This window comes from Sander vitreus, chromosome 5 (genome assembly GCF_031162955.1).
Source record: "Sander vitreus isolate 19-12246 chromosome 5, sanVit1, whole genome shotgun sequence".
Classification (NCBI taxonomy): Eukaryota; Metazoa; Chordata; class Actinopteri; order Perciformes; family Percidae; genus Sander; species Sander vitreus.
Genome location: NC_135859.1, coordinates 15,769,877 through 15,904,067, shown reverse-complemented (window position 1 = coordinate 15,904,067; position 134,191 = coordinate 15,769,877). Strand labels below are relative to the sequence as shown.

At 41.4% G+C, this 134,191-nt stretch overlaps 5 protein-coding genes and 1 long non-coding RNA gene across 11 annotated transcripts in view; 4 read left to right on the top strand and 2 right to left on the bottom strand.

Annotated features, from left to right (window-relative positions):
• The first annotated feature begins 15,714 nt into the window (after positions 1–15,714).
• On the top strand, positions 15,715–24,818 carry rgmb (repulsive guidance molecule BMP co-receptor b). Its single transcript, XM_078250591.1, has 3 exons — positions 15,715–16,226; positions 20,259–20,812; positions 22,419–24,818. The coding sequence occupies exons 1-3, from the start codon at positions 16,112–16,114 to the stop codon at positions 23,175–23,177; spliced, it is 1,428 nt and encodes a 475-aa protein (XP_078106717.1). The 5' UTR covers positions 15,715–16,111; the 3' UTR covers positions 23,178–24,818.
• A 2,651-nt stretch (positions 24,819–27,469) lies between these two features.
• erap2 (endoplasmic reticulum aminopeptidase 2) lies at positions 27,470–35,309 on the top strand. The gene is made up of 21 exons (XM_078250590.1): positions 27,470–27,572; positions 28,286–28,680; positions 28,777–28,963; positions 29,047–29,216; positions 29,339–29,477; positions 29,561–29,695; positions 29,803–29,923; positions 30,028–30,182; positions 30,276–30,389; positions 30,492–30,623; positions 30,955–31,086; positions 31,650–31,718; positions 31,819–31,994; positions 32,167–32,246; positions 32,355–32,538; positions 32,674–32,830; positions 32,927–33,111; positions 33,264–33,425; positions 33,644–33,784; positions 34,251–34,332; positions 35,014–35,309. The coding sequence occupies exons 2-21, from the start codon at positions 28,511–28,513 to the stop codon at positions 35,158–35,160; spliced, it is 2,838 nt and encodes a 945-aa protein (XP_078106716.1). The 5' UTR covers positions 27,470–27,572; positions 28,286–28,510; the 3' UTR covers positions 35,161–35,309.
• Positions 35,310–36,043: 734 nt separating this feature from the next.
• Positions 36,044–56,337, top strand: lnpep (leucyl/cystinyl aminopeptidase). 2 transcript variants are annotated; one of them, XM_078250587.1, is made up of 22 exons: positions 36,044–36,478; positions 39,191–39,279; positions 40,114–40,316; positions 42,342–42,453; positions 42,787–43,044; positions 43,252–43,442; positions 43,692–43,830; positions 44,451–44,585; positions 44,707–44,827; positions 48,665–48,816; positions 48,908–49,021; positions 49,115–49,246; positions 49,424–49,558; positions 50,046–50,206; positions 50,300–50,388; positions 50,476–50,659; positions 50,818–50,974; positions 51,132–51,316; positions 51,522–51,683; positions 53,191–53,331; positions 53,448–53,529; positions 53,695–56,337. In XM_078250587.1, exons 1-22 carry the CDS (start codon positions 36,451–36,453, stop codon positions 53,824–53,826), a joined length of 3,102 nt encoding a protein of 1,033 aa, XP_078106713.1. In that variant the 5' UTR covers positions 36,044–36,450; the 3' UTR covers positions 53,827–56,337. The 2 variants fall into 2 exon arrangements, with proteins under 2 accessions (XP_078106713.1, XP_078106715.1); XM_078250589.1 differs by lacking the exon at positions 36,044–36,478 and adding an exon at positions 38,472–38,675.
• Positions 56,338–61,328: 4,991 nt separating this feature from the next.
• LOC144518145 (uncharacterized) lies at positions 61,329–64,350 on the top strand. Its single transcript, XR_013501999.1, has 2 exons — positions 61,329–62,434; positions 62,511–64,350. It is a non-coding gene; the product is annotated as an uncharacterized LOC144518145 (long non-coding RNA).
• On the bottom strand, positions 64,276–69,122 carry slc14a2 (solute carrier family 14 member 2). 4 transcript variants are annotated; one of them, XM_078250586.1, is made up of 10 exons: positions 69,020–69,122; positions 68,503–68,589; positions 68,207–68,390; positions 66,722–66,911; positions 66,423–66,551; positions 65,806–65,998; positions 65,320–65,467; positions 64,928–65,062; positions 64,742–64,791; positions 64,276–64,652 (listed from the first exon to the last, which is right to left on the bottom strand). In XM_078250586.1, exons 1-10 carry the CDS (start codon positions 69,041–69,043, stop codon positions 64,395–64,397), a joined length of 1,398 nt encoding a protein of 465 aa, XP_078106712.1. In that variant the 5' UTR covers positions 69,044–69,122; the 3' UTR covers positions 64,276–64,394. The 4 variants fall into 4 exon arrangements, with proteins under 4 accessions (XP_078106712.1, XP_078106709.1, XP_078106711.1 ...); XM_078250583.1 differs by having other exon boundaries at positions 68,533–68,589; XM_078250585.1 differs by lacking the exon at positions 69,020–69,122 and having other exon boundaries at positions 68,207–68,419; positions 68,533–68,591.
• A 42,045-nt stretch (positions 69,123–111,167) lies between these two features.
• setbp1 (SET binding protein 1) overlaps positions 111,168–134,191 on the bottom strand; it is a 39,921-nt gene continuing 16,897 nt past the window's right edge. For both annotated transcript variants that reach the window (XM_078250581.1, XM_078250582.1), the window contains exons 3-7: positions 129,385–129,806; positions 126,638–128,569; positions 126,304–126,511; positions 125,118–126,183; positions 111,168–116,004 (exon numbers count right to left, since the gene is read on the bottom strand). In XM_078250581.1, coding sequence (XP_078106707.1) covers positions 115,499–116,004; positions 125,118–126,183; positions 126,304–126,511; positions 126,638–128,569; positions 129,385–129,806 — 4,134 coding nt within the window. In that variant the 3' untranslated portion in view covers positions 111,168–115,498. The remainder of the gene's footprint in view (positions 116,005–125,117; positions 126,184–126,303; positions 126,512–126,637; positions 128,570–129,384; positions 129,807–134,191) is intronic.

The following is a 134,191-nucleotide window of genomic DNA, read 5'->3' as shown; positions in this document are numbered from 1 at the left end:
GTAAGTCTGTCGACCCCAAAAACGTTAAAGTAATGGAGCGATTTGTAACTGTATTGCAATTGATGTATTTCAAATTGTACCTTTTCTCTACCTGTTAATGAAAAAGTAATGAAATTACTGTAACACCTTATTAACTGCCCAACACTTATTAACATGCAATACTTTACTGACTTGTATTTTTAACCTTCCTTTTTTTTTAAATGTAGTTTTACTCATCCATCAGAGAGGATTTTGTTTTTTAAATGTCATAATTGACTGCAAAACTCTCAAAACATCAGACAATTGGGGCTCTCATCACACTGTAGCTCTAACAGCTTCTTGTTTTCTACTAACAATATTATTCACAACTGTTATGGCAATGATAGACTCTATTTCCATGAGGAAATAATACAGATACTAATTGTGGTTTTGAACAGGAATAGCACGGTTTTGAGTCTTTAGAATTCAAAACTAGGACACTAGTCTTTTCATTTTATCCTGATTTTAGCTGTAGTGTCATAAACATTTAGACTGAATCAGATTTTAAAGAGAACAAAAGGTTTCAGATGGACAGTTTCTGGTTTTTGTTTCAAAACAGACAGAATAGTAATACAAGTAGGTTTAAGCTTAGTAAACTTTACATCATGATATTATCATGCCGAGTCTTTGGCATGTGGCTTTGGAAAAGAAACATATTCATGCTTTTATCAATAATGTAGTAACTGTCCTGTCCTTGAAGAATAAAACACTGTGAAACTATAATTTGAATAGAATCCCCTTGATGTTTCTCCCAGCTACGCATTTGAGTGTGACTGTGTGTCTCTGTGTGTTAGTGTATACACGCCCCACACACACACACACACACACACACACACACACACACACACACACACACACACACACACACACCCACCCACACACACACACACACACACACACACACACACACACACACACACACACACACACACACATATTCAGTAGGGCCAGGACAGGGGTTAAAACAAATGGCGTGGAGCGACCTTCATCTGCAGTAACTGTTTCCCTGTGGACTTCTTGCCCTTTTCCAGCAGGCAGAATTTCTCTAAAAGAAGATGCTCGAAGCGTCAATATTTTCATCTTCCATGCAGGAGACGGAGCCCTTCAGGAAGCAAATGGCTTGACACAGCTGGTATCTTCTGGTCTGAGTTGGGGGTAGGCTAATCAATACAATTGAGGGGGATCAATCCTGCTGTGTGTCTCTTAGTGGTTTTCACACTGTGTGTATGTACTGTATGTGTGTGTGTCATATCCCAGGTGGTCATGGTGTTGTTAGCTGTTATAAGACCTAATGGGAGACCTCCTGACGACGGCTGTTAGGAGCTAAATTCTGCCCAAACACTGAGTTTAGTACACAATCTGATTGAATGTTGGAGACTGTGAGTATGCATTTGTGTGTTTTGACCTTGTGCATAGTGTGTATGTGTAGGGGAATGTGTCTCTGCACATACGTGTGTATGTGTGTGTGTGTGTGTGTGTGTGTGTGTGTGTGTGTGTGTGTGTGTGTGTGTGTGTGTAAGAGTTGTACCCAGGTGCACTGCCTGAAGGTTGGTGGGGTGGGAGGAGTGTGTGTGTGTGTGTGTGTGTGTTTGAAGGGATGACAGGGCGTGTCAGGGGGATTCTTCTCTCAAAATCTCAGAACACAAAATAAGGTCAAATTCAAAATATCGTGTTACGGGGGGGGAAAAGGGAGAAAGAAAGAGCTGGAAGGTAATTTTATGTAAATTATGATCCTCCACTGAATTACAAATTAAATTAAATTAAAACTGGAAATTTCAATTAAAATTCTCTTCGCTATACTGACTTAAGGTTTTGTTGAAGTGATGGACATACAATACTTCATAAAGACTCTGTGTTAATTGGAGTAGCTCTGTCCTCAGGAAAAATATTCATTTTGTATTTACTTACTGCAATTTTTGGCACAGATGCAATACGAATCAAAAATTAAACACTGTTTTTCTCAATACGAGTATAAAACCCTGTGTGGGTCTGACTCTAGTTAAACTTTAAGTTTATACAGAGCTACACATCAAGGATTAAAGAAACATTTTGTGAACCCTTGCTTTCAAGACATGGCTTTGCTTTTTGCTGATCTTTATTTTAGTTTTTATGATTAAAAAACCAAACAACTGTATGATGGCAGAGAGGTAGAGAGGATCATTTGACACTATTCAAATGAAACAAAGTGAGTGAGACAGAGACAAAGAGACACAAAGTAGTGAGACACCTGCAAGGCCCCTTTAACGCCTCCTCCGTTATTCCGTTTAGCCCTCTGGTGATTGGGCGTGTGTGTGTGGGTGTGAGTAGGAGCTTGTAAAATAATGGGAGACCAGACACACGCACACACACACACACACACACACACACACACACACACACACACACACACACACACACACACACACACACACACACACAAGCAGACGCAATGGTGTCTGGAAATATAATATAAGCAGAATAAATCATGTGTGCAAATATTTGATGGTTCCATCTGAATAAGCTATCAATAGGAACTGTGTGTGTCGTGTGGACATGTATGGGTCTTGTTTATTGAGGATATTTGAATTGCAGCCCTCAGCTTATGGTTTTCCTTCTTATAAAACAGAAAATAGTCTTTTAAAATTTTGAATATTTTAAGAAACCTGAGGGAGATGAAAGGAGGGAGTTTTAGAGTTAGCTTGTCATTGCAGCTGAAATAAATAATAATAAGTAATAATACGTGAGGTGGAACATTTGCAAATTAAGCATGTTTTGTAAAAAAAATACATGAAATAAAACGAAATCTGCTGTTCACCCCAGCTGCTAAACTCTCATCTGGCCCAGATTTTACTTCTTGATAAAACACACATTACAAATCTGTTTCAATTAATTAGACCTTCTTATTATCATATTGCACCAATGCTTCATGCTAATAAATGGTCGGTCATCAATGCTAATTTCTGTGGGTTTTTTTTTAAACGGAATTAAATGAGAAAATCTGACGTGAAAATTAGTCCTGATGGATGACGTCTTTTGAACTTTGATCACAGAGCCATGTGCTACTTTAATCAAACCGGGCTGCTTTCTCCCATGACATAAACACCAAACACAGTTCAGTTCTGTGGTAAATAAAATCTGATTTCATGACATGGGGTCCCACACTGTTCCTGCTGGCCAGTTATTTGTATAGATTTCATTCCTGCCTTTCCATATTTTGATTTAGTTTTTTATTTTCTGTATCCCAATGCATTTTTTATGATGCAAATATTAATTTAAAAACATTCTAAGATTTTTTCATCTTAAGAGGGAACAATGACCTATATTATACAACTACCTTCATTTCCACGGTTGTTTCAGGACATTTCTAGCTCTAACAGCCAGATTGTTGTTGACTGAGTTTTGCATGCTGCACCGCACCCTTCACCTGGTCTGGGTGGGCCTGTCTGCAGGGTGCCAAGCAGGGTGTCTGTGGCCAGTGATGTGAATTGACATGCTGTTTAAAAATGGATCGGTCTAAATTATTCAGTCTGTTATTTTAGTGTCAGCATTCGGCAATGATGTCTGGTTGTCACGGAAACATAGTACCATGATCCAGAGTCCACAGCTGAGTCCCCAGAAGAAAAGAGAGAAAGAGATGCAGTGCACCAGCCTGATCATTCACACTGAAAAGGAGATGAAAATAAATACTGTCACAACATGTCAAAATGTGTGTGAAAAAGAAAATAGAAAAAAGTTCTTCCTAAGGATAGAGAGACTATTTTTATTTGCCCACTAGACATAACACAGGGGCTACGGAAATGATAATGGTATGTGTATACTGCCAGTATAGCGTGCAGGTCATAGACTGTATAGAGGTGGTGTAGATGAAATACAATACTTTTCTGAAACTGATGAATACATGCAGGCGGTTCTCTAGCTCTGTCTTTCTCTCTCTGTCTGTCTTTCACATTCAAACACACACACACACACACACGCAGGATGGGTCGCGGCTGTGTCGCAGGCTGTGTCGGCCAGGCTTTATGGATCTCCAGCGAGACATGAACACATGGAACAGTCATCTAGCTTCCAACTGCTGGTGTGGAGTTTCTCCCCATCTCCCACTGAGGTCCTCTGTGTGATGAGAGGGTGCATCTGGGGGCTGGCACTTCACTCACTGGACACTGCAAAGAAAAACCTCTATTCATTGTCAGTAAGCTCTCCATGTGCATTTGTCTGCATGCCTGAAAATCTAGGCTTTGTGTGTGTACAGTAAACATTTCTTTGTGAGCGATCAAGCTGTCTAGGCAGAGAAACGTCTGCGGGAACAGCTGGGGAATCAGACAGGGATTCTCTCTTTCACCTAAACACTGGGATTTATACACTGACCAAAGCCCAGACACACAGCGCTCCTGTGCCAAGACGAACATGCATATGCATGCAATCATGCACATGTACACAAAGGACTCTTCCACTTGCACAGATTGCATCATACATTTCAGGTCATTTCATCATCTGTTAGTCATTTTTCATCCTTAGTGTTTCAACTTACTGTTAACAAACAACGATAATACACTCCTTGATTTATTCAGAAAGAGAAAGAGAGAAGAAGACAGAAAGAGAGTCTCTTGTGTACAAAATGGTTCCTGTTCAAGCAGCTTACTTTTGATATAATATGCTTCCTACTGTTTCACTTCATTACACACTGGCTCAGCAGCATTTTAAGCCCTATTTAACCAGACAAATTGAAAAACGTAGCACTTATTATTTCTTCCAGGATCAGGATCACACATATTGTATACATTCACACAGGTATTTGTCTAGTTACACTATTGTACATGTTGAGATGCCTGCATAAACTGTCACAGGGTAGATTGTTTCTTAAGTGTTGTACAGCACTTGAAAGCTAGGCTGCTGTGTTTACAGTGCCCCAACACTGTAGAAAACTGAGTTCCTCCAGTCACATTTACACAAAATAAAATATTCCCTCATCACTTAAGATGCTGTGTGCCACGGAGCACGGGACATAATGCCAGTCGGGATATGTTAATTCCCGCAGCAGCCATTTGGAAACACGCAGCATGCTGTCTTCACAGTGTGACTCCAAATCCCACCATCCCTATCGTACTTTCATTCCTACCTGTCAGCAGATGAGAGCTCTATACACCTGCGGCCACCTATGTTGGTGTGTGTATGTTTGTGTATGTTTGTGTGTACCCACCAAGGAGCATGCTGTGCAAGCATATTCACAGCCAGCATTTCTGACAAGCCTAATGAATCTCCAGAGAACTGCTACCTGCCAGCTCTCTCTTGTTCTGTCTTGTTTTATTGTTCTCTCACTCTGTTTTTGCCTTCTTGATTTCTCCCCCCCTCGCTGTTTGTCTGCCTCTGTCTCAGTGCGCTCAGTGCGGTGGGTTTTCACCTCCATCAGCTAACAAGCCTTTATCTGTTCTGGATATAGTACACACCTTACATATACACATTAACTCCCACGACACAAATGGTCCAAGGGAGACATTGCTGTTATTCATGATGTGGATTAGATGAACTTCTCTGACAACAGTGCCGTCTGATGCTTTGTTTCTCCAACTTCAGGTGTGTGTGAGAAGGAACCTTCTTCCAGCGAGGAGGCTTTAATTATACTTACCCATGCTGTATTAGTCATGCCTCAGCTCAGTTTGTCTATCCAAGATCCATTACCTATGCCTGAGGAGGCCTTGTTAGTTCACAATTGAGTGCTAATTACACAACATTATGATACATAGGCCTCATCTTGCTGTAATCACAGTAATTAGGGAAATAAAGTTGGTCTACATGAGCAGGGAGGCAGAAGAACCACGACTGTGGAGAACAAAAGATTCACTCGGTCTAGCATCCACCTTAAACGTCCTTCAAAATACACATGCATTCATGTGCACAAACACACTCACATACATATATATCTCACATGTCAGTTAAAAAGTTGTGACTGCATCACTGATCTGTTGCCTCGCATGAACCGAGGGGGAGCGTGCACACACAGTGCATGAGTAATGAAACGCTTCACACTCATTTGGCTTTTGCACTTCAAATGAGATTGGCACGGCGCAGCGTCTAAAACACAACCATTAGATCTATAATGACTCCACAGCCTACTCCCCGTGGACTAACTACACACACACACATACACACACACACACACACACACATACACACACACACCCAGCCCCCCAAATAGTCTATGTATTATGCATTCCACCCATCTGCCACTCTGTGAGCACTCTATCCCAAGGGGAAGAGAGGGAAGGAGAGGGGGAGGAGAAGAGAGGGAGGCACTCACAGCTGGATGTAGGAGAGAGAGAGGGGTTGTGAGCTCACTCTCTCTCTGTCAATAGGTGTTTCTATCCACCTGTTTTATGCACATTTTGAATGTGCGCATAAAAGAACCTGAAAAAAACCCTCAAAACATCACAAAAAAGTTTGTACGTGTAGCTGAGTTGGAGAAGTTAGTAAAATCGATAAAAGCAAAATGCGACAAAGTGCAATTGAAACAGACAAATTAATCATGAGGTATATGAAGCATAGTGGCTTAGATGTCCTCTGAAGCTCCCGCTCCACTGAAGCGATGAAAAATGGCTGCACACAAAAATCAGTTTGGAGCGATGAGGAGGCTGTAACGTTCCTCAAAAATACATGAAACAAACATAAATGCCTAATTTCCAACACATTTTCTGCAACTGTTTCCCATACCGTTTGGGGTTTGACTGTCTCTTTTAATTACAGCACCTTTTTCTTCTGCAATGGTGTAGCCTAATGGCACCTGACTGGAAGATTAGTGCTAGCCTACCTACTGATCCAACTCCTAATATTCAATAACAGTTTGGGGTTCAAAACACACATTCATTCACATTTTGTTTTGACAATTACAGTTACAATTTGTGCATTTGAATGTTAACCTGGATATAATCTCTCTCTCTCTCTCTCTCTCTCTCTCTCTCTCTCTCTCTCTCTCTCTCACCATCTGTATACCTGTCAGGTTGTGGGCTGCTGGAATGTGAGAGGCTCACCTGTGTTTGGGCTTCCTCCTCACAGACAGGTATGAGCATATGGCTCTGGAGTGTGAGTGATTTATAGATGCCCATACCTTTTCTGTGTGTGTGTGTGTGTGTGTGTGTGTGTGTGTGTGTGTGTGTGTGTGTGTGTGTGTGTGTGAGTATACATGTGTTCGCGTCTGTGGAAAATGCAGCACATTAACAAAGTAACCTGCTTGTGTGTGTGAGAGAGAGAGAGAAAAAGAGAAAGGGAGATGTGTGTGTAATGTAATCAAAGTACATGCATAGAAAGCCGACTAGATTAACAATTATCAGGATCATCTGACCATGTAGAAAATGTCCCAGATTTTGGAAGTTATGCACTCATGTACACACAAAGAGACGCCTCTTATCCCAGAAGGAACGTTGATAGAATCACAAGGCTTTTGCTTATTTAACTCGATGTTAACTGGCAAATTGACTGACAAAACAAGGTTCACTGCAGAGCAGGCTGGAGGCAAAAAGGGAGCCCTTTTAATAGCGCGTCTTTGTCTCACAGCTGCCAAACATTCACCCTGACCCAAACCAAACTGCAACCCCATGATCCTCATCTGCCCTATTACATCCTTCAGCTGGTTCCTACTTACTGCTCTATGTGTGTGTGTGTGTGTGTGTGTGTGTGTGTGTGTGTGTGTGTGTGTGTGTTTGCGGAGAAAACAGAGGCTTCGTTGTCACCACCGTCTGATGCAGCTGTGTGTGCTTCAGATGTTTTTACACAAAGGATGAAATGATAGATGAGGAAAATAAAAGGAAGAAGGGGAGGAATATGGTAAAGACAAAGATGATGAAGAGATGATAGAAAAATAATGTTCAATCTGTTTTTCAATTTCTTAAATGGGTCGTGTTTAATTATTTCAGATATCTTCACACTTGACTCCCTTTGTGGCAAATAATCCACTTTACAATAGGCTACCTGTATGTGCCCCCCCCCCCCCCCCCCCCCAGGAATTATACCTTTACCTTTTCCAGCTAAAAGAGGAAAGTGTCCCTGACATTCATATCCTTTTCTCAAGTAAAAGTAGTAATACCACAATGTAAAAATATTAATTTACGAGTAAAAGTGTTACTTAGAATAGAATAGAAAGTCTGTATTGTCATTGCACAGAATACAACGAAATTAGGATAATTAGGACACAAATTATTTAAATCTTATTTAGACAGGTTAGTACCTAATAAACTGGTGACTGAGTGTATATTATTAAGCTGTTTAATCCATAGCAATGCATCATATTTTATAAAATCATCATAGGTTTTGTCTGTAATCTATTCTGTGAGGTAACCAGTGATTATAGCTGTCAAATAAATGTAGGGGAGTAAAAAGTACATCCCTACAACAGGAAGTTGAAAGTAGCATACATTCTTTTACAAGTACCTCAAAAAGGACAGTACGTGGAGCAGTTGCTTTCTTCTATGTATGCAAAACAAGCAGTGGAGATAAGAGGAGGAAGGAGAGGAGCACGATTAGAGAGAAGAGAGGAAGGACAGAAAGCACTATCATGATTATGTGTTCTATTTTCTCTCCTCTGTTTCTATTTTTAACTGGAGTGTCATGATAGTATTTTGGCTTTACGTCAGTACCAGTCAATCAATGCACATCAGCGGGCTGGTCTGGGGAAAAAGAGAGTGGGGCTGAGAGTGTAAGAAGAGAAGGATCAATGTGATAATCTCCCTCTCTGGAATCCTCTCCCACTGATCTGAGCTCTCTGATGACGCTACGTTTCTCTTCAGCATTTCAAAAGATAAACTGACCCTGAGATGAGCGCTCTCGCTTTCCCACTCTGACACGACGCACCTGAAACCAGCCTCACTCTCCTCTCTTTGTAACAGTGAAATGAATGTGCAGACACAGGAGGTCTGATAAGGCCAACTCAAGTGAAACACAACATGAGTTTGGCGGGGAGTGAAACAGCTATCAAACAGGCTATTATGGGATTGGGTTTCCGCTCACATTACCAGAGGCTTTGATTCCTGGATCTTATCTTTTATGTTATCGTCTCACATCAGGAATATAAACACACACACACACACACACACACACACACACACCTGCAGTCCCTGCTGACCTTTACCACCCATCTGTGAGTCAGGAATGGAGTGTGTGGGATTTTTGTGTGTGTGTGTTGTGGTGGCTGGCACTGAGAAGGAGTGAGGGAGAAGAACTGGATATAGTATGTGTGCAGTGGTGGAATGTAACTATGTACTCAAGATTATTGAACTTTGACTTTATTTTTAATAGCTGTAGTTACTAGTTACTTTACCAATTCCATTTTTCATACAAAATACGATCCCATTTGAAATACGATGCATTTGTTCCCTGCAAAAAATGTCTTTCTTATCAAGTCATTTGACTTATTTTATGTGAAAAAAATCTACCAGTGCCAGTTTTAATGCACATTAATTTGTTTCAAGTTTTAAAAGTTTCACATTGTAGTACTCCAATGCACTTGAATTGTTTCAAAACAACAATTACACTTCTTTTGAAATAAAGGTTTTGTTTTTTCTCTTAATCTTACAAATTACATGAATAATGATAATCCAATAATATAAGCCATGTATAATACTATGACATTGACCATTCTACAGTAATTTTACTTTAGAGAATTTAAGTAATTTTTATTACTCAATTATTAATAGTTATTTTCTTTTACCTAAACATAGTGTTGATGCATTACTTTTATATGTCCCATGTATTTTAACAGTGTAGTGTTACTGCAGTAGTAGTACAGTGAGAGAGAGAGAGACAGATAAGATTTATTGCAACATCTTACCTTTCCTATAAACACAGCCTTCGACGTGTTTGCAACAATGCAAAACTCTCAACACTTACACAGTCTGGCACACACACTCACACATGCATACACAGGTGTGCATAGAGTTGCGAGGGCCATTTGTTGAATGACGGGCTGTTCGGAGTTGGGGTGAGGGGCAGGTGGAGAGAGGTAGAAGTGGAGAAGGGAGGCAGAGGTGTTAAGGTGAAGACAAGCTGGATGTTCAGAGACAGACTGTCTTTGTGCCTGAGGCGCAGCGTGTGAATGCATGTGTGACTAGCAGAACAGCAATGTAAAGTGTGTGTGTGTGTGTGTGTGTGTGTGTGTGTGTGTGTGTGTGTGTGTGTGTGTGTGTGTAAGGGGGTGCTCCCAGGTCTCAGCTGTGGTGTAATTGATTACATGAATTAGTATGAAATATAGAATTAAACTCCATGAATAGGGTCATCTGTTATCAAGGTTCATGTGTGTCTTTGTGGGCGGATGTGTGATTAGAATGAAATATGAAATTAGCCATGATGAATAGCACCATATGCACACATGTAATTGAATTAACTAATCTGTGTTCGGGGTGTAGGCATAAATGAAATGTTCACCTAGTGTGCTTCATCCTGTAGAGAGGTGGCAAGTCGGTCAGAGTGGCAGTTTTAACTGTCAAAACTCTGCTTGCTTAATTCCTGTCCCAATATTTGGACTAGATATACAGCCGGGTGGCAAATTAATGGAAAAACAAACTCATTTGGGGTTTTGATGATGGTGGTGCAGGCACTGTTCAACACATTGGTCCAAAATCTGTCATACTGTAGGTGTTTTATTATGTTGAAATCTGGTGACTGTAAAACCTTGATCATATGATTGATATCGTTTGACAATAGTTATCAACAGTGGTGGAAAAACTCACTGTTTGTCAAAAATTCCCTCTCTTGTCAAAAGTTATGTTGGCTTTTATTTGATAGTGGACAAATACACATTTATACACTATAATACAACATCTGACAAGATTTTCTGACTCACTGACACACACACACACACACACACACACACACACACACACACACACACACACACACACACACACACACACACTCACACTCACACTCACACACACACATGCAGACATCCTTATTGCTTGGTGAGAGGCTTCTGGCACAAACAGGAAGCTAATATAATCTAATATCAGATTTTGTTTGAGTTGCACACATCATCTCCTCTGGCCGCACTTACTGTCATATCCTTATGAGATTTATAATGACTGTGTGTGTTTATTTTACTGACACAATCAGTGGGGAACGAGAGGCCGTGACCAAACAGTGGAGTGCAGTGGGTGTACGTACTGTAGTTGAGTCATGTTAGAGTGAAACTATCCGGCTATGACACACGGCACATAAAATATCAGCCACAGTGAAGCTCTGTTTGCTGCATAGCACACGCACACACGCACACACACACACACACACACGCACATATGTACAAACTGTACATATGGCACAGTCAGGCAGAATGCAGCAGAGGAATACAGCTCTGCACAGACACATGCACACCTTCAACACACCTACTCTCTTGACAGAATACAAACTGAGCAGTTAAAAAACAAACATGTTGAAGATATGCACACTAAACATGATCTAGAACTGTAGATACCTCGGTGCTTTCTTTGAAGCCTATCCAACTCCATAATCTTTAGTTGAAAAAGGAGTTTGGATCAGGTTCAAAATATTTGCAATACAAATTTTTAAACGCATTTCCACCGCCTCCACAAAGAGCGTGTGTAGTTATTCATTTATGAATTACAGCTGTAGGGGGAGGAAACAATAGTGATAACAAAGGTAGGCTCCTTTGCACTGTCTATGCAGTGTCCTCTCATTATTGCCTTGGGGTGTTTACATATAGTCTCACATTGTACCTTCTGCAGTTTTGTTCTTTTGACTGTACAGATTTATGACTGTTACAGTTTCGACAGTTTTGTTATGTCTGAACTGCTTCATATCACAGAGGTGCTCCCTTCACATTGTGTTCTGTTCTCTATTGTGAGCTTTTTGCCAATAACGTAAGCAGAAATGCAAACTTATCTTAAAAAATCCACAGAGGGAAGGCTGGTGCACATCTCCTTCCAACTACAACAAAGTTATTTGGAATGAAGTTAAAAATGTGAGGTTTAAGTCTTAAAGGGTTTCATGAGAAAACATAAAACAAGCAATCAGACATGGAGCCACTCTGTAGTGTATATTACCCACCATATAATAACATCTCTCCCAAGTATTTACAGCTCATTTGGTCAGTGCACATGATCAAATAAAAAAGATGAAATAGATTAAAACCATAGCAGTGTGGAAAACGTCCTGCATTCAAAGGCATTAAAAGTTGCAAGTCATCATTAACTCTTCACAGAATGGTATTATTTTGTTTTTAGTGTGATAATTTCAAGATCAAAATGTGCATGCATAGCATCCCAAATAATTAGAAAAAGGTGTTTCATTTATACCTAAATAACAAACAAATGTATACATGAAAACCGATTTATGACATTGTGTGTGTTATTTATCTCTCTGGGAATGTTTAGGTCATAACTAGCATAACCTATTACAGCTTGTAAAACTAATTTGCTTAGTTTCCTTTTGTTCCTTTTGTTAGTGGAGGGTTTACTATTATTATATTATAGGAATATTATTATTATTGTTATTAGCCTATTATTACTATTTAGTCTAGTAGCCAACTAGGTGAACCTGAAATGTTGAGTACACCAAAGTTTTATTGCAGAAATGTGAAGTATGGGTCCCTAGTATACATAAACTGCTGGATGCTAATTTGCATAAATTGCAATTAGCATAATTAGTATTATTAGCTTAATCGTCCATTTTGACCACATATTTTGCATTTTCAGATTTCAAAGAGATAATCTTATTACATATTTTTATTTATTTAGGCAAATTTTGATTATTTTCAGGCATAATTTTAGGTTATTTTTATGGTAAACACAATAATCTTACTTTTCCGAATCATGAGTGCTCTTGTGAATGTTGATTAGGGGTGGAACGGTACACTGAAGTCACGGTTCGGTTCATACCTCGGTTCAGACATCACAGTTCGGTTCGGTACAATGGAGGGAAAAGCATAACAAAAATGCAGAAGGCAATTTTTTTTATTGTGCATGTCTCAGGCTGTACCACCTAGTGTCATCCAGACTCTCCCCTGAGCGAGCTGCAACAGCCTGAAGCGTATAAAGTAAGATGTAAACAGTAAACAATAAGTAGGCTACCCCACATCATCTCCAGACTCCATCTGGAACTTGTAAACAAAATAAGACAATCAGCTAGTAGTGTGATATGGGAGACAAGCGCTGCTCTCATATGTGAATGCACAGAGCAGGGGTGTTAAAAGAGCAGCTTCGGTTACACAGAGCAGTTGGCGAATTGTGGCGTTAGCTTCACACGCTAACAGCGGAGTTAGCAGCAAACAGCAAAGCTAACGGCGGAGCTAAAAGCTAACGGCGGAGCTAAAAGCGGAGCTAACAGCGGAGCAAACAGCGAAGCAAATGGGCCTGGAAGCCATTTGTGGTTGAGGCAAGAAGGGATACAGCTACAGTACATCCGTGTTTGGTATATGGAAGGGACTAGTTTGCTTCGTGTGGGCTCACTGGACCGACTCGACATGTAGGCGGAGCTTGGGAGCTTCAGAGCTAAGGCGGGGCTACAGATTAGGTGTCCCTAAGAAACACATAGGCTATGTAACAGTAGTTCCACATTACATTAATTCATTTGCACGCAAGTTTTATTTATTTTCATACTGTGTATTCTCCGTGTAAATTCATGTACCGAATGTACCGTTTCAGTTCATTACGAATACATGTACCATTCCACCCCTAATGTTGATGCATTGTTTTCAGGGTGTAGTGAAGCTGAATCCCCTCCTGACACTTTTGAAGATTCAAAATTGCTTTTTGGATAAACGATGAATCTTTGTTAGGCTGAATGTTATGCATTTCTGGAGGAAAAAGCAATGCGGGTATTTGACATAACTTGGATCCTGCAACTGTACCATACTTGGGGTAGCTCTTTAAGACACCCAATGAGATGACATCACCTAAGCCCATCACCATGTGTGATCAACGTACTATGTACAAATATACAATATATACATGCCATACAAGACAGGCTCCACAAGTCGCTAGGGCAATGCCCAAATGGCAGAAGGACTGTCCAGGTTGGTCCGCAAGTCGCAAGATCCAATGAGGACCCAGTTAAAACTCCGCCAGACACAAGAGTTAAAACTGAGTCTGGGCAACCCGGGTCAGCCCTCCAGACGCAAGGCTAACCAAGAGGGCCTCACTTCTGCACCACACAAAGCACACACTGGCTACCATCTTCAGGCAAACTGCTATGCCTCACAATTAATTAACAAAAGGCAGCCTCATCATCTTCACTATCCTCGTCTGTTCTGTCATCATCTTCTCCAGACCCTTCATCCCTCTCTTTGTGTTCTTGGTGTTGTGTAAGTATGTTGCAGCATATACCATCATTGCCTTTGCAGGAACAATAACTGGTACAGGCCAGACCTGCAGCTGCACAGCTGCACTTTGCTGATGTGCAAGGTTTCAACCCGGCTTTGCAACCACAGCTGACAACATCTAACAAAGCAGGAGGAGCAACTGGACTTGAATCCTGGGTGGGCATAATCAGTTCCTCTCCTTCCTTTAGGCCCATCTTCTTATCCCATCCAAACAAAGTGATATTCAAAGCCGGGTGGATCAGGCTGGTCTGCTGCTTTCCATAGCAGCACTTGTAGGTGGGCACGTCTTCCATGAAGGCGCATATTGCGCTCTGTAGGAGGTAGTGTCTTCAGTGCTGGGGGCCTTTTGCGCTTTCTGTAAATTTCATACCGGGCTGCATCCAAGGTTACAGAGCTCCTCTGATTGTACAGAGCCAGAAAGAAAGCCCTCATTGCTTTTGTGATCTGTAAATCTGTGGCTTCTGCTTCTCCAATACAGTGGAGAAGCATACCAGGTATGACTCTCATGGCCTTGAGTGCAGACACCTTCCCCTTCCTGACAGGATATGAGGTGATATCACATCCCGAAAGAGCATGCATGGCCAGAATGGAACCACATTGGTCACCCAGATTCTCTGCAGTTGCATTTATGCTGAGAACAATGCCATTCCATTTTTCATAGTCACTACCTTAAATGTAAACACATTTAGGTTATCAACATTCACATAAAAGAGCAAGAGCTCTTGTGATTCTGAAATGTGAGATTGTGTTTACCATGAAAATAACCTAAAAATGTGTCCGAAATTAATAACAAATGTGTCTAAATGTATCCAAATTTGTTATAGAATTACCACTTTGAAGTCTGAATCTGAATCTGAACTGATCACACAGTGCAAATCTGGACGATTCTGTTAATTATGCTAATTGTGCTAATTATGCAAATTGCTCAACATACGAAAATTAGCATCTGGCAGTTTCTGTATGCTGGGGACCCATACTTCACATTTCTGCAATAAAACTTTGGTGTACTCAACATTTCCGGGTTCACAATGGGGCTCTATGGGCTGGCTACTAGACTAATTATTAGAAAGAAAACAGGAGAAAAAAGAACACATGAGAAGTAGGCCTTATAGCTCTGGTTTGATGATCAGCTTTCACTTTGCCAAGTAAAATACCTTGGCTTGGCAGCGCTACATCGGAAACCCATTATTCTCTTCGGTATACACAGTGATTTAATCTTACCAACGTTTTACAACTTTTATCTCCGGCCTCTTCATTGTTTTGTAGTCTGCCTCCCTCTCTGTGAGTGAGAGTCGTGGTAGGCGGGTTTTCCGCCAGCAGGGTTTGGTTGATTCTCTATTGATTTGTTGGAGGGGCAGAGGAGGAGGAGGAGAAAGTGAAAGGGGAGGAGTGGAGGAGAAACCCCGGCCTGGCTGGTGAGGAAGAGAGAGATGTGATTGTGCGTGTTTAGGACGGGAGAGGAGAGCACACTGTGATCACAAGCAAAGGGAAAGTCCGACCGCGGAGGGAGCGCACTTAAATCACGTGCGGTGTGGATGTTGTACAGGGGGAAAGTAATAGTGTCGTCGGAGTGACTTATCTTTGTACTTTGTTTTCCTCCTCTCTTTGCCTTTCGACCCCCTCCGCCCTGCATTCCGCGGAGCAGCTGTGTTTTAATGCCCCTGCGCACCCGAGGAGGAGAGGAAGGAGAGAAGAGTGAGGAAGAAGAGGCAGAAGAAGTGAGAAGGCCTGGACACCACTCCTCCTCGCCCTTTGGAGGTCCGTCCACTCTCCCCTCCTGGCCCTGCATGGACGGGGATGGGGAGAGCCGGATGCTGTTGCCGCGGGGCTGAGCGCCTCGCCTCCCCGTCTCTGGTGCGCCGCTTCCGGCCACTGCTGCTGCTGATCATCGCTCTCTGCGGTGCTCACATAGGTAACTAACTACACTTCAACACCGCAACGAGTGTGTCTCTCGGCGTGATCGCAACTAATCTGTCATTTCACGCACTTTGTCATTCAATTTCGCACTAATTGCAGCCGTGCGCTGCACTAATTGCAGCCACAGTAACACTTATTGTCAGTCTGTTGCATTAGGTTTTAAACAGAGACACTTTATTAGTTATTAGGCGTTTGTAATCATTGCGTTTCCGATCCTTGTGTTGGGCCCAGTGCTGCCTGACAATGGCTCTCTCTCCAGCGGCAGTGCAGCAGTCTGAGCACGGATCGAGTTTCTCCTCTCTCCTGGGCCGTCATTCTCCTGTCTGCCCCTTAATGGCTCATGGAGGAGGGGAAGAGAAGGGAAGAGAGGGTGACTATCTCTCCTCGTGTCCATATATAACAGATTACTGCTTTCCTCAGAGCAATATCGAAAGAAACAATATCTATATGAGTATAAATCTGATCAGAAAAGTTGATAATTTGGGCTGTAGCCTACTGTTTTGTAAATCAGGCTAAACCTATTGTGGAATACATTTTATGTTCAGTTGCATGGTGCACATTTATAAAAATGCATCATAAGAGATGGTTTGAAAGTGATTTAAGTTACACAAATATAGTATATTCTTCTAAGGAAAAAAAAACATAAAATAATGCTTTTCTGAACAGCAATGTGTTTGTATTTGTGGTTATTTGTCTTCTAATCACCAAAAGCAGAAAGTCCCACATCCCAAACTAAGCCACATGCTGGACAGAAGAAGAAAACAAAGAATTAAACAAAAGAAGAGAAAGCCAAAAGTTAATAAGGTGTTTGTAAGGATTACTGACACTAAAACATAATATGACTCCTTGGCTGTGGCTGTACAGAGGTCATGATTTGCTATCCACGTATTTACCACAGTGTGTGTTGGTTTTAAATGTATCATCACAGATGCATTTTTCATGTCCTCTTTCCAGAAACCAGCTTTATTTTTTGGGCCAAGTCTGTGAATGTTGCTGTGTGTGCAGGGGGTCTGCTGTTGTGGCAGCTGTCTGTTGAGCAGTCACACCTTCAGTAATTAGTTTAACACGGCACAGGCAGCGGGACAAAACCGCCTCTGCACGCAGCCTGGTGGGAACAGAGAGACCCACTTCACATTAAAGACCCTCTTGGCACCTTCTGCTACACGTACGTCACCTGGAAAGAATGTGCATATATTTAGTCAGTTGTTTTATTTGTTATAACTTGTACATTTCAAGGCATTCAGACATATTCCATTGTCGCTCCAGCCATTAGCTCCATGTGTCTGTTTAGACAGGGTGGTAGGAATGTCTGAGTTGTTGACTATTGTTCACACTCCTGAGTGTCTAGTCGAGAGGGAGAAAGAGTGCACGCTGTAGTGAGCTCCTGTAAAGCTTTGTATCTGTAAGCTTGGAGGGCTGTTTGTGTGATTTGAGCTCAGTGTGTGTGTGTGTGTGTGTGGCTGTGTCTGTGTGTGAGAGAGAAAGAGAGAGAAAGTGCACACAACAAGGTGATCAATAAGCACTTCACAAGCTATTCCCTCGGTTGAGAGATGATCCCAGTAGATCCTTTTCTGATCTCCGGAGATCAGAAAAGTTGGAGGCTGTCGGATACGGAGACAAAGAATCGCTAAACTGAGCCTAAGAGATTCAGATGGAGGATCTTTTGACCTCTGTCTGATGGTGGAGAGGGTGCCTTAGGATGCAGGAGTGAGAGACCGGTCAGGGAATCAGACTGAGATGGCTGTAAACAGGAAAGAATAGGGCTATATAAGAACAGTGCTGATGGAGGGAAATGATTTGAGCTGGAAAATATCTGACAACAGATGAGGCTTGAGAGAAAAGAAGAGATGAGACCTGGGAGTGGAGGATGGAGTGATATAGAGGTTAATATTGTGGTAGGGCATGGAAGGAGCGCTGTGGGCATTGCTGGCTGTTTTATTGTGTCTAGATTAGATACTCACCCCAGGGGGATGAAACAAACCAGGCTCTGGATGTGTTGAACAGCCCTCGTGCATCAGCTCCTCACATGAGGAGTTCTTTATTCTCTTCTTAACACTATTTCCAAGTTAATTCAGTATTCATCACCTCGACTCGATTTACCACAAATTGCTTATTTATATGCATAGATTGGATTTTCTTTTACAAAAGTACAGCTATGTGTGTTTAGAAGGAAGGCTTAGGAGGATGGCTTCACAAAAGGGAGATCATACTGGAAGAGCAAAAATATGAAAATTGTGCTTTATATTATTAATCATCTCATGAAAATCCCCTTTTTGTGTGTGTGATGCATGCACAGGGAGGCAGTGCAGGGTCAGCTGGTGTGAAACTTCAGTAGATGCTTGTTGTCAGAGAGGTTTTAACCTTTATATAAGTCAGCAGTTTGAACTCAAGTCCTTCAGTTACAGGGCTGACTCTCTTCTCTGCTACGTCACCCTGCTGGGAAAATGTCAGTGAATGAGTTCTTTTGTGTGTTTTTAGAGCAGCTCATGATTCTGATACCCCTTCGAAAGAGAATAAACCCGCTCTGATTAGATTGGGAGCGGTATTTAGGTACTGCGGGGCAGATAGGAGGGAAAGAAGGAGGCTGTTGGTGCGCCAGTCAAAGACACAATGTGTCCTCAGTACTCAGACTGTCTGTACAGTGGTTGTTGGCATGGACGGCAGCCTGTGTGTGTGTGTGTGTGTGTGTGTGTGTGTGTGTGTGTGTGTGTGTCTGTGGGTTGGTGTCAGTATTTAACAGGCAGGAGAGAGATTCTAAAGCGGGGTGTGAGTGGGGGTCCGTACCTGCACCTTGATTTCTAAAACTCAGATCACTACTGCCCCCAAATGGTGGTACCCAACTCCTTCATGCCCCAAAATGAAATAAATGTACAAAGAAGAGCTGGAATGTGCTGTTTGCTTGTGTGTGTTTATGTGTAAGTGGTTTTGAAGTGATGGTGTGACATTAAGGGAATCAGTAAAAACCATGCACTTTCAGCTTTTGCTTGGCCATTAGAAGATCATACCACCATCTGAAGATCACTGACTGTGTGCATTTAACGAATGCACAAGCAGCATTCTTTCTAAGATAGCTATTTGTGCGTGTGCGTGCGTGTGTGTGCGTGTGTGTGTGTGTGTGTGTGTGTGTGTGTGTGTGTGTGTGTGTGTGTGTGTGTGTGTGTATGCAACTGCCCATACACTGCAGAGCCTCTCTCTGGCATAATCTAATGGGAGAACGCTGTGACTGATGCATTAGGTCTGGTCTCTAATCTCTCTCTCGCTCTAACTCCCTCTCTCTCTCTGATGATCTATGATATAAAAGGCTGGTTTGACCCTTGTTACATTCAGAAATATAGCAACAGATAAAACATCAGGGACAATTTTGGACCAAGAAATTTGTTCCTAATGGGTAAACAGGGACAGAATAATCAGTCTTCTGGATGCATTTCCTTACTTCAGCCTGCTCTGGTGCTCATAGCTGCAAACAAACATTAAAGTGAAAAAAAAATGGAAGTTATATCTAATAAACTAAATAAACATTTCTGATCGTGTATTTTATCTGCTAAAGCTACACAGGATCACTAATACAATACCCTCAACAAAAATGGAACATTATAAGCTTCACAAAGTCATGGTAGTATGTTTGTGTACATAGCACACCTTGTATTGTTATGTGCTCCCTGGCAATATAAGCAGTATTATCTCACTCCTTGTGGGAAAACGTTCTTTATCTTTTCTCTCTGGCTGCTCTTTGGTTTATTACACTTAAGGTTTATTACACTCACAGAGCGGCACTACTGATTCATCAAGACTTTTAACCAGTGGACGGTTCTTTTTCCGATTAGATTGGATTGTAACAGGCTGGTAGCATTATGTGTTTAAGTTCAAAGTAACATTAATAGTCTTCTGTGTGCACATGAGCTTTGCATTTTTCTCTGTGTAGTACATACCCACATTATCAGACGTGTGATAATCTTTAAGGCTGTTAGGGCTGTTCCTGTAATGATATCACTCTGCTAACAATATTTCTGCTCTCTGTCCTCTCCAGGTCAGTGCCAGGTGTCCACCCCTCAGTGCCGTATACAGAAGTGCACCACCGACTTCGTCTCCCTTACCTCCCACCTGACGCCGGCCGTGGATGGCTTTCACACTGAGTTTTGCAAAGCTTTACGTGCATACTCGGCCTGCACCCAGAGGACAGCCAAGTCCTGCCGTGGGAACCTTGTCTTCCACTCTGCTGTGCTGGGCATCTCCGACCTCATGAGCCAGAGGAACTGCTCCAGAGACGGGCCCACGTCCTCCACGCACCCTGAAGTTCAACACGAGCCCTGCAACTACCACAGTCGCACCCAGCATGCTCACACACACTCCCACGTGCATGCACACACACACTCCCATGCTCACGGCCACAGCCAGGGCCACTCTCGGCCTGTCTATCTGTTCTGCGGGCTGTTCGGGGACCCACACCTGAGGACGTTTAAGGACAGCTTCCAGACTTGCAAGGTGGAGGGGGCGTGGCCTCTCATCGATAATGACTATCTATCAGTACAGGTCACTAATGTTCCCGTGGTACCTGGCTCCAGTGCCACAGCAACTAATAAGGTGAGAAGAGAACCTTTATAAAGCAGGAAGCAGAGAGAAATGAGCTTTTGAGGTCTAATTTGCTGTTATTAAGGCTGAAAGAGTTTCCTAAGTGAAGGCAGCTGGCGTAATCTAGTTTATTTGTGTGTGTGTGTGTGCGTGTGTGTGTGTGTGTGTGTGTGTGTGTGTGTGTGTGTGTGTGTGTGTTAGAGAGAGAAACATTTTCTATAATGATCTCTCAATTGCTTCTTTTTTCTTCTGTGCTTCAGAGTAAGACATATTATCAATGTGAGGCTAGAAAACATGCTTGCTCTCCCTGCTACTTTTCGCTCTCTTTCTGTCTCATTCAATGTGTCTCTCGCTCCCTCAGACTCACAGGTGTGAGGAAAACAGCCCGATCTTGTGACTATCTCTTGTGACTGAAGCAGTGTTGGAAACCTAACTTGGTTAATGGCTGCATATAGCCTGACCTCTAATAACATGGAATGAGATGTGTGAAAGGACCCACTGTTTACTCTACTCTATGTGTGTGTGTTTGCAAGTATTTGTGTGTGTGTGTGTGTGTGTGTGTGTGTGTGTGTGTGTGTGTGTGTGTGTGTGTGTGTGTGTGTGTGTGTCTCATAAGTGGCACTCCTTACACTCAGTCACTATGTGTGTTAAGGGGCCTTATCCCTTTATGACAAAAAGACACACACACACACACACACACACACCACCACCACCAAATGAATGGCGAGCCACACAAGGTGATCTTTGTGGTGTTAAAGAAGCTATGTTGATATTTCCCCTGATGATCTGCCCTCTCTAGCTTAGTCGATAGCTTTAATTATTAAAACATACACACCCATGCATACACTTAGTCATCCACACATTGACATAAACACACACACACACACACACACACACACACACACACACACACACACACACACACACACACACACACACACACATTAAGCAAATGCGGAGTTGAAGGTTTGACCTTGTGTCAAAGGTGGGGCAAGTTATTAGTCACGATTATTATAGACACACAGACACACACACTCACACACACACACACACACACACACACACACACACACACACACACACACACACACACACACACACACACACAGCCCTCCAGGCTTAATGGCCTGACATGCCTCATTCCTCACAGCTGTCATGTGAACAATGCAGCCATTCACCGGAACTATGATGCGAGTGCTAACCGTAATGCTCACACCACACCCCTGTATCCACTGCCTCCACTTACCACTGAGCCCTGTGTGTGTGCGTATGTCAGCATGTTTGCATAGCTGTGTCAAATTACAAGTTGTTGAAAAGTAATTTAGTAATTTCTCAAAAGTTGTGTGATGAGAGTCAGTAACCTGTGTAATGGGTGTGTGTGAGAGATTTACCTTGTCTCAATTTTGTCCAACCGAAAGATACTCAATAAAGATATTTATTTGAATAATAAATCAGTTAACTATGATTAATTGACTTATTGTTATAGCTCTTCTCATCTCCTTGATGTTATTTGTCCTATATCTAATGAATTGAGTTTGTAACTGTAACTGTATATCAAGCATTATCCTTTATTGAACCCCCTTTAAACTTATATGTCTCTCTCTCTCCCTCTCTATAGATCACCATCATCTTCAAGCCCTATGAGGGTTGTACAGACCAGAGGGTCTACCAGGCCGTCACAGACAACCTCCCTGCTGCCTTTGATGATGGAACCGTAAGCAGTGGAGACCCCATCCATATTTCTGCTGGTGCAGAAGGTGCAACTGGTAAAGTCCGGGCTCTGTGGATCTCTGAGCGCAGCCCGGGGCACCACGTGGAGCTGCACGCTGGCTACATAGGTGTAACTGTCATCGTTCGCCAGCTAGGCCACTACCTGACCCTGGCGGTGCGGATCCCAGAGGAGCTGGCTCAGGCCTACGATGCCACCCAGGACCTGCAGCTCTGTCTGAATGGCTGCCCCGGCGGAGAACGCATCGACCAGGCAGGGCATCTTCCCTTGCCCCTCTCCCCTTCTGCGCTTGGCCTGCAGCTTCAGCAGCTGCGTCGGCCCAGCTACTCCTCACAGACACAAGCATCCCCCTACGGTGCCGCGCAGGTTTTCAGTGTCGAGGGGGCGAAGGAACGCTGCAGGGAGCAGCTTGAGGTGCAGGACATTTACTTTCACTCCTGCGTGTTTGATCTCCTCACCACCGGCGATGCTAACTTCACAATGGCGGCGTACAGCGCCCTGAAGGACATGGAGAGTCTCCATCCACACCGGGATAGATGGAGGATCTACCCCCGCGGCTCTGCCACTTCCACCTTACACTCTGATTCTCAACCTATAATGCGGCTAGCTCTGCTCCTGCTGTGTGCTCTGAGCGTAGTATTGATGTAAGAGCGGGAGTGGGAGGCTTGTGTAGGCCTTTGTGTGTGCACTAGAGAGAGAGTTTGGGGAGATTTTTGCTAAGCACTGATACTGAGCACTGATTCCTCTCTCACGTTCAGAGGAAACAGCAGTCTGGACAGTTACTGCGAACTGTTGTTTTTAGCACCGGAGATGGCAACACTAACTGCATCTTACCTGGCAGAATCAGCCCTCTGGGAAATAACACAGGTGATGTGATGTTGGCTTTCTTCATCTTTGGATAAGACACTTGACAATGACACAAACGTACCTGTGTGAGTGAATAGAGTGTGTGGATATACACTCCAAACTGTAAATAGCTTGTCTTCAGTGCAAAGTGTAATGGCGTGGAGTTCATTTTTTGTGTCATTTGATGTGATATTTTCTTTGATACCTCAGACAGAGGATGTTTGTTTTAACAGAAGCACTTTATTTAGTTTTTTGTTGTTGTTATAACAAATCCACATCAGTGTTTCTTTCTCTCACTTACTGTCCTCCATGACAATCTCCAATGGCTCATGGTTTGGAGATCATCCATAAATTGATTTTTGATCCTTTCAAAGTAAAAGTCTGTTAAATACAAGGAGCTGCCATTTTTGCTAAATGCATCATTCTTCCAATAGCTGATTTGACTCAGCATCTCTTTTTAAGTCAGTCAATGTGAGTTGTTCCCTTTTGAATGTATTGTGAATAGTGTCACAGCAGATGCCATCAGTACTATTTTGTTGCTGTATGAATTTCTCGTTTTTTCTCAGTCCTGATTTCAAATATGTGCGATTGTGTATGAAAGTGTGTGTGTGTGTGGGTGCATCAGTGTTTTTTTTTTCTTTCTATTACCAGTTAGTGACGTGCTTGGATGTGTTTTTATTTCCTCTGAGAATCATGTCAGAGTTAATCCCACCTTTTTGCCAAGAGGCTGTGATGATGTCGGCATATGTTGCTCTCTGTATTCTTTGTTGTGTTAATTTGAGCCAAAGACCGATAATGTGTTTTATGTACACAGGAGATCACAACTCACCACCAAACCAGCACTTGTCTCCTCCTCACACTCTCTCCCCTGTTTTTAATGTTGCTCCTGTAGACTGTTTTACTCCTACTGCCAGAATTGATGAGCTGCTCCTTACTGGTATACGTGTAAGATACTGGAGTGCACACCAAACTTGGCAAATCACTGAGAACTCTACCACACCGTCTGCTTCAGCAGTGTGTTGTGGGAAATGTATGCTATTTGATACCTGATAGACATGTCAAGACTATGAGTTTTTTTAAGATGTAGCATTCTGTATAATTATGCCCCATTTGGTTGGCCATAATCAGCTTAATATCAGTTTTTGGCAATGTGATCTTACATCATGTGTGAGTGTCAGTTTGGTGAAGAGTGACTGGTCAATATTGAAATACTTAACTTATTTATGAACGTAGTGTCCTGTAGAGGAAGTAAAGCTCCATATTCTTGCTGTTGATGATAATAATTTAAAAAAATGTCAGATGTGATTGTACTGCCACTTAGTGGTGCTCTGTTGCTATGTCAATGTGTTACTCAAGGCGCTCAAAAAAACATGGAAAAAGGAAAAAACTGTGTGCAAGTGTTTTATTTAAAAAAAACAATAAAGTCAAAATGGTCCAAGCTTACATCTTGTTTATTAATGTCACATTTAACAGAAATATAAAAAAAAAAGTGAAACAACATCCTAAAAATGTAAAAGTATGTTCATTTGTAACTCCCCACTATTTATTTAGTAATACAAGAAATTGAGGATTCATAGAATACACACAGATCTTCTCACAAACACACATATGCATATAACAGCATGTGCACCAACCCATCTGTCTGAGGTTAGGTTTTGATCAGATACCAGGTTTGGCTTCACAGACACAATCTCTTTTCAACTGCCACAGTCGGCAACACCTGGGATGTCAATAAGAAAATGCTGAAAAGGGCGTGACAAAAAAATGGAAGCATTTGAGACCTGCTACTCCTGTAATCCTGAAAGTGGATTATTTCCCATTTAATTCATGAGATTCCAATCTGAAACCCCAAGGGACAACTTTTTCCAGTGCAGAAATCCTCACTGTGCAGATTCAGACAACATAGAGTTCCCCTCTCTGGGTTAGTTTTCTTTTCAAGGCCACATGGTACATCAGAAGCTTTTCCAACCATCTGAAAGATCAAATACATTGTAAGAAACAATTACCTAATATCTTAGATAAAACACATTTCGCACTGTTAGACAACACCATAAAGGTTAGTGAAAACCTGGTTATTTTCTCAATAAAGGCACCTCAGTCCAAATAAGACACATATACTCATCCTCTTACCACTTAATCACAACGTAAGTAGTCATCAAAGTGTTGAAGACGATAATCTTCATGAGAAGCAGCCTCATAACCAAGACAATTACTGTGTTTGTCCACAGAGCAACATCTGGAGATCAAACCACAGAGACCAACATAAGGAACAACATCTGTACGAATCACAGGGAGATTTTCTTTTAATTGTTTGCTAAATGTACCTTTTGTCTCTTCATATTCATAGCAGATCTTGTCTTTATGATCTGAAATTATCAAAAAGTAAAATAAAATGTAACTTCTATTTGTGAGAAGAGATGACAGAAACCAAAATCATGATCAGCCGCAGTCCTACCTGATGAGGGGGTGTGGTGTCTCTTTGTGACTTTTGGGTGTCGTCTGTGACTCACAGAGCAACTGTACGATGGCCAGTCACCAGTTGCTACTGTGAGGATCGCCACAGCGCTGTTGCCTCGATGCTTCCTGTTTACGGCGATGCTGTATGGCGAGCTGGACATGTGGCCTTCTGATGGTGATCTCCAGCTGACGTCTAGGTGGCCTCTCCTGAAGTCACTCACCACACAGACCAGCAGAGTCCAGCCCAGCCTCTCCCCTGACAGGTGGACTGGAGGGGCCAGAGAAGCCAGCACATGACCCTCTACCCCTCCTAAAATATGATGGAGGACAACATGAAAAGGATGCGGAGAGATCTTGGTCTGTAACTATCTTACAGAAGGCGATGTACTGGGTCAAACACAACAATGCAATCATGTATTGAAAATGTATATATTAGTTGTACATAATTGTTGCTGTTAGCTTATAAGAACAGAATTTCAAACATGGACATCTAAATAAAAACCATGTTACATATTGGTGTGTAACAGTTTATAATGAAATCCTTCATGCATTTAATACTATTGCCAGATACAATATTTCAATCGTTTGTTTTTGTGCTGCAATCTCAAAAACCTTATCAATCTTTGTGATTTTAATGTAGTAACTCCAGTAGAAGGAGTCAATACTCCTCTATGAGTGGCCATTATTGATATTATAAAAACCCAAGGATAGAGGTGTTGGATGTAGTGTAAATTTGTGATTTTTGGCTTTATGAATAATATTGAATCAGTCACTGAATAAACTTAAACACGGTAGCCATGTTTTAAACAAAAAACGAAAAGTCCCTCTGAGAAGTCGATATTTTGGTTTATTTTATTTATATTTTGGGCTATTTTCATCAAATAGTGATGTGGAATTTTCCTGCACATTAATTCAAAATATTCACCATAATCATTTGTTAGAAATTGAAAGCTCTTACCTGTCCATAAATAGATGATGGGAAGGTAAAATATACCCCTGGATGGCTCAGCCATGTCTGCTTTATAGTTATAGTAGCTTCAGTAATAACTGCCTCGCTTCTCTCTCTCTCTCTCTCTCTCTCTCTCTCTCTCTCTCTCTCTCTCTCTCTCTCTGTGTGTGTGTGTGTGTGTGTGTGTGTGTGTGTTTGTGCGCGCACTTTGTGTATTTGTGAGTGTGTGAAATGGGGACATGTCGTTTGCCTTTGCCAGGAGCATTGCATTATGGGTGATTGACATGTCACATTGTTGTGACCTTATACTAACAATGAACCCCCACACACACACACACACACACACACACACACACACACACACAGAGGGAGAGAAAGAGAGCTCTTACACACAGCAGAGTGTGGGCTTTATCTGCATTCATAAAGAGGGTGAAAACTGAGGACTGTACAGGACAGTAATGTGGACATAGAAAGCCAGTAAAGAGTAATTTGAACAACTGGAGACACACCTGCATATGGCTGTTAGATCTGAGGTAAGAAACTGATCATATCAACACACCCAGAACATTAGGCAACACTCTTGTAGGGTACAGGGTACACCTGCACACACACACACACACACACACACACACACACACACACACACACACACACACACACACACACACACACACACACACACACACACACACACACGGTAGTTTTTTCAGCAGTGGGCGGGAGCTAATAAGAGAAAGTGAAACCCAGCAGCAGGAACATGAGGGAAGGATGATGAAGCTAAAATGATCGAGGTAAATGTATTTGACAATTGCTTATGGATTTCTGTTAAAACATGCAGATACAAGATGAGCATTACTTTAGCTAAGTGTAACTTTATAACAATAGTCCACAATTAGTTACATTTCTGTTGTAACTAACATAATCTGTCATAATCAGCATGGCACAGCACAACTACTGCCTATGCAGCCTGATTTGAACTGCAGTAATTCCCCTGCAGCTGTTGTCACCTCTCTATTATAGCTTTGTCCTCATCTTGTTTTGTCCGCATGGAAAATCATGTGGTTCGTTTGTCACATGTTTGAGTCTCTTTCAGGCTGTGTTGTGGTTAGGGCCTAAAACACGCAGCTCCGTTTGCCCGAATGAACTGACTACTCAACAGAATTCATGTGTGATGCTTGCAAAGTCCAAAACTGTCCCCTTGTAAAACATAAACACTTATTGTAGGTAGAAACAGATTCGCTACATTGCGAAATACAGTATGATTACATTTGTGGGAGATGAATTATTTTGAAGTATGGATAACAATTAGCAGTTGTAGTAAAGGTATGCCCAAGGGCTTACAGTGAAGATAGTAACCTTAACTACAACCATAATGCGGAAGACATTAGTGGTGTGACACTAAACATTTTTGATTGGACTCTAGTAGAACACATTAAGAACAGTGGTATAAATGTTTCACTAAGATATGTATGTAGTGTGTTCCTAATCCTTCTCTGTCTTTCAGGTTTAAGAGAAAAGAAAAGTCCCAACATTTAAGATTCAGCCATATTCTGATAGCGTGGCATCTGGACAAATCATCCCGGCAGGAATTCAACACTCACATCAGCCGATCCTTCATAGATCCTCATGTTTGGGATGTGACCAAGTTCAATACAAGCTGTCAGCCTGTCACACGGTTAGCTTTAAAAAAAAATAAAAAAATCTGTGGTTGAAGGACATTTCCTCTACAATGGTCCTGGTTAGGATATTATTGCTGTCTCTATTCCACATGTCTCTGGCTGGGTCTCAGCCCACCCAGCGTTCACAACAGGCGTCAAGCCCTCCTCACCCTGCAGGAGAACAGTCTTCTTTGGGTACTGGTAATCTGTCTTTCCCTTGGAGCCGTCTTCGTCTGCCAAGGTACCCTTCACGCTAGTTTTTTAACAGCTGTATCCAAGAAATGAACAAGACCTCTATCTTTTGATTCATAGATTAAAACATGTTTCTTTATCTCAGGTACATCATTCCTCTTCACTACCACCTCCTCCTGCACCCCAACCTCACAAGTCTCAGTTTCACTGGCTCAGTACAGATCCAGATTGATGTCCAGAACAATACAAACTGGGTTGTATTACACAGCAAGGGTCTGCAGATCTCCAAGGCCACCATAGTGGACCAGAACCTTGCTCATCTGTCTGACCAGGTAGTAAATGCAGAGCAGTTATTATTACAGCTTATTTGTCATTGTTACTACAATAGACCCAACTTCTTTCCATCTTCTCCTAGGTTCTCCCAGTTCTTCATAACCCTTCCCATGAGCAGATTGGCATTTTCTCTCCCAGGGTACTCAGCAGTGGGCAAAAGTACTTTCTGTATATTGAGTTTGGGGCAGAACTTGCCGACGGTTTCTATGGCTTCTATAGGAGCAACTACAGAACCAGCACCGGAGAGACCAGGTAAGACCAGATACATTGTTTCACAGCAAGCTTAGTAAAAGCTCTTACTGGGGGTTCCAACTACAGTTCAATAGTCTACTTTCTATTCAATACAAAAAGTATCCGCTGATGTCTCTTTTCAGAACCTTAGCTTCAACTCACTTTGAGCCCACGAGTGCTCGGATGGCATTCCCTTGTTTTGATGAGCCGAGCTTCAAAGCCAACTTCTCTATACGGATCAGGAGGAGTCCAGAGTACATTTCCCTTTCCAATATGCCTGTAGTGAGTGTTGCATGTATGCTAGTTATCACACATGTTCAAATATGTGTGAAAAATGGCTGCAATAAATTCTTTGTGTATTTCAGGTCAAGACAGTTGAAATAAACAATGGCCTGCTTGAAGACCAGTTTGATGCAAGTGTAAAGATGAGCACATACCTCGTAGCTTTTGTCATCTGTGACTTTAAATCAGTCACTGCAACAACCTCTTCTGGGGTGCAGGTGTGTTCCCCGTGGTGGTATTTAAATCTCTTAATTTCTTGCCACCAATATTTCTTTCTCAGGGACACATTTTTGTTTTTGTTCATTGCACTGGTTTGTGTCTGTAGGTGTCCATCTATGCCGCCCCTGAGAAATGGCTGCAAACCAGCTACGCCCTGGAGGTTGCTGTCAAAATGCTAGACTTTTACGAGGAGTATTTCAACATTCGCTATCCTCTACCCAAACAAGGTACCCGTTTGTTCAGTTTTCCTGTAACTACTTTTCACACATTGTCATTTCCTGTCTTTACCCTGCCACTTTCTGTACCCTGACCTGTGTTTTCCCTCTCTCAGATCTGATAGCTATCCCAGACTTCCAATCTGGTGCAATGGAGAACTGGGGTCTGACCACCTACAGAGAGACCAGCCTTCTCTTTGATCCCCTCACATCCTCCATTTCTGATAAACTCTGGGTCACTATGGTGATCGGCCATGAGCTCGCCCATCAGGTGAGAGTGTGATACTGTTTGTACTTTAATGACATACAGGATTAAGTGTTTGTTCGGCTTGAGTAGTCAAATCATTACATATCTTGCCTGCAGTGGTTTGGTAACTTGGTGACCATGGAGTGGTGGAACGATATTTGGCTGAATGAAGGATTTGCCAGATACATGGAGTACATTTCAGTCGAGGCCACCTACCCCGACCTCAAAGTGGTACGTGCTTTGTTTACTCTGAGAATCAACTTAATTGATTAATAGTGGTAAATGCATATTAAGCTTAGTACTGATGATCCTGTTCTGTGCACATTCTTGCAGGAGGAATATCTTCTGCACACTTGTTTTTCAGCAGTTGGTCATGATTCGTTGAACTCTTCCCGGCCAATATCCAGCCCAGCAGAGAACCCCACTCAGATCAAACAGATGTTTGACACAGTCTCCTATGACAAAGTATGCTTTCAGTCTCATACATGTGTTGCACCTTCAGTCACAAAATGGGTTACTCAACTGATAATGGCAATTCATTATGAGTATATTATCTGTGGAAATGTATTAACTACAAAATCAGGGATAAATAAAACAAATATAGTCAAGAAAACATATTTCTGTAACTCACTTCTGATTAGCCTCTAGACACACACTTGTGACTGCATAATTATCTATAATCTATTCTCATCTTTTTCACATTCATGACAAACATTCAAACTTCTTTGAAGCCAACCTACAGCATAACCTGTCATGGCTCATTAATTAAATAAAGCTTTTTTCTCTTTCCCACCAGGGAGCATGTGTCCTGCACATGCTGCGACACTTTCTGACAGATGATGTGTTCCAGCGGGGGATAGTACGATACCTCCGCAAATACAGCTACAGAAATGCACACAACCAGGACCTGTGGGACAGCCTAGCCAATGTACAAACACAAATTACATTATTTTACTAAGTAGTCCTTTGATATATTTTTGTAAATCAATTAATACATATTTATTTTGGTCCATATATTAGAAATCTGGTATAGTTTGCTAAACATTTCATATTGGATGTTGTAGTGTTTTAGATTTTTGTCATTGTTTCCCATTCATTTCGTTGTGGTGCATAAATCAATTTTGCTGATACTTGAAAGTTGCATAAACCAAGCAATTAATCAAAAATGAACAGTATGTCTGTTTTATAACCATCAAAGTTATGTTATCTTTTGCCAGAAATTAAATTGTAATTGATTTTAAAAGAATACACTGTGCCATGCATGGATAACAAAACATTGACAAAAATTAAAGCAGACATGGTGTCCATTGTGATGGAGTACCCATCTCAAGCATGTTTAAAGTCTCTCATAGTTAATTGTACTATATTGTACAGAATTTAATTGGAATTTAATTAAACAGCTGCCTTGAAGGTAGGAAGATTTCAAATGTTTAAACATCATGATGTACACTTGTAAGCTGTAAGGTACATGTGAATTTTGTTGTTTTCCAGACATGCTCAGAGGAGGACTTCATCTCAGGAAAACATTGTTACAGCAAAAGCCAGGCCTCCAAGAATGCAGTGAGTAAATATATATAATTATATAAACTCACTGACCTCTATCACACAACCTTGGGACGTGGTGTGGTCGCATGTATTGATCACCGATTGTCTCCTACAGTACCTGTTTGCAGGGGAACACTTGGACCTGACAGCCATGATGAACACTTGGACTCTGCAGAAAGGTATTCCTCTGGTAACTGTAACTAGGAAGGGGCCTCGTCTGCTGCTTAGACAGGACCGCTTTCTGAGGACAGTGCTGCCTTCTGACACTCTCTGGTCCACATTGCAACAGGGGTGAGCATGCACTTGTTCTATTTTTTTGTTTACTCTTTTAATAACACTGTATGTTGCTCTTCCACTCTGTGTTTTTGCCCTTGCAGCGACACGCCCATTTATACCTTTAATCTGACATCACTAGGGTTTAAAGTTGAGGTTTTACATTTTAAAATGATACTCTCTTGTCTAGATTCCTGTGGCATATCCCTCTGACATACAAGACAGATGCTTCCAACACCATCCACAGACACCTGATGACAACACACACAGGTAACCGGGAAGAGAGAATATGTTAAATATAATTCATATATATCTTCACTTTTGCTATGCCATTATATTGTTTTCTATCCTCTCTTTTGCTGTTTATGTCTCATTTAGACAGTATACATATAGGAGAGGAAGTCAGCTGGGTGAAAGTAAACACTGACATGACAGGCTATTATGTGGTTCATTACGAGGACAGTGGTTGGGACGAGATGGCAAAACTACTGAGGGAAAACCACACTGCTCTGAGCTACAAAGACAGGACTCACTTGATACACAACGCCTTTCAATTGGTCACGTAAGCATCTGTGTGTGTATGTGTTTGTGGGTTTGTGTGAGACAACAAGACAGACAGTGACATAAACAAAACAGCTTTAATTGTCCCACCTTAAATAGCACCTAACCTTTTAAATATTCTTGTATGTCTCCAAAGGGCAGGTCATCTGCCGCTCAGTCAAGGCTTAGACCTGATTGGTTACCTGCAATCGGAGACACACAATGTGCCTCTCCTCAAAGGACTGGGCTATCTAGAGGCCTTCTACCGGATGATTGAGAAAAGGAATGAGTTTGATGTAACAAGCAGCCTGGGGGTAAGAAGACAAGAGTACACATTTAGATTGATATTTATGCTAATGTCAATATGAAATGCAGTTTAAGTTAATGAGATGCTGTTTCTCTGTGTGCAGATGTACATCCTGCGATTTTTCCGTGCGGTCATTGACCAGCAGACATGGAGCGACATGGGCTCTGTGTCCGAGCGACGACTGAGGTCAGAGGTCCTGTCACTGGCTTGTCACCTGAATGACCCTCCCTGTCTGGAAAAGGCACATCAGAGCTTCAAAGACTGGCTTCAGTCCAACGGTACACTCAAGTATGTCCGTCTAAATTATATTTGAACACATATCATTATCAGTCAACAACCGCTGATATGATTCACATAAACTGCAGCTATTCCCTTTGCTGGGCTGGACCGTATAATTTGATATTTTATCATGTCTCTAAAGTGCATGTCTCTGCTTCTAGCTTGCCAACTGACGTGGCAGAGACAGTGTTTGCAGTTGGAGCTCAGGATGACCACGGCTGGGCTTCACTCTTACATACATACAACATCTCCCTCTCTGCAGCACAAAAAGGCAAAATTCTGTTTGCCTTGACCTGCAGCAGAGACACAAACAAACTACACAGGTACATTTCCTCACTAATACATATTTCACACAGTTAATGCCGCCACCATGTGGCAAACATTGGGTATTGTATCAAAGAACTGGAGGCAACAGATATCCAATATTTATTCTGTGCTATGTTACAGATATGCTTAACAACTTTCAATGAAGGCTCTTCAAGTGATGACAGATAATGTGGCACTAATAGAGTAGGTTATATTGTGTGTTTTTGCATTGCAGACTGCTGGAGTTGGGTCTTGAAGGTAAGGTGATTCGATCCCAGGACCTGTCCACTCTCATTCTGATGGTGGCCAGAAACCCACGAGGACATCACCTCGCCTGGAACTTTGTCAAAAAGAACTGGGACACGCTAGTTCAAAAGTTTGTACAACATAATGGAGGCATTGTGAATGACAATATAAGTCAGATAAGTAATGAATGATGCTATGAAATTGCTATTTTTTTTTCCGTACCTTTTTAAAGCATAACAATAATATATTATCCAGTATTTACACTCTGTAAAAAGTGCCTTTTACTCATTAAGCTGGTGTTCTGAGTCAGATGCAAAAACTTTGTGTACAACAGTAAGACCTGCCTTTTTAGTGGCTTCCATGCTGTTCAATAACAAGTAACAGGTTTCTGATATAATGACATGACTTTACCATAAGCAACACAATGGGAGGTTGATTCCACAACTATGCCCACCCCACAGCGCTATGGAGATAGGTCTGGCAATGCAAGACTACCGCCCTAAATCACAGTGTGTGTGTGTGTGTGTGTGTGTGTGTATATGTAGGAAATGATATTAATCTATGAGTGTCCTCTCTGTTGTCTTTCTGCTCTGTAGGTTCCAGTTGGGCTCATTTTGTATTAGAAACATCATCATTGGCACCACAGGCCAGTTTTCATCTCCAGAGGAACTCACTGAAGTAAATGCGCTCTTATATCTTGAACTAGGCAATTTAGAGATTACCAATATTTCAACATGCTATTGGCATTGGCTGGCATTGGCAATATGAGCAAGATAGTGACAGTGATGTTAAAACCAAAACCTAACCAAAACCCAACCTGTTTCGCCCTTGCATTTGTACTACTCTACGGAATTCTAATTGTCTTCAGTTGTAAAATTGTGCGATATCTATAAAATCACAAGCATCAGCAAATGTGGGCCTGTCTTGTTGCAAACATAACGGTGACTTTAAGATAAGATAAGAAAAAATGGACTTTATTAATCCCACACTGGGGAAATTCCTTTGTTACAGCAGCTCCAAATAAAAATTAACATACATCAGAATAACACAAATATAAACAGACAGTATACATACACAGATACACAGATGAGTAAGGTGCGGATGAATAGAAACGACATATTGCACAGTAGGAGGTGACACAGAGTAATACATAAATAAATATACACAGTGCAGAATATTGTCCAGTGATGGCTCATGTAGCAGAATCAGCTAGCAGTGCTACATTATAATGTTGTATTAAAGAGTCTGACTGCTGCTGGAATGAAGGCCCTGCGATAGGTCCTTTAGCTGAAATTGGTCTAATTTTCAATTGTAGGCATGTATGTGTTTTTTGTTAATATATGTGTGTTTGATTCTCAGGTGCAGTTGTTCTTTGAGTCCATCAAAGAGCAGGCATCTCAGCTGAGAGCTACTCAGGTTGCCCTGGACAACATGCAGAAAAATGTTCGCTGGTTTGAGAGAAACTTAGAGAATCTGAGAAACTGGCTGAACAAGCAAATGAAGTGAAAGACAGCAGAAAGAGAGGTGGTGGTTGACAGATCCCACAAGGAAATATTTGAAATTTTGAATTTGTGTTTTTATTTGCTAATTGTAATGTTCTCATTATCACTGAAGTGTTGACAATTTTGTATATTAAAGAGTGTTTTGTAAATTTTCAGGGGACTTATTTATTATAAGTTATAAGAAAATGTAATTGGTAGAAATGGCAGCTGAGAAGTAGTAGTGAGTGTGAGGAGCTGCGTGTGTGTGTGTGTGTGTGTGTGTGTGTGTGTGTGTGTGTGTGTGTGTGAGAGAGAGAGAGAAAGATTGAGAGAGCAATTAAATGCTGTGCAAATTGATTCTTTACCAAATAGACAATACAGTAAAAGTAATAAAATGCACCTTTGCATTAACCGAAACATATCATTGTGGTAAGTCCATTGTGTAAGTGTACAGTACGTGTGTGTGTGTGTGCTTGGTATTCATTGTATTAATGTAAAGTATTTCATTTAGGATGTAGACTTGGTTATGGTAAAAAAAAAGGTTAGGATTGAGGTTAGACAAGACATGTAACGTTTAGAGTTAAGGTTGGGGCTGGCCAGCAGGGAATGGATGTAAAACATTATGTCCTCACAAGTGTAGTAAAAAGAGTGTTTGGTGGTGTTCGTCATTTAAACTATTTATTGGAGGGTTCAGACTTGGTTTTATGGTTAAACTACGACCTGTTAATAGGTTAGGATAATGCTTGAGATTAGTTAATATACATGTCGTGACTATAAAAACACAATGTCCAAGTGAGGTAAAAATATTCATGTGTGTGTTTGTTGGCGTGCTTGAAAGCGTGTCGTACGGCCCGGTAGTCACATCCAATAAGATGTCAGCATTATAATTTGATGGGAGGTTGTCAACAACTGGTCGGGGCAGGAAGGGAAGTGTCATATGCTCGTTCGTTTGTTTACCGAGCATGTTAGAGTAAGATTTGTTTACATAATCTTTGTGTAAGGTTCGATTTTTTGAGACGATCCCGCTGCATTCACGTTTTAGTCTAGCTACTATACAGCTATGGTCGATAAAGTTATGGATATCAGCTAACGTAAGCTAACTGAATGTCTTTCAGTCAGTTACAATTGTCAGAAGTTGGCTAGTTCCAAGCTAGCTACTACGTAGCTCACGTTAGAGCAGTGAGGATAGGCTGCTATTTATTGTAAGCCTTTGATCGCCTGCTGTGTGGCCAGCTAGAGAAACAGCACGTCTGTCGAGCTGCTGTAAACCTGTTCCCTTGTTTTGGACGCGAGGAGCTGTTTGAGATATCCTACCATGGATCCATTTGACAGTAACGTTGCAGGTAAGGAAGGAAGATAATAGAATAACAACAAGCTAACAGCAGCAGGCCAGCTAATAACTAATAGGACATTAGCAGAAAGCTCACTGTGTGAAACGAATATCACCCTAGGATGTTGAGAGGGGTGGGTTTGACTTTTGACAAGCCAAACCTAACCTTTATGTTTTCTGAGTGACTTTTTTTTTTCCTTTTACAGTTGAGGGATTCTCAGAAGCAAACTTAATCGCAGTGTCTGTTGACGGTCGTGCAGCGGCATGATAACATTTCACCGCACATGACTCTAATCGCAACGCAGGATGGGCTGTCTGTGTATCTTTTTGTTTATTCGTGTAACGTTTTGTTTTAATTGTTAACTGAACAAAGCCAAAAAACAATGGCTGTCTTGATAGAAACATAGTATGCCACTGTTAAGACTCAAGTTGTCTGTTAAAACACAGCAGCGCTGTTTGCCCAGTTTAAGCCTGTTGGTTTGATAATAGCTATGTTTTGTCTTGGGGTGGAGAGCTGATAAGTCATACTCAGCTCAGGCCACCAGCAGCCAGCTGCTTTATGACCTCTGCTATGGCCCTATGTTGTCCATGGCTTTATTAAAACAAACAAAAAGCCCAGTGCACACACTATTATGTTCTCCTACCCTTAAACCTGGAAGAAGCAATCATTAAATCACAGCAGTTAGACTTCCTGTTTTTTCTTTCTGCTTGTTTTTTTGTGACTTAGTGATTTGTTAGTAAAAGCCCAAAGTCACATTTCACAATCACATTTTGATCAGATAATGATAGCAAAACAGAAGTAGATGCTTCCTTCCCATATGATATGAATAACCAACCAACCAATAACAGTATTGTGGACTAGGGTTGGGCATCGTTTGGATTTTAATTATTCTGATTCCAATTGTGATTCTTCCTTTCAATTCCGGTTGTTATCCATTCCGATTCTTTGAGGGGTGGAGTTGAAACGGGTCACATGCTTATTTCACAAATAAGAGGACAGTTTTATTTTGATTCAATGGTGGGTTGCAGTTTTACTGGGCTTTTTCAACATAAAATAAAGCCACACTAGAGCGCCGCTTACTGTGCTTCATGGCTGCAACACAACAAGCACCTGGCCGCTACGGAAACCAAAACTTGCGCATATTAAATTTGGAACCCATGATGAGATTTGAAACCAAATCCTCCAAACGATTCCAATAAAGAAACGATTCCAAGTAGGAATCGGTTCTCGATGCCCAACCCTAATTGTGGCTCAGTACTCTGCATCTATGTAGTGTGTCTGTTGTCTGTTTTTACCTGGGCTGAATTAGTGGACACGCCTGTCAAAGTCAGAAACATATATTTAACTATATTTCTGTAACTCTTCTGTATGGTTGATAAAATGTTTTGAGTAAACAGGAAGAGTGCAGTCAGCTGGTGAACATGCCCTGCAGCTGTATTTAGATAGTTTGAACAAGCTTGACGAGTAGTACAGAAGTTGTTGGTTGTTCACATTTGCCTGGTGTGTTTTCTAATTGTAGTGTGGATGATAACCATTTCATCAACTGCCTCTTTCATCTAAGCACAACATCCTTATATGAAATAAATTTCACCATAATATCACAACAATTAGAAGTAGATATGACAATCATTTTTAATCAAGTTTGATGTGTTTTGTATGGGTCTTTTTATTTTTTATCAAATCTTCCTCTCCACATAACCCAGTACTTAGCTCTTAGCCTATTAATAGACATCCCACAGCAATGTGGTCCAGACAGGGACATGGTGACAGCCCATACAGTCTTATAAGAAACACTGTACAGGACAGCCATGAAACTAAATTCACCTCATGCATTTTTGGACTTGTGTCATTATTTAGAGGAGCTAAAGCTCATCTTTGATTGGTGCCATTGTTTCTGTATGAACGGTACTTTGTATTCAGGAAGCGTTGACTGTCTCTCTGTGCTTTCCACTTAAATCCATCACCAACTGAAACTGAAAATGCATTGTCTTAAGCCTGTAAAAGAAGACGAATGGAACGTGAGGCACAACGGGAGACTTGCATTGCTTAGCATTTTACTACTTTTGTTATTATTAAATTAGGAAGTTGAACATGCCTCTGATTGTCTCAAGAATTACTTAGATTTATTGAGGGGAGAAACCGGCTGCCAGAAAATCACATGGCTTTTGTAAGACAAGGCATAACCCTTGTCATGATGCTGAAGATGCAGGTTAGTTTGTGGAAATGAAGACATTTGTAAACTGAAGTAGTAGCATATGTGACAGGGCCAGATGATGAATATTTATTATATTTGTTTTTTTTCTTCTGTTTTTGAGGGCATTGTCAGCTGTTTTTCAGTTGAATAAATGAACTTTGAAGGGAATACAGCCATTTCTGTCCTAAAAGATTTCGTAATATACCAGTACTGAAAAGTAGCTGTCTCAGATGTAGGTCAAAGTACCAGGAAATGCTGTAGGAGGTTTACTAACAGGAAACTGAAGAAACTCAGCTTTGTTAAACCAGGCTTCATGTTGCCTGCACACTAGGTAACAATAACAGGCCTTTGTGTTGAAAATGGCTAATTGCCACAGCTCTTCTGTAGAAAACTCTGACACTCCAAAACTCACAGCACATATATTGACATCAGTGTATAAAGTAGTCAGCGTATATAATCATTTAGATTGTGTTCTCTTTCACTTCTTTTTTTAAGAATCCTCTATCTGACTTCTCTATTTCTGTGTGTAGCCAACCTCCCGAGGAACATGATTGAGAACAGCATGTTTGAAGAAGAGCCTGATGTTGTGGATTTGGCCAAAGACTCTGCTGCATTTCCGGTATGCTCATGTCATGTTATCTTATGCAATACATACTATGCATGCCTTTCTTTTAAGTACCAGCCTGGCTCAATAATTTGCATATCTCAGAATGCATATTTGCACCACTCTGCACATTCATTTTTACAAGCGTTTTCATCTGTAAATGAGAATAAATGTGAATGGATCAGGGCAATATAAATAAGGACCAGTTAATTCAAGGGTGGTCCACACTTAAGGGTAGCCAATGGTGCTCATTTGCATGCTTTCAGTTCAGAGCATCTTTCAATGGTCTGTAGATTATTTTAGATCTGTCAGCTGCAACTATCTAAATCTATCTATCTAGTCAAAAATGTGAGAATTCTAGCAAAAAAGGAACTTCCTTTAAGTATGATGATGATGATGATGCTGTATCCTTCTCTTTAGAGCTACAATGATCCTTTTTCCTCTTTCAGATTGTGTCAGTAAAGACATACTGTATCATAAAGCCTCATAAACAAAGCATTATAGACCATACATTTGTAGTTTCCACTTCTTCTGTTCTCCCTCACTGTGTGACACCCAACAAACCCTCTCCTAAAAAATTTTTTTTGCATCAACCACAATCCTAACAAAAACACCCCTAATGCTCTCCATTCATTATGATTGTGCCCCTTTTGTTGTCCCCTGTTTGTTGTCAGACCCTTCTCTGTCCTTATTATTTTCCATTATTCCTGTCTCTGCTCTCACTCTCCTCACCACCTCCACACATCTTACCCTGTGCTAATTAATTTACCTGGGAAGGCAATCCAGTTATTAACATTATATGGTAAACACTGCGCCGTTTAAAGAGTGCACTGTATACGCTCTCTGCAGACGTTTCCTGCTCTTGACCCAGATGAGGTGGTATATGAGCCTCGTAGCTCACGGTTGCTTGTTCGAGGCCTGGGAGAGAATGACATGGACGAGGATGATGAGGACTGCGAGTCTTCAGCCCGTCTGCTGGGCATGTCCTTCATGAACCGTAGCTCTGCTCACAGATCCAGCTCTTTCCCCTACACCAGACAGGCTCCACCCAGGTAATTCACTGATTAGGTTACAATTTGGGATGCTGTACAGTATGTCAAGGTATGCCTTGTGGGATTTTTGTCTCAAAGCAGTGCTGCATAAGTAATCATGTATTTAGCTTCTGTGATTAGTGTGTGAGTGTGGTGATATACAAATGTTGAATTTAAAAACTTCAACTAAGTTTCTAAAATGTCCATATGAAATGAATACTGAATAACTTTTATTATTTTTAGGAAGCACATTTTAAAATAAGTAAGCCATATTCAGCTAGTAACTATAGATGTAAGTAATAAATGCGTAGCAAGCACAGTGCCATGGGTAATCTCCGGGGCTGTTTTTTCTTAGATTTATAGAGAAACACTTCCTGAAACTCAAGCTACATTCTAGTGTTAATTTTGTCACCTATTTTTAATTTAGTCTTAGTCTGTCTTGTGCCAAATGTCCTTGTTAGTTTTAGTCATATTTCAGTCCCTCCAGAACAACGCGATTATGCGATCGCATAATTCAATGCATAATCAGCCAAAGTCCGCATATTTATGCGGGGGGCCGCATTTTTTCAAATACGCCACACTTTCGCCGCATAAATTGCTGATTTCCGCGCAAAATATGCGGGGCTTGCATGATTTCATAATCCCCGCATTTTTGTTGCAACAAAGTCACATATATCTTAGCAGAAAGTTGTCATGGGAACGTTATGAAGTGACGAAGACATGATGAAACTGCAGTTTTTGCAAGTTCCCGCAATTTCATCACATAAAATTGCATAAATATCCCGCATATTCCATCGCATTTTTTAAGAAAACGTGCCACATAATCACGGATTTTTGCCCACAACAATCACAAAAAAACTCATTCACATATCTTTTTTTGTTAGTCAAGTTTTAGTCGACTAAAAGTCTCGTCAGTTTAGTCTTTTCTTAGTAAAAAGAGAACTCAAGGTATCTTAGTCAAGTTTTAGACAAAACTTTTTTTTTAAACTTTTTTTAAATAATTTAATTTATTCTGATAACCATTTCAGTCAAACAGCTGAATATTCTATCTCATGATGAAAAAGTATACAAAAAGTATGACAAAATGAAGAGAGATTTTATCTTAGTTTTTATTTTATGCAAAACATTTTAGTCTCGTCTTTTTTTGTGAACAATAATGCATGTTAATTTAGTCTTAGTCAGCGTTTTTGGACATCGGTGCAGTCTCGTCATCGTCTCGTCTTAGTCATGGAAAAAAAGGTCGTTGACAAACATATTGAGTCTTATTGAAAATAAATTGAAATTAACACTACTACATTCCAAGACTTGGTCACGGTTGCAGCATAAAGAATCAAATCTATGTTAAGTAAGAAAATTAGAGTTAGTGCACTTTAATATAATATGAAATATAATTTTAATCTCTCAACTAGCCATCACAAAATCCAATATAAATGCGTAAAGACCAAAACATCTGGAACTGTTCAGGGAACCTTTCAGTGGTATTCCCAAAACAACAAAAGTAACCATTGAATGCAATCACAATATTAGACAAAATAATTCTTTGATATAACTGTGCAGCCCTGCCTCACTCAAAATTGAGTGCACAGAATGAATATCATAAGGTGTGTTCAAACATCAAGCCTTCAGCATTGCCAGACATAACAATCAAGGCAAGGAAGTGTTTTCTCAGACTCAGGTTGATCTTGTTTGTATGACCATTCTGAAATGATCAGGCTTTTTTTTTTTTTTACACTGGCTGACAGACATCAACACTTGTTTGCAGTAAATCATGTTAACTGCCTGTTTAAGTCTGACATAATAAATATAGTCAAGCTTCCTACAATTCCTACATGAGATAGAGACGCAGATAAAGTAAAAATGTGCATGGAAAAGGGTTTTTGTCTGCTCAGCAACAGATTACCAAGTTGAAGCTTGAAGCTATGTTCATATCGTCTGTGCCCCACAGCACCATCATATACAGCTTTTTTCATAAACACTGCTGCTCCTTGTCACCCTGAATCTGTAAATGAGTCAAAGTAAGTAATGTTAAACTCTTTTTGGTCTCAGGTCTTGTTCACGACCCTCAGCCCGTACCACCATTGTATGTGTGTTATTCCTGGTGATAGTGGCCTCCATGTCCATGGTGCTGTACTTCTTACCTGGATGCACATTTACCAAGGTAAGAAAAATATTCACTAGTTCTGTTTAGGGTGGTGATGGTGCAGTGGATATGACACATGCCTTTGGTGTGGGTGACCTGGGTTTGAATCCCACTGCAATACATCAACCAATGTGTCCAGAAGTGTGCGACCTCTGACATATATAGCAATTGTAAGTCGCTTTGGATAAAAGCGTCCGCTAAATGACGTGTAATGTTTTGTGATCATGTGTAAAACTCTAAACGTGACTCTTTCAAGACATTATGTCGATATCTTTGTCAGATTATTTATCTTTTGAAATTCTCTAGCATACCCATTTCTCTGGCTGACCCCAACCCTCCTTCCTTTTGCAGGCGGGTTGTCGAAAAACCAACAAGACCACTCCCTTCGAGCCAGTTTACCCTCTCTCCACAAACGGCAAACTGTTTCCATGGGCACAGTTCCGGCTGCCTCGCAGCGTACGTCCTGTTAACTATGACCTCACCCTCAACCCAGACCTCAACAACATGACTTTCACCGGCCGCACTGTCATCACCATGTCTGTGCTTCACAACACCAAGATCATTGTCCTACACAGTGCTCATCTCAACATCACCAAAGCTACCTTCAAGGTGGGATTGGCAGGGTTTTTTTTTTGTGTGCGAATGACAACGTGTAATTACAGAGTTTAGATGATTTAGTTGTCATTCTGATTAGATGTACAGAACTTTATGCTTTAGATTTAGATTTAATTTGTGCCTGAAAACATATTTGATCCAAATGTTTTGCCTTATGTTATGTTGTCTGCTAGTTGTTAACTCGTACTTCCTCTCTTCCAGCTGGGTGATCAGGAGACCAGAGATGTGACTATCCTGGAGTACCAAACAAGACAGCAGATAGCTGTTCAGTTGTCTGAGGAGATGAAGGCAGGCCAGTACTGTGTTTTGACCCTGGATTACTCTGCCAGCCTCTCACACACCTATGACGGTTTCTACAACAGCTCATACATTGATAAAGATGGAAACAAAAGGTACACTTGACTTACCGGCTGTGTAAGTACTTTGCAACAGCTGTAAGACGTGCTGCAGAGTTAAGACTTAGAAAAAGCCTGTATGGAGAGGATTGTGTGTCTTCACAGCTAATCATGTGACCTTTGGCTCAACTCATGACCAGACACTAACAAAGCAGTGCTGTAAATATAACAAGAAAAAAATAGATAACTGATTTCACAGCAATAATCTAATTTGCATGATCATGCTCATCTTTCTCTTGTCACCAGGGTCTTAGCTGCAACCCAATTTGAGCCACTATCAGCTAGGAAAGCCTTTCCTTGCTTTGATGAACCAGCTTTCAAAGCGACCTTCCTGGTTAAAATCAGCAGGAAACCAAACTACATGACTCTTTCCAACATGCCTCAGGTATTGTAACATTAATGGTAACAAGTGTTGAAACACCTCATATAGTGTTCTAAATGGCTTTAGCACAAACTAAATATTCTTTCTGAACATACAGAAAATGTAAATGGACATCAACTGATAATTGAATCATTTTTTTATCTACTAACCTAGAAACAGGTTCTATCAGTGTCTGCCTTCAACGTTATTTGGTTAGCGCAGATGTTTGGTATTGACAGGCTCAATGTGATGCCAGTGGTTTCTAGCTGGCAGTATATACCAAAATAAAATAGAATTTGGCATGTTCCCTGGCAAAAATGGGGGGTGTATGACCTAAAAAGGGTTTTGCCTTTGTCCGTGTGCACAGTCTGCACAGTCTCATTCTCTGCTCCCCAACACATTGCCAACTACAGCTGACCAGTCTCATATAGATGGACAGAATTTTCAGTACAACACTCATGTCACTCACTCTGTATATTACGTCACTTCTTGTCTTGAGGAACTCATGGGTATTTCCTCTTCCCCACTGTGACTCGTACGCTTTTATTGTGGGCACAGCTAAGCAGACCATGTACTGGTTTTGCCTGCAGCGGTGCTGTATTTATTACTTGGTAATAATCTTGTCCTTATGCTTTGTGTTTCAGGCTAAAAGCACACCGCTTCCCAATGGCCTCATGCAAGATGAGTTTGAAAAGACCAGTGTTAACATGAGCACCTACCTGGTGGCCTTCATCGTCGCTGACTTCACCCCTATCAGCAAAAATGTCTCCGAAACTTTGGTAGACACAACTATAAGTCCTTTTTGCTTTCAGTGCAGGCTGTACATTTGTATTTTTTTCATTTAGTATTCAGTGAGGTTGTGCTTTTGCTGATGAACTGTCTCTTGATGTGTACATATAGGTGTCTGTGTACTCTGTGCCAGAGAAGAAGGAGCACACTGACTATGCTCTGGACACAGCCTCAAAGCTACTGGAGTTCTACAATAGCTTCTTTGAAATTAACTACCCCCTCAAAAAACTAGGTGAGTACACACACAGGTACTACACGTTTCACACAAGGTAGTACGGTGTCTTGTGTAATCCCGCTGGATTTTCTTGTGAAAATATTTTTCTAGTATAGAGTCTAAGGAGCAAGATTTTTTTTTTGTCTTAAACTTTTCATGATATGAATTTACTTAGCTGATTCTTTTGCTTTAAACCTGCTAATTAGCATATGCAGCCTTAAAACTGGCCTCCATAGGCAACATAGAACGGGTGAATAGGGTAAAAAATGTAACCCCTTGATATTCTTATGAAACTTCACTAGTTGATTATTTATGTTGAGAAAATATTTTTTTGCATTACAAGTTTTCTGAAAAATATATGTTCATGGATGTAATTTAACAATATCTTATTAATTATGCACTGATTTGCATACATTTCAATTACAGACATCTGAACATTGGATAGTTAACATTGGATGTAGTCAGGTTCAGGTTTGTCTTCAGAACTTTATCTGGATTCTCTCATGTCTGTTAGTCTAATTCACAAGACCAGAGACACCCAAGGATCTCGTGTATAAACGCTAACAACATTTTTGGTGAACTGTGATTACAAAGAACTTTCCTGAATACATACTGTTTTGTAATCCGTACATAACTTACTTAACTTTAAATAACAGATTGTCTTCCAAACTAAATGAACTATTTACAAATATGCAAGTGAAATGCTAAACCTTTCAGAACAAGAAACACGACTGAGTCACTCTCCGTATTCTTGGCAATTTCTCCTTTAAACAACTGAGTTAATACTCACTCATCTTCCTCACTTTCATCAACATCACTCCCATCATTTTTGACCTCCTCCTAGTTTTCACAGTCTATACAAGTGCAGGCTGGTGTGCATGGCAGTCCATTTCGAGTACAGGAACACATATTTGTTTCACACTTTCTCTTTAGGCAGCCACACTTTACAAAAGCCAGAAGCACTTGAGATGCTGGGTCATTTAAACAATAAACTGGCACAAACAAATCTCCCTCCAAGTTCCACCCATGGAGAAGGAGGAGAAGGCAGCTTGAGCTTTGCTTTAGTGCAGGACTTCCATACATGGGTCAAATAGTTTGTCCGGGATACATGAGGAAGAAAGGCAGCTGGTGAAGGTGGAAGCTTTTCCCCTTCTTTTCCTTTTCAAAACAGCTCCCACCAGAGGTCTTTCAAAGTAGCAGCGTTCTTTGCTGATGTTCCATATGCCATGCATACAAACTTCTCCAAACAATTCACTACTTCTGCTGATACTGGATCTAAAGATGACCCCAAAGCCTGTAGACTCTCAAGAATGGGGTCTCCCTCATTGAGTAGCAGAAATATCTGTGTCCATTTCTTTTTGCTAATTCCGGCAAACTTTCCACCCCAATCTGCACCAGTAAATGCATGGAAGGCAGGTAATGCTTTTGCATGATTGGATCCAAGGTCTTTAGCACTTTCACCAATGTTGATGATACGGGCTGTTTTTCCCCTCCCGGCATGAAAAAACAACTGACATGGTTGAAGAAAACTGTAGATGAAGACAAGCAGCACATAAACGTCAGTGTCCACCGCGTGCACATGAATTGTGCAACCAGTGTGTGGTGAGGCAGCATAAAGACAGTGTAATGGAATCAATGTATCTGCCTCTTCATTTCAACTGGCCTTATCTCTTTTGTGAGTCCTGTGCCTTCTTAGGAGTGGATCCAAACATCTTAAGTTGTAACTTCTTCATAGGATCCCATAGGGAACCTTGTGAGGTGGTGAGCAGCCTGGCTGTTACAAACTCATGGTATGTGGCTTCACCTTTGGAATCTCTTTCTAAAATATCCTTCTCTGTGCTATGGGGAATAACGTGATTAGAAACAAAGTTTCTAAGTCTCTCATTACTCCCAGAGAATGGCTTTTCAAAATGTGTCCTCACACATTTCCATCACGGAGCTTCTGAACATTCCTGAATATGCGCTCCTTGTAAGCTGGTTGTAGTTGGTAGTGGATTGGCTTTTCTGCGTTCAACTTCTGTGAGGTACTCCAGAAGTCATCAACTATTTGCAATATTTCTGAAGAAGCGAGCAGGAAACATGATAGTGCATTTTCATCCTGAGTTAAGCCGGTAATTCCATCGGAAACCTTTAGTCGTCTGATTTCCTGTTCTAATGCATGGTCAATTCCAAGGCCGCAAAATGGAATGTCTGTTTTGAAGACAGACATGGCATCATTCTGCAAAGCTATCCATGAAGAACGGTTCTTCATCTTTCATAGCTATCATGTCAGCAAGATAATAGGAAGAGAAGCAGGCATACTTGTACAGATCATGGGCAAAGAAAGTATTTTACCATTTGATCCAGACTGGCCAGATGCAGTGGCCAATTAGATGTTCTGCTTTCCCTAATGAATTGCAATAGATTCTCAACTTGTTTTAATGTAGCTGTACCACCCATGGATGCAGTCTGAACATTGTGGAGTTGATGGCTTTCATGGTCACTCGGGCAAAAAAAAATGTTTTTGCAATATAATGTGCTTTTTCTCTTTGTTCTTGATGGTCCAGCATCAGCCTCGACCAAAGAAGGAGCAGAGGGTCTTCCTCTTTTTGGCCTGGCATTATCTGATTTCAGATATGTGTCTTAAAGTCTCAGCAAGTTAGTTTTGTTGACCAAGCTTCTATAGCAATTCCAATGGAAACCTGCACAGGAGTTCTGTTCCTTGTTGCAGAAGCTAGCAAAACGGTGGTCACCAGCAGTGCTTCTCTTTTTAGCATGGGATAATATACTTCTGACGGTATTTTCGGAGTTTGGACAAGGTGTGAACTTTGAATTCTTGTCAGAACACTTCAACTCTTTGTCACAAATGAAGCATGAAGCATGTTCCTTGGCCATGTCTCTTCAAGCTAGCATCATGAAATGAGCTAGCAAAGCAATCCGTCTAACAACTTACTGTGTGTGCTCTTCAGTGTGTGCTGTGTAGCTCTATTGTTACATGTGAGATGCCTGTACTCTTATAGGTTATTTCCAAGACAAATTTCTCTTAAGGTAGACAATAGAATGACATGGCAGGTCAAAAATTAAGAAATTGTTTTTGACATGGCAGGTCAAAAATTAAGAAATTGTTTTTGACATGGGCAACTAGGGAGGAGGTGTTTTTACACATTTCAGATACTCAAAGTTAACTATGGATATTGTTTTAGAACCAATAACCTTTCTACATTAAAGCGTAACTCTCGCCAAAATGCAACCTAGGGTCTTTTTGTGAATGTACCCGAGTCAAACTTTCGTTTAAAAGCATATTTAGGACGGAATCGCCACTTTTAAGATTTACCGTATTTTTCGTTTTTCAGTCAAATGGCCTTTTGAATGGGAGTGCTAGGGGCACTTTTATGCTAGCCTCAAAATAGCTGTTTTTAAAACACTAAGAAGGCTCGACACAACATGAAACTTTGCTCGAAGTATGACCAGGGGCTTAACACCTTAACGAAAGCATTGACAACATTGTTTGTGTACCCAGAGTTTACAAAAAGGTTTTGAACAACTCACCGTAGGTCTTGTTGTTTTTTGGAATTAATTGTCAGAAAATTTGAAGAAAATGTGAAAATCACTTTTCGGACTAGATATAATTGCTTATTTTAAAACATCCAGATAAAAACACTAAAGATGGATCGTGAAAATTTGAAGACAAAAAACATATTGTTCCCGGTACTAGCAAAATATGCAAAAAAAAAAAAAAATCAATTTTCCCATGAAAATCCAGCGGGAGCCTATTTTCCAAACACAGCGTACTGTACTAAGGTGTACCGACATGCTATTTTCTCCTCCGACTGATCTTTCTTTAAACACCCCAATATGCTGCCTTTTTTTTGTCAGACTTGGTAGCCATCCCAGACTTCCTGGCAGGAGCCATGGAGAACTGGGGACTCATCACTTTCAGGGAGACCACCCTGCTGGTGGGCAACCAGTCCTCTCCTCTGGAAAAACAATTAGTTGCCTCTGTCATAGCGCATGAGCTCGCTCATCAGGTAGATGTGTTTGCCTGTGTGTTTGTGAAAGCAACAGATGCAGTGAATATGCTACATCAGGTCCTAATCTATCTCTGATATTGTGTTGCAGTGGTTTGGAAACTTGGTAACAATGAGCTGGTGGAATGACCTGTGGCTCAACGAAGGCTTTGCCACTTACATGCAGTACATGTCGCTGCAGACAGTCTTTCCCACACTGGACATTGTAAGTTCAAACATCTGCTTCACATCTTTTGAAGCAAATAAAGCTCTGTGCTTTACTTTGTACCTTCGCAGTACATCCTATGTTTGTTTCCAGGGTAATTTGTTCCTGGCAGTACGCTTTAGAGCCTTGGACAAAGATGCACTAAACTCCTCCCACGCTGTGTCGACTGAGGTTAATAATCCGGAACAGGTGGAAGAGATGTTTGACTCTGTCTCCTATGAGAAGGTACACTTTTCTAAATTATATATCTGTAGATAAACATTAAATGTTCATTAGGTCACTGAACTTCCATATCCAGCTGTTTTATCTCAGGGAAAAATGTCTCTACTGGACCTCAAACTCATTTAGTTAGTGCTCTGTTTTGGGTGTGATCACAGATGCTTTGTGCCTCTTGTCTTCCAGGGCGCGTCCATTCTCATGATGTTGAACACCTGGCTGCCAGGGAAACAACAGTTCAGAAAGGGTATCATTCAATACCTGAAACAGTTCAGTGGATTAAACACGGACACTGACGACCTCTGGAACAGCCTTACACAGGTGTGTGTGTGTGTGTGTGTGTGTGTGTGTGTGTGTGTGTTAAAGGGCTGTTTGAGGGTTAAGACTTGGTTTTAGGATTAGGGATATAATTAGGTGAGGGTTAAGGTTAGGCATTTAGTTGTTATGGTTAGGGTAAGGGGCTAGGGAATACATTATGTCAATGACGGGTCCCCACAAAGATAGTGAGACGCACCCTGTATGTGTGTGTCTTTTGTAGTTTTTTTTTTTTTTACATTGAGTAGTTAATCACTTTGGTTACTTTTAACTTCCCTCTGTAATCTGTCAGCCAGCCATGTGGCTAAAATATACTCTTTCTGACATCAACTGCGTTTGGCTAGTTTTACTGTCATCACATAATGGCTGATCACGAGCTGCATTATCAACATCATTCTTTTTTGCCTCTGTTAATATTCTGTTTGGGTTTAAATTGTAATTGTTACCCAAACTGGACTGCACAGAGTGGGTAATGGATTTTTCCTGTCCTCAGGTCTCTGTCTCGGCGCAGCATCACAATGTGTCAGAGATGATGCGCTCATGGACGTCACAGAAAGGCTTCCCATTGGTCACTGTAAGCCGCAAGGGAGGTCAGGTGAACCTCACACAGGAGCACTTCTTGCTCACATCTGACAAAGCCACATATACTTCCAGGTGGGTTACATTACCACACACACACGCACGCACACACAGATCATAGAAACACACCAAGACCCAACAGCTAACTGTATTTTACACTCTCTTTAGCTTGTGGAATATTCCGGTGACGTACGTAACTGACAACTGTAGTTTGGGCCCTGAGTGCATACAGATGTTTAATCTGAAGACCAAGTCAGGTAAAACACCAAGTATTAACCTATAACATCATGTCAAGAGTCTGGAGTACTTCAAATGTCAAATGGTACATTTCTTTGTTTTTTTAGGGACTCTGGAGCTACCAGAAAGTGTAAAGTGGCTGAAGTTGAACTACAGAAACACAGGCTTCTACATCGTCCACTACGGAGACGAGGGCTGGGCTGCTCTAAAAGATGCTTTGTCCAGCAATGTCCATGTTCTTACACAGGAGGACCGTGCCTCGCTCATACACAACATCTTTGCTCTCTCCAGGTATAGAGGACAACATAAATAGTTGTTCTTTGAATTGCATTCAGTGACAGGAGAAACTGAAGCATAGGAGTGTTTTCCAATTTATGTATTTGACTTTTTAAAAAGCTTTCATTTTCCACCTTTCTTTCCTCTCCCTCACTGTTCTGTGTTTTTAACAGACTGGGACGTGTGCCCTTCAACTCAGTCCTCAACCTGTTGAAGTACATGTCAAATGAAACTGAGAGTTGTCCTGTGACGGAGGCCTTGTTACAGCTCAATGTAATCTACCGGCTCCTCGACAAAAGACAAGAGGACAGTCTTGTAGCCCGCATGAAGGTACATAGACACACACACACACACACACACACACACACACACACACACACACACACACAGGTTGAAGGTAGAAGAAGGTCACAATACATTTTGGGAATAGAGATATATTAAGCCACATTAACAAAATGTCTTCTTTTGTTTTTTTTACATATGACAGCAATATATTTTGTATCGGTTTGGTTCTCTGATGGACAAACAAACGTGGGGAGAGGAGGAGAGTGTGTCTAAACAGGAGCTGCGCTCTGCCCTGCTGGGGTCAGCCTGTAGTCTGAATCGAGAAAACTGCATTCAGCAAGCCAAAGCCCGATTCAAAGACTATGACGAGTCCAATGGGACCTTACGGTATGTATAGTGTAGCACACATTTTATTTTTGAGTTTCTTTTCTGGGTCACATTAACAGCAACAGCAGGTTGGGAGGAGTAGCCCGAACATCCTTTTATAGATAGAAACTATCTTTAGCATGGACAGGGGAATGTGACATTCAGTAAACAGAATTTTGGTGCATTTGTAACTTAAAATAGGTCTGCATCTTTATATTTTCTTAAGGATCCCAGGAGATCTGCAGCCAGTTGTATTCACCGTGGCTGCTCAATCAAATAAAGATTGGGAGACTTTGCTCCACATGTACCAAACTGTCACCCATGATGCAGAGAAGCGCCAAATGCTACGGGGCCTAGCATCCACTCAGGACGCACGGCGTATAGTATGGTAAGTGTTTGTGTTTGCTTCTGGCCAGGATCAAGCATTCACATATTTCCTTCTACATTGATGTTATATTCAGCATACATTTAACTGATCAAGTCAATTTAATTTGTAAAGCTTAAAGAGAGAAACATCCAATGCACTCGTCCAAAGTGAGATTTTTTTTTTTTTTATTGGAACATGCCTTGTGTAACAGAGCAGCAGTGTTTTAAGGCCCTGACACACCAACCCGATAATCGGCCGTCTGGCGAGGTCGGTGACTCGAGTCTGTTCCATGTGTTCCGTGCCGTCGTCCGTCGGAGGGGCCGTCGGCATCCATTTTGGCCGACCTGACTTGCTGGGTCGGAGGGCGGGCAGTCGGACTCAATGACCAATCTGATTGGTGGAGTGCTAACCCGGAAATGGCGAGCGGGATGAGTGACGAACGCCTCTCAAAATCTGAAGAAAATCTTTTAAACTGACCTTTGTCGACCGATTCAGCAACTGCATGGCCTATTTCTTGCTTAAAATGTTTTCAGAAACACGTTTCAGTGAAGTATTTTCGTAAAATACGAGATTGTATTTGGAACAAGCCGCCATTATCGGTCAGCTGGAGAAGCCAGACCCATGTGACGCGTTCGTCATTTCCGGGTTTTCATTTTTTGTATCAAGTCTCGCGCACACGCAGAACGTACACTCAAGTCGGCGTTGCTTCGGTGTGTTCCAAGGCACTTTTTGGACCTCGGGGGGCCGACTGATCAGTCCAACTGCCTTTTCTGCCGACGGACAACCGCCGGGTTGGTGTATCACAGCCATTAAATGTTCAAAGCATTTCACTTTTAGGTCAGTACAAGTCCACTGAGAGGCAAAATCCTACCAACCCACACTGAGAGCAATTTCTTGATAAATTACACTTACTACTGTTAATCTAACCAAACATGGACTCAACTCGAGCCAGAAGCTGTATTCAATAAAACACCTGAACCAAAACCCAATACTTCCTCTTGACCCCGACAGTTTGAGTTAAGTAGCAGATCATTTTGTGCAACAGATACAGTTTGCACAATCAACATTGTTGCACCTGTTTTTCAGTGACCACTTTATACATTATGGCTCCCAATGTGACTAAAGATCCCCCAAATTTCACCATAATTGAGAAGTCTCCTCCTACTCCAATATTTGATATTTGTATTAAGATTTCATATTTTTTGGTGCCATCCTCATCATGATATTACCATATTGTACAAATAAAATGTGCCCTGTTGCCCTTAATTTCCCCCCTGTTAAGTATTTAGTTGAAATTTCCATATTCATCTTGGTTACTGTGATTACTGTTGAGAATTTCATTTACTAAATCTCCAATATTTGAGATGTGTTGAAAACGTTTTTTCTTTTCTTGTCGTTGGTATTTGAGTCTTTCATTTTATTGTTCTTTTAATGTGTTCATTCTGAAACACGTTTGTGATTAAAGGGCTTGACACATGTATTCTCATTTGTGCACTGAACATTTGAACACTTGTTATGGTCTATCTAGGATTCTAAAGGCAGCTCTGAGGGGGGATATCATCCAGACACAAGAGTTGCCTTTGGTCATCAGCACTGTGTGTAACGGCTTCACCGGCTACTTGTTTGCCTGGGATTTCATACAAGAGAACTGGGACCGCCTCATAGAGAAGTAAGTGGTCCCGGTCAGCTTCATACAAGTTATCACTGAGAGTACATTTTAAGATTATTTCACATACAAATGAAAAGATGAAACAACATCTACAACACCTACATTTTTTTTTGTAGGTTCCCTTTAGGCTCCTATGCCATCCAGACAATCATCAAGTCTGCCACCTCTCAGTTCTCCACACAGGCGCATCTTGATCGAGTATGTTTTTACTCTTTACTGTTTGTTTTACAGAATGTATTTATGCTGCAGCATATTTGAGGTTCTGTGCACCTGTTTATGAGATAAGAGATATTAACTGTTTTCAGAATGCTTTTAGTGTGCCAAGTGATCTGGCTAATATCTCATTGTGTGTGTGTTGTGCAGGTTCAGGGTTTCTTCTCCAGTCTGAAGGAGCGTGGCTCTCAGATGAGGAGTGTGCAGGAAGCTTTGGAAACCATCAGGCTGAACCAGCGCTGGATGGACAAAAACCTGCCCACACTCCAAAAATGGCTCTAATAGAGGCGCTCCATCCAGCCTCCGCCCCACTGATAGGCAACAGGGGCGTGTCGTCAAGACAACAGCAGTGTTTGCACTATTGTAGGACTGTGTCTCTTAACTCCCTTTATCCAGGCCAGAGTACTAATCAAAGCCAGAGGTTTTGCTCTACCTGGGTGGACAAGATGTTAGATTTTCTGAGATTGATCCTGTGAGTTGTGTTTGCTAGCTCAGGGTGGCTCTGATTGTGTGTCTGACAGGAAGTTGTCAGATGCAAACACACACTCCTCACACTTTATGCTGTCAGCCAAACTTCTCCTCTGCAACTCTCATCTAAACCTCATGCCTGAGCAGACAATCGTGCTTCACCCACACTCCTTGTGTTCAGCCTGCTCTCAGGCTCTTAACTGTATAAGCTGTGTAATGGCCACTTGAAAAAGAGGAAGTATGAAGAATGTCAACATTACTGTATATGTACTGTATTTACTGTCGGTCCTGGACTTTCTCTCAAATCGTTGGATATATGTTGATGCAGCTGTCAGGGATTTCTCAGCGATAAGAAGTTGAAATTACCGGTACTTTAGAGAGGAATTATTCTTAGCATTAAACTGACCTTGTATTGCCGTGTTACGAAATTGCTGCCTGCCCATCTGGACTAGTTACTCGTGCAACCGGAAGCATTTACTATATTAGTCATGGTTTGGCTAGAAGATTGCTTGGTTGGTTGGTTGGTTGGTTAGTTGGTTGGTTGATTGATTGCTTCAAATACCAAACTTGTGTTGGCATCAATTGAATGTACTAAAAAAACCTTCCCACTGTGTACAGTAGATGGCGTACTGCACAACAGTGCAGGATTAAATCAACAACCAATGTGTCTTAGGTGGGAGCACGCTGGAGCCAAATGTTTTTTCTTTTTTTTCCTCTACCAGTCATATGCCTAGTTTAGGTAGTTCAGTTTTATTTTGATAGCTTTTTGCCTGTAGTGCAGTCACTGTACATACCCATCCTTTAACACTGTGTGCTTTTAAACTTGTAATTATTATGTAAATATGCTCAACCCTACAGCGTTTTCCCTTGCGATTTTGGATGTACTCTTTTAAACATCTTGACATTTTAGGATTCGCTTTGTGTTGTGTGTATATAGAGTGTAAAGAGAAAATGTATACATAGAATTGAGTCTTGATCAAATATTTTTACTGTATTTCTTGATTTAGACGATTTGTTAGATTTGTTTGTGTTTTAAGGGCTAATGTGCGTATTGAAGATACAAAGTGTATAGAATAACATTTCCTTTGGGCATGACTAATCTGTCCAGTAAGCTGTTTATCAGCCTAATAAATATACAGAAGGTTTAAAGTTACTCCAATGTTAACCGGTTGTGTTGCTCCTGAGAATGAAGAGTAGCCAAGCTATTTAATGAGTGTCTAAACATGTTTTCCCACCTTTTGTTCCAAGATTGTATTTAAATACAGTTGTACACTCATCCTGAGCTTTATTTAAAGTGGTACTGCTTACTTATCCACTCCATCACCATCATGATATGCAGGATGACTGAGTCAATATAGTAGAGTTAGGGTTGTTCAAAGAAAATAACTAAATCTAACATCTTCATTTATGTAAAAACCTTCCCCAAAATGTCTTGTCACAAAGGCAACACACATTGGTTTGATTCCCTGTAGTGTTACGTCCTCACTGTACACAGGTGGGAAACATTTTGAAAAGGTCATGTGTTTGTTGCTGCACTGGCGACTCCTACTGATTGGTCAAAGTGGCTGCCAGGATGAGTGGGATCCAAGAGTGGACCAGACAGAGGAAAGCCTAGCATAGGCCCTCTTAGTGAGATGGCAGGTGGAAAAACACTTAAAGACACCATGTGTATCGAAGGCATGGCTGTCTACATCCTCACCAGGTGTGGAGGTTAGCAGTATAAAGCATCACAGCACAGAGAATTGTGCATTCCAAACCAAAGTAGTAATAAGTCTGTCTAACTTTACTTTGAAGAATCTCATTGCAGTTTAGATCCATCTAGAGGTTATCAACCGTATTTGCCATTCACTTATTCCATCCAGTCCATCATAGCTTCACAGACAGTGTGATAATGAATTAAGAATATGCCTTTAAAATACACATCTTATACTTTTATGTCCTGGCTATACCATTTTATTGTGAAAAAGTGACACATTTTTTTCCAGCTGCCAGCAATCCGATGAATAAATCAGCTTTATTGAGGCTCTGGGACTCTGATGTTCCATAATTTTTTGTTTAGAAAACAACCATTTCATTTGAAGTCAGTTGTGATAAGCTTTTAGAGACAAGAGTTGCTGATGTCATTTAGGTACAAGGTTCAGTCAAAGTTGGTGAATCAGCAATGTGGCTGGTCTGATGAGAGGATTGTAGTAGTACAAGTACCACATGTGCAGTAAACCCAATCAGATTGTCTTTGTTTTTGCACTGGGACAAAATGCAGCGGATGCTTTTGAAACTGTGTTGCTCTTCATGTGAATAAAGTATAAATAAAAGTTGTTTTCAGAAGATTTTGGATTTTTTTCAATTGAAATACAAATATTATTGTTATACTTTGTTTTTTTCTGACACAATACAAAAGATGATGCAATTATGCAACAATGTGTGGCTATGCTTGGTGCAATGATGGGGGCAAAATGCAAGGTGGTTCTTCAGAGAAAGCTGCACAAGAGAGCCTATGAAACCTTAAGCTGGGTCATCGATTTACCACCAAATCACCTCTACAGCAAAACAAAAACCATGAATCAAAGGCTTCAACTAAAAATTTAAAATCTGAGGAATGACTTGATGGCTGTTCCTTCTCATCCAGTTTCACCAAGCTTTGTCACATTTGAGAACACAAATGAATTTGTACGTTGATTGTAGATTTTGAAAAAATCTATTGTGAATGTCAAGCTGCAAGATCTCTCAATGGCAACTACTTCCTAAACACAGTGAAGATGGTTCATCTGAAATGCCTTTTACATGATGCTTCTCAGTTGAACCACCAGAGGTCTTTCTAGCTCTTTTGGAAACTTGCATAATGGCTCTCATATTGTACTACTTAAATTGTGGATGTAAATGACTTTCTGTGTGTATGTTGTGGCTGTGGGAATGATCTTTTAAAAGGACTTAAAGCCATATTTGAAACTGTTATTTTATGTCAAGTCTGTAAAAGAAAATAAATCCTTCAGTCTACTTATAAAAGGGATGTTTTATGTTAAACAACTGCAGGTATTTTTAAATCCAGTTCAGTGTGACAGTGTGTTCTTTCCACCTGTGTGTATTTTGTGTTTTAGAAAATCTGTTTTGCTCCTTGAAGACTTGTTTTGGCAGAATGCCATACAGCTGGAAGACATATAGCACCAGCATTTTTACCCTCATACTCTTTCTTGACCAATTATCTGAAGTGCACAAGATTTAAATACAATTGAGAGCTTTGTATTGAAATAAAAAAGTCCAAACTCTGTATGTAATTAATGAGCTGTATGAGACCTGACAGACATCAGTGGGCCCATTAGATTGTCTTTGTGTTTTTGTAGCCGTGACCGCAGTATAGTTTCAGTTACTTTATCCTTAATAGTGACCATAAATTGTATTTTTTTTGTGGTCTTTCCCAACATTGTTTGTTTTTACTTGTTAATGAGGCTGACTGCAGAGGGGAAGAAACTGTTTTTGTGGCATGAGGTTTTGGTCCTGATGGACCGAAGTCTCCTGCCAGAGGGGAGACGTTTGTGTCTGGGGTGAGAGGGATTGGCCATCTTTCCTGCCCGCCTCAGCGTTCTGGAGGCGTACAGTTCCTGGAGAGAAGGCAGATTGCAGCCAATCACTTTCTCAGCCAAGCGGATGATACACTGCAGTCTTCCCTTGTCCTTAGCAGAGGCAGCAGCGTCCCAGATGGTGACAGAGGAGTTGAGGATGGACTCAATGGTGGCGGTAATAGAAGTGCACCATCATTGTCTTTGACAGGTTGAACTTCTTCAGCTGCTGCAGTAAGTACAGCCTCTGTGTTCTGATGTTCAGCTCCCACTTGAGGTCCTGGGAGATGATGGAGCCCAGGAAGCGGAAGGACTCCACAGTGTTGACTGTCGAGTCATCCAGGGTGATGGAGATGGGTGGAGCTGCATCCTTAGAACATAACTGTGTGATTGTTAAAACATGAACCACAACCCTGTCATAATAATGTTAGTGTCAATCCTTTTAAAATTATATTTTAAAAGCAGATCAAAATACTTAATAAACTGGTAGCCAGCCAATATACTTTTAAGTTTATCAATGTTTTTGCACAAAAAATCCAAAGAAAACAGCAACTGTAGATGTCAGATGAATATCATTTACTAAAAAATAGAATTTAGTCATATTCATTTCAATTCAGTATTATTGTCCCATTTAAAGACACATTATTAAAGTAGAACTAGTATACATGTGCATTCCCTGAATACTGTGACTGCAGAGTTTTGCATTCTAAGCCAGCAGACCAGCTGAACCACACTGGTGACTGGAGGTGCAGCCTTGACCCATGTGATTGAAACCACTGTGATACAATCTGTCTAAAATAATTCTGCCGCTCAGTAATGATGTTGTTTGTTAGCCTTAGTACACTGGATCTTGATACAGGACTTTATGATCGGATTATGTTATTATTTTTTATTGGCGGTTTTGAGCCATTTCAATGTTGCTATTTAGGTCATTACACTTTGACTTGAGATGACACTGCATTTCTAATCTAAGTTCAATTTTAGTCTTATCATTTTTACAAAAGCACCCTTTTCTCCGACTGATGAGGCAGGCTGAGTTTCAGATTTTGTGATACCATGCTACTGAGATGGTAAGATAGAAAGTTAGGAACATGCCAACATTACATAACGAATCCTCTGGCAAGACTTTTGTGTGGCGTACAGAGTGTAAAAAAAAAATATATATAGGAAGGCTGTCATTACCAAAAATAATATATATTTTTTTCTTTTATTTGCCAAGTACATTTACACATACACATACATTGAACCCATCCTGACTAATTAGGAGCAGTGGGCAGCCATAGTTCGTGGCTGCGTGGCGTGTCCGTTTTTATTTCGGTTATTTCGGCTCCCATGTTAACAGGTAAGAGCTTGCACACTACCTGCGTGACACGCACGTCGCAGGCGCCGAAAACGTGTGCATGCTAGAAATAGAACCGACGCCTATTTTTCACGTGACAAGCAAGCGTGTTGGAAGCGTTTCCAGACAAAATAGAATAGGAAAATATGTTTATATGTCATTTTGACACGAATACATATTAATAAATGACATGTTGATGTTTGAAAGTCTCTAGGTTTTGACATAAATGCAGATATAAATGTAATTTAAAAATAATAATAGTAATAATAATAATAATAATAATAATAATAATAATAATTATAGATTTTCAAATATTGCACCTGTCAATACAGAACGAGATATTCTGTAGCCTATTTGGGCTGCACCACTAAAGGGCACTCTAACTTTCCTCTTTCTGGGCCACATATAGTGCATCTGCTGTTGGTTGGTCCTGGACTTATCTGAATGATATTGTTGCATTTCAGCAAACTGTGTTTTTAAAGAGAAGCTAAGTAGAATAAATTGTCTATATGTCCTAACAAAGTTGATCCTATTTTATATATGCAAATATTTTGTGTTGCGCTATGATCACATCTCCAAGACTTGCTCTTGTGAGTTATCGTAGCTGTGATACCAAGACATTTAGCTTTAGAGCAGAAAATTGGAATCTTAAGGGTTATTTTTGAGAGAATATGGATATGTCTATCTAGCACTGTCGTAATGTAAGTTTTCAATGTTCAAGACATGCCCTGAGATTATACTGACATATACTACTATATTATTATTATTATTATTATTATTATTAGTCATGTCATATGATATATAATTATTTTGAGTCATATTTCTTTAATTATTATAGTTAGGTATTATTGTAGTATGTAGTTGCTCTCTCTCTCTCTCTCTCTCTCTCTCTCTCTCTCTCTCTCTCTCTCTCTCTCTCTCTCTTTCTCTCTCTCTCTCTTTCTCTCTCACCGGTCAAGGCAGATGGCTGCCGACCCAGAGCAACTTCTGTTATGATTTGATACTATAAATAAAATTGATTTGAAATACTAATTGAACTAGCAGAGGTCCACAGATACTGTGGAAGTATTTAATAGATCAGAACAATCATTTTAGCAGCAGCTACTTCAGGTCATACTGCACATGAAAACAGGAAAGTTTTTTGTGAAGCTGCATGACACAATTTGAATGATTTGTTGAAAAGGTGCCACATCATGATAAAGCTATGAGGGTGGGTGGGGAAGGAAATGCAAAGCAAGGCAGTTCCATTGCATAACTGTCTTGGTACCAGAAATGCCCCCAGAGTAAGAACTGTTATCTCTGTCATCCAGTTTTAAAGTAATTTTGGTTTAAAGACTCAAAAAGGCCCTGCCACCACAACTTAATTCTCTTAATATTCTCTGTGGATTTAATTTGCACATCTTCTTTGGATGAAAACAACTAAAAACTATTGAAAATTGCATTATATATATAATAAATTTGACTCCTGCTCACCTCAAGGTCTCATCCTAAGTCATGCTGTTTTTCTGACGTCACAAGAGACAATAACCTGATCAGTAGGCTGCATTATGTCGAAAATATGCCACATTGCTATAAATAATGATGTAAGCATGATTTAAGATTATACACATTTAACAAAAACTGTCCATAGACACTGCCAGTTCACCTTGTGGTGGTTGTGCTTTCCTAATAAACTCACCTTTCATTAAGTTATAGATACTTTATTCAATTCCTCTCAATCAGAGGTGGAAGACTTTGTAGTTTTGTAATTCAGCTCTCTGTACTAATTGTGCTGTTTGACCATAAATTGCATTTTTTTTGTGGTCTTTCCCAACATTGTTTGTTTTTACTTGTTAATGAGGCTGCTAACCTGTTTATCTTATCTCCCTATGTATCTCACATGCTTGGATTGAGGAAGAAGACTCTGTAAGCTTCTAGAAAGGTTAGGGTTACATATTTTCACTGCAGAAAACCTCTTATCGCCAAACTGTATGAGTCAACTGAATTGCAGTGTTGAAGGCTACACAGACTTCTCTTGTCTTGCACCTGTGAGAGGTGGTGAAGTATTTTTGCTCTAGTTTCCCACCCATGCAAATTAACTAAAAGCTAAAATAAGATAACATGTTATTGTTAACTAGAAAATGCATTTCCTGCAGAAAATGCTTGTGAATGCTAAAAAGCTAAATTGCTAAAGCTAAACTGGATTGCTGGCTTAAATGCGTAAGAAGACGGTGAAGTAGTGAGAATAGTTGGAAAAGTAAGAATGGTTTAAATTAGTATACATTTAATTGAAATGTTAAATAACACTAATAATGTATACATCTGAAAAGCTGATGCTAAACTGAATTGCCAGCTTGAATTTGATTTAATATATATTCAATATTTTCAAAAAGAATAGAATTTACAAGTTGTATAAAACTTAATGAATGGAAAATGTGGAACATTTTAAGGTTTGGATGCATTGTATGTATGAATCTGCATTATAAATAGCTGAAAAAATGGGAAAACAAAATAAACAGTAAGAAATGAAAGACATGGAGAGATGGAGAGATGGAGAGAGAGCCCCCGTTTGCCATGGCATTAAAATCCTGAGTGATCAGTACAGGTGTAAACTCATTCAGGACTCATTGAGATCCAATCCTTTAATGATATATATCTCTGTATTTTCTACAATAAGGGCTAAATGTGCAGTTGTAAGTTAAAGCCACATGTGAGATGTAACAAGCACTTTAATTAAAACAGACTGTGATCAAAATAAAATGCATGGATAGAGTTTCATTCCCTGTTTGAAAATATAGCTGCAACACATGTAAATGAAAAATGATCTGAAATGAATAGCCCATATTAAATAAAAAAGGCCTATCTCTGAGAAAGATCCTTAAGCTGTTTTCAACAACAGTAACAGACCAAGAGAGAGAGACAGAGAGAGAGACAGAGAGAGAGAGAGAGAGAGAGAGAGAGAGAGAGAGAGAGAGAGCGATAGTGTGCAGTATGACCTGAAGTAGCTGCTGCTAAAATGATTGTTCTGATCTATTAAATACTTCCACAGTATTTGTGGACCTCTGCTAGTTCAATTAGTATTTCAAATCAATTTTATTTATAGTATCAAATCATAACAGAAGTTGCTCTGGGTCGGCCCCCTTACGGGCTGTGGTAGTAACCGTATATTTTATGATAGTATATGATAAGTATATATGAGAGTATATGTTATGGGGTGCTGCTATCGCTAGCTATAGGTAGACAAATTGCCCAGCTGCTGTTTTAATCACTGCAGGAATTGACACATTAGCTGAAGCGTTGTAGTGAGCTACACCCAAGGGCGTAAATCCCAGGGCGGTCGGGGGGGTCAGGAACCCCCCCCCATCTAATGGTTGTCCCCCCCCTAGAAATGTCATTAAAACAATACTGTGTATTGTAAATAACATAATGATGTATACTTAAAATATCTGTGTAAGTAGTAAAACAATACAACCCCCCAAAAATGCTTTTTAAGTTTAGAAACATTTTGAGTCCCCCCTTCCTTGCCTCCCAGTGGTTTGGTCCACTGCCTGCTGTAAGTTAGGATCTGCACTAGACTCTCAGTCACATCGGGTAGTGACAGGAATGTAGTAAGTAGGCGGTTCAAGGCTATTTTATTCACATTAAACATCGGATTAAGTTGTTCTTTTCTCAAATAGAAATGATGCTGAGTAATTAACGAATTAGTCATGACAAAACGTTCGCTATGTTAGTTTAATATAATGTAACGTTACCTAGCTTATATAATAGCTTGTTGGATAGAAATGCACCCACTACAACTAACGTTACCATGGCAATAAGCCTAACGTTATGTGTGTGAACTGATATTAGGGTTAATATTGAAGATCTACAGTTGTGTTTTGCTGAATATGAAGTTAAGTGGCTGATCAGTTAAATATATATCCTCTGTCCCAGACGAAACCTAATATTTATGTGGAGGACGCAAGATCATTTTAGAATTATAATATGACCACCTGGTGAACCTATATATTTAGACATCTGACGTCAAAGATTTGTGTTGTTGTTGCCCAGATAGAATGACAGAGAAATGAAAAACAGGCATAAGATCCTTTTTCAGTACACCGAAACGCCAAGTAAGTACAATAAGTCCTCATATCAAGACAATTTGGAAATATCTTTATAAGAATGGGTGCTTATGGAAATACTAACGTCACTATGTCACAGGCAAAGGAGACAGAAATAACTGAGGAACAGGGAGACCAGGGACAGTCAGGTGTAGAGTCTCAGGTAAGTGTGTTCGTATTTTTTGGAGGTGTGTGGCTGTCAGGTTTAGCAGATGAGCTTTACCAGTGGCTCACTAATTTACATTATGATCAGCTAATTTAACAAGTGTACAAAAGTATTGTATTTCTTTTATATGGGGACACTTTTTCAAAATAAGTCATTATGTTTTAAGGTATTTTTGTGGCTTGATTGTAAACAACTTAGAAATAAATACATGGTTTTAAAGAAGAATATTTTGGTCAATTTAGTCAGCTTTTTCATTGAATCGAGAGAAACACTGAAAAGAAGGATAATGGTCCAGTCTCTATGCTTTCCTCTGTGTAAACATGTCCTCTACGAGTATAACTGTGGCTGAATTATTTGTGTCCCCTTCAAAAATTGCTCTTCAGAAATTTTATGTTTATTGTCCTACTGTTAGATCAGATTTATGCCCATGGCTACGCCACACAAAAGTCTTGCCAGAGGATTTGTTATGTAATGGTGACATGTTCCTGACTTTTTATCTTACCATCTCAATTCAGTTCAATTTTATTTATATAGCACGTTTAAAAACAACCATAGTTGACCAAAGTGCTTTCTCAGTAGCATGGTATCACAAAATCTGAAACTCAGCCAGCCTCATCAAAGGCTGCTTTTGTAAAAAGAAAAGACTAAAATTGAACTTAGATTAGAAATGCAGTGTCATCTCAAGTCAAAGTGTAATGACCTAAATAGCAACATTGAAATGGCTCAAAACCGCAAATCCAATTTTTTACCAATAAAAATAACATAATCCCATCATAAAGTCCTGTATCAAGACCCAGTGTACTAAGCCTAACAAACAACATCATTATTTATAGGCAGAATTGACCATATTAAGCTATATTATGTTCATATGTTACAGATTTTTGCACTGCTAAAAAACCTGGAAGCTGAGCTGCATTACCTAAAGAAGGTAAGAGTTTAAATACCTTGCTAGAAAAGCTGGAGGCTAAACTGTAATACTGTCAAAAGTGGTAGTTGAAATTAACTGAAAAGACTAAAGAAAGCATAAAAGGTAGAACAAGTTGAATTCAAGCATAAACACATAAGAGCATAATGTCTTGATATTTGAACAGTTTCTGTAGTTGAAAGTATGCAAAAGTAGAAGTCGGTCGGATTGTTTAATTTAAAAAAAATAATTACTTCATGAATGATTGGCGGCACACTGCTGGTTTCCGTGCTTCCCCGTCGAAAAACATCAACTGGATTCCTGAAATCTCTTCAATTCACTCAGTTCTCAGCTCTTTCTCGTTCAGTATAATGTTTTCCTCAATGGCTTTCTGCTGCTCCTTTCTCTCTTTCTCAGCCTTCTTAGCCCTCTCCATTTTCTCCTGCTTCTTCAACTTCCAGAAGAAGCCCAGGTTTTTCTCGGGGTAGGTGACTTTGGCCAGCGGCAGCTTGAAGATCTTGTTGGTCCCCATTGTCAAAAGGAGGAAAGTGAGGGCAGAGAGACAGAAAGGCCAAGTGCAGGCTGGCAGACCAAACTGTAGATGAAAAATACATCACGTTGCTGTTAGTAACTATTATGGGCTGATATACGTATAAATAGAAGTGGGAGAAAATGGGTACTTACTGTGGACATGATATTGGCAATGGCTGCGCTGAGGTATGCGCAGAAAAAAGCTGCAGAGGAGAAGATGAGAGATACCGTGAGATGCCATACATGTGCATGCTGTGATAAGTGATCATAGATTACAAATATTTGGTCACGTCATCCTTTTTGAAGATGTTTTTCTTCTTCTTCTGGGTGTATGCTCACCACATGTGATGGCGAGCAGGTGCACCTGCCAGGTCAGAGTGTAAAACATTCCTCCGATGGCAATGCAGGCTAACACACAGTTGTATCCCCAGAGACCAAAGTAAATGTCTCCAAAAGGCGCTGCCAGAGCCAAGCCTGCAAAATATTCAATCACAGCCATCAAGGAAGTGCCAAGTTCAGTATAAGTTTGGATTCTCTTACAAATAGTGACCCTCCTGGTTATTTTGCAGCTTTAATGGATTTTGGGGGTCATTTTAGAGTTGAAACATATAAATTGTGGCTTGAATTTGATCTGTAAGAATGTAAGAAAAATAAGTTGCGCTGTTTATTAAGGTAAGACAGAATGACTTTTACATTCGGCCCCCTGCCAAGGTATTATCCTGTCCTCTCACCTGAAACCATGCCCACAGCAGATCCCAGGACAGCATGAGCGCAAGTGATAGGGGAGGAGATGAAGAGTGAGATGATGAAGATTCCTCCCGTCCAAGGTTTGTCACAGCCGTAGACCTGGCCTATTCCCACAGGCACTGACGTGAACAGCTAAAGAGATACAGACAAAGGTTTCGTAACTGTAGACTCGAACCAAAGCATGATTTACAACCCACGGGTTTTCCAATTATGTGCTGCCCTACTGTCAGCTTCGATGCACCAACATGATTTATGCATACTGTAGGTACACACCTACAGTATGTAGGATTGTCATTTCAACATTGATCAGATACCTTGCAGGGAACATAAATAATAAATCAGCTGATAAATCTGTCTAAATTACAAAGGTAAAAGAATGTGAACTTAAAGTGCACAGCGTCTACAGTGTACCAGCCCACAGAGAGGTGTGTTAAGTAACGCACATAAACGAATCCTGGCCTGTCACTGACCTTGGCTACGTCGATTTCAGCCCAGGTGATGTTGGGCAGCTCTGAGCGAGGCTGAATGAGGACTTGGGGAAAGTTGTGGTTGTAGTGTCCGGTGGCGACCATGTGGAGACACACCAGGATGTTAAAGGGCAGGGTGAACACTGGCAGATCCCAGCGACTGTTAATAGATGCCAGGGCACTGGACACAATCGGGCTGAAACGCAAGGATACAACATCACCAGTATTAGATTTGATCCACATTTAACTCACACAATTATTTAAGTATATGTATTCAAATGTGTGCTTATATCACAAGCACCTTCATTGTTGTTTCTGCACATTTCGAGCATGACTGTGATACTGTCTACATGTTCTCTCCACTCACAACATAATTAAGTAATTTTTTTATTACTGACTGGATCAGCAATGATTGACTGAAATCAGGTTAATGAAATCTGAATCTAGAAGCAGAAATGGAAATGATTCATATGGTTATAATACAGTAAAGTGATCGGTTTTGACATTTTTATGTGTCATGTTTTGGTTAATTTATTTAATTTCATACATCAACCTCTCATTTCTTATGATATGAATCAATCTACTGTATCATTTTACTATTAGTCAATCAAGTTTCTTACCACATCATGGACATGAAGATGTTGGGTAGCAGGAGCCACCAGTACCAGTCTCCTTTATTGGAGAACACAGCCATCAGCAGACCCACCAGGATGCCATTGTAACCATACAGCCCTGCAGCTATTGCACCCCTGAATGAAGTCATTTTAATTAATTAATTCATATTTTCCTGCTATACACCACAGTGTAAAATCATTATTATCAATTATCACCCAATTATGTATGTACTTTTTGCATCATGTTTCCCATGGGCACGTACAGTAACATCTATTTATTATCGGTAGTTTGAGTTTGTTCAAACCTGTTCTGTTGCAGAATAAGGGCAGAAATGGTGGCAAAGAGTGTGCCCACAAAACCGTTGAGAGCCCACCAGTAGTTCTGCAGGATGAGGCCAGCAAAAATGATGAGGCCACTTAGAGGGTTGTTGACGAACATCACCTGAGCAGCTCCACGCAAAACCCAGTCCAGCAATTGCAGCAAGAAAAACTGTTCTGGAGGGGAGAGAGAGAGAGAGAGAGAGAGAGAGAGAGAGAGAGAGAGAGAATTGGCATTTGACCAGAGCTGCTTGATTGGCTTCCCACGGTGAATGTTGTGCAAGTCTTAGTTTTCTCAGGCTCACAGTCTTGGACTGAGATAAATAATGACAGCGGGTAGATCTGTGTCACGACATGATTGTCAAAGGTCAAAGAAGCCTATCTTATGGACAACAGGTTCTTGTACTGAAACAAAGTAAGATATGCTGTATCTTCACAGTGTTGGTCTGGTAAACTCTCTATAGCCTGGAATGCATCTAGGGTGAGTGGCATACTTGTTTTTATCAGTGGTGGAGGAAATACTGAATCTCAGTAAAGTAAAAGTACAAATAACCAGAGACATATTTACTTTATTAAAAGTAGAAGTACCACAATGACAACCCTACTTAAGTAAAAGTAAAAAGTACCTGATTTTAAATGTACTTTATGTAGTAAAAGTAAAAGTACTTGCATAACGATTTATTCTCTTATAATCTTATTTGCATACTACCATTTTAAATGGTAATATGCTAATAAGACAAAAAAGTTGGTTAGTTGGTTAGTTTGCACCTTGGTCAGTGAGGGCACTGTGTCTAGCGACCCGTGATTTACAAAGGGGTAGTTCAGTTATTTTGATGCTGAGCTTCGACAGTATCCATACTGTCCACTACCACAAACAACGTCAGGAAGATGTTTTGGCAGGGGGAAAACTGATCAGAAAATGTAAGGAAAATGTAACGGAGCGTTCTAGAAATGTAGTGGAGTAGAAAGTATAGAATAGATAATTGCTGCAAAATGTAACGAAGTAAAAGTCAAAAGTAGGCACTATTGATTCTACTTAAGTAAAGTACAGATACGTGAAAAATGTACTTAAGTACAGTAACGAAGTATTTGTTCTCTGTTACATTCCACCACTGATTTGTAGATATATCATACATGACATTCTTGCCTGTTACTTGCCTGCTATTAAAATTCCTTCTTGTGTAACTCTAAATACTAGTTACGTAACTAAACTCAGGGTGGAAAAAGTGATAATGTGACAGCGACATTGTGCGGCCCACTTACATTGCAAAACATATTCAAGTCTGTCTAACTGTTTATAACAATGAGTAGTGTAGAGATTTAATATATATTGCCCAAGGGTACAGTTGTTATCAGCAGCAAGTTATTTATAATATCCTGCATTTTTTGTTATAATAATGTCGTTTTCAGTATACAGTATATACAGTATATATGCTTTGTGTGGGCCAGAAGAAAAACTAGTGTCGTCTTACTTTCCATCCATTTTCCAAACACCTTCATGTCTCCAGAGAAGTAGGAGATTCCCTTGAGGAAGCGGGCCCTGGCCCTCTGCAGATTTGAGGGCTCTGGCTGCACAGGGTCCTTCTCCTTCCTGTTCTCCTGTGAGTTGTCATGCTCAGATGGCAGGTCAGTGTTTGCCATCAGGGGCTGGAGCTCCTGCAGCCACCATTACAGTTAGAAATGATCTACAGCATTTTAGGACTGTTAATTGTTGTTAATCAAGGACTGTTTGAAGCAGGTAAAAATATACACAGTATTGAACTTACACTGTACGTCTAAACTGTGAACACTGACTTACAGTGGTAGGAAAGGACGAGGCAGCAGAAGTAGAAGAGTTGATATTCTTCTGAATACCCTGAGAGTAAATAAAGAGGCGTCACTCAACAGGACATGAAGTCGTCATCATTGCTTATTATAAGGAATGAAATATATATATATATATATATATATATATATATATATATATATATTTGTGTAATTGTCCATTCTATATTATGAATTTGTCACTTTATTTACTGCATATTACACTGTACATATGGTACTATATATAGTCAATGATTGAAATGAATTGAATTTTAATCAAAAATCAATGCTCTCAGATGGACGGAAGATTACCTAACATAATCTTATACCTAAATACATAAATTAAAATTAAATTAAATTAAAAATTAATATTCTTTAAATATTAGTTATTTCTATCAAACAGGCTCACGTTCATTATATTTTAGTCACATTTTACTGTCCTGCTGGACTTTAGAGACTTAGACAAACGCAAGTGCTCCTACCTTTGTGCAGTGTGATCCAGGCATATATCCCAGAATAAAAGCAAGCAAAATGGGTTGCCAGCTTATCTCGAGCTGTACTACGGAGCATTCTGAAGAAGGCTTTTATAGCGACAGTCCACAGAAAAAACTCCACCTCCTCTATTCCTTTTCTCAATCTTCACAGGAATGACTGACACCCCGCAGTGACAATCTTTGCCACACCCAGGTCTCTCTGCCCAAACACAATAATGTGAAATGCATCAGAGCATCTGCATCAAACTCAGGAAGTGATCTGCACCTTATTCCAACATGACCAACAGGTCTCATTACCAGACACTGGTGAATGTCTCGTGCTGGACCTCACTGACATCAGTGCTTTAAAGAATAACTTAAAGGCAAACTACACCAATTCTATACATTAAAGTCTGTTCTCTGCTACACAAAAAAAAGTAATGTATGTCTTTTTTAAAAAGAATATACAGCTCAAGTCCACGAATCCTGACCCTCCAGAAGTTCAGATGCAACAGGCCTTTAACAAAATGAAACCTCCATGCTCGGAGCCGTCATTTTAAAGCAATGTCAATTAAATGAGACCTAGTGACAGGTGCTAAAACTGAGCATTTCAGAAAAAGGGTGAATATAGGTATATTCAGAAAGACAGTATGAGAAAAATAATGTGTTTTGAAAATTAAAGCATGTAAACATGTTCTAGTAGAAATACAAAATGCAAGAATGAACTTAAAAATTTGCTTAATATGGGACCTTTAATAAAACTGATCCATAGTGTGTAAGCAGCATTTTACTGTCTAAAGTGGTTTTAACTACTCTGTATAGTTTGGTGGTGTATTCCAGTGGTTCCAAACCAGGGAGTTTGTTCCCTTCAAATGGCTCAAAAGTTAAATCAGATGTTTGCTTTTTTTGTGAAATAATAGATAATTTTAAGTTGAAATAAAACCATGGGAAATGTCTCTTTGGTGGAACTGCTACGATTCTTAGACATCTGTAATAAAAAAAAAAAAAAAGTTTATTCTGTTGCACTAAACTATCATTATCACATGATATCAAAGTCACATTATCATAAACAGCAGACACACACATGCGCGCACACACACACACACACACACACACACACACACACACACACACACATACAGACAGATAATGTGAGCGCAGAGGGGTACGTTTGTTCCTTTAGTATTTATTTAGTCGTTAAACACCATAAGACAGCATTGGTTGCTGCCGCAGACATCTAGTAGAGAGTTATAAGCAGTGCTTTATGCCACTCAAATATGTGACCAATAGGTGACCTGATTGATGACCTGCAGATCAAGAGGTCACGAGCTGTCAAAAATGTCATTTATATCTGCCAGATGTTTCTGATGCGATTCTTCCGGAACATTCCAGAAAAAAGGGCGTGCCTTAGACCGGATATTACCAGGGAGGACACCGGAAGATGCGTATTAATGTCCCAAGACCGGAAATTGCCTTTTTAAATGAACCATGGGCGAGATACAGGAAGATGCATTTCAAATGAACCAGTGAGAGAAGAGGGGTGGGTCAATAAGTAGTTTGGTTCAAGCATAAAAAGGATATCTTTCCTGGTTGAAACATAGAAAGACAGCCTTTCATTCTACTCACCATGAATGTAAACTTGAATAGCACTGCTTCAGAGATGACTGATGAAGAAGCTGGCTCTTGTTGTATATTTAGTTGCAGCACTGCGTTGCCGATGTGTGGAGAAGGAACTTCGTTGACACTGTTCTTGATTATAAAAAGGTTTATTACATCAAAGATTCCAGCATCAATTTACAGACTCCATGGACATCTGGAGAGGGAACTGACCAATCGATGCCTTTTATCTGGCACAACCCCAAAAACAGGACTCTTCTGTCTTGGGGGCCCTCTGTTCATGTTAACAGTTTCCAGATGTTTTCAATACAAGTGGGGTAAAGTTCATGCATCTCCTTATACCAAATCTTAAGTCAAAGTGTAAATCGTCAGATACCACATTTTTCCCCCCTTCGAGACTTAATAAAGTCTCGAAAAACAAAAAACAGTAAGATTACAACAAAATAACACTTCTCATTACATCAGGTTCCTTATAATATAACCTTTGGAGTGTAAACAAATTAATAGAGTGTATCAAAATGTAATTTATGGAGTGCGAGAGCGAAAAACCTATCTGGCAGCTTTCTTTCCAAATAACCATCAATCAATCAAGATAGGAAAACTCTCTCACGGCCCTTCTGCCCTAGGCGACCACCTCAGTACTCCAGATCAATTAGAAAATAAATCTTTATCAGTTCATGTAAAGATATGGTTTACGCAAATACATATGAAAACCTCAGAAAATGAAATAAAATCAAAACAATGTCCAAATTCAGGCTGGTCAACCCATCGGAACCAAAAAAGGACTATTTCTTTCCCTGCCTAGACCCCATCTCCCTAAGCGTCGAAAAGAAAGAAAACATCTGAGGTCCTCATATATTCACTCCATGACAGAAAATATCATTCTTCAAACAATTAATGCAAAAAGTATGTGATACAAATTATGTATTACTCATACAAACGTATATATATCAGACAAACACAGGAATGTAGTCCACTACACTGCAGTTTCTCAGCAGTGTTGATTATCAATGCAGTATTGGTGTGATGAAATCTGAACGTTTCCACACTGTCCTGGTTCACTGTCCATTTTATTGTCCATATTCGCATCAGTATCCCCTCTGCACATTCTCCCATATGCTCTGGAAGAAAAGAAAACACTGACCAGTATCGATTTCAAAACAACACATGAAAATTAAAACATCAAAAATAAAAATAAAAATGAATGTCAAATAAGAATAAAAATGAATAATATCAAAAATAATATGAATCAAATATGAATAATATCAAAAATCAAATATCAAAAGTAGTATAATATCAAATATCAAAAGTAGTAGAAGGCATTAAACAACACAACAACACTCGAGAATGTGAAAATCATAGCACAATCAGATATTCAAAAAGGATATGCTTCCATCAATACTCCATCTAGTATCGCTTCATCTCCGTCCAAATCAGTCACATTTAACAAAGGCGTCTGAGTACTATCTCCGGGCATCACCACTCCAACCCATCTCAATATCATAGCCTTCGCAAAAGTCAGCAACAAAGTACAAAAGCAAAACATCACACATAGCGCTAAAAGAGCCGCTACTAAAATCTGAACCACTACTGCTCCCACTGGTCCTAATTGATCTTGCAACCAAACATTTGCAGACCATCCAGCTCCTTCTGAGCTACCAAACGCATCCCTTATACTTTTCCATGCATCTATAACACTAGTGATATTATCAGAACTATCAGGAATCAAAGTATAGCAATCATCTCCTGTCAAGTTCAAAGCCACACAAAATATAGTCAAGAGCCATGTCATGTTTTAACAGCATCAGTCTGTGACTTCGCTATTTGACAAATAGTTAAAACCTCTTATCGTCTCATTTGCAAAGCCTTGCAAAGTGTAAGTAATATTATATATATATATCAGTGTGATCTGCCAAAAATGTTACACCATACCAAGGAAAAAGTCCTATTCCCCATTTCTCTCCCAAACTGATTCTCCAGTGATAAGATTCTAGATTATGAAATTGTGCCATCTCTCTCCTCACCCTACTTCCAGAACTAGTGTTAGTTTGAGCTGTCTCAGGCGCTTCCCCTTTTTGAATGGTATAAACCTCGTATGGAAGCTTCAACGTCGCCATATAACAACATCCTATCCACCCATAGGGTAAGAATAAATAGGCTTTATTACCACAAACCCACCAAATATCTTGAAAATTCCCTATAGTCACGTTGCCAGGCAAAAGCTGATCTCTCACCATTACCGTCCTACCCTTTTTACTAGATGGTATAGTGGAATAGTTACTTTATATGTCTCATCACTAACCTTGCGTTCATGCTTATCCAGTGTCATCATATAGTCATCACAATCTGATATTCCCATAAACATTCCTGATCCATCATACGTCTTATTTGAACAAAAACATCCTTTTGCCCTCGCCGGTGTCACTTCCATTGCTTCAGGAACTGCTATTAGCTTATTTTCCTTTTGATCTAACAAATTCACATAGGATAATCCATTTAACCAAGAGCAATCATATTTAGGTCTAAACAACTGTGTTGACAAAGACATCACTACATCTATTGCAGATTGTTGATGATACAACAGCCATGATAGAGCGTAAGATTGACACTTAGTAGACAGAGGTTGAGCCACCGTCTCTAAAATTGAGTCCCACGTGCCAGGTGCAGGTACTTTCAACAGACATGGACCATTCAGTTTCCTAACTGACCTTACAGAATGAGTTAACTGCTGGAACTATAGATTCCTACTAGCCCATCTATCTGTAATTTTCAGAACAGAAGAATCAAATCCATATGCCTTCCATGTAGTTCTCTCTTCCTTAATGAATGGTATTAATCAACCATATCTACTAGTGCTTCACCAAAATTAGAGAACTCGTTTTTTTTCATCCGGGATAATATTCTGAACTGTTTCAGATGAATCTACATCCTTCTCTTCTACCATCTGCTCTCCAATATCAAAAACATCCTTACTGCTATTTTCACCTAACTCCGTTGGTAACACAAACTTCTGGGTTACATTTACTACATTCTTTACTTTCTGAAAAATTGTACTCGGTGTTGACGTCACATTTACAAGGGATCAGCGTTGTTGATTCTTTTGTTTCTTCAACAGTTTGGACCCCTATGCTTTTGCTTCCATCTTTTACCACTAGTGTCACTACATTAACCCTGAGTCCCGACTCTAATCCCTCGCTTTCAAAATGTGGATTATAAAAAATACACTTATAATCACCTTGATTTTCCTGCTGGGAATTATACACATAAAGACTACAATCACCTTTGATTTTCAACCTTCTCTTATCATTCAATAACGCATACTTTCTTGATGTTAATGTTCCTAGCAGGTCTAAAACCCTACCATGACTATTTTCCCACTTAACTCTGAATTTCCCTTCACCACCATTTTCTCTCGTACACTGGCATGGGAGCTGAGCTGGCTTTCCTAGAGACACTTCGACTCTAATTTTCGTAGCATCTTGGGCTGACTTTTTTCCTAACTGGTCTTGGGCTACTTCGTCTAACTGCTTCTCCTGTAACGGAGTTACAGCCCTTGGTGACCTCTGTGGTTTCACCTTCCACTGGGATAGGCTCTGCTGTTTCTGGGACGTACTGAAATTCAATGTCCCCAAATCTCCTTTCCTGTCCATCAATTGCAGTGTCATGTCTGGCATCATCAGAAGTGTACACATGATCATCAGCATTGTCCACATCAGCATTGTCCACATCATGCACATCACGCAGCTCACTTGAGCGACACACCATCAAGGCTAAAGGTAATGCAGCTATCCAGTTCAGCCCTGTATGTTGGCAAATCTTGACAATACGATTTTTCAAAACACCATTCATTTTTTCACAAATCCCTTGGCTTTGTGGATGATAAACTGCTCCAAAACGTAGTTTAATTCCCAATTTTTGAAAAATCAATTTCACTGTCTTATCCACGAACTCTTTCTCATTATCTAAGGATATTCGATCGGGAAGTCCCCACCTGCTTATCACCTCTCTGCACAAAAACTTGGCAACCAACTGAGCATCCTTCCACTTGGTTGGACAGGCCTCCGGCCATCGTGAAAATCTATCCACAACCACTAGCATGTATCTTTTGCCTTCAACTGGTCATATCGACATAGTCAATAACCAACTCACGCATAGGACCTCTCGGGGTCGGAATGTATCCTGGAAGAACAGTCACGCCCCTGCGAACATTATTTTTCAGACAGATTGTACACCTGCCTATGACGTGATCAATCTGTTCTAGCAAATATGGTGCCCAAAAACCATATTCTTGTGATTTTTCTCCTAACTTCCCCCCTCGCAACATGCGCTAAACCATGTGCTTCCTGAATCATCAGACCCAACAGGTCTAACGGTGCTACTATCAACCCTTCATGATTTCTCCAAAGACCAGTAGAATCTTTAACTGCACCTCGGTCTAGCCATAACTGTTTATCAATTGTTGGTGCAGCTTCCTGCATCAGAATCATATCCTTAAGCGTAATTTTGTCTTCTAAGTCTACTCCATGAGTGACCAGAAAAACCTTACCCAATTTGTCAGCTCCTGTGACTGCTTTTGCAGCTTCATCAGTAACTTTTGACACATCCGTTTTATGAGCTGCACACTTAGCTATCGCTATTTCTTTAGGTTTCATCATAGCATGCAACAGTTTCATTATTTGCGCGTGATGCTGTATCGGAGAACCATCTGTTTTCTTAAACCCTCGCCCTTTCCACACTGATCCAAACAAATGACATACATTATGGGCATATGCAGAATCAGTGTATATCGTCACTCGCTTTCCTTCTGCTAACAAACTCGCTTCTGTTAACCCCACAAGTTCAGCAAGTTGTGCAGACGCAGGCTGTGGTATCACTTCAGCCTTTTCAACAACAAATCCAGTTCCTTGTGCTTTTACTACTGCATAGCCAGCACTCAATTTATCTCCCACACGATAACATGACCCATCAGTCCAATACTCCAGGTCTGCCTCACGTAATGGAAGGGCTTGTAAGTCTGATCTAAGCCTCGAATATTTCTCTGCTTCCTGAATACAATCATGTTGCTCACCATCCTCTGGAGTTGGCAAATTCTCGGCTGGATTCACTGTAGCCCACCTTTCCAGGGTGACATCTTCCTGCTCTACGAGCCTATGATAGTCTCTAAGCCTAGACATAGTCAATGTGTATTTTCCATAGTTCAGAAGATTTCTGAGACTATGATGGGTAAGAATTGTTACTGGATAACCCATCGTGACCGATGATGCTTTATCATACATTAAGGAAACTCCTACCATTGCTCTGTAGCATGGTGGTAGCCCTAGTTCTACTTCTGAATAGGCCGTAGAGTAGTAAGAAATAGGTTGAGGGTTCGTCCCCGTACCTGTTGGCTGACAAAGAACTGCACATGCATATTTACCTCCCGTAGAAGTAGACACATACAACAAGAAATTCTTAGAATAGTCTGGAAGTGTGAGTGCTGGTGCCTCTTGTAACCTTTGTTTGATTGTTTCAAATGCCAAAAGGCCTTCCTGTGTCCATGAAAGATTACCATGAAGTTGACTATTTCCAGTATCTTTAATCATAGCTCTCAGGGGTCCCGTCAAGCTAGCATAATTCTCAACCCAAGCCGAAGAATAACCAGCAATACCAAGAAATGTCAACATCTCTCTGACAGTCCTAGGCTTTGGAGCTTTGCGAATTGCCTCCAATTGACTATCAGCAATGCTTCTGTGTCCATGCATTATTCTCTGACCCAAATAAACAACCTTTTCTTGGCAATATTGCAACTTTTTCTGTGAAATCTTATGTCTTTTTTCTGCTAATATCTGTAGCAATTTTATCGAGTCTTGGTGGCATGTATCCTTATTTGGCGCACAGATAATAATGTCGTCCACATATTGTATTACAGTACTTTGCAGTATTTGATCTAGCCCTACTAAATCATCCTTCAATACTTTATTGAAAATATGAGGACTATGTTTGAACCTTTGTGGCAATCGCCTGTACTCATGAGACTGTCCTTTGTATGTGAATCCAAATAAACCTTGACTTTCTACACTAAGTGGAACACTGAAAAATGCACCACACAAATCTAACACCGTAAAGTGTGTCACATCAGGAGGAATCTGAGCTAACAAAGTATGCGGATCTGGCACTTCCGCTGGCAAATCAGTTACTACTTCATTCACTGCTTTCAAATCATGAACCATACGATAAGTCTCATCTAGCTTCTTTACCGGCAACAAAGGCGTGTTACTCTGAGGATTTTGTGTTATCTTCAAAACACCTGCTTTTAAAAGTCCTTCAATTTGTGGTTCAATCCTTTGGATTGCTTCATCTTTCAATGGATACTGATTTTTCCACGGAGGTCTAGCTCCTGGTCGAAGTTCAACCTTTACTGGTTGAGCTGACTTTACACGTCCAATATCAGTACTATGTTGAGACCACAAACACTCTGGCACCTGTCGCATCATCTCCTCTTTCAGAGTGTCTGGATCCATCTTGGCACTGCAGATAGATTCATATGTCATCCGTACAGCTTGTGGCTGTCCCTGTCCTTGAGCTGAAATCATGATTTTGAGAAATTGCTGATCCTCACCTCCTCCAAATCGTCAGATTCTCTCTTATAGGTATAAAGACAGCTTTCTCTGCTTCAGTCATCATTTCTCCTATATCCTTCTGCTCATATTCTTCAGAAACCAACAAGGTGACGTGGCACACTTTTCTCAATCTCAAATTCTTTATCCAGATAATCATCTGTGTCCATCTTCATAGCTGCTCCTTGTGGTCCTAAAATTATGCAACATGAACTAAGTTGGACTTTCTTTGGTTGATGACTCAACCATTCCTCTGAGTTTGGTTGGGCAGCATTCTTGAAATACTTGAGCGTACAATGAAATGGATATTCCGGAAGCCTTGCATCTGTCATGTTTGCAACAATACATTTTTCCCACAATTTAGCTGGTTCCAATCCAAAATACTGAAGAAGCTTCAGTCTCCATTGTCATCAATAATTGGTGAACACTTTCTTTTGGTACTTCCACCAGACAGCCGTCTGGTGTACACTTTATTGTGCAATTCAATCTACACAAGGCATCTCTTCCCAACAATGCAATAGGTGTATGTTCTGATACCAATATGGGTATTGTAGTTTTCTGATTTTTATAGCAGGGCTCAATCGGTTCCGTTAGAGGAATCAGCTGTTTCACTCCCTCAAACCCGATTGTCCGAATCAGTTGATTGGACATGAGGAGATGTGTAGCATCTTCAGGCCGAATACAGGTGAACGCAGCTCCACTATCCGCCATCACTTCCAAAGGACGGTTGTTTACGTTCACCTTAATCGTTGGATCTCTTTCCGGCCCTAATGCTACCAGCTGACACCCCCCTTTCGGATCTTCTGGGCACCTCTAGAATCCTGGTTCCGGGCCCCTGTAGGGGTTAACCGGTCCTCCAAATGGCTTCGACTGGCCCTTGTATTCTCCTCTGTAATTTCCTCTGGAGTTTCCTCCTGATCTGTTACACTCACGGGCAAAGTGTCCAATTTGTCCACAATTATAACACCCTTCTGAAGATTGTTGAGAATATGGATTATATCTTCCTCCTCTTCCTGCACCCCCTCGTCCTCTTGCTCTTCCTCTCCAATTCTGTGTCTGTCCAGAAACTGGCTGTGGGTATGAAACCACTGGTACCACGAATGGTGGTTGAGGCAATTGGGGTTGAACTTGGCTTGACTGGAGTTGTGTCAATGATTGTTGATTTTGTGGGTACTGGTTCTGCATGACCACGGCCTGCTTCTTCTCCTTCCTCTTATTGTCCACAAGTTGTATTTGATTGAGTTTTCTGAGTCTCTCAGTCCTGTTCTTCCTTTTTCCTATATAGCTCGACCTGCTGGGCTATTTGATCTGTATAAGCACATATTGTCATACTCCCAAGTCCCACTACTTCTGCCAATTTGCTTCTTACCGGGGAAGGCAGTCCCTTCTGTAATTTGGTTTGCAAAACTGACTTTTCCAGTTGACTCACATCTGGATCATTTCCTGTAGTGTTTCTACACACTTGGTGAGCTCTTGACACATAAGCTCTTGGATTTTCTTCTTGTCCCAGTGGTTCAATCAAAATGTTGTTTGGATGCACATTTGTTGGATACTCATCTCTCAGCGCCCTCCACAGACGACCTCTGCTTGCGGCCAACAGCTCAGGATCATCAACAGAAGTCCCCACATATTGATGAAGTCCAGTTCTCTGGAAAACTTCTCCCATAGCTGGAACCCCAACAAGATTTGCCAAAAGTCTCCTAATATCTCCTATGGCAAACTGTGTCCCTATCGACATTTCTTCCAACTTTGCAATCCAAGGATGTGCTCCTTCTTGAAGAGTAGGCAACTTATCAAGAATATCTGACATATCGGTTTTCTGCAAAGGCTTATACTCCAAATTCTGTCCTCGAATGATCACTGGAAGCATCTTCCTGCTTGCCTTTCCTTCTCTTGAGCGCAACGTATATCTCTTCTCTGCTCTTCAGAATCCTTTTTTCCGCAATTCTTCCCTCTGTATCTTCAGCTTCTGTAATTCCTCTTCTAATTCTTTTATTTCTCCTAGTTTACTCTCCAAGTATGACAGACATCGCTCCATGTCTTTTTCAACTTCTTCTAACTCAGTTGTTGTAGAACATGATCCCGTAGCTCCTTTAATCTCCTCTTCTCCATCACTGTCTCCATTTTCAGTTTCATCAGAGGTCTGATCTCTCATTTCTTTTTGTCTCTTCCATTTTTCATCACCTCTCTTTTCTGCTCTAGCCAGCACTCGTCTGATTACAGGGTCATATCCTCCCATGATCTCTTCTGATACACTCTGATCATCATCATCGTCATCATCCTTTGTCTTCCTGAACCTCAGTCTGCCCTTAGTTTCCAAACGTTTCGTTTTCTTCTTACTCTTGGAGCTTGGAGTCATCCTTATGGTCGTTTCTGCTTGTCCCACCTCTATTAGTAGTTCATCTTCATCTCTGATGCAGTAATCACCCTTCTGAGTGATCACTGGAAGCTGGGGATAGACGTCCTTGAACTCCGCTTCCTCCTCATAAGGTGGGTTTTTTTTCACTGACTCTGTATATGAGAAAGGTGTATTGACTTCTGCCATTAATTTTTCTGTTAGTTTCTCCTTTTTTGCCATTTCCTCTACACTTCTGTCCCTTTTATCTTTCATAGCCTTTATCAGTTTCTGTCCCTCATTCTCAAATAACTTAAGCGTACCCAACTCTCTTTGTCTCTTTGTTTTACGTTGTTCGCCTTTTTTCCCCTTCTTTTGATCTGTCTTGTATGTGAACACAAGCACTTGAATTATTTTAATTACATCCAGGTTAAGAGTCCCCTCTACTGGCCATGGCTGTTCAATATCAGGCCAGCGTTTGTGCCATTTTCCTGATAGCTTTGCGATATTGTTAACTAGAGGATTGTTCTTTTGTACTACATCAACAAGAGTAATTACTTTCTGATTTTTAATATCCTTTCTCCTGTCCTCTTTTGTATTCCTTTATTGTAAATTATTGGTTTTATATGAGACCACTAATTATTAAACTAAGAATACTTTAAGCTTTATAGCTTATTTTCCCTGCTTTCTTTTATTTATTTATTTATTTTTATTTATTTTTGATAAATGGCAGGTGTCCCACATCCAATATAGAAAGGTGAAGGAATCTAGTCAACTTCAAAGTAATCCAAAAAAATACTTATTATTCAGCAACACTACAGCACCAACACTCCCATATAATAGTGCCCAAACACACATTTAATCAAGAAAGATGAACAAATGCCCGATAAAGAAGAGAAAGTTCAATCTTACCTGAAACTAAAAAAATCCCACACTGCTATGTAGTAAACCAATAACCCAATAAACACCCAATCACCTTAATTTGCCAAATAATCTTAACACTGAATGTCCAACGTAGCTCCAAACAAAACAACCCATACACAAAGAAAATTCCAATGTATACTTCTCAAATGCATTAATTGATCAGTCCGTTGCCAAGTCTCTTGTCAAATGGTCACAATATGGAATATTTTAGGCATGAATTTACACAGGCAAATAAAGTATCTTTTGTAGAGTAATGTAGCTATAATATCCTATAAGGGAAAGCAACCCAAATATGCATCAACAATAATAACTATAAATGAGCATACACATAGATCAGGATGCAGGTGTTTGTTAAGAGTTTGTGGATAAAACAGTTACTGGCCTTTTGATCAGATTGGATCCAGGACTGCTCACGCTGTCGCGTGACGCACTGGCCAGCACCTCCTCTCTCTCTGTCTTCTTCTTCTCGTTTCTCACCCCACAGGAGGAAAAGAAAAAAAAAAAACAGCAATTCTTAGTCTTTTTATCCCACCAGATCATTCACCATAAAATGCAAGTGTTAATTTATTTAAGTAATCACAATTGTTGTGAAATACGTATTTAAAGCACCTTAGATAAAAAATTCATATTTATTCTCATTCATATTCTTATTTATAAAGAGCAACACACATTATTCCACATTTCTGTAAATGTATCAGTGTTAGCCAGCTAATTTCAATTATAGTCCTTTTGCCAGATATTTTAAACCAGAACGGCAAAAAGTGGCAAGACATTAACACAGGTTAGACTATGCAGCTAGAAATCAGCAAGACACCATACAGACCATTACAACAACAAACTTTCTTTCTCAGCCATGCAGTTACAAGAAACAGTAGAGCATTTAGCATAGCTACACATCAAACAGTATCCACATTCAGTATATAAAACCATGCAAACATCAGAACACAACCAAGCAACACAGACCTAATCATCTCCTAGCACCGTTTAAATGTGCAAAACAGTAATGAAAAGATGGAATAGGCTACATCACTCGTGAGGGATGCGTTAAGACTTTGTTAAACAAAGTCCTCCTAGAGGCTCATATCATTTTATGTTTTTTACCTGATTAAACAAAGTCCTTCCTAAAAGACTTATATATATATATATATATATATATATATATATATATATATATATATATGTATATATATATATATATATCTAATATAGGAAATCCTATCGACATCATTCATTCTACAATTCATAAAAAGAGCATGCTTTCTGCCGTAACCTTTATTCCTTATTCCTTTTTTCCTTTATCTTTCCTAAATGTTTGCTACCTTTGAGATGTTGATTCCAATGAGAGGCCACTGACATGATTCGTCAATCATTTGAGTGCATACAATGAATATAATCCTACAAACTCCCAGCATCTTGGAAGCTACATATTCCAAGAGCGGACCCCGAAATCACACCTAGTGAATTTCCCAGGATTTACGGCCCATCTAAGATGGCCTCAAGTCTTCTTTAAGGGCTTTTATTTCTAATTTACGGCGTCCTAGGTAGGCCTTATCCTTATTTCTTTATTCCTTTTATTTTCTCTTATTTCCTCTTATTTCTTTATTCCTTAATCCTTTGCTTTATTTTCCTTTTCCTCTATTTCTCTGTTGTTTTTTTTTCTTTTTAAGCCAAATTCCCTTGGGCCCAGGGTTAACACTCTTTTAAACTATTCTACACATTATCCTCTGTTCTTCACTTTAATTTTCTTTTCCTTTATTTCTCTATCGTAATTACACTCACACACTCCAGGCGTGATATGTGTAAGTATATGATTGGAGTAGGGAACTGACCAATCGATGCCTTTTATCTGGCACAACCCCAAAAACAGGACTCTTCTGTTTTGGGGGCCCTCTGTTCATGTTAACAGTTTCCAGATGTTTTCAATACAAGTGGGGTAAAGTTCATGCATCTCCTTATACCAAATCTTAAGTCAAAGTGTAAATCGTCAGATACCACACACTCCATTGAGTCCATACCAAGGAGGTACCTCCAGCAGGTGGTCATCTTCGTTGATCTGCAAGACCCCAATAACGATATTCCAAGATGCTCTTACAGCACCCGGAGCCCCAAAGAAATGCACATTGTATGGTTATGGTGGAATGTAAGGAGGAGGAAGTGGATGTGAACATTTGTAGCAATGATGAAGAGAATCCCGAGGCGTAGCATACTAGATCGGCCAATTACCCTAGCGATAGCGACTTGGCTAAGATGAACATCATCTTTGAGTCAACATGGCCATCTGTTACCACAACCTCAGGGCGCTGGTGGTTCCAGGCTCTCCTGCTATCCAGGGATTCAGAAGTAAAGAGAACCTGTGACCTGTTTGTTTTGCAAAGATTTAATCCAGACTGCGGTTTATTCCGAACCATGCTAGTCTTACCGGCGTTGGAATGGGCGGATCGGATGACGGAGATGGGGGATAGGGTTACCAGTCTCTTCCTTAGCAGCCGTGGATGGAAAAATACCCTGGTTGTGAAAAAAACTCTAAACTTTTGACGGAACTTTCCTATCCACACTTCCTTTTCAGAATTTTCCTAACCACACCTCCTTCCAGAACATTCCTAACCACAAGGTAAGGGGGTTACAATATTATAAAGACTGAAGCAGGCTGTAGCAGACAGCAACAGAACTTGGCAAGATGTTCAACGGGGAACAGAGGAAACTCACCACGTTGTTTAGCTCAACAACAAAGAGACCCCTTACCCCACGGGTCCTCCTCGCCTCCTCAGAGGTGGACAGCCAAAACCTGGTATGCCCGCCTCCCTCTCCCGAGACAGCGACTCAGGACTACACGGCTGTGCAGAACACTAATAAGACCGAGACACCTGCTGAGCCTCCGGATGAGGAAAACCCTGATTCATCAGAGGAGGATGAAGAGGAGGAGGAGGAGGAGGAAAACCCTGGTTCTTCAGAAGATGAAATGGAGTCAGAAATCCCAGATGAACAGGGTAAGGAAAGGGGTCAGGAGGAGAGTCCTCCAGACGCTCAGGAGGAGAGCCTTCCTCCTGGCCAGGAGGATGAGGTAGACGGTTGGGGTTCTTCTTTTATCATCAACACCATCAAATCGGCGGTTTTTCATCTTCTCAATCTAATTATTCACGACGACAGACGCTCTGAGTGCCATGGCTGTAAGGTTGATCATCCTAGCCAGCGTCAGCATGCATGTCTGGAAGTACTTGAGGACGACTTTTACGAGCGCCGCTTTTACCGCCTGATGAAAAGACTCATCACACCTCGCTTTATTCCCACTATTCAGAGGCTGTTACTCGCACGCAACATCAAAACAGAGGATTTCAGACTCCGTGTGGTCGCAGAGACACTACTCCACGAACTGAAATTAGCAAAGAAAATCTTTGACCCTATCACGGACATGTATGATAATTTGATTGGGCAAGATTCTGTGAAAATCTTTCAACTGCGGATGGTCACAGAGTGCTTCCTGGGCTCGTAAGGGGGATATGTTCCCCTGCTTTTGAACAAAACAAAACGGAAAAAAAAAAAAAATCTGCTTTTTAATAGCTGACATTTTCATATATGTAACCAGTTTGTATCCTTGAAGCTATATGTAACCTGTTTAAGAATTGCATTTTACTTTTTAACAGAAAAAAAAACTAAACAAAAAACAATGTTTTAAATGAGTGATATCTACTTTTTAATATATGTAACCTGTTTTAAGAATTGTATTTACCATCTTATGAAAATAAAGAATAATAAAATGAATAAAGAGTCATTCTTGCGTACGGGTTGTCCTAGAAAACATTATCGGTTTCAGAGGAAAGGATGTCGGAGAAACGGGTGATGGAAAACGTCTATTACAATCCTCAGCATCCGGGTAGCTTTGGGGGTGTACAACGTCTCCGTCAGGGTGTACAGGATGAAACTGGCGAAAAAGTTAGTGTTCGGGAAGTTAAAGATTTTTTATCTGAGCACGATGCTTATACATTGCATAAACCAGCACGAGTACGTTTCAAGAGAAACAGAGTGTTTGTTACTAAACCTTTAAATCAGTTTCAAGCCGACCTATGTGACATGCAGGCCTTGGCTGCACATAATGACGGATTTAATTATTTATTGACCGTCATAGACGTATTTTCCAAAAAAGCATATGTGCGTCCCTTGAAGAGGAAGACGGCTGCTGAGGTCGGAAAAGCGTTTCCCCGTACACCTCCCGTATACAAATTAGAAGATTATGACGGCGAGTCTATCGAGGGTTCATTTTATGAAGCGGAGCTGCAAAAAGTAAAAATGGCTGCAAACAAAATGTTTCAAGTGGAGAAAATCTCGTTGCACCGTCAAGGGCGAAAAACAGGCTTTTGTGCAATGGAAAAACTGGCCAGAGAAGTTCAACAGTTGGGTTAAATTGGCAGATGTGGTCAGTATATAAAAAGTCGGGGTAGAAAGGACATTCCGTCACTCGATTTCAATAGAGAATCATGGAACACACAGACGCAGAGGGCTTTTACGTGACCCTACCTTCCAACGCCAGTAAGGAAATATTTAAAAGTAATACTAGTCGTTGTTACACAATCGATCTGGCTAAACCGATTGAACTGAGCGGCGAATGGGTAGTGGGTCTATACGAAATCATATATCCTCGTACGTGGTATAATTTACCTGCAGATTCGTCCTATTTTGAACTGAACCGAGTGACTGACGAACCTCAACTGTTGGTGAAGGTGAAATTCAATCGTGGCGCGTACTATAACCGCCCTAAAGAGCTCCTGGAATACTTGATCCCGGCGGCCAAAAAGCACGACCCCTCCTTTGACGCTAATTTCAACAATGCGACCAAATGGCTTCAAAGGCGATGGTCTTTACAAAATCCGTACCTATCCCCCGCTGGCTTACATGTTAGGCTTAAAAGCCGGCGAATGGTGGACCCTATACAGGCGTCCATCTACCTACCCCTGTGATTTAAATGCGGGAGTATATAATCTGTTTGTATGCACCGACATTATTCAGTATCAAGCGGTCGGCGACAGCTACTCACCACTGCTTTGTGTGGTGAATGTGAAAGGTGATTTTGGAGTGTGTCAAAAAATTACATCAAAAACATACGCATTGAAATTAAAACCGATCGCAACAGGAACGTGGATTTTGTTTTTGGAAAGACAATTGTCAAATTACATTTTAAACCAGTCCAACGTTCTGTGTAAGGACCCCGGTAAGATGCTTCATGTCTCACTCTCTCGGCTAAGCCGGTAAAATTCCCTGAAACCTCTTCATAAAATCGGACTACATCGGGCACATTTCCGAGGGAAGGCATGGCAAAGTTTTGACGGAATTCTAAATTGCCTAAACGATCGCGTCTTCGTGTCAAAATGTCCTCGTTCTGATTTTCGGTATGTTGTAATGCATCTTCTATAGGATTAAAGTAATTTTCAGAGTCAGGCTGACTCTCTGATGGCAGTGGTGGCTCTGTGTCGGTACTATTTAAAGGAGGATCGGGGGTCTGTGTTTGAAGTATTCAGCTCATATATAGCGTCAAGGAGCTCAGGTGGTATGAACTGTACTGGTTAACCATTTAATTCAATGACAGCCTGAAGTAATTGGAACGGAATTACACAAGACTGCTCAGGATCCATTTTGCGTGTGATTTTTAAAAAAAATTACAAAATATAAAAAAAAATAGAAAGAATTACAAATTAAACATTAAAAATCAAATTCCAAAAAAACTAAATAGAATGTCACACCTAACACCTTACAACTTTTACATTTGAAGAATTGTCTGCACAATGGTCAACAACTTTTGGACAATCTCCAAATTGTTTTCATGATGTCTCTCCCGTCTCACTCTCTGGTCTCTTTGATTGCCCCTTCGTACTGCATCTGTCATAAAACCAGAGAAAATACATCTTTAAATAAATATATTTAATTATGAATACAGTAATAATAATAAAATATATAAATAACATTACCTCTGAGGGGTTCAGTCCTCTCCCTGACACGTCTAACTCGAGGGGCTCGATGAATGTACCTCCGTACCGGTTCTTTCATAAAACAGAGAAAATACATCTGCAAATAATTATATTTAATTATATATAAATGAATAATAAAATAAATATATAAATAGCAAATTACCTCTGAATCGTACAGGGGGCGATGAAGTCCTGGCTCCGTTTTCAGGGACTGCAGGTTCTATAATAACTAGGGCTGTCAATCGATTAAAAAATGTAATCTAATTAATTGCATACTCTGTGATTAATTAATCGAAATTAATCGCATACATAATTAATGGTGCCTGAACTGATACTTTTTAAGAAAGTAAAAAAAGAAAAGAAAAAAAAGGGTACTAAACAACAGTTGGTGACATTAAAGAACAGCTTGTTTATTGCTAAGGCCATATGGTCAAAATTAAATGATTTAATAATAATGTATAACAATAACAATAACTTATTTCACTAGTAAATTGCTGTTGAACGACAAAAACAACAACCAGATAGGAAAAGGACATTTACAATAACTTCAAATGCACCACGAGGCTGTAGTTTACCAGTTTCATTGAACGCACCGTCTGTGTTGTTTCTCCGACGGCAGCTGCAGATTGTTACATACCGGTGTTGAATCCTCTACAGTAAAACACAGTCAAACTTTACACCGTTTAGCGTTAGCTGTCAGCATTTTAACCGTGTTTAATCCAGCTACTAGCTAGCGGTAGGCTAACGTTAGCTGCTGTCGAGTATAGTGTTAACTAGCTAGCGGTAGGCTAGCTGTTGTTGAGTATAGTGTTGACTAGCGTCACATGCAGCGGGGTTTGTGTTTCCTGTATCGTCTGTTTCAGTGGCACCAGATTTTCGTCTGTATGCAAACGTCAATATGGAATGGATTAATCTGCGTTATTTTTTTTTAAACGCGTTATTTTTTCTCAGATTAATTAATCGAAATTAACGCGTTATTTTGACAGCCCTAATAATAACATTTAATAACGTTAGTTTAAAAAAGTGTTAACTAATTTTTTAGTTAATTCTCTCTCTCTCTGGCCATCACCCGAACAGAAGGGCCTGTCTCTCTCTCCCCCTCTCTGGGTTTGTCTCTAACCATTTCCATAAAAATAAGAAAACCGTCATCAGCAGTAAGAGGTATAATATAAAATAACATAAACTAACTTACCCACGCCTTCCTCTGACACTTGCTCAGGAGTCGGTACCGTCTGCTGCGGCGGAGTTTGCACAGGACCCTGTAGCTCAACTATTTCTAGTTGTCCTGGATGTTGCTCGTCGGGTTCAAGGTCCAAAGGAATAATTCGCCCTGCATTATCATCAGATACTTTCAAGATCTCGACATCTTCTTCTTCTTCTTCTTCTTCTTCTTCTTCTTCTTCTTCTTCTTCTTCTTCTTCTTGGGTGTCAGGCGAGGTGCTGGATCCGTTCTCTGGGTATGCAGTTTCTATAATAACATTCAATAACATTAGTTTAAAAAAGTGTTAAAGTTTTAAACTAAGAGTATATCTCTCTCTCTCTCTCTCTCTCTCTCTCTCTCTCTCTCTCTCTCTCTCAGTCTCTCTCTCTCTCTATCACTCAGCCCCCTCTTGTTCACACCCACCCACTGTCCCCATCCATACACACACACACACACACACACACACACACCCTCCCCCTCCCTCACATGCATGTCTCTCCCTCAATCTCACTCTGTGTTTTAAATTGTGAGGTATTAATAAGCAAAAAAAACAAACAAAAAAACACAGAAACATGGTATGCCTCTCCAGTAAGAGTCATAATGTTAAAATAAAAATAGCTTACCCATTTGCAGGGGAGTCGCTAGTTGAACAGTAGGGGGAATTTCGTCAGATATTTCACCTCTTTCCAACAGAGGCTGTATTGGATGTCTGAATTCTGTCTCAATTGTCAGAATAGGGGTAATAATTGGATGCATAATTGGCCGGATGTTGGTCTGTGGTGCGGTTTCTCCCGCCATTATTTCCTCAATTTCAAGATCCCCGGAAAAGACGGCAGGATTTTGGTAATATGCTCTGGCGGTGTCATCGATCATGTCTTGGGTGAGAGAAAAGGTAAAATAGTCAGTTATTTTATTAGTGTCGTAAATAAAGCATTAAATGATTAAACGTTCTCACCGTATTCAGCTTCTGTGATTATAATGTCTCTGAAGTCATCAATGCCCTCTGTTAGGAAGAACAACCATAATGGTTAAAAAAAGAATATTTTCAAAACACTTCAAGTGTTAAGTGTAATTACACAATAATAAGTAATAATAATATAGAACTCACCTGAAAAGTAGTGTGATGCATCATTCTGGCTCCAGTCTAAAAGTACTTCTGTGAGTGAAATGGTTGGACTAGGTTCACATTGTGTCAGTCACTTGGCAGAAAGACATATGTTTCTTCACCGTATGGTAAACAAATACAACTTTAGGGTCTGTGTGTGTGTGTGTGTGTGTGTGTGTGTGTGTGTGTGTGTGTGTTGTGTGTGTGTGTGTGTAGAGATGCATTGACCTTTGGGTTTAGACCATTCACGCTTATTAAAGCTACTTCCTTGGGCCTGTTGTAAGAGGAGCCCTTGCATTTTTGAACATTCCTTTTTTACCGCCCTGTCTTACACACACTCTCTGGGCTCACAGTTATACAAGGTGTTTATCTGCTTCAAAAAGTGGAAAGATAACTATTTCTTGCTCACTGGTTCATTTGAAATGCATCTTCCTGTATCTCGCCCATTGGTTCATTTAAAAACGCAATTTCCGGTCTCGGGACATTAATATGCATCTTCCGGTCTCCTCTCTGGTAATATCCGGTCTTAGGCATGCCCTTTTTTCTGGAATGTTCCGGAAGAATCGCATCAGAAAAATCTGGCAGATGTAAATCACATTTTTGACAGCTCGTGACCTCTTGATCTGCAGGTCATCAATCAGGTCACCTATTGGTCACATATTTGAGTGGCATAAAGCACTGCTTATAACTCTCTTCTAGTCATCGCTGAAGAAGGAACAGAAGTAGCCTGAAATAGATTTCTAACCATTTTTTCAGCCTCATTAAAAGAGAAAATGTTTGTTTGTGCAAATAGTTTGACTTATCAAATATTATTCCACATGTTGGTCCACTTGGATAAACGTAGATGGACATGCCCATTTTTCAACAAATCACCTTTTCAACAGATAAACATGAAACAGTGTCAATAAAGTAGATGTTGTATTTTTCAACATGCAAAAACCACACCAGTGCTACTTGTATTACCTCATGTAAATATAGCTCAGTTTTAATGCTCTTTAAACAGAAAGCTCTTTCACTGGTTTTAAAGTGTGTGATAAAAACAACAATGAAAACTTAAAAATTGGATGGTGACTAAAGAAAGGGACATTTGAGCATTTTATAAATGATTTGTGATGTGTTCGTGGCAGACTGCTCATCGTGTTCACCACTAGCAGATGTTTACTGTTACTAGATGTTTTACTGAGTCATTGCACCTGTCTTCCTGGATATAGTTGTGCAAAAGGCAGAAACTGTACGTGATGCGTCACGTCATTGCCTATCACTATGAAGTGGTATGTGTAACAACATAGGCACGTTAATGCCATTTGAGCAAACAAAGTCTTCAAGAGTTTTTGTTAAGATGGCATTAAAATGCCTTAAACACGTAGAGTTTGGTCGCGTTAACATGCTTGTTTTTATCCGTTAACAAAACAAAAATTGAATCAGGGGAGATCAAGCTATCTGACAGATATTGACATCATGGCATCTGACCAATCAGCAGTGGCCTGGAGCACCTCAAAGACAGCCATCTTGCAGAAATCATAAATATTGCTTTTTTGAACCTGGCTTCTCCCACAGCTATGGTAATAACATCATAATTAAACATGGTAAGTTGATGTAACTCACACATTATTTGGTTGAATAGCTGTGTTAAAGATTGAGATTGTTGTTATTTGCACAGCATTTCTTAAAATTAGTTTAATGTTTGGCTGAAAGCTAGATGCACCATATTTGATCATATGCCCCGTTCACCTAAGACTAGCATGAGTGGCACAAGTGTCCATTTTTAGACATATGCCTTATGAATGTATGTTTTTTATTATAATTAAATGGCATACACAGGTGCTTATTGTTAGTGTGAGGCCTTGTACTGTGTGAATTGATTTTAATTACTCAATATTGGTTTGTGATAAAACACAATTATGAGCATAATATAAGTGGTACTAACAGTAATTATAATAGATTTTTCTGTTTTTATCGTGTTTTTATATTTTCTATGTCAATACTCTTTTTTTCCAGTAGATCTACATTACACTGTTACTGTTTTCCTCAACAAATAAATCAGAGTTGGCTTAATATTGACTTAAAAACAATCAAGAGCCGGCACCAACGGAAAAGAGGCCCACTAACAAAAGGAAGCCAGAACCCCGGGAACCCTCTGGCAGAGGGCGACCCACCCCTGCCTTATTACCAGCACATTCCCCCTGACTTCATCCAAAGTCCATTCGATTATTTCAGCAGGTACTTAAGTCATGAAGTAATCTTGCACATAACATATCAAACCAACTTATATGCAACCCAGATGAACATCAACATCACCTTTGCCACCACTGATGATGAAATTATGAACTTTGTGGCTCATAATTTCATCCTCAGTGGTGGCAAAGGTGATGTTGATGTTCTGGTTCCCGGGGTTCTGGCTTCCTTTTGTTGGTGGGCCTCTTTGCCGTTGGTGCCGGCTCTTGATTGTCATCATTTTCGTCCAGGTCCTAATCTACAAGCACCTCCACTGCAGGCCGCACGCACTTCCTTTTGGCAGAAGAGCCATCAATGTCCAGGTTGTGGGTGGGTGGAAGGAAGTCGGGACCTGCCACATCGTTGTCTTCTTCCTCTGAGCTATCATCATCATCGCTGATGGCAGTGTTTACGGGAACAACAACGGTATCCCTCTCCCCATAAAAGAGCCGAGCAGACAGCTGCAAAAGGAATATGTTTTTAAGTCAATATTAAGCCAACTCTGATTTCTAGAAATGCTATGCAAATAACAACAATCTCAAATTTTTAACACAACTATTCAACCAAATAATTTGTGAGTTACATCAACTTACCATGTTTAGTTATGATGTTAAATGTATTTCTGTATTCTGTATTTCAGTATCAGTAGCCTTCCCCAAGACAGAGATGTCTCTAAATAAATGTTCCTTGCAGTTTTTGTGTGTTTTTCTCATATTTTTTTTAAATTCTCTAGTCTGTCAGTCCACTAATGTTTTAAGAAGACCTCCATTGTCCCTGTCCCAAAAAAGGCCAAATCCCTTTTCCTAAATGACTACCGCCCAGCAGCGCTCACCCAACAGTGCAGGAAGAAGGCCAACAGGATCATCAAGGACCCCAATCACCCCGCCCACAAACTGTTCTGCCTGCTATTGTCCGGCAGATGGTACGGCAGCATCCGGTCCCGCACCACGAGGCTCAGGTGAAGCTCAGGGACAGCTTCATTCTACAGGTCGCAAGACTTTTAAACTCTTGAGCTCATTAATATTGTCACTTTACTTTTATACAATTTAACTTACTGTTTTAGACCTCTTTACAACTGTGCATATATACTTCTCATTATGCATCTATTAACTACATCCCTGTTTACATTACAGTGTATTCATTTTGCAATTACTGTCTACCATAAATACACATTTTATTTTATATTTTATATATATATTTTAACTTCTGCACTATTTAATCTTAGATTTCCTTTATTTACTTGCATGATTTTCTTTTTATACCTATTTATCGAGCATTGTTGGAGGGAGCCTGAGATCTAAGATTTCATTGCCAAAGAATGCTTCTTTGTAATTGTTGGGCATATGACCATAAATTACTTGAAACTTCAAATGGGATTGGATTCATTGATTTACAAGCGTATCAAGCTTCTGTGATGAAGTGGTATGGTTCAAGTAGCTTTACATGAGAGATGTACACAGCAATGTTGGATAATCAGAGCATTGATCTATTAAACAGGCACTTGAGCATCAGTGGTCTCATGAAGCGTAGGTTGACAGTGACATCTAGTGGAAAAATAAAAACTTACATATCAACTGTGTCTATTTCCATCATTTCCTTCATGATCACTTGACCTTTAGACCTCACACTGGATCAAACCAACAAATTCCTCTGGATCCATTTGTCGTTAAGCAGCTTCTTCACTACAGAGTGAGGAGGTTTTATCTAAGATAATACACAAACTCTTGTGAAATCAAACTAATCAGACCAAGCTACACGCAGGATCAGATACTTCTGCCCTGACATTTACAAAAACAGATTTGACATGATTAGAAAAGGCAGCAATTCATTGTTCTCATGCAGCCAACTCACCTTAATGCACAACAAAAAAGTACTGAGCTACAAAGTGTGCCCCCATGCGTAAGTTTGTTTCTGTGTGCGTGTGTATGTGTGTGTGTGTGTGTGTGTGTGTGTGTGTGTGTGTGTGTGTGTGTGTGTGTGTGTGTGTGTGTGTGTGTGTGTGTGTGTGTGTGTGTGTGTGTGTGTGTGTGTGTGTGTGTGTGTGTGTGTGTGTGTGTGATGGGGTGGTGGGTGGTGAGGGGGCTCTCCAGCCTGTGCCAGAGTCTATGGAACCTGATACTTGATGACTCCCCATCACAAGAATGTGAGTTTCCTTCTCTCAGAGTATCTGGCCCGATGCCCGGCCACATCTCCATCTCTGTGTTTGTATGTGTGTGTGTGTGTGTGTGTGTGTGTGTGTGTGTGTGTGTGTGTGTGTGTGTGTGTGTGTGTGTGTGTATCTGTGTGTGAGTGTGTTACTTGTTACTATTTGCCCCTTTTTTCAAAATGAGCGGCCTCTTTCAGCACAGTGAGACATTCTTTGTATGATGGTTGTCTGATTTGTTTTCTTAGTCTTCTGCTAACGTGCTGTCACTTTCATTTGCAACTTTCTGTCTGAAAAAAGGGGTGCTTCCAGGCTTTGAGCTACATGGGTCTGAATACAGGAGATAGAACAAAAAAACTTCTAAGTGTTTCTACCATATTTTCAGATGATCATTTTATGAGGATTCACATATCCTGGAAATAAGTGTTATTCACCAACTTTTTTCATTGTCACAGGAAACTACCTGGACAGAGGGCTAACATCCACCATAATGTTTCTGCTGACCTCCAGTGGTTTTAACTTATCACCTTGCTTCAGTGATGTAGAAGTGTACTTTTTGATATATAATATGTATATATATATATATATATATATATATATATATATATATATATATATATATAACTTTATTTGCATATTTTCACAAATATGATGTGATACAAACAATGTTTGAACAATTCAGCATCGTACTTAGAAAGATGTAGAAGTGTACAACCTTTTCTTAGCACTTTCTGCATTCTCTTTGTAAAATTCAACATTGCCAAAAATGGTCATATATTTGGGCTACTTTTCCTCCTCAGGAGCTTCAATAAAAAATCTGTCATGTAGCAAATTTATTAAAACACACTGACATTGGAGTGAGGATAGATGTATGCTGCACTTTGTTACACATTATCTGTTGTCTTTGTAATTTAACATATATCACGTTTACTGTTTATTGTGCCATAAAACACCTGCATCATCAAATTACTTTTTTTTTTTTTAATCAACACACGCCAGGGACAGTAATAATAAGTCTTAAGTACAAACCCTAATCACCTGAACAAAAACATTATTTATTCTTCATATATTTCAACACAGTGTGATGTCATCCAGATGTAATAATACCACCAGTTACTAACTCAAAATCTATAGCGCTGCTATATATGTGATATTTAAATTACAGAGAAAAAGATTAAACAGTTAGTCCTCAAATTGCTCAAGGTACCAATGGACTTTCAATAAACCCACATCAAAATACAAATATATGCCACAGAATATCCTGTTTTAATCCTAAACTACAGAATATTGCTACATCTGACACATCTGTATTCTTATATCTTTTCAAGAGATCTTTTCAATCAGACAAACAATATTATATGGATTCCTGGACATACACTGCTTAAACGTACATTATGTTGTTTTCTGCTGCTAGGAGTCTCTCAATCAAACCAATAACAAAAGTTGCAGTTTGGTTGCTTCTCCGGAACCATCACCTTATCGTGGTGGAGAGCTTTGTGTGTCCCTAAGAACCTGAGGGCTGTGTTGTCTGGAGCTTTGTGCTCCTGGTAGGGTCTCCCAAAGTGGTCTCAGGTGAGGGGCCAGACAAAGAATGGTTCAAAAATCCTATGAAAAATCGAGGAAGGGATAAAGTGACCCTGCCCGGAGGAAGCCCGGGGCCCCCGTCTGGAGCTAGGCCCAGATGGAGGGCTCGTCAGCGAGCGTCTGGTGGCCGGGTTTGCCACGGAGCCCGGCCGGGCACAGCCCGAAAAAGCTACGTAGCGGGCATCTCTCCATCCCATGGGCCCACCACCTGTGGGAGGAAGCGCTGGGGTCGGGTGCGCTGCCACATGGGTGGCAGTGAAGGTCAGGGGCCTCGACGGACCAGACCCGGGCAGCAGAGGCTGGCTCTGGGGACGTGGAATGTCACCTCTCTGTGGGGGAAGGAGCCGGAACTTGTGCGGGAGGTGGAGCGCTACCGGTTAGATCTGGTGGGGCTTACCTCTACGCACAGTCTCGGTTCTGGAACCATACTCCTGGATAGGGGTTGGACTCTTTTCTTCTCCGGAGTTGCCCAGGGTGTGAGGCGCCGGGCGGGTGTGGGGATACTCACAAGCCCCCGGCTGAGCGCCGCTACGTTGGAGTTTAACCCGGTGGGACGAGAGGGTCGCCTCCCTACGCCTGCGGGTTGTGGGGGAAAACTCTGACTGTTGTTTGTGCATATGCACCAAACAAGAGTTCAGAGTATTCGGCCTTCTTGGAGACCTTGAGTGGAGTCCTGCATGGGGCTCCAGTCGGGGACTCCATAGTTCTGCTGGGGGGACTTCAACGCGCACGTGGGCAATGATGGAGACACATGGAGAGCGTGATTGGGAGGAACGGCCTCCCTGATCTAAACCAGAGTGGTTGTTTGTTGTTGGACTTCTGTGCTAGTCATGGATTGTCTATAACGAACACCATGTTCGAACATAGGGATGCTCATAAGTGTACTTGGTACCAGAGCACCCTAGGCCAAAGGTCAATGATCGATTTTATAATCGTTTCATCTGCTCTGAGGCCGTATGTTTTGGACACTCGGGTGAAGAGAGGGGCGGAGCTGTCAACCGATCACCATCTGGTGGTGAGTTGGGTCAGGGGGTGGGGGAAGACATTGGACAGACCTGGTAAGCCCAAACGGGTAGTGCGGGTAAATTGGGAACGTCTGGAGGAGGCCCCTGTCCGACAGACTTTCAACTCACACCTCCGGTGGAGCTTTTCGTGCATCCCTGTGGAGGCTGGGGGCATTGAACCCGAGTGGACAATGTTCAAAGTTTCCATTGCTGAAGCTGCGGTGAGGAGCTGTGGTCTTAGGGTCTTAGGTGCCTCAAGGGGCGGTAACCCCGCACCGTGGTGAACCGGTGGTCAGGAAGCCGTCCGACTGAAGAAGAGTCTTTCCGGGATATGTTATCCCAGATGACTCCGGAGGCAGTTGCAAGGTACCGAAGGGCCCGAAGGGCTGCAGCCTCTGCCGTGAAAGAGGCAAAGCAGCGTGTGTGGGAGAAGTTTGGAGAAGACATGGAGAAGGACTTTCGGTCGGCACCAAGGTGCTTCTGGAAAACCGTTCGCCACCTCAGGAGAGGGAAGCGGGGAACCATCCAAGCTGTGTACAGTAAGGATGGGACGCTGTTGACCTCAACTGAGGAGGTAATAGGGCGGTGGAAGGAGCACTTTGAGGAACTCCTAAATCCGACTAATATGCCCTCTATGGTAGAGGCAGAGCTGGAGGATGATGGGGGATTGTCGTCAATTTCCCTGGTGGAGGTTGCTGAGGTAGTTAAACAACTCCACAGTGGCAAAGCCCCAGGAATTGATGAGATCCGTCCAGAAATGCTTAAAGCTCTGGGTGTGGAGGGGTTGTCTTGGTTGACATGCCTCTTCAACATTGCGTGGAAGTCTGGGACGGTGCCTAAGGAGTGGCAGACCGGGGTGGTGGTTCCCCTTTTTAAAAAGGGAGACCAGAGGGTGTGTGCCAATTACAGGGGTATCACACTTCTCAGCCTCCCCGGTAAAGTCTACTCCAAGGTGCTGGAAAGGAGGGTTCGTCGATAGTCGAATCTCAGGTTGAAGAGGAACAATGCGGATTCCGTCCTGGTCGTGGAACAACGGACCAGATCTTTACTCTCGCAAGGATCCTGGAGGGAGCCTGGGAGTATGCCCAACCAGTCTACATGTGTTTTGTGGATCTGGAGAAGGCGTATGACCGGGTGCCCCGGGAGATACTGTGGGAGGTGCTGCGGGAGTAAGGGGTGAGGGTCCCTTCTCAGGGCCATCCAATCTCTGTACGACCAAAGCGAGAGCTGTGTCCGGGTTCTCGGCAGTAAGTCGGACTCGTTTCAGGTGAGAGTTGGCCTCCGCCAGGGCTGCGCTTTGTCACCAATCCTGTTTGTAGTATTTATGGACAGGATATCGAGGCGTAGTCGGGGTGGAGAGGGGTTGCAGTTCGGTGGGCTGGGGATCTCATCGCTGCTTTTTGCAGATGATGTGGTCCTGATGGCATCATCGGCCTGTGACCTTCAGCACTCACTGGATCGGTTCGCAGCCGAGTGTGAAGCGGCTGGGATGAGGATCAGCACCTCTAAATCAGAGGCCATGGTTCTCAGCAGGAAACCGATGGAGTGCCTTCTCCAGGTAGGGAATGAGTCCTTACCCCAAGTGAAGGAGTTCAAGTACCTTGGGGTCTTGTTCGCGAGTGAGGGGACAATGGAGCGGGAGATTGGTCGGAGAATCGGCACAGCAGGTGCGGTATTACATTCAATTTATCGCACCGTTGTGACGAAAAGAGAGCTGAGCCAGAAGGCTCAATCTACTGGTCAGTTTTTGTTCCTACCCTCACCTATGGTCATGAAGGCTGGGTCATGACCAAAAGAACAAGATCCAGGGTACAAGCGGCCGAAATGGGTTTCTTCAGGAGGGTAGCTGGCGTCTCCCTTAGAGATAGGGTGAGAAGCTCAGTTATCCGTGAGGAGCTCGGAGTAGAGCCGCTGCTCCTTTGCGTCGAAAGGAGCCAGTTGAGGTGGTTCGGGCATCTGGTAAGGATGCCCCCTGGGCGCCTCCCTAGGGAGGTGTTCCAGGCACGTCCAGCTGGGAGGAGGCCTTGGGGGAGACCCAGGACTAGGTGGAGGGATTATATCTCTAACCTGGCCTGGGAATGCCTCGGGATCCCCCAGTCGGAGCTGGTTAATGTGGCCTGGGAAAGGGAAGTTTGGGGTCCCCTGCTGGAGCTGCTACCCCCGCGACCCGACCCCGGATAAGCGGATGAAGATGGATGGATGGATGGATGGCAGTTTGGTGACGTGAAGTTTGGGATCAAGGGAGTTGTTGTCTTCACCACCCTTGCCGTCATTGCAGTCAGCTTCTCCTGGTTAGGATTCCTTTAGTGTTCAGCCACATTATCCGCAGAGGTTTCCTCCTCTCCAAAACAAACAGACCAGCAGGTTATTAAAACTAGTAAAAACAGTAAAGCAGGTTCATGTTAAAACTCAGTGTTCCCTCTGCAGACAAAGGACGTCCGTGCGAGCTGAGCTGCCACTAACGTTTACTTAGCTTGTTTCTCTGACAACTTAAGATTCAGATGTCAGATGACTAAAATCCTTCATCCGGTTAAAATATATAGTTAAAAACCACTGAGATCAAAAAAGTGTATCATAAAAATGTGGCTCAAAACTGGATAAAAAGTAAATTAATGATAGCTTCTGCCACACAACCACAACGCTGATTCATGCACAAAGGGGATATTACGCCATTGACAGGTGACCAAATAATAGATTGTTACCTTGAATAAAACTACAGATTTGTCTTGTTTGAACATTGTTGGAAACATTTGGGATATTGTAATTACACAACTCAACAAAATATATAACATATACATATGTGCATATATGTTACATATTATACCTTTAGCGTAAAAGCTAGTCATTCTCAGGGAGGTTGATATATGATGTGAAAGCAGTAAGACAAATAACTCATAATTTCCAAATACATGCTCTATAGTTTTAGAAATTGGAATATACTTGTCCAGTCCGTACAGGCAGGCGTTGATTTCCATTGATTTCTGTCTGCAGACTCTTGAGACTTGCTTGAGTAAGTCGGTCCAACACAATGAACGTCAAGTCTGTATTCATTTTTGTCAATGTCATCCTGCACAAACACAAAACAGCATTATCATACAACAATAGATATTGTATAGATATTGGAAAACCAATTAGCTACCTATAATGGTAGAAAAACTACATCTAACAATATAAAAGACACTGTAGTTGATAGTTTCACTTAGCAGACGTTTTATACATAAAAACTAAAGTAAGAGGAACTGGTGGATTTTCTTTTTATATTTTTCACCAGCTACTCTACACAATAATCAAACGTCCTCAAAAAATGTTATCTGTTTTTGTAAAATTTTCTTATCCTATTTGTTTTGCACAAGTGATGGTAAGGTAGAGAATATTGAGAGAAAACTCCCCTTTGGCATTGCCACTTGAAAAACATTAAGTGTCTTACTCGCTCACTCTGAATGAAGTGCTGGATTCTGTTTCCCTTCTTTAACATTCAATAAACTGCACTTCCCAGAAACCAAAACACGATACAGTCAAACGTTTGTGTGTGTGTGTGTGTGGTTGTGTGCGTGCGTGTGTGTGTGTGTGTGTGTGTGTGTGTGTGTGTGTGTGTGTGTGTGTGTGTGTGTGTGTGTGTGTGTGTGTGTGTGTGTGTGTGTGTGTGTGTGTGTGTGCGTGTGTGTGTGTGTGTGTGTGTGTGTGTGTGTGTGACAACAGGAGAGGCGAGTGAGAGCAGGTATGAGTGAAGACAAAGGCTCACTTGTTCACAGCAGTGCTTTATCCTCATTACACTCCTCATTTGTTTACACTGTTAACTCTCTCACTTCCTCCATCCTTCACTGCCCCTCTCTCTCTCTCTCTCTCTCTCTCTCTCTCTCTCTCTCTCTCTCTCTCTCTCTCTCTCTTTCTCCCTCTGGTGACACTATCATTCAGTACACGATCTGTAATCAGTGTTTATACTCTTGCCGCCCTTCACTTATGACATGAGTTGCAGCTCAAACATGTTACTGTAAATTGGTCCGTACACCATGTGGGCAGGACATGCAGGCTTACAAACACTTCACATCCAAATCAATAAGCTGAGGTGCTAAGCAAGATGAGGAGAAGTCAGCAGACTTATTTAAGAAGATGATGAGGAGGGTGAAGTAGTTTGGATGAAAGAAAAGAAGGGATTGCAGATGCTCAGAGAAAAGTGGAGAAAGTGTGTTTGGTGGTGATGAGTATATCAGTGGGTGCAAGGAAGATGTGAGTGAGGGGGTTAACTGTGAAGCTCTTGGTTCACAAAGAGACAGGCCTGCAGAGTTAAAATCAGACAGACAGAGAAAATGGGAGTAGAAGAGAGAGAGCTGAAGAGAACGAAGAGGGAGAAGGGAAGAAAGAGGGAGAGTGAAAGAGAGCAAAAGACAGAAAGTAATTGGTTCTATGATGGCTTCCAGCTGCATGGCACTTAACCAGACCAACTCTTCATGACACACACACACACACACACACACACACACACACACACACTTCAAGTCAGTAGTGCACCATAAACATAAGATCTTGTCAGTTTCTGACAATATATATATATATATATATATATATATATAACTGTGACATGCTCGGTTGCTCAACGTAATAAACACATTTTGTGATTGAAATAATGACCTGTTACTTCCAATAAGTTCTTCCTGAAAATGTATAACACAAATATAAATGTGTGTTTGTCCATACTGGCTGCATGATTCAGGGGCCAATTGTTTTTTTTGTTTTTTTACCTCTGCAGCAGAATCCTTTGAGGCATCAAAGCAGCTACCACGATGGTGCAGAAGACTTACAAAGATTACAAAGTGAACTACTCATCTATTCCATAACTCACTTCTGCAATATAAAAGCTTGTCATTTTAGCATGAATACAGATAGAAAATAGCAACCTATTTGTGCTGGTAAACAATTTGAAACTGGTTAGATGCGTTTATAAAGATTCTCCTGTGAACAGTGGAGTTTAAACTCAGCTGGAGTTGTTATAGTAACACTTGGTGATTTAAGCACATATGGGCAGATGTGAATGGGTGTGGTAGTGATGTATGTTTGTGTGTATGTGAATGTTGGAGGCATAATGTAGCATCTGTTTGAGAGATAGTAAATTAGCAAGTTTTGCTTTGAGGGAAACAAAGTGTCACTCAAAACAAATTGCTAACACACACGCACACATACTCGCTAATACAGAGTGCTCAGCACAACATAACCACAATCACACAAGCTATCATAAAACATCAAATAGTAGAAACATGGTCAATAACTCAGGGACAAATCAGGGCAGTGTAGCAGGAGAGAATGACAGATTAACACTGGCGTTAACCATTTTACAACTTGAAACACTGTCAACAAATAAACAATCAAAATGAATTATGGTAATGGAAACAAACACAAACACAAACAAGTTATGAAAGTGTTAAATTAACAATCAGGCACTGCCAAAGAAACTAATATTAACTCACTGCATATTGTATGAATGCAAATATCATAGGCGCGAACAGTTCCCTTTATGCTTGATTTTGGCATTTCCACTTAAAGATTTTTTTCTGTTAGCGTTTATGAGCATTTCCAAAATGCAAATTCACTGTGACAGATGTAAAAATGACTTCCACAACTTGACAGACTTACAAAAAAGTAATTAATTATTGCTTTTTTTATGATGTAGCGGAGCTTGGCTGAAATATTTATTAAAACAGAGATTTGTTGGCCAGTTCAACAGCTCATTTTCAGCTCTAATGTTTATACTCTGAAGAGAATATCTCTAATTGATATGCAGCTAACACTTTGCTTTACACTGTAGGTTAGTCATGGGCTATTCAGTAAAACTGTAACTCCTAAAACAAGGCTTAAGATGGCTAATCCATGTCTTGAGTCAGTAAAGCTGTCTGCTGTTTGACATTCTCACAGCTTCTTGCTCTTTCTCCCTTTCAACCCTAGTTGCCTGGAGGCTTTATCCCCTAAGTCAAAACATTGGCTGCTCCAATATTTTAATTCCTTTTTGAAAACTTCTCCTATATGGCTCATGCTCATCTGTTTTGTATGTGGCCGTGACCAGAAGAATAATGTTATTAGAGTCCAAGTAAAGACAAGAGCGGTGTTTGGATCAGATAGAGCTTGATGAGAGCTGGAAAGAGCAAGTAAACGTATCTTTGTGGCACGCCAAATTTCTGCCTCTCCCTCTCTTGCATTGATGGACGTCCACTCCTCTGCTCTTGAACAGATGGTAAAGGCATTAGAATGGAGATCTTCAGAAACCAGAGAAGTAAAATGATTATCTCTGACATTTCAATACAGCCTTTAGTCCAAGCTTCCACAAGGGCTTCCAAATCCAATTCAAGCTAATCTAGACTCCTATTCACACAGCTAATCCTTCTCAAGGATCTTCCTCTTTAAGCCCCTTGGATCACTGCTCCTCAAAATCATCTCAAACAATTTACAGTGTGTAGAGTGCACCCACAACATAAAGACACCATGGTGTAATGACATTTAAGCCCTCAGATACTGACTGGAAGTGACTGTATCCATTTCTCTCTGTTTTTATGCTCTCGGCAGGAGACGGGCCAAATCCTTGGCTATGGCATAGTAAATTAGAATTGCATGAGTTGACTGTGGTCTTCACTTTCGCAGCAATATGAGCAGTTATCAGAATTACACAAGAAAGTCTCATTATGCATGCTGGTAAATGACTATGTGTATGTGTGTGTGTGTGTGTGTGTGTGTGTGTGTGTGTGTGTGTGTGTGTGTGTGTGTGTGTGTGTGTGTGTGTGTGTGTGTGTGTGGATAAGAGAAAATGTATGTGTGCAGCCTGTATGTGAGTGTAGCAGTGAAACCCTAATTAAGCTGTCGGATGGTGCAGCAGATTAGACAGACCCCCTGCAGACTCTTCAGCCCCGGTAGGCAAACAGGCTTCATCTCTCAGCCAGCCAACCCAAATACAGCTCAGTCCAGCACTACCCAGAGCTCAGCAATAGCATCAGTGGTCACTACACCCAAATATCTTTAGCCCAGTGAGGCCAGATCAGATGGCATGCCAGTGCCACCAGCCCAGACTGCTGGTTGACTCTGAGGAGACTGGACAGAGATTTTATCTTCATCTGAAGGGGAGATTATTCACCCTTCTCACAGCAGAGCATACAGTACACACACTTTTACTCACATGCATTAAGCACATATGCACATGCACATAATTCTTAAACACCAACACAGAAACTGGTGTCAGAGATAAAGTTTAGTAAGGAGAAAGAGAAGAGGGGATTGAAGGTTTTGCAGAGAGCAAAGTGTTTGTTTCATGGTTTAGAAAAACCACAAGATTATAAGGTTCGTGTGGTGTGTGTATGTGTGTGTTTTAAGATACTCCACCACAAAGGGAAGGAAACTCTAGCCTCGGCTTTGTACACTTAACAGTTGACACTACTGTAAGAGGCATGATGGGGCAAATGTTAAAATAACTTGCATACAGTTAATATTATTTCTTCTCTCGCTATCGTTCTTTTTCTCACACATAATCACAAACACGCGTGCGTGCACACACACACACACACACACACACACACACACACACACACACACACACACACACACTTACTCTCTTTCAACATTCACACCATGACTGTGTGTGTATACAGCAATTATTCCAATGCATCTGCTGTCAGTTTGCATTCATTAATGAGGTAAGTTCTGTTCTGTTATTTTCCTTTTCTTGCAGTCCCACTCAGCACTGAAATGTGCTGTGTCTCTGAAGGTTTTGTGAGCCCTGCATCTTTGGTGGCTGCATATCTTGACCTCGGTTTAAATAAATTAACGAAGGAGGTTGCTGCACAATTCTCACCATATGAATTACACATATTTTATGTGTCTCTGTTGGATTTGTGGGTTTTTTATCCAGGGTGGCCAAAGATTCTGATCTGTGCTTCTCTTACATGTATTACAGCATCAAATACAGCATCCTGTCTAAAGGGAACACTGCACTGTTACTCCACCTTACAGTGTGAGAACCGACAAACAAACAAGAAAATCAAGAAAATGACATTTTCACCTTTCAAATGTTCGCATTTTTGTTGCGTGCCTGTGCATGGCCTGTGTTTGACTGCAGCTCGTCCTGAAGGATGCAAGGCTCCTCTTCCAGACTCTAAAAATGGCTGCCTGGAGGCATGGAGGAATAGGGCTCCTTTTATTAATGCTACACATTTGATTAATCTGAGCAAATCTGTTCCCCATCCAATGGCTGACAGCTCTGGGGCCGAGGCAGGGACCCCAATACACACACACAAACACTGTCAGTGAGTGTTGACACAGTCCAGATGTTGGCAGCTCTGTTCCAAATGAAAGCAGGGCAGTCGGCCAACAACCTGAACCACTCTCCCCATCAAATGATATGTTTACAATAATACTGTTCTGAGACTCAGGAGACACACGCACATGTGCACACACACACACACACACACACACACACACACACACACACACACACACACACACACACACACATTTAGAAAACATGCAAGCACATTCTCAAAGCAGGGGAAATGAACTAATGGAAAGCTAGCGTGCACATGGGTGCAAAAGCGAACCAACTTGTGGTGGCGCAGAAAGAGGGAAATAGAGAGAGTTTGTTAAGGCAGAGAACAGAAGAAAAAACAGAAAATAGAGAGGCAAGGTGTGACAAATAGACTGATCAAAAGAGAGGAGCGAGTCATTATCATTGCCTTGTTTGGATCTGTATTTCCCCTGCAATGTCAGTCAGACAGAGAGAGGCAGGGGATGAAAAAATAATAGTGTAGTTATGTAATGTGCCTCGGAGGGTTGGAACTCAAACAGAGAGAAAAAGAAACACAACTGGTTCCACACAGAGGTGCAGCAAAGGTCAGACTGTACCTACTGTTTTCTATAGCAAGCATTGTATACCTCTGGACCCCAAAAAACTACGTGACCCACTTTTGCAGGACCAAATATTGCTAACCACCAGACCCTGATTCTTCTTCCCTTTATCAGGCCACTACACTTAATAAATTATTAGTGTGAGCCTAAGGGCTGTCAATACTCATTGTTTCTCAAACATCACACATTTATCACAAATATTAAAAACATAATCACAAATTTATGCCGTTTTCCCCCCATCATGACAAAAATAATTTGGCAAACCTTTTTTCTCTCAAAGCTGCCTGGGGGTCTCTTTTTTCTTTCTCACACACACACACACTTCTGTTGACACACTAAAGTATCTGCACAGGTGTTTTTATCTAATGACTGCCTGAGAACATTTCTATATATTGGCACATAACCAAACATTGTCAACATGCGTCTAGTGAGCAGCCACTCCATTTCAGTCTGCTGACTCTAATCACTCGTTTGTTCTCAGCATGTTACTCTTGACTGTCACACAGTGTCAAACCTTCACGTGTAACTGACAGCTCAAAGCTTCACTCTTCTTCATTGTAAGTGGACACACACATGCCAAATGCACACATGCAGGTGTATGTGTGCATGTAGGCGCATATGTTCAGAAATGTGAAGATTTGTTTGGATAACATTACATGCACAAACGTGCAGGTATTGCAATAAACTATCTATAGCTATAACTATAATCTTTGTTGCTGTTCGGTTCTGGACTATTTCCTGGAGCTATAACAATCAGATAATATTTCCTTGTTGTCGGCCCAATGAAGGCAAGCCACTGCTGGTTTTAAAGAAGAAGGCAGGGGAAACTGCGTGAAACAGTATGATAAAGAACTCAATCCATTCATCTGTTCTAACAAGACCAGACAACAGGAGAAGTGGTCCTGACTCTGCTGACTGTTTGCCTAGGGTTGGAGGAAGTTCCTATTCAGATTAGAATAAAACTGCAGATTATGGGGGTCTATGGGGTGATGCAGATGCACTCGCAGTCAGGCCTTTAAAGCACCCCTCCACATATATTTGAAGCCCTTTGAAATATGACATTTTACTGTACTATGATGGTATGTACATTTTGAATAATGGTTTGTTTACTGTTATACAGAATTTCCGACAAAGGTGCTTAATAAATTATTGTTAAACGGCTAAATAGCATTCATACCTGCCCCCACTGAGAAAAGAAAAGATTGCATAAAAAGCTACCTAGTATATTTGCTGTGGAGGATTCCTTTTTCATCCTTTGAGAATCTATGCAGAATCTTCCAGAATCCAGACTAACCAAAGTGCATGTGTCGGGGGGACTGCTGTCATATCAAACACATAGAGTAAAGAGTTGATTTGCAAAGAGATTTGCCATTTTGGACATGAAATGAAAATTGCTGGCACAGCCCACAGATAACTATCAATGCTACAAATTTATAAAGACAGCTACAGGATTGCAATGAAAAGTTGTACAGGCATTCATAGTCTTGAAAACTAATGGATAGATTACAGTAACATACTATTTTGATTTCAACATTCATGTCCCCTCAGAATGAAATGTAATCACTTTGGTGATACATTTTTCATCTAGTCCCACGATCAGGTCAACATCTTACTTCATACAATACTTTGGTTTATGACCCAAACCTGTTAAACTAATGAGGTTCCCATCAGGCTCAGTTGTACTTTGTGTTTAGTGCTAATCAGCAAATGTTAGCATGCTAAACTAAGAAGGTGAACACGGTAGACATTATACCTGCTTAACATCAACATGTTAGCATTGTTATTGTGTGCATAGCTGCTAGCATTGCTGCAGAGTTTCATTGCTCAAAAAGATCATCTATAATTGAAATTAGCCACACAGAAAATTCATTTTTTAATAATTTTATAAGACTGCAGAGATGCAAAAACAACTGAATTTTTTTGGGTAATATATCATTGAAGCAATATAGTGTTTGAGCAAATTAGTTTTGGAGGAGTGTACTTCACCACAGAGCTTGAAATGCCTGGCACTGCTGAAACATATGGGATGAATTAACTGCATAACGCTGAGGAAGAGAGCGAGAGAGACGGAGAGAGACAAAGACGAGAATATTTCCACCAAATGTTTAACTCAATAATTGAACGTTGCCTTTTATTTAGCTGTTTTCAGCCTTTTGAAGCTGCACTGTTCCATGCTATCACTGAGCTGATGAAAGTGTAATGAAGTGTGGAGGAACAGTGCCAACTTCAGCAGAAATGCCTGTGGTTCTGCCTTCCAGCCCAGTACTAACAACACAGCAGACAAACGGTGAAGATGAAAACTAACAGAGGAGTTGGAATCATTTTTAACACATACACATGCTCCCTGCGTCACATAATCTCATCCACTAAGGGGTGTGTGTGTTCGCTACGGGGGTCCATTAATAAAATATGACTGTATCATATAATAGACTCGTCTGCCAAATTACAGGAGACAGAGAGACAGCTTATTAGGAGGATTGAGGGGGAGGTGTGTGTGTGTGTGTGTGTGTGTGTGTGTGTGTGTGTGTGTGTGTGTGTGTGTGTGTGTGTGTGTGTGTGTGTGTGAGAAAGAGAGAGTGTGTGTGCAAGATGGAGCCTGAATAGAGAGATTAAGTGGCCTACTCTCATCAAAAAGGCACATTACCTAAGTGTTGGCATCATTAATAAGACTAAGGCAGAGCCAATCTGCTAACAAAGGCTCTAACTGTGACCGAGGAGACGAGAGAATTACTCTACCACTGTGCAGAGGAAATTCTCCCTTTTTTTATTTTCTTTCTCATCCCGCCAGCACACAAATATAAGCCTATATATGCATGTATTTACATATTTGCAGATAGGTACATTTCACACATGCTTATGCACATCCACACACACATCACACACATCACACACAAAGCAGGGCACCGCTCTAAATCCAAATCAAACTGCCATGAGTCACACTGTCACCGTGGCAACAGTGGCCAGCTCCATGCAGAACACATTCTGTCATATTTCTGGTGTTTTTTTCCTATGCACCACACACAGACATAACCAACTTTCAGCTACAGTATTCTTGCACTGATCTCTCAAGTGGATCAATGAATAAAGCACTGGGGTGTGTAGATTTGGCGGCTTGAGGTCATAGTTCAGATTATTAGCATTCAAATCCATAAAAACATTTAATTTTCTTTCATCTCAAACTGAAAAACAGCATTTGTGTAACCTACCTGTCATATTTGCTGCTTTGACTACAGTGAGGGATGATGCTCTCTGTCCTGTGGATGTGACATGAGGGGTTTGAGTCGCACTGATATATTTCACCACCAGATGGTGTCTCCCGTCACTGTCATCACTGTGCAGTGGAGAAAGAGAGAGAGGAGGGAGAGAGAGCTAAAATGTTGCCTGCTCTATCCATCTTCATAAACACAAGCAATAGTCATCCTCTGAAAACACCAACAGAGATAGATTGAGGGATGCTTGGTTACACGGCAGGCTTCCTGGTTAGTTGTCCTGCACTGCAGGACTATCTGTAGTATATGTATGGCTCTGTCTGTTATTGGTTGTCTGTCTGGCTTTGGACGTGCCTCAAACAGTCACTGATGTTTATCGGCACTCACTCATGCATCCTGACTCAAATTTTTATTGTTAAGGCTTGGAGAAAATCATAAAAACTTAGCAACGAAATTGGTTAAAAAATGATGCAGAATTAGCAGTGTCACTTTTGAGAGTCTTATTTTTGCTTTTTGCACTTGTCTTGAAGAGACACTGCAGCACTTAGGAATAAAGAAGTCAGAGCGAGCGCTATAGAAAACTAAATTCTTTTTTTTTCTTAAAAAGTGACATTGGGATGACTTCCCCTTGGAAGAGCTTACAGGTCTTACTCTGGAAAGCAACGACTACAGAAAAGAACAACTTGCCATAAATGGCACATATGTTGCTGCATAGACACTTTTGTAGACTTCTTGAGGCTTCATAGTGTGCAACACAATGCAGTGCTCATGCAAAGCTAACCCTAATGTCACCAGAAATAACAGACAGACCGTAGTTCCTAAGGTACAAAGGCTGAGCTTTAAAATAATTCATACATGCAGGTGAATCTGTTTCCATAGAGAAGGAGATGTATTGCCAAAAGTTAACAATAACAATTGTGATAGTTCAGACTGTTGTTAGTATGATAAGAGTTAAAGTACTTTGTCAAGAACTGGGCAGAGACCAACAACAAAGCAGGCTCTGATTTATTTCCACAAACTTGTCCTTTTGTCTTCCAGAATGTGCTGCCAGGACATACGCTGTGGTGAAACGTTGATTAATGCAGGTTGGATGAAGTGGGCAGAATTTTGGAGGAAGAATCAACAATTTGAGAGTATAATCACCAAAGGCCCACCCACTCCATCTATGATACACTTCAAAGCTCCTTCAAAGATTCCACCAAATGAAGCTCATATGTCTAGGCTGGCAGCTATGTTAGGGATGCAGCTGGTCGTTGTTGGACTGTGGTTGAATGTCTGTATTTTCTGCAGTGTGTCCAGTACTACTGCCTCTTGTCGGCTCTTATCTGGGGCTGTTTCACCAATTTGGGTCACATTTTCCTCTCTACAGACAAATTAGCAGCACAGACTGACTTTAACAGAAAAGCAAAGCAGAACTTTGCTGTGTTAGTTATAGCTTTTCTTTCGACAGACAGACATGTATTCTCAGTTCACATTCTAAGCAAAATGTGAGAACACATTGATAGTGTCATGAAAATGATTTTGATGATCTTGTTTGTGTCGTTTGTCTTTTAGGATAGATAGTGATGTTTTTCTCACGCAGGTACAGAATGTATGTGCATGTCGGCGGTCAGCTGGCCATCAACTATAGTCTTTGCCATACCTTCAAGTGCAACTCAGACTATGCATATTTTTTAAATGCACCCATTGTGACATTTCTTCAACCCTAAATCTATCATTCCAAAGGAGCCTGGTCCACAGAGGATTGGGAGGAAGATCCTCCCAAAGTTTTGGAACATTTTCCTTAAAAGCAGGTTGTTCAAGTTTGGTAACAGTAAACCTACATGCCCCAGCTGAGCACCACAATTTATAAGCCCTGTCCTCCTCCTACACTTTCTGAGTACAATTCTCCACCACGACATTTCAATTACAGTCTGTATCTCTAGATACCATATCATAACACTGATCCAGTTCTGCACCTATTTCTTTCTTTTATTATGCACTTCCATAACTGTACTGAAATATTTCTGCCTTGCACAGATGTCACAGTAGATAAGATTTATAGGATTTCATAATATTGTTATATAAAGCTGAAAGGTTTTGGAAATATTTTGCACACTCATGGAGCATCAAGAAAAGAAGGCAAAACAATACCTTGGGCAATTTAAATTCAGTCCATTTCTTTTGTCCAGCATGGGGGCTCCACCTACTGACCAGGTGGAATACATTGTACCTTTATATTTCCTTTAAAAGTGCCATGTGAATTTTTTCAAATATACATTTTTATTATGGTGTGCTCACTCCAGTTGTGGATCTTTCAATAATTACCACCTTCATCTCATTAGTGATGGTATTGTATATGTTTATATATGCAATCTGTGTACCTTGTGCAGTGGAAAACACTGTCTTGGAAGAAACTACATTTTACACTAAACCTGGTGAGAAAATCCACACATTGCACACATCAGATTGATGATCCTGTTTTCCCCTTTTAAGTGTAGCTCTGGCTGAACAGTACATCCTTCATGCAGGATGTGTTTTGCTGTGCTGTTTCATTGTGATCACAGCCCTGGTGATGTATCTCATCCTCTCTCTTGTGCTGGATGTGGAGTTGGGCCATGTGGGCTCATTACAGGCATCAGTAGAGAGTGATTTGGGTGCAGCCCCACTGCAGCCCTGACTTCCATCAGAGGGGGGATTGTTTTCAGCATAACACCGGTGGTGCCAACAGTTCCATCAGCACTACTAGATACACTGAGACACATTTGGGCAGCTCACCCTGCAACCATGGTAACAGAAGAATTTTACTAGTTGGCAGCAGCCAATAGTGGGGCACTTCCCACTCATCTCCGTCCAATAGCAGAGCAGCCTGCAGCCCAGCCCACCTAGAACATGTACTGATGGGCTAGTGCAGGCAGGATTCAGAGATGTAGGCTTGGCTAATGAACAAGTACGAGAGTAAGAGTGTTTAGGTATGTGTGTGTGAGCGTGTGAGGGTGTGACTGAATGAGGCTGTAGCATAATGTAATGAGAGGATTCCCTCGCTTTTAACCGCAACAAGCGAACACATTGTGGGGTAGTACTTATTCACTGAGACCATCTGAAATTCAGCACACTGTGCAGCAAACCATCCTGTTATCTTGCTCCGACACAATCACACACACATGAACGCGCACACACACACACACACACACACACACACACACACACACACACACACACACACACACACACACACACACAAACACACACACACACACACACACTAACATACACACAAAGTCTCAACTGGCTCTTGGCACAGAATAACTTATCAGCCTTATCTCTGCATGTGACAAAGCAGTTTTTAGGAGCTCAGAATATTAAATCCAAAACAATTTTAATCAGAAAGAAGAAAATATGTGCCACCATCAGCTGTCAATAAAGTCATTTATTATTTCACACAATGGATAACATGAACAACTTCAACTGTAGTTCTTCTTAATAAGTGCTCAACGCTGCCAGCCAACAGAAGGGTAGCAAAAGAATGAGCTTTTCTTTCTGAGGAAAGAGAAATAAAACAAAACAAAATATGAACCTACAAGATCATGAAAGATAAACATGACCAAAAGCATGCCAGCGGACATGGATATACATATATATTGCATGTATATATGTGCTTAAGACATATATCTGTATGCCAGCAAATGCAAATACAAAATATATGTGTACATTTACACATACATACTGTGAAGGATATATGCATATGCATGCGCATCTAGTATTTACTCTATATGTCAAATATTTGCAGTTTTTAATATTCATACAATGTACAAAAATGCTTCATGAATTAAAAAATCCATTACAAAAAGAAACATATCAAACAATGTACAAGTCTTGCTCAAAATTCAATTGAAATTCAACTTTCGGCTTGTCTAAAATATTTATGCATACAATCAAGGTGAGCATGCAAATAAAGGAAACCCACTCTAGAAAAAGGTTGAAATACACTATGTATACAAACTAAAATATGCCCACACTGTTAGAAGAGCTCACTTTGTGCTCTAAACAAGTACATTTATTGGTTTTCTCAATGCTTCATCTGCACTTTCAGCTTTGAACATTATAGCTTAGAACTGTAACGTATGCTGTGAGGATGACTACATGTACATTTATGAGGTTCTGTCTCACGTGACACCTCACTCCATGTGTAGGACACTCATCACAGCATGCTACAAAGGGAATAGGGGGTGATAGAAATGTAGGTGCCGTTATATCCCATTCTAGTCGCTGTAGTGAACTGGTAAGTGTTGACTTCAGTAAATACACCCCAACCACTGATTTAAGGTCAAACTGCGCTGCCCTTGATGCTACGACCAAAGACAAGGTAAAGATCCTTACATCAGTGCTTAGGGGCCTCCTGTAGCCACTGGTCCAGATTAGCTGCTAAATACAACAACAGTGACCTTGAACTCTATTCACAGCCACATCCCCTCTGCAGTCTCTGTATAGAGTGAAAGCTCTGGATTGGGACAATACTTGTCAGTGTTAGAAGGCACCGGAGCATTGGCTGGTAGGAGAGACAGACAGGACAGACAACACCTGGGGTCTTTAACTCTAACATCAGAAACTGCTGACCACAGTATGGAGTAAGCTGCCAAGCATGTAGTCTCTACACCTCACAGACCACAAATCTAGACCTCATCTTCACCAGAACCGACTGCAGACCAACCAAAAGTCATCTAGCAAAGCAAGGTTAAGCACACTAACTTTAGGACGACTGTATTTTTGGCTATTTCCTCTGAGAACTCCCCCCACACACAACACTCTTGCTTACTCTTCATGCTACTGCACTGGCCCAACTGGCTGCAGGCAAAATAGCTGCAAGTCAGCGGGGATTCCTATTTTTGGTCGAGTACACTACAGTGGGGCTTTTATCCTCCAAGAACTTTTTTAAGGTGTGATAAGGCAAATTATTTTAGCATTCTGTGTAATTTAACGGACTGGAACGATGACTGTCAATGTACAGCAGAATTTGTCGAATAGGAAAATCAATTAGAATAACCATTTCTGTATGTTTTCCTGGGTCTTGAGCAGTCTTAATAGAGAGAGAAGATCTACTGTGGTTTTAGGAGACAGTCCCAGCATAGCCGAGCCCAACCAGTATCCATGCAGGATGGACATACTAACACTATTTACAACAAACACTTCAATACTGTAGTTTACATCTGGTTAAGGCTGTACTGCATAGAGCTGCAGTAACTATAGTTTTCATGAAATGATAGTCACTTTCTGCACAACTTATTACAAATTATTACTGGTATTATTCACAATTCTTGTAACATTAATTCATTTTATTCAGTAAATAAGACCACTTATTTCTCTTTGTCGAAGGGTGGACCCAGAACAGAAATTCCTTTTAAGGTCATTGCCAGGCATGGCCTGATGCATAGCAAACAGCAATGTAGGAGAATGTGGTTTCCATGACAACCACCTCTGACATCCTCCTTCGCCAAGTGCATAACCAGTTATCTGTTTTAAATAACTGGTTAAATACTGGGCAGAGTAAATGATTCTCAATTATATGTGGGACATTGAGGTTAATCAATATCTCTGAATAGAAACACATCTGATACAGTGGACCATCCTGTTTCCACCACTGCTGTAAAGCAGTATGTAGGCCACTACATGGTGTGTATTCAATACAGTAATATCACATTATATTCATCACCCCAGCCCTTCTAGTTCTGTTATGATGATATGGGTCAGAAAACTAGGAGGAAGCTGGGAGACAGACTCAGTGCCCGGTGACAGAGAATGCTGACTATGGAAGCTGTGAAGGGACACGGGCAGTGTCAGGGTTCTGATGACTAAGACACATGCGTCATATGAACCATCATGAATATTTTGGGTCAATTTCTGGGGAGTTCTCTGCCACTTGATATTTCTCAGGTCAAATGTAATTGGTGAGAGAAAGAAACATAAGGCACAAGTTGAACTGCTGCAACTGAGAATCCCACCCAACCCAAAGAAAACTGAATTTCCTGAAACAAAACTTTAACAAAGTTGTCAAAGAAACACTGATCCATTGCTTATATTCTGAAATATGTATTTGAGAAAATACCAACCACTACCCAAAGCCACAGATACTGTAGATAGAGTTTAACAAAGGCTTGACATATTGACACAAACAAATCCAAGATGGCTACATTCACATAGGGATGCTTTACATTGGTGCCAACATGGTGGAGAGTTTGTCAAACTCTGATTTAGATTCTTTTAAATAATACATCCTTGCACTGAATACTGAGACTTTGGTTTCTAAACCTAAATGGATTTACTTTAAAAAAAATATTTCCAAGGATATGGATTAAAAATCATGTTAAGTAGAAAGACTGGGATTGGCTTTTTAAAACACTGACTGTGAGCCCTCTTCTTCAGCTGAACTGTCCAATCACGATTCAGGCTTGGGCTTCAGTTTGACGCTTTTGGCTGCGCAGCCTGCATATACAAATTGATTAAAATAATGCATGCTCTCTGGAATGGATATCCACACCATCGAAGGCCAAAACATAAGGCTGGAACAAGCATGTAAGTGCTGCATTTGATTGATGCAAGTGTATGGTTTTTCATAGTGCAATAAACCAATTTTAAGTTTTACCAAAAACACACCTGATATTCCTCCTGTATGCAATGCAATGCCCGCTGGATATAAACACAATAATGAGTGTATGAATGAATATATGTGTTTTTTTCTGTCTGAAAACAAACTTGTCTTGAGTCGCACCCATGTCTGTTTTTGGTTATAAAACAATACACAACTTTCATTGTCTATGGTACAACAATTCTATTTGATATACTGTATGCCAGTACATGTCTACGAGCTGGTTTCTCATTGTACAAGGCAGGCAACAGTGGACTTGGTTTCTATGTACAGTCTGGGACAGTCTCATCCACCATATTGCCTCTATGTCACTGCACAGGACAGGCCTGAGCAGGGAGGGAGAATTAAATGAAACAGGGGGTATAGGTTGAGGGAGCACAAGCAATGGGAAATGTAAAACATGATTGGGAGTAGATGAGAGAACAAAGGGAGGTGAAGTTGAGCGGCAGGCACCAGGGAGGGCTAAAAAATTGGGGTGAGTGTCGAGCGGGGAGGGGGACCAGGGATAAGGAGCTGCCAGCAAGTATCAGTTACTCCTCGGAGAGAACAAAAAACAAGGAAGGTACAGATAAGGGTGAGAGTAAGTAATAGGGTAAGGTGGCTGAATTACTGATGTTTTATCCCACATGTCTTTGACAAGCTTCCTCAGAAAGGCAAAAATAAGCAGAGCTGCACAGTTTAATATTAACCATTACCCCTCCCCTTGCTGGTAAATATATGGCTAAAGCCACATTCAGATACAGTATCATAAAATACAATACACATCACTGTATCAGATACATAAAGAATCACATAATATCCTACACTAAGTACCACACACTTTTATAGCATCAGATTCAGTATCAAATAGTACCATATAGTGCCATTGAAAATGAAGGTCCAATGAATCCTTAAAAGGCTCATGTCTGGTTGGGTTTAGCAAGTGGAAGTGCTCCCTCCTCCTGCTCCTCCACTGACCCTCTGTAGTCCTCACTAATCAGAGAGAAGAAACAAGTCAAAGTGCACCAAGGAGTCCCAGAAATAAGGGCACTGCATCTGAAACAGCACTGACTCCAACAACTGCTTTCTGTTCAGTTACAGAGTTGCTCTCTCCTGCAGGTCTACTGACTGGAAGGAGCCCATAACTGGTCCCTGCTGTGGCCCCTGCCTCTGCGTTTCCCCCCTTTGGCCAGTGGAGGCACAGATCGCGCTTGATGCACCACAGTCTCAATTGTTGCTGAGATGGAATCATGATTTGAGAACTCCAGATGCTCGGGGGTCAAGCTTTTCCTGAGGCTCTGCCTACCTGGCAGGTCATCACACCTCTCCAGGACAGGCATCCCCTGAGTCCTCCCATCACCTCTCCTACCGGCAAACATGTCCAAACCTCGACCATCAGCCCGATCATTCGCCATCCTATTAGTCGGCTCTGATTCCACTATGGGTTGTTTTCGGGGCCGCCCAGGCCGTCTTTTAATGACATTGTTTCCTGTTTTGGCTTGTCGCTGCAGGCGCTTGGCACGGAGGATCTTCTGCACATGCTCAAAGTTCAAAGAATGCATCCTCCTCACGTCCTTCTGGATCTGTTCCACCTCGCGTCGCTTATATCTCCGCTTACTGGGAACATCTGGGAGAGGAGAAAGTGAGCATAAGTGAGGTGAGACATCACAAGGTAGATGAATAGCAGAGCAAAGTCTATGTAGAGAAATTACTTTTCATGACAGCATGTCAGTCAAAAAGAGCAGCCTTGAAAAGGCAAGGAAAGATATCATGCCAATTTAGCTCATGGAGAGAATGTCTTTTTTTGCTTCAAGAGCTTCCTGCTAATTTTGACATATTCATGTAAGCCTTTCAAAGCCCAGCTGAGCCAGGAGAGCAGATCCTATCCTGTAATTGTCTACTAGAGAGCAGAGAGAAGGAGATCCCATTCTGCTAGCAGGAAATCCACAGAAATGTCTCCTTCAACCATTTAATATGTCGCTACACAATAACAACCCTGTGCATCTGGAGCACAGGCTGCCAAAAAGCCAAACACAAAAATACAAAACACACATATCAACACATTTACCCACATGCTGATACTCTCACAGACACAAATACAAACACACACAAATGCATACACACACATGCCCAACATGTACGAATAATAAATTCAGCAGTTCAGAATGGCTGAGCAGAAGAAACTGGAGCCATATTGTTTCCTTCACACTGGTGAACTGGGCAGTATGCCCTTTACACGCTGTTCTATCCTGTCTCTTTTCCCCATCACTCTCATTCTCTTTTCCACTCTACTCTTCATGGGCGGCAATATGCTACTCTCTAATTTTCAATTAAACTGGTAACACTGCACCATTTCATTTCCGTCTCTATTTCAGAAACCGCTTCCTGGTCTTGGTCCATCACTGTCATTCTTTTTGTTTCCCATCTCTGTCCCGTTTCTTAGCCCTCCCTTCCTCTCTGCCTGGGCACTGTTCCCGGGGCTCAGACTCAGCCACAGCCAAAATGGAGGAAAAGCACAATCAGCCACCAGTCCCCAAGCAATGTGCATATAACATGCTTGGTCTCTTTTTCTTGAGCTTTTACTCCTATTCCTAGATTCCCTAACCATCTCCTCTCTTCTTTCCCTCCAGAATCCTGCTGATACAATGTAGCAGGTCTCTGCAGTGCTCTAACACATGATGAGTGCAATAAACCAAAACAGCTCTGAATTAGATACAACAAATATGGTGGGGCTGGATTGCAAAGTAATGTTTAAAAAGTGATACACAACACTTTGAGAATATTTGTTTCATAAAACATGGCATCTTGGGTTAGAATAATTCAATTGTGTGTTTTAAAGTGTTGCAACAAGTAGATACAGAATATATTTGTGATACTGTCATACAATGTTTTTTAACAAATGGCAATGTTAAAAAATTAAACGTTTAAGAGTGTATAGCTCTATGGTAAAGTGTTTGCTAATGAAGTAAGAGTAAGGGAAGATAAAGACCGCCCTCCATTTAAAACTCAGCGGAACATCTTACTCTATTGTTGCTCAAGAATTCAGGGCAGACAGTGAAATTAGTCTAATGCAGAAAGCACTAAGTAGCAGTAGTTTACGAGCTGCACAGAAGTGTGCACACGCTCAGTTGACACACACACACACACACACACACACGCACGCACGTACGCGCACACACACACACACACACACACACACACACACACACACTACAAAGTAGCAGAAATTTATGAGCTGCATACACGGAACATAAAACCAGTGACCTTCAGCAGTGTGAGGGGCCGTATACTGAGGACCTGTTTCTCTGTGGAATAGGAAGTCACTACTACACAGAGATACATGCTCACAGACCAGCTTTCAGACAGGATAAAGTGATCCTTGATGTTTATCATTTAGTGAGTATTTCTCTGCATAAAAGTGCATGCATGTGTTTGAACAAGTCATGTGACACAAAAGACAATTCAGGAGATGATGACCTGCTTTTATCCAAATACGCATGTAAGAGATTTAGACACACACAAGCACAGACACACACACAGAGACACAGACACACATACTACTGTATACTACTGTATATGCGTGTGCATCTGAGTGGGTCTATGCGCACATGTATGGTTGTGTGGCACACATGCATATGCACACGCGCCTGTGTTTTAATTGGGCTAAAGCTGTGAAGTGAGGCAGTAAGTCATGCTAGAGGAGGGGCAGGGAGAATGGGGAAAAGAGAGGGTAATGGGGGAAGGAGGGGGAGGGGACACCAGGGAAAAAGCAGAAAGAGAACTGGAAGAAGGAAAGAGAGATAGAAGGGGTAGGGGGAGGAAGAGGCGGAGGAACAAGGGGGAAGTCTGTGTATAGATGTGGGGATTTTGGGAGAGAGGCAAAGGAGGAAAGCAAGGGCAAGAACTGCAGAAGCAGCACAAGGGGAAAAGAGAAGGACATGGAAGGTAGAAGAGGCATAACAACACTGGAGGAATAACGTGGAAAAGGGGGGGGGGGGGTACTGTGTATATGAGTCATCTGTCCTGGATCCCCTGGGGCGGGGGGTGTATTTTAACTGAGCCCCTGGCTTCTCCTCCCCACCACTGGACTAGGCCCCAGTCATTAAACCCCTGGCTGCCAGCCAGCTCTTTTAACACAGGCAAGAGCCTTTTACGGCGTGTCTGTAGAAAATAAATCACACTGTGTGAATAATATATCTCTGGCAAAGGCATTGGCAGGAGAGGAGGAAGGGAGGGAGGGAGGGGAGGAAGGAGAGATTGGTGAATTATAGTCGTCTCCATCCATGCATTACGTTCTCTCTATCCCCAGCCAGATGTGCTCAAAGACAGCAGAATACAGAACGTACCAAAATACACATTAGTTTGAATGTGAGAATTTGGGACTACCCTGCCTCTTTGTCTACTTTAAGTCCTGATAATGCTGTACATAGCATATTTATAAATAGGAATCACCTTGACGAGTGTGCTGCCATTTACATTTAAAATGGGAAAAACCCTGTTAACTCTGACTAAATATACTGTATGTATCTACGCCAGCAAATAGCAAGCCCCTTATCACTAGGGAGCAGAATAATATATTGGACACCAATTTGTTTTGCAAACATGCTCCCGATTTAGCTATGTTAACAGTTCTGCAACCTTGGCCGGTTAACATTATACAAAACTGGCTTGTAATGCCAATATGCTATACTTGTACACTGTACAGTATGCCTGCAGGCCTACTTCACCTTCTTACAGTGCAGACTGCTGCTTGCTCCTGCCTCTGCTTGCATATTTCTGCTGATAATCTTGCTTTTCCTCTGTGAGAAACTATGAGCAGCGGCTCCTGGCTACTTATAAATTACTGGACTATACATTCTTTGTAGACATAGTAGGCTATTGCTATATTTCAAAAATGTTCTGCGTATGCGTGGCCTACCAATAGCACAAGCCTGTCATACAGTGACTGGAAACGTGGTACTTAGCTAAAGCTAATTAGCAGCAAGATGCCTCCCTTCTCCATGGATGACTACTACAAACTCTTTCAGAAGATTGCAATTCTGGAAACCAAAATTCACCAGTTAGAAGTAAACGTGGAAGTGAACGGACGATGTGGGAATAACACCACTTTACCATGGACCCAAAACAATGAACAAAAGCATGCTAACACACGGCTAATTAGCACCAACAAGACTACAAAGAAACAGGAGGGCTGTGGAATGGGTAATAAATCAACAAGTGATCCTCCCTGGAACTTTTTTTGGTGCAAAGCCTAAGAGTAAATCATTTTCCTGGGAAATATGAGGACGACTAACGGGCAGGGCACAGCACCCTGAGATTTGTGATATAACCGACTGGCCTGCATTATCATCCAGGCAGAGCACCTCTTCAACCCCTGTACTTAGTAGTACACAGCCACGGACAGCTGTGAAAGGGAGAATTAGCAACAAAATGCCTCCCCAACAGTGTGCAACTGGATAACAGATTTGCTCCACTGCTGCAGGACCCTGGACCTCCATCTGATAATCTGGATTGCGTCTCATGTCACACAGCAGGGTAAAGACTGAGAGCAATTCAAAAAGTAAAAAGCTACAGGGAAAGCTCAAACTCTAATTGTGGGTGACTCTGCTGTAAGCGATGTAAAAAGCATGTTCAGTAAAAACACCAAAATACTCTGTTTTCCCAAAGACATGGTGTCTGACTTGGCCCAAAGAATCCCGGCTATCGTGGCAGCACACCCAACTGTGAAGAACATTATACTGCATATAGGGTCACATGATGTTGTCAAGCAACAGTCTGAATTGCTGAAACTGGACTTTATGGATCTGCTGAACACAGTCAGCTCCCTAAACGCGGAGGTGTTTATCAGTGGCCCTCTACGGCCAGTCAGAAGAGGAGTTGAGAGATTCAGCAGACTGTTGGCACTGAACACATGGCTTTCAACTGCATGTACCGTCGATTCTCTGCGGTTCATTGATGATTTTAACTTTTTCTGGGACCGCAGACATCTTTTTAAAGCAGATGGACTTTTCCTTAACAAGCCAGGAGTAAAGCTGTTCACCTCTAACCTACTTTACTCTCTGTGCCACACATCTGCTCCCTCGGCCAAGGACACGAGACAAGATGAATCTAAACAAGAGGAAGACATAACAAAGCGCGGCAGTGATCCACCACAGCCCCCACCTGAGCAAAGATTTGACCATGGGAGACCACAGAGCAGAGACGAGAAATCTCAACCTCCCTCTTCACCCGTCCAACACCTCTCAAACCCCCTCACCAACCCCGATGCCTTTGAGGATCTGTATACCCCGATCATGCTATCGCTCACTCCACTCACCCTTTCCCTTCTTTCCCCTTGCCCAATGTTGGAGTTCACTGACCAGATGAAGCAGCTGGTATATGCTGGAACCTTCTCCCCAGACTGATAAGGATGCTTGTGTACAAAATGCAGCAAGCTTTAACTGATATGTGCCGGGTCCAGGCTGCACGCCTAGTGGCACTCATGACTCTTTCCAAGACAAGCCTGGGCCCTGTGTATTAAATTCTTCCTCAATTTATGTTGTTGATAAGAATGGTGATTACGCTAAATAAGAAGAAGCACTTAACTACAAACTTAGCAAAATTAGCATCCATTCCTCGTCATCCACAGCCTTTCCCAAATAAAGAGGCAGCTAATTCTTTTAACACACCAACACGCTTTACTAAAAGTCAGGTCTTTGGCAGGAAAGTCATTTTTAATCAATGATTTTATTATTAAATCACAATCTTGATTTTATGTTTTTAACTGAAACCTGGTTAGACCATAATAACAGTGCTGCTGTTCTTATCGAGTCAGCTCCTCCTAACTTCAGTTTTATGAGTGAGAATAGAGTGAATAAGAAAGGAGGTGGAGTCGCCATTTTGTTTAATAACTCATTCCAATGTACGCAAATTTCTTATGGAAATTTAGCTTCTTTTGAATATGTGGCTCTTCAGCTGAGGTCCTCCCCTGAAGCTATATTTATAAATATCTACAGGCCCACACACAACAAGGGACGCAATCTGGACTTAATTATCTCCAAGGGTCTGAACATTTCCAAGGTTGTGGTGACTGATGTTGCTCTCTCTGATCATTCCTGTGTTTTCTTTAATGGCACTATTTCTGTGCACAAAAGTGTCCAAACAAAGGTAATCAGAAAACGGTATATCACTGAAAACACCAGTGAAACATTCATTCAGCTTTTCTCCTCCACACTCGCCCTCCCTTGGGTCTCAGTCACTGAGCTTGTAGATAATTTCAATTGTAAAATTACAAATGTTATTGATGCTATTGCTCCCACTAAGGTCAAAGCTGTATCTGGTAAGAAAAGATCTCCATGGAGAAATGCCACACTGGTAATAACAGAAAAAGAGAGTGTTGAAAAGCTGAATGCAGGTGGTGAAAAACTAATCTCCAGGTCCATTATGACACCTATAAAGAGAGACTTCGCATTTATAATTTGGAACTGAGGAATGCAAGGCGGTCCTTCTTCTCTGACATTATCGCCAGAAACAGTAATAATTCACGTGCTTTGTTTGCTACTGTCGATAGGTTAACAAACCCTCCAGTACCAGTAGCATCTGAACTTGTATCCACCAAGGCCTGCAATGAATTTGCCATCTTCTTCAGAGACAAAATTCAGAAAATTAGACAGTCAGTGCCTCCATATCAATTACAGGATATGTGTTGTCACATGTGTCCATGCAAAACAAATTCCAATATGACGCAATTTCATATGATCAACCATAAAGACCTGGAGGACATTATATAACATCTGAAAACCTCCTCCAGTTGCCTTCATATTCTACCAACGGGCGTTTTCAAAAATGTTTCAAATTGTTTGGCTTTAGATCTTCTACAGTATCTAAACACGTCTCTTCTTTCAGGTATCTTCCCACAGGCCCTGAAAACTGCAGTCATCAAGCCACTCTTAAAAAAGAAAAATCTAGACACGTCACTAATGAGCAACTAGAGGCCGATATCAAAACTTCCATTTTTAAGTAAAGTCATTGAAAAAGCGGTTTTTCAACAACTCAACCTTTTCTTGTCACTAAACAACAGTTTTAATGCTTTCCAGTCGGGTTTTTGACCTCACCACATCACTGAGACGGCTCTTGTTAAAGTCTTTAATGACATCCACTTAGACACAGATAGTGGCAAAACTTCAGTCTTAGTATTACTTGATCTCAGTGCTGCATTTGTACTAAACTGGTTTGAATCCTACTTAAAGAATAGGAACTACTTTGTGTCTATAGGTAATTATACATCTGAGCATACAAATATGACGTACGGAGTTCCCCAAGGCTCCGTTCTGGGGCCTCTTCTGTTTAACATCTACATGCTTCCACTGGCTCAGATTATGGAAAACAACAAAATAAGTTACTATAGTTATGCGGACGACACACAAATTTACATAACCTTATCGCCAGGGGACTATAGACCAATACAAAAACTGAGTAAGTGCATTGAACACATTAATGACTGGATGTGCCAGAACCTTCTTAAGGTAGTTACACACCAACCAGATGGCCGACCGTCGGCAGAAAAGCCAGTCGGACTGATTAGTCGGGTCCCCGAGGTCCAAAAAGTGCCTCAGAACACACCGAAGAGAAGCTGACTTAAGCATACGCTCTGCGCGTGCGCGAAACGTAATACGTCTCCATAGCAGCAGGCGGCGCTGCTCTGTATTGTTTCCATTAACAGTCTGATTGTTTCCCAGAAAATTAAAACCGGGAGCTGATTGGACCAACGCGTCACGTGGTTCTTTTTTCTCCGGAAATTCACATCCAGACTGTCATGGCGGCTTGTTCAGAATACGATCTCATATTGTACTAAAATAGTTCACCGTTTCTGAAAACATTTTAAGCGAGAAATAGGCCATGCAGTTGCTGAATCTGTCATCATTTCAGATCAACAAAGGTTAGTTTAAAAGATTTTCGTCAGATTTTGAGAGGCTCATCCGCTCGCCATTTCTGGGTGAGTCCCGACTGCCCTGTCTCCAACTGAACATGTCGGGTCGGCCAAAATGAAGGCCGACGGCTCCTCGGACGGACGACGGCACGGAACACACCGAACAGACTCGAGTCACCGACCTCGCCAGACGGTCCGACGTGTCAGCGCCCTTAAATTAAAAGAAGAAAAAACTGAGGTGGTTGTTTTTGGAGCAAAAGAGGAACGATTAAAAGTCAGCGCTCAGCTTCAAACAACAATGTTAAAAACAACAGACAGCCAGAAATGTTGGTGTAGTCATGGACTCAGACCTGAAATCAGGTTCATTCAAGCCACATTAAGACAATTACCAAGTCAGCTTATTATCACCTTAAGAATATATCAAGGGTTAAAGGACTTATGTCTCAGCAGGATTTGGAAAAACTTGTCCATGCTTTTATCTTCAGTAGACTTGACTACTGTAATGGTGTCTTTACAGGTCTCCCTAAAAAATCAATCAGACAGCTGCAGCTGATTCAGAACGCTGCTGCTTGAGTCCTCACTAAGACCAAGAAAGTGGATCACATCACTCCATTCTGAAGTCTTTACAGTGGCTTCCTGTGCCTCAAAGAATTTATCTCAAAATACTTTTGCTGGTTTATAAATCACTAAACGGTTTAGGGCCAAAATACATTTCTGATCTGCTACTACACTATGATCCACCCAGACCTCTCAGGTCATCTGGGACAGGTCTGCTTGCTGTCCCCCTGTAGAGGATTCCAACACTGGGAAGTAACAGTCGGACTGCAGCTGCCGTTGTCAGAAAACAACACAGATGGTGCGTTTACTTGAAACTCGCCAGCCTTGTGGTGCATTTTAAGTTATCTTAACCTACCATCTGGTGCTTGTTTTTGTCGTTTACCAGCAATTTACTGGTGAAATAAGTCATTGTTATTGCATTATTAATCAATCATTTCATTTTGACCATATGGCCTTAGCAATAAACAAGCCGTTCTTTAATGTCGCCAACTGTCGTTTTGTGCTCCTTCTTTTATATTTTATATAATATACATTATAAATATATTATATATATTTCGGTTCAGGCACCGGCACCGTTTTAAAAGTATCGTTTTAGCACCGGTATCGGAAAAAACCCAAACGATACCCAACCCTACTCTTTTGTTTTATGTAAAGCACTTTGAATTGCCCTGTTGCTGAAATATGCTATACAAATAAAGCTGCCTTGCCTTACCTTGCAGCAAGCCTTGACTCCAAGCTATGTCAACATCATAAAATGAAAGCCACATTTTTTAACACTACCTAGGTTCAGCTTTCAATTGTTTTTTATCTCATGTGCGTACAGGAGAAGTCACTGTCAGCTGTATTCATTCCTGTTCCTACTTTTCTCTAACAGATAGGACTCTCACTGTTTTATGATCTGCCCTCCTTAGCCTCGCAATCGGAACTGTAATGAGGTCCATTGCTGTGTAAAGCTACTGTTAATGTCAGCCGAACACTCCCTGCTGAGGCTTTATATCAGAAGCTTTCCACAGGTGATCCATGGATGGCTTTTATTGTGAGGTAGCTACGGGAAGTCTAGCAAGTGAACTGGTTGCAGTTGCAGTTTGGGCAAACCTCAAACCTCCAACACATCTTCAAAGTAAGAAATACATTTTACTGTGCTGCCTCCGTCAAAAGAAAAAGCATCCCTGCTGTCATGGTTTCTGATCATGGCAAAAGGGCAGTGCACTCCCTTGTAAATACAGAGTGTGGTTTAAAAATGAACAGGTAATCCTAATGTAAGTGGTTCTTACCAGTGAGGGAGGAACTGGAGCAGTTGTCCATCTGTCCTGGCTCCTGCCTGGCAGTTTGGAATGACATTAAGCCCTGATCTCCAAACACAGTGAGCCTCGTCTTCCTGCTCCTCCCTCCACAGTCGTCCTCCCGTGACCCCAAAAACAGGTCAGAAGCTGACTCCGACCGCTGCGATTGGCTACTGTAGCTACTCATGAAGCTGTTTATTGGCTGTCGAGTCTGACGGGAGTGGAACTGGCCGTCAGCAAGAGAGTGTGTGGACAGCTGGTCCGACTCAAACATCCCTAAGCTGGATCCCAGGCTTGAGCCTCTCCCACTGCCCCTCTGCTTCTCCAGATGCTTTGAAGAGCCCTGACTGGCCATGTCCCTCCTGTCACTCAGCATGCTGAGACGTGCATTGGTCTTTGCGCCGCTGAAGAGCCCACCCAATTCCTGCCGGTCTCGCAGTGAAAGGAGGGGTTCATCCTTGTGCTTATGTTTGTGCTTGTGCTTCCTCTTATGGAGACGAACCCCTGCAAGACCACCTGCACTGCCACTGCCCAGGGATCCCAGGCCCTCTCCTCTTACAGAGGGCCCCTGAAGTGGGCCACTGCCGCCGCGAAGCTTGGCCCCTGGCTGGAGCTTTGAGTGTCCACTGGAATGGAAAGCCTTGGGAGGGGGTACAGCAGGCCTCATGAAGGGAGATGGAGGTGCAGGTCCTAGCGAGTGGTGGGGCAGATAAAATGGGGGAGCATGGGGAAAGTAGCCCAAACTCAGAGGAGGTGCGTAAGGCATCGCATACGGTGCTGCATAGTAATTTCCCCCTGCCAGTGGATAACCATATCCTTGAACAAAAGGCAGCTTCGATGTGATTGGCTCGCTGGGTTTGGCTGGACGGCCGCGTCTCCTCTTAGCCTTCAGATCGGCGCTCCTGCGGAGGTACGAGCTGGAGTCACATGGGTAGGAGTCGTAGGTAACAGGATAGTAATGATGGAAGTTGAGGCGGAAAATGGAGGGATATGGTTGCTGGGGGTAGCAGGTATATCGTCTGTGAGACACTCGTAGCTGCTGGAGCTTTAACACAACCTAGTGGGAGGTTTAAAAGAGGAAACATTTAGAAAAATACACCATATACAATGCACTTGCGCATTACAGTGCTTGGTCAAAGATTACACACATAATTTACAGTATTATAATGTTTCTAACCTCCTCCAGTTCAGAAAGAAAGTGAAGATGATCCCGGCTCTGTAGGCACTTCCTCTTCCGTCGATGATGTTTTTGCTTCTTTTCCTGCTGTGACAGGAAGTTGTCAACAGCAGTTACTTGCCGTTCACAGCGTGCTCTGCTGCCCCTGTTGGATGCTTCCAGGGCTGCTGCCTCCGCAGCCTCAAACCCACACAGATCAAATGAATACCTGTATGAACACAACATGCAACATAAAATCACATTAAAACCACCACATTTATATCAGTCTAAAATATAAAGCAACAAAAGCCTTTAAGGTTCAAGAAATGTAAATAAGTGAAACGGTGTACTGTACCTGCGTCGAGAGGCGGGGCCCTTCTCAGTTTGATCTGAGGTGCTGTTGTTGTCTGTCCCAATCCCACTGTCACTTGGAATAGTCTCCTCACTGTGGGACTCGCTGATGGGGGACAGGGTCACTTCCTTCACTGATGCCCCCTCTGACAGGTGGGAAGGGGAATTAGCCAGAAGGCGTGGAGGAGACAGTTTCCATCCCCCAGAGAGGAAGCTCCTGCCTGCGGGCTTGGAGGGCAGGGCTGAGATGGGCTGCAAACTGGGCATAGTGGCATCAGAGTGGCTGTTTCTTATGGATGGAGCGCTGGAGCTGGGAGACAAGGTGGCAGAAGGCACTACAGGGCTCTCATAGAGACTGGATGTGGAGACAGACATGAGGGGCTTGTCCCTAGTGGTTTTGGGAGGGTTTAAGCCTTGGGTTTCTGCTCTGGGTTTCCGCCCTCTCTTCTTACCAATGTAGATGGTTCCTCTTTTGCTGACATTTATCTGTTTTCCCAGCCGAGCCTCAATGGTGGACGCCATGGCACTCATAGCTGAGGAAACAGGGGCTGAAGATGACTTCAGAGCCAGAGCGCCGTTCTGACTGGAACCTGAAAGGATCTCATTCAGGATGCTCTGCATTTTCCCAAGCTTCATCTTATTCACTGGCCTGGAAGGGCCCCTGCCACGCTTTAGTTTCAGATTATTAGAAATGGCGCTGGTGGTCGTGGAGGCCATTTGCACTAATGTGTTTAGTGTGTGTGTCTTCCTCCTACGGTTTAGCCCTGCAGCGGTATCCTGTGCCAGTGGGCTTGGAGGTGAGGTGGAGGTACCCTCGTGGATGGTCTCCACTGTAAGGAGTGGCTGTTTTTTGGGGCGTCCTCGTTTCCTCTTAATGGGTGTGTGAACGGTCAGGCTGTCAGTGTTGGTGTAGAGGGGGCTAGAGGGGGTGATGGGGAAGGCAGAGGGTGGGTCAGCTAAGGTCGAGAGGCTACCCCGGTTGTCTCTCTGGGGTGACGTGAGGCTGGCATGGCTTTTAGCTTTCAGGTAGGACCATCTGTCCTTGGCCTTGGTTGGTCTGGAACTGGCTGTGGAGCTGGTGCTGTGGCTGGGGCTGGGACTCAGGGCTACCCTGGGTCTGGGGCTGAGACTGGGGCTAATGTTAGCCCTGGGTTTAGGGCTCGGGCTAGGACTGATGCTGCCCCTGGGGCTGGGGTTTGGGCTAGGGAGTTTGGGGTTTGTGTTAAGATTGGCTTTGTTGATGTGATTGTGAGTAGGCTCTCTGTGTTTAAGGGCGTCTGTGCTGATCTTAGGACGACCCACTGGGTTCTTTTTCATTCTATTTGCACTCAAAACTGACATTAAGTCAGACCCGCTTATAACTATCTCTCCTCTTTCTGCCCGGTCTCCTTTTTCTCTTTTATCGCCTTTATCTGCTCTCTCTGCTTTTTCTGTCCTCTCTCTACTGACATCAGCGTGACTTGTGAGTCGAGATTCATTTTTGTGAGTCTCCATCTTATGTGCTACTTTGGGTTCTGGGGGCCCAGGCTGGTGCTTCTCTGTAGTGTCAGAGTCCTGCCGTTGTTGTAATTCCTCAGCTACACAAAATGACTCGTCAAAAGAAGGCCTCCTCCGCCTCTTTCTTCCTTTCCCTTCCTCTGTCAGCATGGGCATCCCTCTGTCTTCTTCATCACTTCTCCTCCCAGCAATTGCTCGCTCTCTTTCCTCTTTTCTCCTTTCCTCTCTTTCTTCATGAAACCGCTGAGCTGTCTCCTCTTGCCTGTACTTCTGCCTCTCCTCTGAATTAGTTGGGCTTTCCGATCCTTTCTCTGGCTGTCTTCCCCACGGTGTATCAGCACTGTGGGGATTACAGAGCATCCTCTGAGAGTCCTTCCTGCCGTACTTCCTCTTGATGTTCCCAAAGAGCTGTTCACTGACCTCTTGCAAACCCCTCCCCCTGGAGAGATGTGTACAGAGACAAAATTGTGGAATGGAGAGAAAAAACGTTTTGTATTTCACCAACACTATACAGCCAGTACTGTACCAGTATTTACCAGTATTGACCAGAATATTTACTATTTTTGCTTGTGACCACACACATAATCAAGCTCTGATTAATTTATTGTCTAATTGTGTTAAGATATCCTGCAATGTATTGCTATGTGTTATCTAATTCCAATCATAATTGTGTCTGTTTAAATTAAATGAGATTACGTTTTCAATTCATCTTACTTTAAAGCTATAGTGCGTAGTTTCTGTCGCACCCATGAAGAATTCAAAGTAATGATAACAAAACTGCCTTCCATAACTGTGCATGGCACCCCCCCTTGCAGTTGCTAGTAGACAAGGAGGACAAGGAGGATTAAAAAAACATGATGGACTCTTAATAATAAAGGTAATTATCTTCACTCAAGTTTTTGTGCGGGAAAGTCACCGAACGACACAATCTTCTGAACACAGCCATACTGAGAAATAGAGAGAATTGTGTGGAGCTGATAGTCTTAAATAGCTTTGTATCAACTCATTTGGCAATGGCTTGAATGTAACAGACGTTCATTAATATCAAAAAGTTACGCACTAAAGCTTTAAATATTTATTAATGTTGCAAATGAGACTGTCAAATTCAAATAATGAATCACTGTCCAAAAAAATATATAATATTGCTAAACAAAATATCACAATCCGCAGTGCATTGGGTAGAGTATTTTTGTTCTAATGATCATGTTTGGCTCATGATAACATCCACCACACAAGAAAATAAATGAACCATACCTGCTCAGAGAGGTTAGGTTGAGAATACTGGCATCTGTAACCACTGGCAACTGCAGGTCTGGAGTCAGGGATCTCTGAGGTGAGGGGCTTTGTGTCGCTGTTCGTGAGAAAGGTTGGGCTGGATCAAGCAAAGAGCTCCTACTGGCTCCTGCCAGTTCTCTGGCTGGCTCAGAATCTGCACGATTGGCCGGGGATGTAGAAGGTGCTGCAGGCGTGATCCAGTCCGGATTGATTTGGTGCTGATGTGCATGAGGGTGCTGGAATTGTTGCATGAGGGTGTGCTGTGTTTGCTGTGTGTGTGAGAGTGTGTGTGCAGGAGGGAGGGAGCTGCGAAGCTGGTGTTTGGGCAGAGTGTGATCTCCCAGTAGTTGCAGCAGGCCTCCCTCTCTCTGCTCAGGCATTCTGAACTGGCGCTCGTATGTCTGGGGACAACAGAAAAGAGAAACAAAGATTGGTTACTACATACAAACTGCAATCACAAGACAGCTTTATATAGCTGCTGGGATATACAAATGATACAATAATGATAATGTGATCATAAAACTACGACTACTCTATTTCCTGTCTTCATAACATCAGCCTGTTAGAGAGATAATACACAGCATCCACTTCTGCATTCAGTTTGTTTTTGTCAGAACATATCAAATCAGTGATTTGTTGTGCTCTGATATGACACTTTTGTCTTTTCACGACAGGACGGAAGTTTTTAAAACATCTTGTGTGCATGAGCAAACAGTGTGCAACAAAACAAAAGGCTTGTTTACAGAGCAATTCAATTCCTGTGGCAAGGATGTTGCATGCTGTGAGAGGGGAGGGGGGATGGAGTTGGGGGTGTCTGTCTGCACACAGTATAAAACACAGTAGTCTAGCTCCTGACTGCCCTAGACACAGAATCATTTACTATATATTATCTTCATTTTGTTGACAACTCTCCTGTACTGTTTACAACTGTAACTTACACGGTCATACTGACCAACCCCTGAACTGTTTATGCAATATATGTCCTGAAACTATGGCACAGTTGATCTACATTTATCCAGTGAAGGGAAACAATTCTGAAGTGACCCTTCACTCAGTACCCAGTTTACATTTGTCCATGTATGATTTTGTCTAACTGAAAATGTAAAAGCTTGATATACTGTATTAGACAACATAACCCTACTTAATGTATCACTGCTGAATAATCAGCGTACTTCTGGAAGATGAGAAATAGAGAAGCGGATGGCCTTTGTGGTTTAGCCTGTTATTAACAGACTCAGTATGACGCAACAAGACAGTTCTGTGGCGCTGCAGGGAGATGTAACCTAACCACAGGCCTGCCTCTCAGCATATAGCATGCAAGCGCGCACACACACACACACACACTCACACATGCATACAGTAGATGTACACAGTTACAAACTCCTGGCTTCAAACGTAGTAGCACAAAATGCTAATGTATTAACACAGTCAGCCAACCAATTTTAGCCTAGATGGATAGGCACCTTGCCAGATGATTAGCTCTTACTCTTTGCAGATACACACACAGTAATGAAACATATAATGTTCATAGTTCATTTGCAAATAGAACAAGCACTTCATCTCTTCTATCTTTTACCTGGCAAATAATGTCCTGTTCTGCCTTCATTTCCTCAGCCACTTTAAATCTCCTCTATCCTTTATCTATCACTATCCAACCTTTATCTTCCTCTTTCTGCTGTCCCATCAGCAGTCAGGCAGTTTACACTCATTTTGAACTTCCACATTGGCTGCAGAAGCTGTTTATCAGCTAGATGCAAGCTGCATATACTCATGGTGCAAAAAACACACATGAACGCTGATGAAAAAACACACTGCACACACACTAGCAAACACTGAGCAGCGTAAATGATTAACAATAACAGAAAATGCACATGCTTATATGCACACTTTCATTTATCCCCTGAACACACTGCTATGGTGTCCTTTCAGTTGTGAGATGTATGTGTGTGTGTGTGTGTGTGTGTGTGTGTGTGTGTGTGTGTGTGTGTGTGTGTGTGTGTGTGTGTATACGTGCGAATGTGTGTGTGTGCAAGGTGACACTAGAGAGGAGACGCTGTGAGTCCACAGAGGGATAAGATGACAGACACCTGATACACACATGCTTTCTCATTTAACCTGTCCTAGAATACCTGCTGTTTCAGGTTAAAGGAGGGCACAGAAAAGAGACAGACATGGAGATGGAGGTGGTTAGAGTGAGACACACTCACACACACACACACACACACACACATAAAACTAACCACAAAGCCACCACAGAGAGATAATAAAGAGAGGAGGCATGGACACCTTTCTTACCAGTGCAAGACATAGGGAGCTTCTCTCTATTGCGTGTTTTGCACTTTTTTTATCACTGTATTGCAAGTCTTGTCCTTATCATGTACTGTATGCTGCACCGATATCACAGAAAAACATTGCTGTATTTGGTAGGGATCGACCAATACTGTTTTTTCAAGCAAGATACCGATTATTAGTAGTTAATGAAACCAATAACCGATATTTGAAACCAATATGCATTTACAGTGAATAATGAAAATGTTTTAAGCAATTATTTAATAAATTAGAAACTTAATTCAACATAATACACAGTAAAAGATAGTTAGATAGTGTTGTGGGCGGGACATTAAGTCAGACTCAGTGGTGAGTGAAACCGAAGCAGAGGGACAGACACAGAGCTGTTAGCGGAGCCAAAGTAGCGTACTTTTTAATTAATTAACTTTATTGGTTATCAGGAAAATAAAACGCTGATACAGAAAAACTGCCAAAAAATTGCCTGATAATCGGCCAGGGCTGATAATTCTATGTTGTACATACACTGTCCTGCTCTTGTCATGTGCTGTCTGAATCTGAACTGTGCTACTGCTGAGCTGCAGCAGGGGGCAGCGGTCAGGAAAATCAGCTCTAGCATGGACTCTGACCCTGGAGCGGCCCACAAGCACAAGTGCTATGAGGCTTCAACCTTTTCCACACTGTCCTTCTTTCAAGTCCCCTCTGATCAAATTTAAATAAGGAGAAAGACCAGCACAAACCAGACCCAAGGCATGTTTAGTCCTGAACCCATTTGATGCACTCTCCCTCCCTCAAGGCTCTCAGGGCTATGTTTAGGGGTTAAAGGTCATACTCCACAGCTAGGTCAACAACCATTTCTAGGATGTCTTCCTCTGGGTCAGCACTGTAACAACATGAGCTGGTCTCAGCCAGTCACACAAAGGCTCTCCAACACCCGAATGCAGGCAGATATGGAGCTGCACATTCCTTTCCACTGGTGATGTAACCATCAGATAAGGTCAGAACGCAGCAGAGGAGCTCATGGATAATATGTGACTAAGTGCTGCAATCACCCAACTGAAAGGCACTTTGCAAATGAGTCCGCACATATTTACTGACAAATTTGTGTGTGTGTGTGTGTGTGTGTGTGTGTGTGTGTGTGTGTGTGTGTGTGTGTGTGTGTGTATGTGTGTCTGAATGTAATGTTCACACTCAGCAGGCTGTTGTAAATGGAGATCTGGATGTAAAAAGCTGAACCCCTCTCTCCTCCAGTTTGACGTGAGGGGAGGTATGTGACGGCCCCTCCTGTCCTTTCCTCTCCTGCAGCCTCTCGATTTTCCACTGTTGAATAAACTGAAACCCAGAGTGGAACTTCTCCCTCACACACACACACACACACACACACACACACACACACACACACACACACACACACACACACACACACACACACACACACACACACACACACACACACACACACAGCACCCTGGCTGCACCATTATACTGGGAAAGAACACCCTAAACAGGCACACCCAAATCTCACAACTCAGCACACATATAATACACGTATACACCAGCAAACGTATACACAAACTCCATGTGCGCACACACACACACACACCACACGCACACACACACACACACACACACACACACACACACACACACACACACACACACAGACACACAGACACACACACACACAAACACGCTGCCCTTCAAATAGTTTTTCGCAGCCTTTTATTTGGCTGCACGCCCGGTGGTTAGAGTGTTTCATTTTTCCCTGTGTATGGAACTGGGCAGCTGTCCAGACAGACACACAAAGAGAAAGAGAGAAAGAGGCACAGAAAGACAGAGAGAGAGAGAAAGAGAGAGAGAGAGAGAGAGAGAGAGAGAGAGAGAGAGAGAGAGAAAGAGAGGGAGAGAGGGAGAAATGGGGAGGGAGGGGGTTACTGAAAGAATGAGAGCGGCAGAGAGGGAGGGAAGAAGAGGACCAGCAGAAAAACAAGACGAGAGGTGCCTAGACCCGTTAACAACTACTTCCCTCCGAAACCTTATGATTGATATGATCCACTCTTTTTCCCTCTCTCTCCTTGTCACACACACTCTCCTTGGCTTTGACACCATGCCGTCTCCCTCTGCCCCTGTGGCCTTGTGCACTGCACCCCCCCTCCTTATCACATCCCTCCTTTTCTTCTTCTTTTCTCTTTTCTGGAGCTGACCATTCCCCCCTGTGGGAACTACCCCCCCCTTTTCTCTCCAGCTCCATTCAGAGCGCTGCTTCGCTGTGATCTGTGTTTCTGACAGCTACGCACGCACACATGCACGCACGCACGCACACACACACACACACACACACACACACACACACACACAGACACACACAGAGACACACACCACACCACACACAGCTCCTCTGCAAACAAACACCATGAATACTAACACAGCTTTGTGTCCACGGCACTTAAAATGGGGTAGAAGGAGAGGGAGGGAGGGTGGAGGGGAGGATGCAGAGAAA

What these genes read in the sequence shown, in the direction of transcription:
- lnpep (XM_078250587.1), top strand. Translation starts at nt 36,451, where the DNA reads ATGGATCCATTTGACAGTAACGTTGCAG. An exon ending in AAGACTCTGCTGCATTTCCG is followed by an intron (nt 39,280 to 40,113) that starts GTATGCTCATGT and finishes CGCTCTCTGCAG; the next exon opens with ACGTTTCCTGCTCTTGACCC. An exon ending in AACATCTTTGCTCTCTCCAG is followed by an intron (nt 50,660 to 50,817) that starts GTATAGAGGACA and finishes TGTTTTTAACAG; the next exon opens with ACTGGGACGTGTGCCCTTCA.
- rgmb (XM_078250591.1), top strand. Translation starts at nt 16,112, where the DNA reads ATGGGGAGAGCCGGATGCTGTTGCCGCGGGGCTGAGCGCCTCGCCTCC. An exon ending in TCTCTGCGGTGCTCACATAG is followed by an intron (nt 16,227 to 20,258) that starts GTAACTAACTAC and finishes TGTCCTCTCCAG; the next exon opens with GTCAGTGCCAGGTGTCCACC. An exon ending in GTGCCACAGCAACTAATAAG is followed by an intron (nt 20,813 to 22,418) that starts GTGAGAAGAGAA and finishes CCCTCTCTATAG; the next exon opens with ATCACCATCATCTTCAAGCC.
- slc14a2 (XM_078250586.1), bottom strand. Translation starts at nt 69,043, where the DNA reads ATGCCTGGATCACACTGCACAAAG. An exon ending in GTTCACAGTTTAGACGTACA is followed by an intron (nt 68,391 to 68,502) that starts GTGTAAGTTCAA and finishes TGGTGGCTGCAG; the next exon opens with GAGCTCCAGCCCCTGATGGC. An exon ending in ATCTTCATGTCCATGATGTG is followed by an intron (nt 65,999 to 66,422) that starts GTAAGAAACTTG and finishes CTTGCGTTTCAG; the next exon opens with CCCGATTGTGTCCAGTGCCC.
- erap2 (XM_078250590.1), top strand. Translation starts at nt 28,511, where the DNA reads ATGGTCCTGGTTAGGATATTATTGCTGTCTCTATTCCACATGTCTCTG. An exon ending in CCTGATGACAACACACACAG is followed by an intron (nt 32,247 to 32,354) that starts GTAACCGGGAAG and finishes TGTCTCATTTAG; the next exon opens with ACAGTATACATATAGGAGAG. An exon ending in CAGTCCAACGGTACACTCAA is followed by an intron (nt 33,112 to 33,263) that starts GTATGTCCGTCT and finishes CTCTGCTTCTAG; the next exon opens with CTTGCCAACTGACGTGGCAG.